This window comes from Columba livia, chromosome 12, assembly GCF_036013475.1.
Source record: "Columba livia isolate bColLiv1 breed racing homer chromosome 12, bColLiv1.pat.W.v2, whole genome shotgun sequence".
In the NCBI taxonomy this organism is placed as follows: domain Eukaryota; kingdom Metazoa; phylum Chordata; class Aves; order Columbiformes; family Columbidae; genus Columba; species Columba livia.
In genome coordinates, this window is record NC_088613.1 from 7030532 (window position 1) to 7154923 (window position 124392).

At 46.0% G+C, this 124392-nt stretch overlaps 1 protein-coding gene across 1 annotated transcript; it reads left to right on the forward strand.

The window, feature by feature from the left end:
- The first annotated feature begins 248 nt into the window (after positions 1 to 248).
- On the forward strand, positions 249 to 67679 carry GPC4 (glypican 4). The gene is made up of 9 exons (XM_065077612.1): positions 249 to 624; positions 30561 to 30719; positions 44340 to 44731; positions 54785 to 54950; positions 60536 to 60666; positions 60866 to 61012; positions 61412 to 61548; positions 63727 to 63902; positions 65223 to 67679. Exons 1-9 carry the CDS (start codon positions 264 to 266, stop codon positions 65429 to 65431), a joined length of 1878 nt encoding a protein of 625 aa, XP_064933684.1. The 5' UTR covers positions 249 to 263; the 3' UTR covers positions 65432 to 67679.
- The last annotated feature ends 56713 nt before the right edge of the window (positions 67680 to 124392 follow it).

Genomic DNA, 124392 nt, shown 5'->3' on the forward strand with positions numbered 1-124392 from the left:
GGGCAGAGCCTGGGGCGGCGGTCCCGGGCCGGGCTCCCCGCAGGCGGCGGGCACAGCGGGGCGCGTCCCGAGGAGGGGGCGCCCGCTTGGGGCCAGGCCGGCGGCGGAGGGGGCGGGCAGCCCCGGCCTCCGCTCCGCCTCGCTGGGCGGGCGGATCCCAGCTCCCGATTTTCGCGGGGGCTGCAGAGGCTTGTCCCGGCCCTGCGCGATCCTGCTTGGCTGACGCCCTCCCCGCCTCCCTCCTCCTCCTCCTTCACCACCCCATGTGCTTCCTGCCGGGCCAAGTTTGCAGAGCGCCGCCGCACGCCGGGCCAGCGGAGCGGAGCCGCAGCGGAGCGGGGTGCACGGCGGCGGGCGCGGCTCCTGCGCGGCGCGGCGGGGCAGGCTCGGCGGAGGGCCGGCTCCGGCCTCGGGGCGTTCTCCCCCGGCCTCGGCGGCCCCTGCCCGCCCGCACCATGCCGCGGCGGCGCGGCTGCCTGCCGCCCCTCCTCTGCACTTTAGCCGCCCTCAGCCTGCCGCTGCTGCTGGCCGCCGAGCCCCGCGCCAAAAGTTGCTCTGAAGTGCGGAGACTCTACGCCGCCAAGGGCTTCAGCCAGAGCGAAGCGCCCAGCCACGAGATCAGCGGTGAGTCGCGGTCGTCGCCGCCGCCTTTGTCCGTGCTCGGCCCGGGCCGGCGGGGTCCCGGGTGCGCGCCTGGCTCTCCCCGGCGCGGCTTCCCCCCGCAGCGCGGGGCACGGCGCGGAGCGGGGCGCGCTGCCCGGCTGGGCTCCCGGCACTCGGCTCGGTTCTCCTCCCCGCAGCTCGGTGCTTATCCCGGCGCGGCAGCCCGGAGCCCGGCGCGCTCGGCCCCGCCGTGCCGGGGTAGCGGGCGGGACCGCGCCTGTTGCCGGCTCCGCTCCCCGGCGGTTTGCGCGGCGGCGGGGCGGGCGCTGCCTGCCCTTGGGCTGCCTTTCGCCCCGGCGGCGGGCGGCCCCATCCTGCCCCAGGTGCCGCTCTCCCGGCGGCCTGCTGGCGAGGGGACGGAGAAATGGTTTATCTGTTATTTTTTTTTTTTTCTTTCTTTTTTTCTTTCTTTCTCTCTTCCCTCCACCTTCGTCCGGAGGTACTTGTGCATCCAGGGGACAGGAGTGCTCACAGCCGGCAGCAGTAGGAAATGGTAGCTAATGTACTCACACCCAAAACATTTTATTCTTTTTGTTTCATCCTTCATCTCCCTCCCAGGGCCGCTGCTTTTATTTCCCCTTCTGAATGACCTACTGGACCGCATTCTCCGCGGAACAAAGGAAGTGCCTTTTTAGCTGGAATCCTCGGAGACCACCAAGGACTCCAGCTCATGCACTGCAATTTTGCACTACTTTCAACAATAACAAAAATGCATGACTGAATGGCTCAAAAATGTGGAGTGTTAGAGGCATTCATTTCAGTCTAGGACACTGTCACAACACAGACAGACCCCGAGTAAATACCTTTAGACGGCTAAGAGAGAAGCTGGGGGTAATCTTTACCATTGGTGTGCCCTCCAGATATGCATACATTATCCTTTTCACTGACAAAACTAAAATGATTGCAGTCGGTTGTGCTTTTGTATGGTCAGGCTAATGATACACGCTTAGCCTACATCTGTTTGAATAAAATTGCTGGTCCGTTTACTTCTCCAAGAAATATTTTAATGAGAAACGTCTGACTGGTTGCAGTTAAAATACTCTCTCCTCTTTACCCTCCCTGCTTCGTAAAATGGTCTCTAATAAATAGGCTTGGATTTGATTTGGGTCCAGTCCTCCTCGGTGTAGGATTAGGATGTGAGCAGGATTCCTCGTATGTCTGGAAGGTTTGATCCAGTCCTTATTTCATATATTGTTGTTCAAAATGACTTGGTGGGCTTTGGAGGATCTTGGGAGTACGTCATGATGACAGGGCTTCCATGTGAGGCTTTAAAGCAGTTGTTGGTTTGACCCTGTGCTTTTGAAATGAGGGGTCAGAGAAATGTGATGAGCAAGGTAAGATTATTTGACAAAAGGAGGGCTTTCCACAATGACACGCTGAAAATACTGGCTGGGTTATGTTGCTGTTCCAGGGGTGCGGGGAGTCTGCCTGGCCTCGCTTGGAAAGCAACAGGTCTTGCAAACTTATGTTTTAAATGTCATCCTGCTCTGCAGGGTGTTTCAGAGAGGATGGTGGCAGTCTTTAAAGGAGATGCCCTGTGTATAGCTTTAAAGTGTGGTGTACCTCAAGTGTGACTGCACTTAAAATTAAACCTGGAGTGGGGTTCTACACCTACTGCAGTTTCACATTCCCGTGGCAAATGCACGTGGTTTTGGTGTGTGTGTCACTGTTCGTAGGCTCTGGATCCCCTCTTGTGCTGCTCAGTTGGTATATGCAGATGGGAACCGCTTGTTCCACTCCTGGTTTTTAACTTTCTGAGTGTGTGCTGCTTCACCTGCCAGTGGCTTTGCAGGGTCAACACAGAGAACAGTGTGCTGTGAGCTGGGTGGGAAATGCCGCCCGTGATAACGCTGGAGGCTGAAGTCTGACACCAGGGTGAAAAGTCTGTGGTGTGTATTGTGTCTCAAAACATGAGTCACTTGCCAAACCTTTGATTTCAGTTGGTGTTTCAGGTGATAGTAGAGTGTTGTCCTTCAGCTGGGTAAGTGAATTGGGAAGGCAGTTGCCTGGGAGCCTGGCTAATCAGTGGGAACGAGATAAACGTGTGTGGGAAAGAGCTGTGTGTTTGGAAGAATATCCCATTGGGCTGATGGTGGCAACTGGTGATTTCTGCTTGGTAGTACCTCTCTGCTTGCCAGAGGGTTCATCAGGCTTTGATGATGATGGGATAATGTAGGAAATGTGGTTATTACTGGCACGAACTCAGGTCCGAAGTCCATCAAATTTTTCTTTGGATTTTTGTACCAGTTTGGTGGATTGTGCTTTTTTACTCCCGCTCTCTTACAGAATTGCTTTAGATCACAGCGTACAGACAGAAACTTCCTAGCGCCTTTCCAAAAAGGTGTCCTGAAAGCTGTGGTAAATCAGTTTCTGTGAGTGTAGTGACTTCCTTGCAGTCCGAGCAGGGATTAATGATCGCACAAAACACTTTGTTGAAGGGAAGCAGCGCGGCAGCGTGGGCAGCTGTGCCCCTGCACCGGCTGTGAGGCAGCAAGCGAAGCTCACCCTCACTGCGCGGACATGGGGGCTGTTTGGGGGATTAGCCCAAATGTGGATTTTTTTGCCACATTTATGTTCTTCTGGAGCACTAGATGTGTCCAGCTTTTTTTTTTTTCCTCTTTCAAGGAAATGCCTATTCCAGCAATCTTTTTATCTGTATCACTGCTATTTCAGTTACTTTTTAAAAGGCTGTTCCTTGTCCATAATTACCCAAGAGTTCAATATAATATTTGTTTTGGACAAGTTTAGGACCTAACTAGAGTATGCATACATGGGCGATGATACCTTGCTGAAGTACATAAGCATTTCTGAAAAGTGCGCGGCTGATCAACTCATTGCTTGCTTGGTAAGAGGTATATAATGTGTTACTTGTACTTTGATGTTAACTTGGTGTTAGAGGTATAAAGAGATACTGCTCCTGTAAATCTGCATAGAAGCTGTTTGTAAGTCGTAGTCCTTCAGTACTGCCTTATATTTGAGTGATCTCTAATAGCTTCTGCACCTATAGCCCTGTGATGTAAATGTTGCAAAGCACATGGCAATGGTGAGATGCAATCTTGCTGCTGTTGCTGGAGAGAGATCAGTGCTTGCGTAGAGCTGATGAAGAGCGCTTGTGAAACTTGACTCTTGATAATGCCTAGATAGTAGGTGGTTTGGGAAGAGCACCAGCCTATAACTGGTTTTAAGATTACTTTAAAAGTTTCCTAAGGAAAGGGCACATCTGGGGGAGGTCTCAGTGCTACAGCCTGTAGCGACTCACTGTTCAAAGTGTTGTTCCTTACTGAACCCCCAGGTGTCTTGGGGTTGTGGTGGTGATGGAGCAGGACTCCCTGGGAGTGACCATCTGCAGGGGCCGCTTACGCTGGTTGGCCTGGTGTGGCTGCAGAAGGAAATGCAAAGTGATCAAGTGTCGGTTGCATGTGGAGACCCACAGTAGGTGGCTGTGATTTAAAAACAAAATACCCCAACATTTCTTTCAAGAGGCTTCTTCTTGCCCTCAGGTGTTAAAAGGATGGAAATTCCTTCCCTTTTCCTGCTAATTGGAAGAAATAGATGTTTCTTTTCCTGGATTGAAAAGGCGGGGGGGGGGGGGGGAACCCAGACTTGCTTATTTGTGGAAAGCATTATCAATTAACCTGTGAATTTCCTGCAGAAGTGTATATACCTGACTGGCACTGCTCTCCTGATTTTGTGGCGGTATGGGGACAGGCTTGAGGGAAAGGTCCCCTGTTGGGGAGCACAGAGTGAGCCTGGAGCCTTTGCAGGGAGCTGGGTGCAAGCACTCTGTGTTCAGTCGTAGTAAAGATGCTCGTTGTAATCTTTGTATTTAAACTAATAATTTATTTGTCAGGAGCTATGAAGAATTATTATTTCACCATGACAGGGGAAATCGTTTGGCCCCTGATTTTGGACTAATGGGATTTTGCCCAGAGTAACTTTGTTTGTGTGCCCTGATGTCCTGCTGCTCACTCGTCTCAGTCGTGTTGATGGTTGTCAGCTGGGTGCCGTCACCAATGCATCACCCAGGTGTGCCACCTTGGTTGGTTGGGAATGCTGCCTTGTTGGCACTGCTGGTTTACATATAAACTTCAGCAAATGCTTTCTCAGTTTTTCATGTGCTGCTCTTCCGTGCGGCCTGTTCCAACTGAGAAATGGTTTCTGGATCTCGTCCAGGTCTGTGTTACTTGTGTTGTCTGGCACTGCTGAGCCTGTTGCAGTCCGTTTGCACAAGACAGCTCCTGGGATTTTGGGGATATGAGAAGTACCAGATAATGCCTGGTACTCCTCGCCAGTTGTTTCGAGGTGTGTAGCTACCTGGCCACCAGCTGCAGCTGTTTGCAGTGGCTCTTGTCCAGTGAAGGCAGTGGTCCTTGTTGGGCAGGGTGGTTGACCACCCGCGGGTGGGGAATTGACCATCAGAGAACATCCTTGTGGCAAATGCAAGTGCTGACATGGAAAAGTAAATGAGAGAATCGCTTGAAGTATTTTTAGCTGCTTCTAATGTCATTTAGCAACTGGAAAGAGCGGGGGGGGGGAGCTGGCAGGGTGCAAGTCACCCGCAGAGCATCATCGAGCAGCCGGGTGGCCGGCGCTGGTGGCCGGCTGGCTTGGTGGATGTTGGTGAGACCCGGCGGTGGCTCCTGACTGACTGACGGCTCTGACCGCTGCTTGCCTGGGACTCTGCTTTCTCCCTGTAAATCTGCAGCGTGGGGTTTTGTTCGACTGCAGCAGTGTGCCGTGTCTTAGCAGCCGGCAGCGTGAAGCATGTGGTTAGCAGCAACTGCTCGCAGTGGTCCGGGCTGAGTGGGAGTATCATTTTCCTTGGCAGACACTTCATAGAAAGTTCTGTTTTTTCTGCCAGAATAAGCAGTCATTACATTCCATGCAATTCATAGTCAAATTATTATCTATTGTTAAAATTGCCTTAATTATCAGATGTTTCCTTAGACATGTAGCTGTTTTTTAAAAGGCTGAATTGAAGTGTGTACATTGTGCAGAAGGCCAGAGCTGCACAATGTTTTCAGTCCTGTTTTGTAGTTTCAGGGAGATTTTCTGTGGCTTTCATATGTCAACAGGCTTTTTATTCTCACTGAAATGGCACCGGAGCAAGGCCAGCGTGGCAGCGAGGCGCTGGGTTTGCCTCGGGTCTCTGCCTCTCCCTTCAGCTGTGGTATTTATCCTTAGTACTGGTGGACCCGTGAAGTTCAGGCTGAAGCATCACAGCTGCATGGGAGCAGGAGGTGTGAGATGGTTCTGACGGGACAAGGTCCCACACAAGCATCTTCTGTCTTGGATATGCGGATGGCACCTGGCCAGCAAGGCTGGGACCTTTGTCAGGAGGCTGGAGGAGGAGTTCCAGGTTATTTGGGATGGTGGTGTCCATCCTCTCAGCCTGCACTGTGGTGTTGGCTCATGCAGACCCCACCGTCATGGTGATGTGCAATGGGTTGCCAACGCTGGGGGCACCCCAGAGTCTGTGTGGCTGGAGGAGGAATGCCAGTGCTTCTTGAGAGGTGTCAGACTTGTTCTCACCTCCATTCCCTTAGCTGTTCCCCTGATAAGTAGAGGAGTGCTATGGATGTACCTATGTGTGTGTTGAGTTGTATGGGCTCAATCCTTCACATCTCCTCACTCTAGGTTTGGGCAGCACTATCCCATCCTTCACTTCCTTCCAGAAGAGTAGCGACCCTCTGGGACCTGATTAATTGCCTTTTATTTTTTGGCAAGGACATTCTTGTTAGCTGAGGGGGTCAGGGTGTGTGTCTCCTCCCCGGCGGCCTGGGCTGAGAGTGGGCTGCCAGCCCCGTCTCCAGGGCAATAACCTCCTCACATTCCTCAAATTCCTCCGGCTTTCTCTTTCTTTTGAGATTATGAAGATAACTTCCTTCTCCCATTGCTAAGCAATGCAAGAGCCCAGGAAAACTCTTAAATTTCCCCCTTGCTCCCTAAATTACCTTGTGTGGTCCACGATGCCCTGCAGCAAACAGCTCCAGTGCCCTGGAAGGGGCAGTTTGTACGGTCAGCTGGGGTTTGTGCATCCCAAGCTACTGCTTGTATTTTTTTTTTTTAATTGCCAAGCATTTTAATTAGAAGAGAATGACTTTGTTGTAACCCTGCTTCCTGGTTTGTTAAAGACTTTTCCTTAGTGTTTCATGAAACTATTTTGCCTTTCTAGCAGAGATTTTTGGGCTGTCTGTATTTTTCTTTGGCCGTGCAGCCCTGTGGAGGCTGCAGCTGAAGCACCATGTTTGTTCTGGGGGATTTTCTTCTTGTTTGCAAACCTCTGGTCCGGGAAAGGCACTTGGATAAAAGCAGTGTGCTGGGAAGAGGGGAGCCGGTGAGGAGGTGTCAGGGGCTTTGTGTGTGGGGCTCGTGGCAGCCACGTGAGATGTCACCAGGCTTTGCCCCGGTGATGCTGTGGCTACGATGGTTTTCTTAGGATGGCTTTCCTGTTTATGAACAGCCATGGCTGGTGCAGGCATCTTCCCCACTGATTTGTGCCTTGTGGTCCAGCATGGCAAGAAGGGTGGGATGGGATGGGGAAGGGCTGGTGGTCCCCAAGAGCATCACCTCAGGGGCAAAGTGCAGTGGAGATGATGCTTGAAAAGTGTACAGAGCGGTATGCACTGGGTGGGATCAGCCTTTAAGGGCTGCCCAATATTGATTTTAGTGTGAAATTAGAGTTGTAGTGCCTCTTTCCCAAGCATTACCTAATTTCTCCTCTTGCTTGCCCCCAGAAAGCACTCTTATGAATACTTTTTGTTGTTGTCCATCTTTTAAGAAAAAAGTTTGTTTACAGTCATTCTACTTGTATATTCAGTGGTTTATGCAGTCTTCATGGACTTGATGGACTTGAACACGTGTGAGGGTATTCTCACTCCTGGTTTTGGTGTAGGAAAGGTACACGGTCAGCAGAGAGAAGCTGCCTTGAGCAAAGGATTTTGAAAGAGTATTTCTCTTACTGTTTCCAGTTTAGAAGCTGAGAATTGTCTGGATTTTAAGCAAATTCAGATGGGAGCAAACAATGACGAAATGTTTAAAATATGTTTCAACATTTTTGTGGGAATAGGAACTGCTCTTATACAGGCGAGGCTGCAGCTTTCAGGAGGTGAAAATATGTGCCCCTTACACATTGTCAGCATTGTTGCTGCCTTTCTTTTTTTTTTCTTTCTCCCTTTTTTTTTTTTTTTTTAAATGCTTATAGGAAATTGGCTTTGGTAATTGAGTTTCTACAGAACCACAACATCCAATAGCTGTTCCTTTCCAGGGGTCACACTTAGGTTAGTTTAAGTAATGTGCATTCAGTTTAACCTCTTGTGGTTTGTAGTGCTATTCTAGAAATTACTGGTGATTTGGGGTGTGTTAGAGTGACAACTTCACAGGAAAACCCCAAATGTCAGGGTGTCTGGTTTTCAGAGGGCTCTGACCGCTCGCCTTGTGAAAACCAGGCACCTTGTGGTATGTCCCTCGAAGGGGCATGCTCACATTGGGAAAAGCGGTTAAAACCTTTACGGCCTGTTGACTTTCGTTTTGAAGGAAGCCGAAATAACCATCAGTGAATTGTTTACCTATGTTGACATATAATATTCTCCCACATTGAAGCACTGTGATGCTGCGTAGTTCCGGAGAGGCTGTGCTGGACGTGCAGTGCTGGGTCACATCGCCTGGTGTGGCCGGTCCCCTCGCAGCATCTCTGATGGAGGAGCAGAAGTGCTCTGGACCCCCAAATCCTCGGTGTTTTGGGGATTTGCAGGCAGCAGAGGGCCAGCTTTAAGAAATTATGAGCTGGGGCTTTAGCTGGGTAGCATTGACACTTTGGTATAAAAAGCTCTGTGTTGCAGGCTGCGATGACAAGAGGTGATAAATCATTCTTGGCTGGTGCTGCAGGTTCTAATAACGGTGTTTTAAAAAGATTACATGGGTTTTAATACAAACTTTTTGCTTTGTACTCTCCTCTTTTTGAAGAGCAGAGCCTGTTTTGATTCAGCGTTCTTGGAACGTAAAGGGGGAGCCAGGATTTTTACTGGGCTAAAATGCAGCTTTTTGCTTTTCCTACAAACATGAGGATCTTGTTGGAGTGTCTTTATAGTCAACTGGCTGGCAGTATCCCCTTTACAAGGGAGCTTGCTTGTTTGTTTTAAAGGTAACTTTGTCCTCGGGAAGATGAAAGAGCAAGCAGCTTCACCCAGCTCACTGGGTGCTATTGGAAAGGAATTCGTGATAGGAAGGGACTTTGCATAATAGCAATAAGGGGGGGAAAAGTAACCTCCTGCACCTCCCCTGGCTTTCCTTGGCCATTCCCATGGGAGGACAGGGCATTTATGTAATCAAAGAAACCAACACAGTTATAAGTCTGATGGAGAGCAAGTCCCTTACCAGATGTGTGGTCACCCAGGAGCACTTTACCTTTTCTCTGTGTAGTATGGGGCAGGTTTTTTTGGTGGTTGTTTTTTCCCACCTGCCAGCCTTTGGGTTTCTAAAGTGTGGTGGCTGGCAGGTTGTGGAGCACAGGGTGCAGGACGGGTTGTCAATACATCAGTGACAATGTCCCCCTGCCAGGGCAGAGGCACTGGGAGCAAGTGGCCAGCGTACGGATCAGAGGCCAGAGCGGTGGTGCCACTGGTTTGGTTTGGACTGGAGGAAAACAAACAGGCTTCCTCCTGAGTTTTGGCTCGGTTCGGAGATGGAGCTGAAGGTGCCATAGAACTGTATGCTTTTCTTCTTGGTGGGGGGAAAAATGGCTTTGATAGCATCTGCTAATGATTCAGTGCTGTTTACATAATAATTGTGGTTTGCTTTCATTAGCTCTGATAATGAGATTGCTTTCTTCTAGTGCGAGCACTTGCTGTTTGGTTTTACATGCTCCTGCCCCGCAATCGTGGTGTGAGGGCTTTAAGCCTGGCCTGGCCTCCCTTCCCTGGTTCCAGGAGTGGAAGAAAGCTCACAACTTCTCATTGCGAAGGGGGCTTGTATCACCGGGGCAGCTTCTGAAAGACCCAGGTAGTGGTTTGGAGCATCACAGCATCTTGGAGTTGGTTTTGAATCCATTTTGGGTGATTTCTCAGTACTACGCTTATCTTTGTACTAAACTCTTGGTTTTAGCTATTGGCAAGGAAGGGAATCCGCTGACCTGCTTCCACTGGGAGGTCCTTTTGCCTCTGAGATCCACTGCATCAGAAACACTAATCTGTGACAGCATACATCATGGGTATTGTTCATGTATGCAAAACTACTGGATTAACTGCTGCAGCCTAACCTTGGTACAGTATGTGTTTGTTTCCCATGTCTGAGGAGCTGTGGATGGTGATGTTGCCGTAGGACATGCTGCCAGCACGTGCCTCCCGCAGCATCTCGCAGCATCCCGCCATCTGCGCAGCGGTGCCGGGTCGTGCCGGGGAATCACACCCACCGCTGAGCTCTTATTAAATAAATAATGGCATTGGGAGGAAAAAAACAATAGCGTGAGCACTACCTTTTGAAGAGGTAAGGTTGTGTGTCTTTTGTTGTGTGGTGTTTGTGTGGGTGTTTGTTTTTTTCTTTTTTTGTGGGGGGGGGGGGGGGGGGTATTTTTTGTTTTGTTTTTGGTTTTTTATTCCTTTTTAGCTTTATGGCGGGTGCATTATGGTTTTGGAGCAGCCCTGATGGCACAGCTATGGCTGGCACAGGATGGGTCCCCTCTGGGCAGGAGGGTGGCGGGCTGCGTGTGTGGCTTTGCAAATGCCACTTGCCCGTCCCAGGGGACGCACACCCTCTTCCTTCGGCTACAAGTGACTGTTTCTTTAGAAACATACCCCAAGTCATTTGCTGCCAGTGGTAGATTAAGGGTTCAGCTGCTGGAGGGAGAGTCTGGGCAGAGGATGAGTTGACCTTCTCCTTTGCAAAACAGAACTCTTTTTTTTCTTGGGCTGGGGAGGGTAACGCTGCTCTGGGACATGTGGCTTCTGCTAATTAGCGTGAGTTAATTGGGACTGGCTGGAGAGCCATGGCTTGATGGATAGAGGAGGCTTGAAGGGCTGTTTCTGCCCTGTTGTATCCGGCCTGCCAAAGGGTTGCGGAGATCCCGGTGGCAGGCACCTAGCTAGCAAAACCCTGTGTAACTCAGCTCCGTCCTTTATTAAAGGCTCCTTTATACCACTTTTTTGCCGTAACCCCCGCCAGAACAGCCAGTCTTTTCAGCAGCCTGATACCTCCCTTACCGGGAAGGCTCCTACGCGGGGAACAGCCGGGCTGGCACGGTTCTGCTCCAAAACAGACCCAAAGCTGCTTTGAAAACACTGTCTATGAGTGGGTGAGGATGCCAGGAGAGCCTGGTGCTCCGGGTCAGCCCGAAACCAGGGATGAGTCCGCTTGCCAACCAGCCAGCTCGATGGGATACTGAAAAATAGTTGTGGCGAGTAGGGGTTAATTCCTAGGTATCAAAATATGCACAAAAGGTTAAATGAGACTTCCTCTTTGTCAATGAATTACGGCTTTAAAATATTTGCATTCTTTCCTGAAAGATTTAGGAATAATTATATAGCACTCAGGGGCAAGGCATTGCCAGATAAACTTAACAACTCTATAATTTGTACTCGAGGCAGGGTTTCCTGTAAATGATAGCTTTGTTTAATTTTACAATACTGCTTCCAAATGTTTGCCGCGTATGAATTGCCAGCTAAACTGGACTTGTGAATCTGAAAGAGTATTTGTTTGTTTGTTATTGCAGACAATAAAAAACTGCTGTATTGGGCTAAAACTTGGCATCTCCTTTAAAACTTCTAGGCATCCTTTCCCAGGCAGGTTTGGCGGGGTGGGCAGCCTGTGTAGGGTGCAAGCGGCTTTCCGACTTATCCGTACAAAATCCCTGTGCTGCTGTAGGATCTCCTCCCGCTTTGCATTTTTCTTTTTCTGGGGTTGGGAAAGGAACGCTGCAGTCGCAACGCACATACTTTATTTCCATTACTCAAAGCCGGAGTCATGCATAGTTACAGCCAAAGACACTTCAGCAGCTCTGGGGATAACAAGATAGCTGACAGACTGGAATGCGGATTTATCAGGGGTAAAAACTGGCAAAATTCCTTATTTCTGATTCTTCTTTTTAAATAGACCCTTCGTGCTCCTGTTGCATGAGCCCCGCCATGAGTTTTAACCCCTTGTGTTCTCCCAGCTGTGTCTGGGGATGTGCAGTGGAGCCGCCCATATGTCTTCTGGGATTAAATTGCTCAGTCCCAGTTAGTTCCTGGGTGTTGTTTTTAAACTATGAAGCATTTCCAGAAATGTTTTCAATGGGTTTTTATTTTCAAGTGCGAGCCTTTGCACCAGATGTGTGTTCGAGTGACCACAGAATGTAAATTTTACTGTATGTTGCCTTTGGACTGGCAGTTTGGGAGGCTACTGGGCAGTTAACATAGGAGGATTGTGCCATGAAATCCGCTTTCTTGGGATTTGATTCATATTAATTTATTTCAGCGCAAATCTCTTTATTGGCTTCAGTTACGTTTTGATGTAGGGCTACTTTTCCTGTGCCTTCGTTAGGACCTGGAAATATTTGTATTGCTGTGAGAAATAGGTCATCTTTGGCTCTATGGCTTTTTGGTAATATATATATTTTAATATTCTGAAACGTTAAGCAATTTCTTTTTGAGGAGACAAGTTACAGCAGGACAAGCGCACTTGGAAGTTAAATAGATTAAGTGAAATCCCTCAATTCCAGGAGCTGGGTTCAGAAGGCAAGTCAAGCTGTTTAGGGAAAGAGTTTCAAGTTAAAATTTAACTTTTCCTCAATTGTCTGCAAGCAGCTCATGGTGCAGCAAGACCTGCCTGGTGCCAGCCCAGCACAGGAGCCCGCCGAGAGGGCTCTGACGTGGCCGTCTGTGGGGTGGGTGGATTTGGAGATGGTGGTTGTGCCTGTGGTTGTGCGTCTCGACCGGCAGAGAACGAAGAGAATTTCACTTTTTTTATTGGAAAAGGAAAGGATTGCTCAAGGATTGCAAAACGCTTTGTTTTGGAAAAAATGTCATTGTTTGAAAATAGCATCAGAGCAGGAGGGGGGCAGTTCTGAAGCCTGCGGCAGTCTTTAAACTGTTCTTACATGGGGGATCTGGTGAAGCTTCGAGGCTTTAGTATCAGCTTGGACTTTTGTCCCTGCCTCTCCCTTTGGTGTTGAAGGATGGGAAAGTGTTGTTTGTTTGTTTGTTTGTTTGTTTGTTTGTTTTTTGTTTTGTTTTTCTCTTAAAAAAAAAAAAAAATGGAGTTTAAAATAATGAAAGTCTTGACTTGTGGGCAGAAATGCTGATGTCTGCCTGCACTGGAAGTATGCAAAACCTGGTCATGGTCAGCACTTGGGCTCTCATGGGAGAGGTGCTGGAGGTGCTGGCTCCTGCTTCTTTGCCTTGTTCCTGTGTTTATCCCTTTGGTTGTGCCCCGGCCATGTGGATGTGAACCAGCGTGGCCCCTCACCACTTTGGTGCCGTGCTTCTTGGCCTCTTTTATCCTGGTGCATCTGCAGAACAGGCTCATCCTCACGGTGGGAAGCTGCTCTGGTCACAGCCCAGTCACCCACTGGAGACACCCAGCCCACGTGGCAATGCCACTGATGGCAGCCCCTGTGACAAAGCCTTGTCTCAGTCCTGCACACGTTGCTTCGTGCCTGTCTGCTGTGGGGACTGCCCGTCTCTCCCCCAATTTTTTATAGTGTTTTTGCTAATTGAGGGTGCTGAGATGGTGCTGCAGTGGCGGCAGGGAGAGTGGGAACCCTTCTCCCTGCTTGGGAAGGAGTTACACGACTGGTAGATGCCTGCCATCCTTCTAATTGACCATCCTTTCCCTGGGGCTCATAGCATGCTGAGGGCTGATTACCTTCCTGCCAGTGGGTTTTGGATGGTACCGCCTGGGAGGTAAAGGTCCTGTTTGCACTCACTTCTCCCCGTAGGTTGCTCAGGGCCATGCTTAAAAAGACAAAATAAACCCATTCAGTGCCCACCAGTAAATCCTGGATGTGATTGTCCCCTGATATGATAAGATGCTTTCAGCTAGGAGTGTTGTTTTTCCACCCTGCTGAAGCGGAGGGCACGGTGCTGGGGCAGCTGTTTGCACAAGCCCAGCTGCTGTGCATGAGAGGGATCAAAATTTGGGTCTGCAGGCAGAAGGTCTCTGTGATACCCAGGCTTGAGACCTCCCAAGCTTGCTTTTTCCAAAATACCAAAGAAAATGTGACCCTGCATTGGCTGGAGGGGAGGAGGCCTGCCTGGATGGGTGTAGGGTCTGCACAGACAGCGTGAGCCATACAACGTGTGGGATGGACAAAGCCGCCACAGACTCGGGAAGGAGAGATGCGGTGTTCCTGTGCAGAGCAGTGCAGCCCCGTTCCGGCTGCAGCTGCCACTGCTGGCTCCTCACTTACGCGTTCCTCTCCCCATGCAATTAAAAGTGTTTGAAAGAAGGGTAGGAAAACCAAAAGGATTGTTTTAAAGGCTGAAGTGGCCTCCTGTGCTCCCTGTGGGCGGTTGTCCTCTGCAGTCGCATCCTTCATCTGGGGTGCTGCTGTGCCTCCTGGGAGGATTTTGCTCTAACTTGGTGGTGTGGAAGCTGGCTTGCAAATTGTTGAAAAGATGCTGAGATTTATCTATGCTAATGGAAGGAGGTGTGCCCATGTGAACCTGCTGGCAGATAAGGCTGGTCTTCACAGCTGGGGAGGGGAGGGGGGTAGATAGGGTGTCCTGGAGGGGGGCGAAGGAGAAATTTTTAATTCTGTGATACCCCTATCGTAATCCTTTCTCCCCTCTCTCCCACCCACTCTGCCTTGCCTCTTCCAGGGTAGATTAAACTACTCAGTCTCGCCTTTTCCACAAATACTGGCAGGCTGCTGATCCCAGGCCTGGGGAATACATTGGGAGTCTGTTCCAGCAGCGGGATGGGTTTTTGGACATAGGTCGCGTTTTGCTGGCTGAGCACAGTGCTTTGCTTGTGTGAGCTGGGTGGCTTCTGCAACAGATGCCCAGGCTGTTAAAAAAAAAAAAAAAAAGAGAGAGAGAAAAAAGTAAAGCTTGGTGGGAGTAGCAGGCAAAGGCTTAAAAGCACATTTTTCAGGTGAAAATCTTATTTACAAACTCAGCCGTAGTCTTAGCTCAGAGGTGGCTTGTTCAATGGGAGATAAAGCTGAAATGTGGGAGGTGTTGGTGATGGTTCAGACTGTGACCGGTGCTGGGGGGCTGCACTCCTGTCCCAGTGCCGCTGCTTGCAATAGATGTCCCCGGGTGAGGATGCATCAGGCTCTGCCACCATGTCATCTCCTGGTGGGTGTCCTGCCTGCTGTGCCCGGGGGGAGGCAGAGCTGGGGTTGGTGCCTCCTTGCTTCTCCAAGGCCTGGAAAGGAGTCTGCTTGCCCTCCCCTATTTTTTTTCCAGGGGTGCTAAGCCCAGGGCTGTGCCACTTGCTGGAGGACAGATTTCCACCCCCAGTTTCTCTCTTCCCTCCCTGGCTCCTAGCTGTGCGTGGTGGCCCAATTTCAGGTGCATTTCAAAGGTTTTGGGAAAGTTATACCTTGGGTTTTTGGCACTGGACTTCCCCGGTCTCCTGTTGTGCTGCTTATTTGCCTTTCTCAATGTGATGTTTCAGGCTCAGCCGTGTGCGTTTTTGGAGGTTTGACTTACTTACATGAACGGTTCTCAGAAAGTTCAGCTGAAAAGCAGCTTTTCTTCCTGGGAACAGCCAGGAACCACTAGTGTGTGATCTTTGTGTATAAAGTTGCCTTTCTCTGCCTATAAACAGTGGCCCTAGGATGGATGTGCTGTGGACCTGTTTAGATTTAAATCTGACCCACCTACTTATTTTCAGTGCTTGGCATCCCCTTTGAGCAACGCGTTCTTTCCTGCCTTTCGCAGTAACACATGGTGTGAGTTTTTTAACCTTTAAAATTGGAAAGTCCTATCAAATTGTGGTGAGCTGCTGCAGACAGGAGCATATGATTTTATTTTTTTTCCACCCACAATATCATATACACAGATTGCTTATTAATTGCCCGTGCAGCCTTTCTTCTGATGGCTTTACAAGCCAGGACCTGATAGGCACAGAGTGCCCATCGTGTGTCCTGCCAGCCCCTGGTAGCTCTGTCTGTGGGAGCGGGTGAGCTGGGAAGCACTTGGGCATGCCTTGGTCCTCCAGCTCCAATGCAAGAGTTGCTGGGAGATCAAGCTCTGCTGGCTGTCCCTCCTAGAGCCTTTCATCTGGGCTTGTTTCCCCAACCATGGTTTGCATCAGATTGATGCGAGCTAATTATTTCTGAACCTCCTTTAATTGGTGCCTCTTTCTGCTCCAGCTGAAATTGGGAAATTGTTTCTACAGTTGTGAGCAGGGGGAAGACGTGGGGCAGAGCAGCATCGCCCGTGGTTCCCTCCCAGGAAGGCTGGATCGAGGGGCTGGCAGCAGTGCTGGGGTCACTGATGAAGCAAGAAAAGCCTCTGCATGCCTTTGTGGGCAAGGCTGAAAAATGCAATGTGCCACAAACCTGCTGCTTTACTGGGTGTTTGCAGCATGCATGTGTGTAGTGAGACGAAGTGCAGGTTCCTGCAGATCAACTCAACGTTGAATTGTGGCTGTGATGCTCTGGAAAAGCATCTCTGGGTTGATGGTAGTGGCTCCTCCAGACTCCTGTTCTGGGAAAACTGTTCTGCAGTGGGAATTCCTGGCTGAAATATTTCGCTCAATGCAAAGCCTCTCCCAGTTTTGGGCCAAACTGGGGGCGACAACCGTGGAGCTGTAAGCATGGAGCAGTGCGGGTGCTTTGCCTTCCCTTTGGTGCCAGAATGGTCGCTGTGTTTCTGTGAAAAAGTCTTGTGGAAAACTTTCCGCTTATAACTGAAGTCTCATTTATGTCTGCCCAGGACTTTCTCTTGGACTGAATTTTATTTTCTAAGCAAATGAGACTTTTTGGTCCTTGAGCAGCAGGGAAAAATACCTGTTCCATCAACTCGCAGGCCCCCAGCCCTTGGGGAGCTGGTAGCTGGTGGGGGTTTCTGGCGAAGGAGATGGTTTATTCAGCAGGAGTTATGTAGGGCTGAGCAGGGCAGTGGGCAGTGGAGCTCTTCTAAACTGTCTTAGTCTGTGAGCCTTCGGAAAATTAACTTTCAGGGGGGCCAACAGCCCCCTGCAGTGCCTGCGTTAGACCACTGCCTGTGTGTGTTTCCATGGACCCTTACAGTTGTCCCCAGACCACAAACCTTCATAAGAGCCAAACTACCTTGGGGGGAAAAAAAAGGCATGGATGTGAAATCCATTTGAAAATCTGGCCTTTTGTGTATCATTTTTTGGAGTCTCTTAACCTGCTCTAAATTCTTAAGTTATCTGGGCTGTTACTGTGCTTGGCAAGCTCTGCAGGCAGGGAAAGGGCTTATTAATGTGGGCTTTTACATAGATGAATGTGGTTGTGAAGTACTATTGACACATGGAAATGGTGGATGCTTAGAGAAGAATCAGCTGCTTTGTGATAGCTCTGTGCCTGTTCCTTCTTTTGGATATCTTTACAAAACCCAGTTGTAGCAAAGCACGTTTGTAGCAAAGCACGTTGTTTTAAAAAAATGCATATTTCTGTGGCTTAAAAAGGGGGGGGGTGGGGGGGGCAGGAAAAGCAAACCCCAAAACACACACACACCTACCTCCCCCTTCTTAATAAAAGTTTTGCACACATCGGAAACAAAAGCATCAGCATTTGCTTGTCAGAGCTAATAAAGTTTGCTTGGATCTTAATTTTTCTGCTTGATTTCACAAAGTAATTGAAACTTCCTTTTTGCTGCAAGGTCTTTTTTTTTCTCTCTTTTAAAAATATTCTTAAAAGAACATCTTTTGGTCAGTGAGTTGATGGAATTTTGCTCAGAAGGGAGACGCGGTTCAAGCGCAATGAACGGCTGGTCAGCTGGAGCTTATGGGACAAATTACTTGTGTCTGCAAGTCGTTCCTCCAAGTTGAAAACCACCTAGACCAAATAAACCTTGAACTAGAGGTTTTATAGGAGCTTTTGAGCATGTAAGTGAAGCTTTTGTGATGGCAGTGATCTGATAAAACCTTAAAAACCAGGTTTCCCATAAAGAAAAGTAGTAGTTCCACTTGAGGTGATAAAACCCACATCTGGTAAGCTTTGCTTGCTACCTCTTGATGACCTGTGAAACAGCAAACAGTCCCCGCTCCAGAGGAGAGGACGCCAAACTGCCAATGCTGTAGCCTTGCCGTGGGGTGGACACACCAAAAAAAGCTCATTTGAGTGCAAAACCGGTGGGTTTTTGAAGAAGGAGCATCCTCCAGCTCCCATTTGCAGTTGCATGACAATGGTGTGTTGCTGCCTGCCTGCTGGCACAGGGAGCTTTAGAGGTTGGGATGAGGAGGGGCCCGGATAATTGAAAGCAAACAAACAGCGAAGACAAAAAAAGAAACATAAAACAGCAAACCCAAAGCCACAAATAGAAAACAGACCTTCCAGACTGATTAGTTCAAATTTGTTTATTTGAAGTCCCAAAAGTTCGCATTGTTGCTCTTTTGGGGTGTCTCTCAAATTTGGCAATATGTTAACCGTGTGTTTTCAGATTGGCTTTTCCCAAGACGCAGCGTGTTTTTTGGTGTGTTGTTGTTGCCTTCAGCTTTACATTGAAATGGGCATGTCAGGCTATGAAGACTAATTTGTAATCTTGACATGCAGGTGCTGCTCTTGAGAGAATTACACTCTGTACAAGTTTTGTGGAGGGTTTTCCTTGGACGTGTTAAAGAACAGTGAGCATTACGACAAGTTAATGACCACTGCTTTTTTTCCCCCATGTCCCTGTTGGAAATAGGTTTAGGAATACTGATGCACTTATTGGCTTTGGGAAGCAGTAGAGACCTGATAAAGTCTGGTTTTACTTTTGGCTTTTAGGGTGTTTTGGACTGGAAGGTGCTTCCTACCTTCAGTAACAGATCAGTGGAGCAGCTGTAATGTATATATTTTTTACAGATTTGGTTGAAACGCCTCTGAGCGCCCGGACAGAGGAATTATAGCTCCATTCTATTAACTGTTCGCCGTTAATGAGTCAGGTCTAAATGCCTTGATTGTGCCTGAGGTTTTTAAGCTGAATCCTTTGCATAGCATTAGTACGGCAAGAATGCCTCCCAAGGACAAGCAATAGCTTCCCAGTGCTTCTGCTGTGCCTCCCCAGGAAGGAGTAAGTACATTTTGGGTTGTGCTGATACCATCTCGTGCCTTGGTGCTATCAAAGGGGGTGGAAGCTCCCTGCTGCTCCCGCAGCTCGGCTCTGATGTTCTCTCACATCCAGGCACGTTGTTTATCTTTAACCAAAGGCTTGGATAAACTTCCAAAATAAATGTATGTAGTAGTCCAACTCGGTCTGCTTTGGCGGAGGTTTTCTGGAGTGACTCAAACGTTATAAATATGAAAGCAGCTAGACTTCAAACGCTGCTTTTGGATGAAGTTTTTGTAGTTGTCTCCTAAAGCAGCAAAGGGGAACCTTTGCTTGAAGGAATTTTTTTCCCTATTTAACCCCTCCCCCCTTTCTCTTTTCATCTGCACCCTTCGTTCACATCTTCCTTCCTGATTAAGAGCTAATCAGCAAAGATAGATGAGTCCGGGAGCATTGTAGCCCTTGGGACGGTGTGGCTCTGGCAGGTCAGGAGCCGGGAGGCACCGCGGGGTCACCGTCACCGCCGCGGCGGAGGCTGGCTGAGCCGCGCTCCAGTGCACGGAGGAATGCGGTAACAGGATTTAAAGGAAACGTGCAGAACTAACGAGGATTAAAGCTAATTGTCTGCCCCATTCCTGCGAGGGGCAGCAGGATGTGGCCATGTGGGGAGCAGCCCCGTTCTACAAGGGGAAGGTCTCGTAGTTGGGGTCTATTTGTTGAGGGACTTGGGGAGGTTTGATTGGCTTGGTTGCTGTATGGAGAAATGGAAAATAGTGAATGGCAAAGAGGGGAAAAAAGAAAAAAAAGTTCTTCCATAAAGACTTCAAGGCTGTTGGAGCAAATATTTCTCTAAGTGGTGGGAAACTTCCTACAAGTGAATGATTCTCACCATGCCTGGGCTCTGTTTTTGCTGGTGTTGCACAACTGTTGCTTTGTACAGGGAGCTGATGTCCCCAGCCTGCTGAACGCTCGTCCTGGGGCTGAGCTGAGGCTGGTATGAGGCCTTTTGTTGAAGGACTTTGTGTACCAGTGAGTTTGAGAAATAGTGTGATGCTGTTAGAGGTGCTTTGGGAACCTTGCCTCTCCTTGCAGGTCAGGCTGGTTACTTAGGTCTTGCAGAAGGGCCATGGTGTGTATCCCTTGGCTTGAATAACAGGGGTTTTGGGGAGTGAAGGCACTTGGAGTTGGTCCTCAGCGAGCCAAAGTGATGTGAAACACTGGCTGGAGCTGCCCGTACATTAAGTGGGACCCGAGGGAGCTGGGTGGCCAGACTAAAAGCAATAATGACATTGTGTTTCTGTGTTTTGGGGAAGATTTGTCTCTTCCTGCAAGGAAGTGAAGTTTGCATGTGGCCCAAACGGAGGATGGAGGGACAATGCCCTTTGGTGCCCTGGGTACCAGCAGGACCCTCTGGGCTGGCAGCACCCTGGCAAGGGCAGGTGAGATTCGGGCATGGGTTGTGCAGAGGCAGGAGAGGGTGTCTGATTTGCTGGCATGACTCAGCTCTTAGATTATAGCTGGACTTTGCTATACCTGAACTCTTAAAGCTTTCCATCTTTTCTTGTTTATAGTTTCAATTACCAGCAGTCGTAACTCCTGCCCTAAAAAAAAAACCCCAAACAAGCAATATTCTTGCAAATTGAGAAAATGGAGTATGTCTCCTTGGTGCAGAACTTTAGCTCAGTTTTACTCCCACCCTGAATGAGGACCCTGGGGACAGGTGGCACTGGGTGCTGTGGTGTGGGTGGCTGGTGGCACACAGGGCAGCAGGAGGGAAGGAGAGGAGGAGTTGATGCTCTGGTCCAAAGTCTGAGCTGCCTTTGCAGGGTGGGAGGTGCCCTTGGCAGCTGCTTGGAGTTGCATGGGTTGTTCTGTCAAAGCAAGGGGAGCAAAAGTAAACCTTCTGTCCGTGTCACCTAGGACTTCTGAGTGGCCCTGGCTTGTCCTGGCTCTCTGCTGAGCCTCTGCGTGCTGCTTACTGTCCTCCCTGCCCAAGCCACCCAAGGCAGGGTGAAGGAGCATGTCCTTATGGATGAAAAGCATCACCCTGCCAATTTCCAGATATTGGGGTGTGTTAGTACACTGCCTTTCAATGTAATTGTTTGCAGCTTGGTGTTTTGGTTTGGTTTATTTTTCCCCCTTTCCTTCCCTTTGGTGTAAAGTTGGTCTCAGTGCAGCAGGTTCCTCAGTGCCTATTTTGGATCCCACAATAGGGAATTAATATCTCTAGAAGTTAATAAACATCTCTCGTGTTCCAGTTTATAGAATATTGTTTGTATAAAGCCCAGGGTGTTTTTTTTAAATTTTTATTTTAAGTCAAAAACAGGAAATTGTGGCTAAATTTCACGAGCTTTGTTTCTTATGTAAGGAATTAAAAACATCTTTAGGTTTTGGGCCTTTTTAAAATTTTTGTTGGGGTCATAGCTGCCAGTTCACGTGCCTTTAGTACTTTTCCTGTTGGTGCATTTTTAACAGGTGGCAATGGCCGCTTTGTGTGACGGTGCATGCTTGTTTTTGTTTTTGCAAGCAGGAAATCTTCATTTCTGTCAAGCCCCTGTGTGGCTGGAGACATTGGAAAGGTGGCATATTTGGAGAGTAGACTGCATGGACATGGTACCAACACATCAGGACCGTGGTCCTTGCCTTGAAATGTGCTGGTGCCACCATTTGGGATTATTGCAGCTTTCCATGGTTGTGCAGCTCTCAGCTGGGGAGACCTTTATCAGACAGAGTGACTCCATGAAGCCCTGAACACCTTTTTTGGATTTGTTTTGGTCATTTGTACCAGAATACAATTTGTACCAGCCCCAGAATCACTGGGGCTGCATGACCTCAAAACATTGCTGAAGCTTTCGAGGTTCATCTGCTGCCAAATTTGGGACTTGCCAGCAGATGACCAATCCGCTGGCACGAGTAGGTGAGCCTGGGTGCATCTCACAAGAAACTACTGTGCGGCTCTGAAACGTGGTTTTGTGCATTGACGCTGGAATTGGCCGAGTTCGAAAAGGAAAAATGGAGTGTGTGTGTGGGGGAAATACTGGAGAAGTGTTTGCCTGCCTGTGTGTGGTGCCTTCCCGAGCCGGTGAGCATCCTGGGGGGTGCCCGGTGCGGGGTCTGGGCAGCGCATGGGGATGGGGGCTGGAAGTGGAAAAGGAAAATGCTGTTAAGAAGGAGAAATATTACAGGTCGAACGACAGCGTTTGTGGCAGAATCCGTTTTGGTTAGAGCTGCTTTTTTGGCAAATAGCCCCAAAGCTTTATGGGGGAGAAAAAACAAACAAACAAAAAACCCCTCAAAAACAAACATAAAAAACAACAACAAACAGGCAGGTTTTCTGGATTTGTTTTGCTCTCTTAATGGGGAATTTGAGGGAATAAATTAGAAGTCTCACAAAGAAAGTGTCTCCAGATCTCTTCTCTTTACTGTTCCTTGTGCCTGAGACTCCAGTAATTCTGTCTATCTGCTGTTTCAAATGGATTCTCTCTCTTTTTATTTTTTGTACTTGGGGGGTTTTTGGGGGTTATTCTTGTAAAATCTGCTGGATTCTGTTGAATTGTGAAGCCTGATCACCAGCTATATGCAGGGGGATTTTTGTTTGTTTTTTTTAATTGACTTAATTTTTTACATATACCCAGAATTACTGTCTTCAAGTGTTAGGCTTTCTAGCTGCTCTTTGGTGGCCAGTGGAGGGACATGGGCACTACCTGTCTCAGCTGTCCTGGCAATGGGTCTCTTATACACCTTGTCTGTCTGTCCTCCTCACCAGAGAAGTGGAAAAGAACAAAGATAATTTTCAGCATAACTTGTCTGTTGTGTAACACCTCCCACTTAAGGCAGGTAGGCAGAGACATGTTATGAAAACTGTTTCACGCCTAAAGAATTCAGTGGTAATAAGGAGAATTTGCATTTCCCAAGTTCTCACTCAGCAATGTCAAGTAGGGTTTTTTGGTTTTGTTTTTTTAATTAAGAAACAACTCTTGGTTTTCATTGAAGGTTGTTATCTTAGCTAGAGCCAGGGAGAATCCTCTTGTTAGCCAGAGCTATTTTACTCTCCAGGCTTGCTTAAATAATAAGTTTAATTATGTAGTATTTTTTTTCCTTGCCTTATTTGTATATTCAGGTCTTTGTGTGGTTTTTTTCTCTTTTGATGTTTGTAGAAATGCATTATCTTCATCTGTCTGGTTTGTGTTTGGTGTGCCACTAATTGACTCAATATCCTGTTTGTTGGAATGAAAGCGTGCTCTATCATGGTGTATTTTTCCAGGGTGTAAAAACTCACAGTATTTGGGCCACCCTGTTGGGAAGGAAATTGTTGGTTGCACTGTGGAAATGAAACAGCGATGGTATTTTTTTCCCCTCAAGTGAGTAGGTTTTAACTTTAAATGGACTCTTAAAACCCTGATGGAGGTGAGATCCTGCCTACTTCTCGCTTGGACGTCACCTGCAAAGGGCACAGTCCTGGGCTCAGATGTGCTCTAGAGAGTTTTGAGGTTTGGTTCTTGGGGATGTCCACCTGAACCTCTCCCTTGCCCAACCTCAACATGAGAACTGGGCAGGAGGGGACCTGGGTTGACTGGTGATGCTTGTCCAGGGTGCCCTGGAGAGGGGAAGGAGGTCTTTGTCTTCTCTTTGGGGCTCAGGAGCTGTGTTAGGAGCTGATCTGCCCCTGTCCTGGAGGGATGTCCCAAAATCACTCTGGTTGGCCTCAGTGGACCGTTTGCCCAGACTCGGTCCTTCAGGGACCTTGCTCCATCATCAGCCCAAAGAGGAGCTTTGTGGTAGTAACTTGGACTTGGACGGGTGGAAGTCAAGAGCTCTTTTTGTGTCCTAAGTTGCTCTTTCCAGTAGAAAATTAAGGTTCCTAATGTGCGTTTGGCTTAATGTACACACATGGATATAAATCTCTCTTGTTCCCTTCGGTCCCTGACCCTCTTGGCACTAAATTTGGGAACCCGGAGCTGTCAACAAAGCAAAATGGAAAAGTAGAAGCCAGACAGACCTTGGTTGTGTATGGTATTTTAAGTAACTGTAGGTACGCGCTATGGAAATAATTAGGATTATTTGTTGTGTTGAAGGGAGGTATGTCACTGAGGTATTGTGTGCGCTGGCGTTCCCCGCGCCTGCAAGATGGATTAGCAGCTGAGTTAACAGATGCAGTAAAGCTCGACTGAAAATAGTTCACTGTTGTTAAGCATAGGTGAAAGGGCTTTGGTGTGTGTATCAAAGAGTTTATTTTGACTGCTTGACAAGTTTGCAAAAAGAAAAAAAAATTCAGTATTATAAGCTTTCTCTGTGAGTCTGGGGAATTTTCTGTACCGTTAGAGTAATCAGCAAAAAAGTGAAACGCACATTGATTAATAACCTAAGTGGAAGCACAGGGGAAACAAGTGGCTTCAACGTTAATAAGGCAAATAAACCATTTATATAAAACGGTTGCTAATTGAGTGGGGTGTTAAATATGCTGCATGCTGGCACACGCTGCCAGATTGCGGTACTTCCATAGTCCTACCAGTCAGCTTTGGGAGCTGACTGTGAGTGAGGTTGTCTTCTGGGCTAAAACCGCCTGGGGGGCTGGAAAAAGGGAGTGCAGGTGGGGACGTGCATCTGTTATGGTTGAATCCAGGACCAGGGCTTCTGTGGCTGGAGGACAATGCTGGTTGCCAGTCTTCACAGTGAGGACCTGGGTTCGGGTACGTGGGGTGCTCATTCTCTCTTCTGGTGCTTTTTGGGTTTGAGATCCCAAGGGGAATTGCAAGTGTTTGAGGAGAGAAGAAAGGAAAGCTGACTCTGGTTGCATGATGGTGGCCTTCAGAATGGGAAACGATTCATATTGGAAATGGGGTGTGTAATCTTGTGTCTGGTGGTAGATGTAGGGAGGAGGCTGCACAAAGCACTTCTGGAAGCGTGCAGTTGAAATAGTGGTTTGGGCTGGGATCATCGGAGGAGGTACAGCTCTGAATGTCCCAAATGGGTCTGAGCTGCTCTGACCAGAGGGTACCAGCAGTGCTGGATCGTTTGCAGGATGCGAGCTTAGAAACTTCTCTGCCCTTGGTGGGGCCATCACCTCCATTAGCAGGACATCAAGGCTGTTTTGCACATCTTCCTTCCTGGCACGTGACCGTCTCCCCAGTAAAATAAACACAAGTCCCACAGCAGCACCCCTTTAAAGCAAGCAGAGAGGACTGATGGCTTGGTGAAAAAGAAGCTCTGTGATAAGAGCTATCAACTGAGAATTCAAGTTTGCCACTTACGCCCAGCAAAACACGCGTGTTTTAGCAGCGTGGGTGTAGGACAGCCTGGGGAGAGGCAGTAAGGTCACTTTTTTCCCTCGCTTTGGTGTTTGCCGCTTAGTGTCATTTCACCTGGAAATATTTATATGCCAAGATGCATATCTGCATTTCTGTAGTGCTCTTCATTAGCAAATATCTAAAAGCAGTATGAGCAGCGCTGAGAGTGACCCAGCCTTGCCTTGGGCAACGGGGTCTGTGGCTGTGGGTTGTGACAAGAGCCCGTAGGAGTTAAGGCAACACAGTTGCAGATGGGTTATAGCGAGAGCTCATGGGCCATTCCTGTGGGTGCTGAGCATCCCCAGCTCTTTGTAGCCAGGAAAACAGCAGGTTTGGGTATTTTTGGGTACAATTAAAGGTGATTGGATTGGGTGGATAGTTCGGCAGCCTTGTCTGTCTCAATGACTCTGCCGGAGTCGATCACAAGCTCGTGCTTTTCTTTCTTCTTCTCACCCCTTATTAACGTGGGGCCGGAGCAGCGGAGCTGTGCTCAAGAGTGATGCTAGTGTTTCTTGTCATCTTTGTTGGGGGTTTTGTAAAGCCTCGGTAGCATGTCAATTATATATGATGGGTGGAAGCCTAATATTCTGTGATAATTAGAAGGCAAGTCTAGTGTGAAATCGGATTAGAGCCCAGCATTACAGTCCAGGATTCCTTTGGTAGTTGGTTCAGAGGAAGTCATAAAGCTCTTTTAAAGATGACACCAGCCGATGTGTGCTGGAGGGAAGAGGCAGAGCAGAGCGCGAAGCCGAAATGGTGGCCCCCGCTCACCCTCCCATTCTTCACCAGCCCAGCTTACCCCAGCCTGTTTTCTCACGTGGGAGCAAAGTCCAACAGTAACATCTCAGACCATAAACTGCTTTTGGCTGGTTCACCAAGCTGCAATGAAGGGCTGGACTGTGTGCCGGAGTGTCTTAAAGGAATTACCACCCCGCCCCCCTCTCCTCCTAGCAAACCACTCCTGAAAGTTCAGCTAATTTTGCAGCTCAAATTATGAACTTGGTCCAGGTGAGGAGAAGCAGGCTGGGAAGGCATGTTAGACATCCAGAAACAACATTTTGAGAAGGTCTTGGAAAATTGTTTGGTGAAGGGAACTGCTTGTCAAGATCATGGAGCCCCCTAGTTTGTGCTGCACACTTACTCATTTGATGAAAACTTGTTTTCCAACACATTGCAAAATAGTTACTTGATTTGGAAGAAACTCTGTGTGCCTGGAGTCTGCTAAATGTGGTGTTTCTGTAATGGCTTAAATCATAAGTTTGCAAGATTACCTTTCTGAGCACATTTCCTTGGATGTACAGATGGTAACATCGTGTACCATTGCATTTCTATCTTTAAACCACCTCCTCCGTTCCCCAGAGGTGTGCTGTTAACTAGCCAAAGAGCAAGCTTCTTTTGTAATTTTGTCCCTTATTTCTCTCTCTACATCCATATGTAATATAAAATGAAGTCTTGCTGCAACGGTCCATGGGAAAGATCTGCTGCAAATCCAGGACTAGCTGCAGCAATGGTGTGCATATGTGGTAGATATTTGGAGTCTTTCTGTGCTACTTAAGCTCTTTTTGCCATGCAGCTCCCAATGTGATGATTGCATGCTCTGCCAAACAATTCAATAAAAAACCTAACTTGAAAGGAAGCTGTGGCAGAGTTTTATTTTTTTGCTGTGCTCACATGGTGATAAATTACAAAAGCTGCTGAGTCTTTAACACTCAACAGTAGATGAAGAGTTGCCTTGTATGGGCATTGTTTGATGAGTTTTAGCTTGTGAAATAATTATTGCCGAATGTGTCCTCTACAGCGAGTGCACGCCATGAGTGTTCTTTGCATAACATACATAAACATTAGATCTATGTTTAAGTGTGCCTAAATACTTAAGCTTTTCACTCGTTTTCCTTAGAGGAGTTCACTGCCAGCTGGAAAGATGAAGAGTGTTGTCTTTGGTCTTGTCTCTAGGTTGGTGTTTTCTGTGTGTGTAACTGGTCCATGCTCACATGGACAGCTGGCAGTACCTGCTTTCCAAGCTTCACCATCTTCATCCCCCTGCACACCATGGCTGTACCACTGTTGTGTTTTGAAGCTGTTGTCTGATAACGCTGTGCTTTGGGGTCTGTCTGTGGAGGTGTAAGCAGTTTCCAACACGGCAGCCGCTTGCTGAAGAGCCCTGTGATGGATCCACCACCCAAGCAGGCGGTGGGATGCTGGCATATTGCGTTGTTCTCCCTGCAAATTCAGGGGCGGGATGAGTCCCGTGGATGGATACTGAATGGATCAGCTCTGCCAGCTGACTGAACATGAAGGCTAAATATGAGATTTCTTGGTAACTGTGTCAGTGCCTGTTGCTTTGCTCAAGTGAGGATATACTCTCAGGGATGTGGAGATGTTAAGGACAACTTTCCCCATGGGGAAACAGGGGCCCACAGTGTCTTCCAGTGACTTTCTATTGGTATCTCCTACTGTGGTGTAAGAAAACTGCAAGAAAGACAGCTCACAGCCCTAAACCTTTTTATTTGGCGATTGGTTTTGTTTGTTTGGTGGTTGTGGTTTTTTTGTTTTGTTTTTTAATGCCGGGTAATACAGTGCATCCTTCTATGATTGGGACTGAGTAGCCAGAGGTCCTCAGCCCCAGACAGAGCTAATTCTTGATCACAAGCCAAGACCACATAGTGCTGACATGACTGAGAAATATCTTCCATAATTAGATTGCTTGGTCATTCATTTTTGGATGTCTGAGTTGCATTTTGGAGCGTAATTTTTTAATGATCAACCAACTGGGTTCTGTTCAAGCTTGATTTACTATCAGTAGTGTTCTCCTTGCTCAGCTTTGCATGTGTGTCCCAAGGCGGCACTGTGCAAATCTGTGATGAGGGGAATCAAAGAAAAATGATTTTACTGTGTAAAGTTAGGGGGGTGGTAACTTTAGTTTACAAGTATAAATAGATACAAAAATATTACTTGCTTTTGTGAAATACATTGGGCTTTTATTTTTTTATAATAAATAAATTGGAGGAGTTGTTAAAAGCACCGTTTTAGGGTTCCAAGGGCATCTGTGGACAATTTCAGGAGCATCTTCAAAGTATAACTAGGAAAAGAAATCCCACTATCAGTAGGTTTGAATTTGCCAAGCAAGGTAGAGCTTTACCCCTCCAGCACAAAAGAACGAGTATGTGTGTTATAACCACCAAACACAGGCATATGTCATGGAAAATGGTACTGAAATAATGAAGTGCATCTGAGGTAAAATATTTCTAACATACTCCTGCTCCGTAAGAAATTTTGAAAAAAACACAGCTGTTTCAAGACTTTTGAAATTGTTTTGATTCCACAAAACTGTCGCTCTAGCTGTAATTATCATTTCACTGCTGTTTGTTTCATGTTGTGTCGAAGAGCCTTAGTCCTGTACTGGAAGCAGAGCATAGAGATTCAAAGTGAAATAGAGCGGTAGCACTCGGACACTTTTTTTGATGCTTGCTGATAAGGCAGGCTCGTAGAGGAGTCCTCAGGTGTGCTTCGGGATGGGTTTGGTGGGCAGGATCCAAAAATCCTGCACGTACCTATTCCTCTCTTTTAAATGACTTATCAAGCTAAATGGAGCTGCATCCCTCGGTGCTTGCACCCCTTAATGCTCCTTCTCTGAGATGCAAAGAAACAGGCTCCATGGAAGAAAAATGTATCTATAAGGAGACAGCAAGATTTTGCTGTGTTTTCTGAACGCTGTGCCTAAGCTGTGCTGCTTCCCATAACAGACTTTGAGCTTTCTGTAACTCTAAAGCAGCGGATGGTCTTGTGCAATAAATTAGCTGTGGCAGCATTATCTGTTGGTCAAGGTCTCTCTCTAATGCCAGAGAAAACAAACAAACCCTGTAGTGCAAAATTAAAGTAGATTTAGGAGAGGAGGTTCTTGGGAATTATTTATATAAATATTTATCTATATATAATAATATATTTTTAATGGTTTTTCAGTGTCTGAAAGGAGAGATACTAACATTTCTGGGCGAGAAAGTGATGCAAAGGTTCAATAGCTGGGCAAATGACATTGTTATGAGATATTACACAAGGCGGGCAGAGCAGCAACTGTTTGCATTAGTCACAGGCAGGCTATGTTTTGCACCATGCAAAACCTGCTTTTTCTCTAGACCGCGTTTGATGCTCCAGCAGGTAGGATGGCTCTTCAGTACGTGCGTGGTTCCTGGCCTGTTGTGAAGAGGGGGGCTGACAAGTCCTTTGTAGCTCTTGACATGAGTCGCTGAGTCTCTGAACCTCTCGTTGGAGGTTGTTGGTTGCTGCCAGGGTGTGAGCACGTAGGGAAGAGCCTTTGCTGCTCCATCTGCTTCCTTGGGATGAAGGATAAGGTTTGGCAATGGGGCGTGGAATAGAAGGCAGCAGCTTACATGTAGACTCTGTCTTTTGAAATACCATCTGACTTGGAAGGATGATTTTCTCATCATTAACTGCTTGTTTTGATCATATCTTCAGCATTGACAAAGATTTGCACAGTTTGCTCGAGTTTGAATGGCTTTAGCATCAACAAACCTGCCTGTGATGGTGCTGTGTTGTGGGACCTGTCGTAGAAGCTGGGGCTGAGGGTTCCTATGAAAAGAATTTGTCTTGGGCCACAAAACTCATCATCAGCGTTTTACTGGCGGTGTTAGACAAGGTCAGCTTCATCCTACGTTGCAATGAGATGCTCTCAAAGCAGATTATATGGGGTCAGGTCCTGTGTCCAGATTGTCTGTGAAATTCTGAAATGGAGCTATGGTAGATACTGAAGCACTTTGGTAGCTCTGACTAAGCTAGATTGAGCCAGGTGACTTTTAGGAGAGAGTTTTCTTTCAGGGTGAAGGAAGAGAAATCTGTTTGAATTCTCCAAAACAAACACTGAATTTTTCCCAGGATGATGTCAGAAAACTGTAAAATGAGGAGTTGGTAAATACAAAGCTTTTTCATGAGCTCTTGCATAGAACAAGTAGATTTTCATGTCGGTGATAATGTGCTTCCGAGAGAGATTATTTCTCCTGTGATAACTGGAGGTGAGGTGGTGAAGAAAAAAGGATTTATCTGTACCAAAAGAACCATTGCCATTGATACTGTGTTGTGTATTAACTGAATGAATTAGAAGTAATTAAAGTTCTCAGCAAAAACTTTGTGGAAGATAACATAGTATATACAGGTCAATCTGCTGGTTCTTCAAATTACACTGTGCAAGATGAGTATCTGTTTATTCCATTTATTAAGTGAATAAATAAGACACTTTTTAATGTTCTTGCAGAAACGCAAGGCAGGGTGTTCACATGTGTTGCTCTAAAGTTCCTCTATAGAATCAGGTTTTGTTAGGCCAGATGCTCGTCCTGCATTTGCAACAAGGGAGGATCTCCTTGGGAGGAGATGATGCTGCAGGTCCTTGCAAGCCAGCATCTTTGCCTTTGCATAGAGAATCCTTTTAACTTGGGATATTTTCTTCTCTGCTTTTCAGGTGACCACTTGAAAGTCTGCTCGCAAGGCTACACATGCTGCTCTCAAGAAATGGAGGAGAAGTACGGTCAGCAAAGTAAACACGACTTCAGAAATGCTGTTGTAGAGCTTAGCAATCACTTACAAACCATGTTTAGTTCCCGGTACAAGAAGTTTGATGGTAAGTGCAGAGACCTTGAACTTTCTCTTCTTGGAATAAAATGTAAAAAATCCCCATCCTGTTGTTCTCTAGGAAGTTGTTCTACTCTGCCTCCCCTTTTACTGGGGAAGTTCATGACTCCTGGCTTGTCTTGCAATCCCATGAAAGAGAAATATTTGCTGATTATGGCTGCTTTTTTTCCCAAAGAGAGAGATCTTTCTTTCTGATTAATCTTGTCAAAAAAACGTTTTGCTCTTAATGTAAGATTGCAGTTAGTTTTGTTGGTATGTCCCCGCAGTGCATGTAATGGACATGGACATCTTGTAGGCCCGATCAACAAAAGTCCTGATCTTTCCCAGTATGTTGCGAACAGACAGGATTTGTATCCATCTCTCTTAGCCTTTAGGACTAACTAGAGTGGCAGATAAATACAGAGCTGGTTCTGTTTCGAGGCCGAGGGTTCAAGTGTGATGCAGGGTCAGGAGCAAAATGAACAGAGTCTCTGCTGAGTTGCCATCGCTCGAGAGACTCTAACTGCTGACTGATAAGCAAATGACTGGTCTTGGCGTTGCCCTTGGATCTGCAGTGGTGTCTTGTCAGCCTGCGTCTCCATAGGGCACACCGGGCTCGTGGGAGTTGCAGGAAGGAATTCCCAGAGGTATCTGGCTCGCACTCTTCCAGCGTTGCCCACCGCTCCGTTGAGAATGCTTTGGTACATCTCTCTTGCAAACAGCAGAAGTCGATGCCACGGCATGGGGCACAGCACCCATCCGAGGTCTGAGCAGCATCTCTTAGTTGTGCTGCTGAGCTCCTGGCCGTGGCAGATCCCACGGGGTCTGCAGGCACTCGGTGCTCCTGGTCACTGCAGCCCCTGTGCTTGGGCATCAGGTTCCTGCATGGGTTGTCCCCGTTGGCTGGGGAAGCGAGGTGACACCCACATGCACATGGAAACAACTGGAGAGTAAAGTGGACTGGGTTGTTGAGGCTTTTGTTCTGCTCGTACATCATCATCATCACCACCTGGTAGCACAGAGCAATTCCACTGCACAGCTCCTCTAGGCCTTTTTCTCCTGTGTTTGGCCACTGATTCAATGTGGATTTTCTACTAATATCCTGAAGTCTGTGCATTGAACCTCCCAGGAACTTCCTCTACTTTACCGTAGCAGGTAGTAGCCCCTTTTTTTCAAGAGGTATTGGCACTCAGGTGAGCAAAAAAGTCCCTGGGTATGAAATTGCAGTGAGTCAAAGTGGAATTACGTAATCATCTTGATAGCATCTAAATCAACTAGCTAAATATTTCCCTCTTAACCTCTGTTGTCTCTACCTGCTGGTACACCAAGGGGTAATAGAGAGAACCAAAGTGTCTAGACTTGCAAGCTTATTAAATGCAGAACAAGACGCTTAATGAAATCCAGCCCATAGATAAGCTCTTTCAAAGAGACCAGAGGAACTTCACCTTAGATGAACGACGAGGCTGTTTGAAATGCTGCATTGAAAACAAAGAGCATGCACGGTTCGCTGTATTCCCTGACGTGGTGCAGATGTATTGCAAGGCGTGTCTGCCCGTTTGTGGGATGAGAGACGGCTGCAGGGCTGCACGATGGCAGGGGATATTAAGCTAAGCTGAGCTGGATACCTGTCAAAGCACAAAGCTTCAAAATGGGTGAGCTTTTACAGGGAGCTCTGTAGGAGCTATTTTGTTTGCGCTGTGTGGTTTTCCAGTCGGCCCCTCGCAGGGTGCCCTGTGCTGGTCTCATCCTGATCCTAGCCCTGGGAGTCCTGGACAGGCAAATCTGGAAGGGGATGGGGTGATCCTGTTGCTGGAAGCTGGGTTTGCTGTGCCCAGCCTGTCCCTGAGGGGTGTTTCTCTGCCCTGTACAAAACTAATGAAGGAGAATTAGCAACCTCCTCAGCAAAGCCTAATGGCCACGTCTTTGAACATTTGTGAATATCAAACATGTCTTTGAACATTTGTGAATATAAAATCTCAATCTTCATTTGCTGCAGACAAAGCTGATGTAGGGTGTGTTGGGTTTTTTTTTGTTTTGTTTTTGTTTTGGTTTTTTTTTGGGTTTTTTTTGTTGTTTGTTTTTAATCTTACCTGGGGTGGAAGCAGAGATTAACTCATTACCATCCTGCATCATTTACCTCTTGGAAGACTTTTAATTGTGATGCCTCTTTCCTTCCAGCCCCATCACCTGGTGGCACCCCTCTCCAGCAGCACTCTTGCTGTGGCAGGGGCAGGCTGGGGAATCTCCTCTCTGAGGTTTTCAGACCCTCCTGCAAACATTTTGGAGTGCCATGCCCGATAGTTTTGTTGGTTTGTTTCTAAGAGCCTCCTACTGACTAACAGGCTGATTTGTGGTGTGGTTATTTCCTTCCTTCAGTCCTGGTGCTTGGTCATTGTGTTGGCTGTGGTCTGTTCTGCCTTGCAGCTTTGAATTTTCCTTGTCCAATGTAATTGTTCCCCCCTTTTTTGGTGTAATGTGCCCAGCCACGAGGAAAGGGAGATGATCAAGACCCACGTGTGAAAAGCATGTGATCCCTTCCAGAGCTCTTCCTTTGCGTGGGTCCATGCTCTGATTTTAGCGTTTGCAGCTCTGTAGAGCTTCCTCATTGATCGTAGCTAAATCTGTTGAGATGAAAATAAAGCACACACAAAATGAGCTGCGCACCTTCCTCTGTTTAAGGAGAAATGCTCTGTGCTACAGCTGTGTAGAAGGACTGAGTAGAGTTATTGCAGAAACTGAATTCACTTCACTTAACTGGTCTCCCAGCAAGGCAAGCAAACGCTCCTCTTGCAGGGTGACACGTCCCTGTGCTGTGAACAGCCCCTCCAGCGTGCAGCTCAAGGAGCAAACTGTGTCCTCCAGGTCTTTCAGAATCTTTGTTGCGTGTTCTCTGGCTGCTAATCTCTCAGCCTTGACATTCAGGAGGTACCAGAGGAGAGGCGGACCAGTGCTGCTTCTGTTATGTGCTTGACCTTTGCAGCAGTTGCCGCTGCAAAAGGACAGTAGAAGTGGTGGCACATCCCTTGGATGGATGCTGGGATGCCCCGTGGCTTTTGCATCAGCTGTTGCTGGAATGCTGTGTGCTGTCGGGACTGTTGCCAGAATTGCTCTGATCCGACACCAAAGCCATACAGAAATGGATTATCTCCTCTTAATCGGGAGCATAGAACAAGCTGCTGATTATCTGTCCCCAAAGGGCTGGCCAGAAGTCATTTGGGCTCCTAATGCATAATGTGACCGCGTCAGATCCTGTGCACGTTTGGTTTGCAGACACTGGGGAAAGACTAGAGCTTGGGAGTCCTGTCTCTTTGATATCCTGTCTAAATATTTGCTTATGGTACAGCTATGTGTGCTCCTGGGGGTCTCTCCTGTTGTGATTTAAACCACTAGCCCAGTCCCAGTGTAGCAATGAGGTGTATATTTTCAGCAGTAAGGGAAATGCTTTTTAAATAAAAGAAATACTGTGGGACTTGTTGGATACCCCATTGCTAGATGTTTTTAGAGGTGAAGATTTGCTGTTTTTTCTGGCATACATGTTCTAAGATTACATGTTTATTGAGAAATTAGTGAATGGGATTCTCTAGCCATGTAAGCATCTCCCTCCATGATAATGACAGCCATGGGAAAACCACAAAGGTGTGTGACTGTGAGGACATCTCATGCCACAGAAGCAGCTACAGCAGTCAGGGAGTGGAGTGTTTAAAATCTACTTTTGCCTTGTCTCATCTTCACTAGTTAGTGCCCTTGCCTTCCCTCTGCAAGGAATGAATAACATTAATAGGATTAATGGTGACATTAAGACTGCATAAATGGTTGGTCCCATTTATTAAACTCCACCTTTCACCTCTTTTGCCCTTTTTGGCTGAAGTTTTTCCACGCCAGGGTCTGTACTAGCCAAGCAGTGCTTTGGGGAAATTGCTCAGCTGTTCTGAGGAATTAGAGCAGGGACAGGACATAGCCCATAACTCTTCTTCAGTGTTTCCGCTGTTCTGTTGCTTCCTAGATAGGATGTTCTTAGCTTTTTCTTATTTAGAGGCTGCTGAGCTTCTGCCCTGTGGGGCTGAGTCCAACAAGTGACTGTTTCTTCTCCTGCCCCTGCATTTAACAAGCACTTTTGCTGTTGCACTTAAACCATGTCTTGTCCCTTTCTTCTGCACCCTCTGGATGGAGGTGAACATGAGATGGTCTGTCCCCAGGCTGGGCTGGGAGGAGGTTTGGTGTTCCCAGTGCCCAAGAGACAGAAGGATTTTTACAATGTGGTACAGCCTGAACCAGCATCTGGGAAGCTATTAAATGTTAGAGAGTCCTGTTTCCGGTCTGTTCCCCCTGAGTTGTCCATTAGTGTTTAAGATAAAACAAATACAGAAGTGTAAAACAAAACCCTTTTGGGACAATGAGTGGAAAGAAGCTGAACTCAGGGCAGCTGGAGGTGGCCAAGGGTCCCTGAGACCTGGATGCATGAATAACTTCCAGTGACTGGATTGTGGCTGAGTTTGAGTGGCTAGTCTGGGGGGACATTGGCCAAATACCTTCCAAACTCCTGAAACTGAGGAAACCTCCCCCTGTAATCTCTTTCATTTCTGAATTTAGATTTTGTTGTTTGGATACCCCTTGCCTTCCAGCCACTGTCTCCAGCTAGGAGTTAGCAGGGTTGTGTGCTGGGACAGGGGGATGCGTGGCTGAGAAATAGTAATAACCAGGAATGATGCAGGAGGGACAAGGGAAAGCTTTTTGTGCTTTCTGCTGCTCTGGGCTGTGTGGAGGCAAACAGTGAAAGACGAGCCCCACAGGTGCCCAGCCCACCGCTCCTATAGTTAGAACCTGGCAGACCATGGGGACGCTCTGCCTTACCGAAATAACTGCCCTTTGGGGACCTTCATCTCACATTTACTCTTTTATTGGAAGCTGCCTGCAGGAGCAGAGTCCCAGGGCCTCATCCTTCTTGTGTGCCAGGGTCCCCAGGCGTCCAGGACCATGGGGCGAGTCCTGTCTGCTGGAGTTCTGGGTGTTGTGACACAGCAGGAGTGCTGAGAGTAGAGACCTGGTTGGACCTTCGATGCTTGCCGGGCCAGAGCCATGTGGTATTTGTGCATCTGAATAAATCTGTGCAATGGAGAGAGCTCTACCATTACAACCCATCCTCCAGTGAGTGAGCTGATGATGACTGCATCGTTAACATACAAATAATACAGTGGTTTTGTCTGTCTGCTGCCACTCGTGTCTAGATGAAGGCGCAGCCTTGTTCTTCCCTCTTCAACCTTATACCAAACCTTATATCAACCAGGGCAGAAAACAGTGGGAAGGTCCCTCCAATTTTACAGTATAAGCAGTTGCTGAGAGCCAGTCCTTTAGACTTAGTTTCAGACCTGTTCTTGTTTGGGCTGAGGAAGGAGTGATTTATAAGAAGCAGGAGGGAGCAACCACCAACACACTTCTAGAAAAACCCACTTGTGGGCTTTTGTTTTTGCTTTCCCACTCACTGCAGCAATAATCAAACAAATTGTCTGCTGTCTGTACACTGGAGGTTTGTTTATTTTATTTTTCTTTTAACTGGCTCTTCTCCATCTGGAGATTTTTAAGGGGGTGCATGAACCACTTTGGTTTTAGTGTTGTTTGTTGAGAAAGGTGATGGTTTTCTGACAATGGGGGACCAGACCTCTGTTTTTGGGAGCCTCAGAAAGATCCTGGTGTCAAGTCATCCCAGAAGGAGGAGTTCTCAAAGTGGGGGAAGGCTCCTGTCCTGTAGGTTGGGGTGGGGGAAAGAGAGACTAGATTTTGTAATTGAGCAAAGGCTTCAGTAATGGGCAAAACCACTTTGTGTATGGGCTTGGAGGGATCAGTCAGTCTTCTGCATCTCATTTCCAAGTAGTTCTGCTGCTAAGATCACAAGCAAACTGTTTTTGCCCTTTTGGGTTTTTTCCCAAAGTGAAGATGTGGGCAGCACGCCTTATACTTGTCTACAGGAAACGTGCCGGGTGCTCTCTGGTTACTAATTGCTGTCAGCCAGTCAATGAGCTATTGTTTGTCTGTTTAAAATTAACTCTCTCTTCCTCCTTCCTGCACAATGAAGCCACCTAGCCTATGCATGGGCTCCCATTGGAGGGTCTTGGGAGCTGCTCCTCTGGATGCCCTTTGAGTCGGTGGTGTTTTGGGGTCTCACGAAGGGCTTGGGAGTGTGATATTGCACTAGTGCAGAGCTGGAGCTATAAGTGTTAAATGTACTGTAATGTCTTAGAGTCCAGCTGTTTGCATGCTGGATGAACAAATAAGAGAGGTGGCCCTTGCTGGAAGAGCTCTCAGTGCAAATATAATGAGATGAGGGGAACTGAGGTAATAGGAACAATATAGCCACCCCCACCGTTCAGCCTCACAAGTCCTCCTCAAGCTCTGCAACAGCTGTTGTAGGAAGGGAGGCTTGGAAAATACGTATGTGTGAAATACCTTAGCCAGTGTCCCAGAAAGCTCCACTGAATGGGTTTGTGGAGGAGGCAACCTGAAGGAACTCGCTTTCAGATTTTGTGGGTGACGTTTGCTGTTTCAGGGTGGAAAGGTGGTGTGTTGGTACCAAAAGGACCTCAATCAGCAGGCTAAAGCAGCTGAGAAATTGTAGTTGTGTTTGAAAGGCCAGTTGAGGTTGAAGAATGGGTGCGGTGAAAACTAGATGAGGTGGGGAGTGGAGGGAAGAGCCAGCAAATGGAGGGAAAAGAAGCAGCAGCAAGGGAGGTGTGTTGGGGAGCATGGCCATTGAGTCATGGTCACGAGGAGGAGGATGGAAGCACTGGGGATGAAGGACCTGCTGCTCGAGGAGATGGCAGCTTGTGTGCAGCAGGGAGAAACCCACTATAGCCGACCCAGAACGGGACGTGTGAGCAGTGGCAGTCCCTGGAAGTGGGAATGAGGAGTCTGCGAAGTCTGGACTCGTCCTCCTGCATGGGAAATGGCAGAGCGGGATGGACCAAGGGCATTTCTGCGGTTGCTGCTTTCCTAATTCGTGGGATGGCTGCTAGATGCAGCAGGATGTGATGTGCTGCTGTGTGATTCTTGAATCACAGATGGCATTCTCCATCCTGTTTCTATCCCCCTCCTCCTTCATTGCTGCTTATTCCTTTATTGAACTGGGTCTCGGTGAGATGGTGGTGGTGTCATGCTGTGTTTTAGCTTCTTCCCTGCTCTTCTGGGCTCCTGCCAGCCCCAGGGTGCAGATGAGGATTATGTTTTTGCGCCCTCAAGAAACAAGAAGTTCTAGGAATCTGGGTTTTTTGGTGGTTGTTTTTTCTCCTGTGAGGCTGCAGACCAGTTGTTATTGTCTTGGAGCCTTTTGCTAATCAAGCGAAGTTTGGGGAGATGATGATGTGCCTCCCAGCTGTCCAAGGCTCACGTGTTGGGGCCGTTGCTGTGACACTGGTGTGATTTAAGCCTGTACTACAGACTCCGTGGAATAGTTCTTCCCATGTCAGTAAGTGCTAACACATGTTTGAAAACAGGACAGAGGAACGGCTTGTGGATTTGCCCTGCCCTTCCTGAGTTCATATTCAATAAATGTGTTAACACTATGTATTCATTGGTTTCTCAACACTTCTGGAAAAAGGTTGTTAAGCTACGGTTTGTTTTTCCCTGGTGGAAATTACAAATGTGGTTTATGCAATAAAGGAAGTGAAGGTGTATTAAAAGTAATGAGGCACATTTAGGAAAAAAAAACCCAGCTTTTTCCTTTGGAGTAGGTGGCACAGCTACGCATGGCTTCACCTTTGAGGTGAAGAGAGCTGTGAAACGTGTCTCTTTTCCTCCCAGTTCCTTTTATCTGTCTGGACTGAATTCTGCTCCACATGTTAGGAGCAGCTGCAGGGTGGAGTTTGCATCCACAGATGCACCTCTGCAAAGGGCTGGGATGGTGCCGGCCCCTCTGGCACAGCCTTTAGGGCTCGGCCAGGAGCCCTCGTCTGGGAATCCATCTTGCTGTTGTGGACATTTTATGAGTAAACTACTTTATGAGAAAATATAATTAATCTCTTTGTGGTGGTGTTCTCCTGTACACACTAGAAAGCATAATTGTCTACACAGGCAAGCAAATTAAAGGTTTCGGTAAGACAGACGGTCCTTAATTAATCATAATCTGGACAACATGTTAAAAGTATACCTGAAAAGCTGGGTGGCGAATTATCTGAAACTAATTAATTGTGCACATAAAAATTCAGCATGTTGTGTGCTTGAGCCTGGTTTTATTTGTTTTTTAAGGTGTGTTGAGTAATTGAATGTCTACGTGGTATCTGTTTGCATAGTTAATTTGGAAATCTCAAGCAGAGTAAGGGCAGTTGAAAACACAGCTCTAAACTAAGCAAACCTTGTGCGTGGGAAATATAGCATGTCCAGTGGCTTTTGGGAGAAGGGTGTGTGGTAGTTCTGGCCTCCTTTTGGAAGGACACCAGCACACCTGAACATGGCCAACAAAAAGGCATCTGTAGAGAGCACGTTGGCTCAACGGCCTTGCCAAGCTCTTGGATAAGATTCTCTACTTTTTTTTACATGGCAGTTAAGGTTTTCTCTGCTCTAAAAAAATGATGGTTTTTTTTAGTGTTGACCCCTGGGTTGCTCATGGTTTGACTCTTTGCAGTTGCTGGAAGAGGAGCGAGCAGGATGCCACGGAGCTGTGCTTCTCTCCAGGAAACTATTCTCTGAAATAAATGCATTTCATCCCTGAAGATCAGGAACATCAAGGCAAAACTTTGCACTCCTAAGGTGGTCGGCTATGGCTTCAGCCCTGAGGAGTCCCTGCCCGGGGCACGGCTGGAGGGGCAGAGGACGCTGGTGCTTGGGTCCTGCTGAGGGCAGATGGTGTCAGTGGTGGCAGGAGGCAGCTCAGGCCAGGCCATTCTGCTGCTTCTTCTGTCACCAGCATTTGTAGGGCAATTGCAGAGCTACCTGTGGGTGAAAGGGAACATGCCCCTTTGTATTCATTTTATTTTCAGGAGCTGCCTTTGATTTAGATTGGACTGTGCCTGCTCTTAATATGTCTGATAATGTTAGCAGGAGGAATAGGGAAACATTGCATCCCTTCTTACTTAAAAAAAAAAGGTTATTTTCAGATGAGATCTGTGAATCCAAGATAAAAAACAATATTAGGTACAAAAATCCAGGGAATTGATATATTGTCTGGAGGTGTAATTTGCCCTGTGCCTCACAATTAGGTACTTATAGAAACACAATTGCTCCACCCAATGTATCCACAATTTGGGGAGAAAGATTGTTTTGAGTTATTCTGGCAATGGGAACTGATGTCATGTGGAAGCACCTTGGGGAGGTGCGGTGTTCTCCTGTGCTGAGTTACTGGCAGGGCTGTTCTGCCCTGAAGCTGTAAATGGGTAATACATCTTATTACCTGAAAAAAGGAAATTGCTGAGTAACTATGGTTATGTTTTCCCATTGTGCTCTTTTATGGAAGGGTTTGTTCAAAAGCAGAGACTTTTTTTTTTTTTCCCCCCAGGACTCTATTGCAGAGAAATACTAGATAAGTTGCATCCACTCTTTCTTACTGTTTCATGACGTCTTTAGGTTTTCCTCAAGTGTTGAGCACTGAAATTCTACCCTGAAATTAAAACATGTTAGAAGAATAAACAGAGCCCATAGCTGTAGGTTGCCTGACTGCAGATTACTGCCTTTTTTATCTCTAAATATTAATTGCATTGGAAATGTCATCTTCCTTTGGACGTCAAAGTCTGTAGTGTCCACAGAATTTATTTTGCAATGCAGACAAATTTTAGACTTCCTTCTTGGCGTTAGGAAAGGTTTTGTGGCTCTGGTCCTGCTCTGCAGCTCGTCTGTGCTCTGCAGACAGCAGCACTGGTACCCTTGCCCCTGCACTCGTCCTTCTGAGCATCATCACCCCAAGCGATAAGATGACTTTGCATCAGCAGGGCTTAGATGAGATGGGTTGAAGCAGTAAAATGTGGGCTTGCTTCTGTACCAGGTGGGACCAGAGTTGGCTGAACCACGTTAGCCCCAGCGCCTTGTCTGATGGTCCATCCTCTGCCTGTGAAGATTAAACAGAGCAAAGGGGTGATTTTTCTCTGCATAACCCAGACATCTCTCCACACTCTACTCTTAGCTAGGAGAACTACGGAGACCCTTAAGCCACGTGCTGCTCCTGCGGGTCAGTTTGCGAAGCCCTTCCCGGTGTTGTGTGTGCTTTTGCCTGTTTGTTGACAGAGGGGCCAGATCTTGTTCTGGGAGTTTAAACAAGATAACTGGTAGGGGAAAAGGAGCCCACCATCCTTCAGGATAGAAGTGTCTGGTAGAGCACTGGCAAAGTATGATTTGTCGTCTGTGAAAAATGTTTGCGTTTGACAGCTTTTCACAGGAAGCCTGTCAGAGTGATAATTTAATGAGTACAGATTGCTTGCAACACAGCTGTAAAACGTGCTTTTACAGTGCTGTAAAATAAGCAACCGAGGCTTTTGTGTGTTTGCTTTGTTTGAGAACGAGTCAACTTCTAATACAAATGAAAGGTGGTCATTTATTTTACCCAGCAAACAGTCAAGATGTGAGAGAGGAACCTGCCATTTTTCTTCTTGCGGTGGCAAGGTTAATGCTGGGTTACATTGGTGTTTGCTAATCAGCTTGTTTCTGTGAAGGGGAGAATTAATATCTAATTAGATGTAGGGAGTTACTAGTCAGATTAGCATTTAAGTAATAAAAAGGACTTTTGGGCTTTCTTCTCTTCATTGCAGACTTCTGTGCCCGTGATTTCCACGAAGAGAAGCTTAGTGTTCCTTGCCGTGCCCAAGCTGACTTCTTGAAGGAGAGACAGAAACTGGGCATGCAGGCTTGTAGTATGCCAACAGCCAGAGTAAATCATATATATATATGTGTGTATATATATATATATATATATATATATATGTAAAATTTAATCCCTGCTGCTGACCAAGTTAAGAGTGCTAATGCAACAGCTGTGCATTGCACGGAGGAAGATGTCAGCTAGCTGCCCTGCATGTCCTGCCCCAAGTTCGTCCTGTCTTGCAGGTGTGGGGTGACCCCATGCCCTTGGTACCATGCTTGGCATTCCTCTTGTGCACCTTCCTAACCGCATCCCTGCCCCAGAAGACTCAGGGTGCCAGCGAGGCCACCCATGGGCCAAGCCAGTGACAGTCAGCAGGATGTCCCATCCAGCACGGTTTGGGATGCAGACACGTGCTGGCAGGGATGCTTTGTGTGGTGGGAGCGTGGGTGCTGACTCCGGGCTGCAGACACAGCCTCCTCTGTCCTCGTCCTCTTCTTATTTGGAAAGTGGCACTTGAGAAACGGGTGTTTTCTACCTCTGAGAACACTGGCTGGTGCTTGAGCCAGGGACAACAGCTTTGCTTCGTGCCTCCTTCAGCAGCGTCGTGTTGGGGCTCTAGAAGTGGCTGGTTTTGGTGGAAAGGTTGCATTTCATTTATTTACATTACTTTTGGGCAAGGAAAAGCTGCTGGCTGAAAGACTGCGGGTGCACAGGTATCTGCTGCTAATTAGGTTGCAAATTTTTTTGTTTTCAGGATAATTAATAAATATACCTGGTTCTAGCCCACATGAAAAACGTCTGAGACGAAGTGCTCTAAAGCCTGGATACAGTTTATTGAATTCCCACTTTAAAGTGTAACCAATAAAATGAGTTTGGGCAGGAGAATAAATAGGTTATGGTAATATGGATGTATTAATTGAGATTACTTTCCTGGCTCAGAACATTGGTTTGGGTTCCATGAATGTAATTTCAAAATTTAATTCTTTTTGAAGGGCTTGCTGATGCCTGGCACAAAAAATATTTAAATGAACAACTTATTTGGTGGTACTAAAAGGTCTGAGCAAAGGAAGGAAGTGAGCCTTCAAAATGATTAAGTGAATTAGAAATTAATATACACCAAGCTAATCTCTATAGTATAAACTCAACAGAAAAAATCTTCCTGGAGAGGAAATGCCAGTCATGGGAACGAACGTGGAGGTTCCTGCTGATATTGGACAGAGGACATGTCGGGTGTTTGAAATCAATCTCTTCTTCCCTGGATCATTTCTCTTGTGCTCCTAAGAGGCTGCATTATATACAGCCATGTCAGGCACTGAGCCCCATGACTTTGTTTGTCAGGAACTCAAAGAATGTTTCAGTTTTTCCAGAAAATGTTTTCTGTGTTAGGCTTTGTTTGTACTGGAGCACTTTGAAGATGAAAATCTGAACTTCAGCATACTTTTAATACGTTTTAACAAGGTTTAAATTCACACTGGGCCAAAATATTATCCCCCTACCCCAACAACTTCTGGCTCTAAACATTACTCCTTTGAGGATAAAAAAAACCCACAGAGGAATGTTTTATTAAAAAATATTTATTAAATATGAGTAATGGAAAAGCAGAGGTCGGGCTCCTCGATTGCTGCTGACATGCAAAAAATAAGATGCTTCCTTGCCTGTGCTGTGCATGCCGGTGGAGAGGCTGTGCAGTTGACTTAGTGGACCCTCTCCCTATTTTTAAATTTTAATTTAACTCATCTACGCACAATCTCCAAGGCAAAAGCTTTGCAGTAGGGTCTTTGCTTAGACCCAAGGCTTTGGTGGGACGGTCTTGATGGGGGATGTTCTTTAAGCGGACCTGGCAGATGCATCCAATGTGCCAGGTGTCATCAGGTCAGCTCGTTATCAGTGTTGGAGATGTATGTGGCACTGCCAAGATGTGGTGACAGTGCTTTGGCAGCGGCTGCCCTCTGGCACCGGGCTGTCTGGTGCTCTGGGAGGGTGAACCAAAGTGGAGGTCTGCTTTTCCAAAGAGGTGAAGCCCAAGGGCCCCTCTCCGGCTGCTGTCATCCGAGAAATCTCTTTGTTGTTCTTGTGCCAAGTGTTTAGCCCTTGGATTTTGAGCAAATTCTGGCTTAATTGTGTGAGAATTTTTTTTGTACTGCCAAAAATCTCTAAATTCCAGTCTGCAATCAGGACCAATTAAGTGATTAGAGACAGGCCTTGCCCTGAGAGCTGACAAACTTGCAAGACAGGAGAAAGAACCTGCAGGTAGATTTTTGGATTTGTTTTTAAAATGTATTAAAACTTGTTAATTTTTTGAGTCTGGTTTATCATCACTTCAGAAAATGGATTGACAAGAACTGAAAAGACCCATTTGTGCAAAATGGCTGTTTAATGAAAGACCACCCATTTATTTTGTTGGGTTTTTTTTAATAATCTTGTGCTTTGAAATGACTTTTTAAGATGGCTGAATGGTAACATAAGAAATTGTGCTGGGTTGGCTGAGACAGGGTTAATTTTCACCAAAAGCTGAGGGGAACACAGCCAGGAGAACCCAAGCTAGCTTATTTTTCCTTCTCCCCTCATTTTGCTGGCTTTTGTCATGGTATTCCAGATGTGCATCAAAGCAGATTTCACTCATGCAAGCCTTCCGATCTGGAGAGAGGGCGACAGGGGTTGGTTTATGAAGAGAAAAATTCTGAGACAGACAATTTGTTTGAAAACTATTTGGGAGTCCTTTAACCTTCCATTTCATTTTGGTGGTGGTCTCATTGCGCTGAATTTTCCAGTTAAGCAATGGCAATGGCTGTAGAAGGGTGTGAACACAGAACCAAATGCCCGTATTTACCCTGTCTTCTTACTCTTTTCTAGAGTTCTTCAAAGAACTTTTGGAGAACGCAGAAAAGTCTCTGAACGACATGTTCGTGCGGACATATGGCCGTTTGTACATGCAGAACTCGGAGCTGTTCAAGGACCTCTTTGTGGAGCTGAAGCGGTACTATGTGGGTGGCAATGTCAACCTGGAGGAGATGCTCAACGAGTTCTGGGCGCGCTTGCTGGAGCGCATGTTCCGGCTGGTCAACCCCCAGTACCACTTCACGGACGAGTACCTCGAGTGCGTCAGCAAGTACACCGAGCAGCTGAAGCCCTTCGGGGACGTGCCGCGGAAGCTCAAGCTACAAGTGACACGAGCGTTCGTGGCCGCCCGCACCTTTGCGCAGGGCCTCGCCGTTGCGAGGGACGTCGTGAGCAAAGTGTCTGCGGTGAGCTCCATCCCATGCTTGTTCCAACGTCCCACAGACCCGTGATGGGTGGTAGCATCTTTCCCTGTTGTCCTGGCTGTATATTAAGGGTGTTGGTGGTAGTTGAGCACAGGTGGGACCGAAGTCCATCTATGTAGGCTAAGCTGTTGCATGCAGAGTCATGTTCTGGGGACACCACCATCCAGTGCTGCAGCCCAGCAGCAGAGACGTTCCTCAGATTGCTGTCTTCTTGGCTAGGAAACAGCAATGAGCAGGAAATTAAATACCTTCTGCAGTCGAAATAACCATGTTTGCTCATCTAATGGCTGTATCTTCTTAATATTGCCTTCAAATTACAGCGAGTCATGGATGCTCTGGGCATCTGTTATGGAGCAGGTGATGATTTGCTCCTTGCTGCCAGGCACGGGGAGAGGCTGAGCATGAGCAAACAGCACTTTTATGATAACAGTGAGCCAGAGCCATATGCACAAGGCAGGAGCCAGTTGTACTTGATGCCACACACGCAGCATGAATTAGACCTCAGGCCTTTCTGGTGAAGTTGCTTTTTTTGGGGTCAAACAGATGTGACATGTTGGTCACTTAAGTGTTTACTTCCTCTTCTTATAAACCACTTTAGAGTGGTTTAAGTGGAGTGACTTTTTCTTTTTGACATGAGATTTGTCTTTAATTTTAGTCTGAGTTCTATGATATAGGGAACAGGTGTAGTCAATAATCCCCTTAAAGTGGTTGTGTAAGATAGCAAATATTAGTGATTTCCTTTTAACAAACTCAGTTAATTTCCTGTGGGCTATAGAAGATTTAGTATAATCATTTAATCGGGCAGAGAAAGGTTTACTTTCTACCTGGTTACAGAGTCATAAAACACCAGATTGAAAGGGCAGGCAGTAGTTTGAATGACCCTAAGTTCCAGGAAAGGGGAGAAAAAAAACCCAACCAAAACAGCCAGAAAAGAATAGCTGTTCGGATACTCTTAGAAGCAGAAAGCAATTTTGGAGGCAGCATAAGCAGCTTTGTTAAGTGAGATAATAGTGATGACTCTTGCATGAGACGTGTCTGTGTGCTGCTGGTTGAGGATGGGTGTTGTGAAGCTCTGTGGGTGACACACGGGGTCCCTATTACGAGACCACAAAGTCCTCCAGCCTTGGGGTGGAGATGATGTGGGAGGAAGGGTTGGTGCTGGGTGAGGCCAAGCATCTTATCTCCGTACCAGGTCACTGACCAAGCCTACCAACCTCTTGGCTGTGGTTTCAGATTTGGTGGCTTGTTTTTCTGACCATGTGGCAGATATTGTAGTCAGGGGATGGGGTTTTCACTGCTAGAGTGTGCAGATGAAGTATTTGGGGAGGGGTCCATCCGCTAAGCCCCAGTGTGGTTTTCGGGAATGTGCAATCACTTGATAAGGCAGTAAATGTGCATGAGTGGGGGATTGTGTTTATGCTCCATCTGCTCAGAATTCATCAAAACGTCTCCAGACTTGACACGGGACCACGAGGGCTACGGTCTCCGCATCTGTTACGAATCAGAGTCATGAACCTGAGGTGGCGTCGTGATTTCTCTTTCCCTTTTGAAGATTCTCAAGTGTAGAGTTGCCTTCAAGTCTAGAATTAATTGCTTGAGTGTGGAAGGTTACCCAGAGACCCACTCAGCTGCAAAAATAGCTCACGCACCGTGGATGATCACAGTTACCACACTTTCCACTTCACTTTCACAAGTTGCGCTGGAGATCCTGCAACAGATGGACTTTTTGAAGTGGTAGCAAATGTCTGCTGCTGAATACCTAAGTTTTAGTTGCAGCTTAATAATGATGATGATAATAATAATAATAATAATGTTTTAATCTCATTCAGTGGAAATCTAACATTGCATTTCTGCAAGACACAATGGGAAATTCTATACCAGAGTTTAAAAGCTGATATTTTTATGCCTGATGCTTTGTGGTTGTGTTTTGGGGCTTCCCGCATTACATATAGATTAGCTTGGCTTTGCTGAGCTCTATGTAATGGCTCTGACTTTGCTTCCTTATTATTTTTACTCAGGAGTTGTAGTGAGATGACTGCTTATACCAGGGATTAACTTGAGGGATAAACCTTCTTTTCTTCTTTATGAAAAAATGTCCAAAGTAATGTATATTAGTTTTACTGTGTTTTGTAACAAGCAAGTTAAAAATGCTTAATTGAAAATCCTCAGGAGGAGAAATACAAACTACTGTGAGACCCAGCAGCTTTTTACTTTCCTGGGGTGCTACCAAGAGAGCAAAGAGCACTTCACAGTAGAACAGCCTTGATGGCTTTTTAATGATCCTTTATGTTTTTACATCTTCACTAGGGATGTGTGTTTAGAAAGGTATTTCTCTTGCATGAGTTTGGGAGTAAAGGGGGAAAGAAGAGGGAGTATTGAAAAGCTGCAAGTAAGCATGATTTCTGAGCCAGAATGCTAGAAAGCAACTTTTAGTTTGTCATTGGATGGATCAGGAGCTGTGTGCTGCTGCCCAAATGCACAGAGAAAAAGCACAGGCTTTTTTCAAACCTTGTCTAAACCCCACAATTTTGATGCTCAGGTCTTCACCCCTCAAATTCCCTCCTTTGGACCCCAAAAAAGTACAAAACTCTCCAGATGTATCCTGAACAGCGGGTCCAAGAAGAAAACCTGGGATGCCGTTTCTGCCTGCTGGAGATGTGTCCCGCATCTGAGCTGGGGGCCCCCAGCCCTTCCCTCCATCGCCTGCCGATGCCTGGTGCCTCCTCTCTGACCTCCCTGCCCTCGCCTTCAGGAGATGGAAATCTGCCCATCCCCTAATCGCTTGCTTGCCCTCGACAAGCACTACAATCAGCCGGGTTAAATTGCTGCCAGCAGTGACATTTCCTGCCCCTCAGCCAGGGGTGCAAAAAAAGGGGCAAATGCAGGCCAGAGCCCAGAGTGACCAAAAAGGGGTGAGAATCTACAACTGGGAAGTTCTCAGGCTTCAGAGATGTTCCCTTAGTTAATTACATGAGATTAAACCTGCAGCCCAGAACAGGGTCATGACACCTTTGGGGGCAAAATGCCCAGCGGCTTCTTGCGTGTAGGTCAACTACAGGTGTGGGGTGGAGGTCCCTGTTGTGGGGGGAGAAGAAGGTGAAGTCAAGGACTGCGCCCCCCAGCAGTGTGTTGTAGGGTCAGGAGGACCCTGCCCAACCCAAAGGCTGGGAGGTGAGGTCTGGCTGGAGGCCAGCGGCGGAGGGGTGTGAAGAAAATGCGACATCAAGTCCCTGCATTAGCATTACCATATCTCTGCACGGCTGCAGCCAGGGACGTGTGGATGGGATGTTGCTGCAGTTGCAATGATTGTTTTGGGGTTCTTTTAGCACTTTTCCCTCTTGTCCTGGTTGTCCGCTCATTTGAGGAACCACTGGGAGCTCTGGAGCTTCCTGAATCACCTGCCTGACAAGCATTTGTGTGCTGAAAGCCATGTGAAGAGTGGTTGCCACCAAAGCAGCTGGGCTGCTGGAAAGGGGCTTCCAGCTCATGCTTGGGAACTCTGCCTATTTTTCCAGGACAGGCAGCAGCTTCATTTGTGTGCAAGAAATGGTGTTGAATTTGGAAGCACAGGTATGAGCCATCTGAAATAGTTGCACAGCTTCATTTGAGGAATACATCTGCCTTCTGCTGTTCTCAAGAGATGTTAACATCTGTGGGGAAGCTGCTGGGAGATGTTTACAGTGCGTGCAGGGGGCTCAGCTTCCTTGGTATCTGCATTTCTTCCCTAATGAAGTGTGATGATAGCAGCCAAAGAGGGAATCTTCTTCAAACCACTGAGGGAGGAGAGTTGCAGAGGAGGCAGGCAGGTTATTGCCTTCCCACAGCCACTCCAAACCTGGAGTGAGAGCCTGGTGGGTTTTTAACCCCTTTTGTTCTGAGCTGCCTCATCTCTAGTGAGACATCCATCAAGTACAAGGTGATGAACCTGCATAAACCAACCCACCACAGGCCTGTGGTTCTCCCTTACTTCTAGCTGCATCTCTGGAACCGTGGTCCTGCCCTTTTCTGTGTGGATGCTGAACATGGACCAGACATCAGCTTAGGAGAAGTGATGATGAAAATAATTTTTATTAAGACCTATGTCATCAAAAGTATTAGGGCACTGAGCTCCTGTTCCAGTAAATGTTATGCCCCTCGTAATTACTGTTTGAGGATCTGAAAGTTTTGTCAGAGCAAAGGTCCAGTCTGTCTTTGTGTGATCTTTGCCCTTGGTTTGGCTTAAGGGGAACATACCCTTAATCCTTTTTCAGGAAGAAATTCATGTTCCTGTATCCAACAAAGCTGGGCACCCTTTGGGTAAGAGCAAACCCTCACAGAGAAGTGACAGAAATGAAATGTGTTCCTTGCATCTGTTGAGAGGAGAAGGGCGGCAGGTGCCGCTGCTTCATGGGGAACTGAGAACCTGCCAGAAGAGCTAAGGAGCCCTTTTAATGTTGCGGAGGGGCCTCTGAAGAAGCGGTGCTGTCGAGGCAGCAGATTGGAAGGCATGGGGGTGAGACCGAGGGGCTGCTGTGCACAAGGACGATGCCTTCCACGTGCCAAGGGCAAACATCAATGCAGAAAACAATACCGAGCACTTCTCCACATCAAAGATGACCCTGAGAAGACCTGCCAAGAATGTGGCTGCATCTGCCTCAGCTCCAGCCATCTGAGGGTCTGCACTGGCAGAGCCTTCAAAGCACACTGGAGTGGCAATCATCGCGGATTTAACGGGCTGCGAGGTGTGCATGGATGTGGCTGTGGGTTTGGAGCTGATGGCATCACCAGGAGTGTTTCAGTCTGGGTGTTTTTCCATGTGTGTTGTTCTTTTTCTTTGCCTCCCCCCACACTGTGGTTCTGCTGCTAATTTTGAAAACAATGTGAGGGATAACTAAGGAAGTTTTTGAGTGTAGCTGCCAAGATAAATGTTCTGGCTGTTTTGCTCCTTAAAGCAAACAAAATGCTCCTAATTATCCGCTGTGTCTCTGGGCTGGGGAGAGGCAGGTGCTTTGGAGAACAAGCTTTGTTTGAAAGGTGCGTTGGTCTTGAGGACACCAAGAGCAGGAGATGCTGACCCTGGCATCTCTCCATAAGCGTTTGGTGCAAGAGGCGTCTGCCTGGCACTGAGGTCCCCTCTGCCTGGCATAGGCTGGGGGTGCTATGGAGGGAGATGAGAACATGGTTCTTCTCTTTTGACATGTTAATACTAAGACTGAGCAGGTTGAGTGGTGTGATTCTCAGGCCGTGTCACATATGGGGAGGGAGCTGTAAGTAGGAAACTGAGCATAAATATCCTCTTGAACATTTCCTTACACAGAGGTGACTGTCCCCAGCAGGATAAAGCTGCAGCACACATCACCATGGGTAGCAAATGTCTCCGAGGCACAGAGCCGTGCAGTTCCCAAGTATCGATCCTAAATGTGCACCCTTGTGCAAGACCTCAGAGGCCAAATCTGTGGTCTAACCAGATGCTTGCTAAATTATTCATGTGCTAGTACCGGGCCAGAAAAACTTGGTTAAGTGCGTAGTTAATTCCAAAACAGTTTTGTTGGGATATTTGGGGTGGGGAAGCAAACCAAGAGCCACCCGAGTGATCTTCTGCTTCACAGTGAGTGGAACATCTGGACCAGAATGTGTCAAGATGATGCTCTTGCACAACACTGAGTGAAGGAATCAATGATGCAAGTAAGGTTGTGTTAGTCCCAAAAATCAATTATACTTCACTTGTCTAAATTGGCTGCTTACCTGGAGTATCCCACAGTCCTTCAGTCAGCTTTGAAGTTAGATTTTGAAGTAATCATCTTTCCGTATCACTGAGAAGTTACTCCTTTGTTCTTCTTTATGCCCTAATTCAGTGTTTTTTCTTTAAAACACAAACAAACAAAAAGAACCCAAAACCAAACAAAATCCAAACAAACCAACCCTATAAGAATACCGTATAAATCAGAAGTAATTTCACTGCATTTATTTTCAAATTGCTGTTTTTTTCATGGTTTTTGGTGGCTGTGCTGCTGGCATGGCAACACTGTTGTTTGTGTAAGCTTGGAAAATAAGCAAGCCTGAGTTATCAGTGTTATTATAAGTAGTTATTAAAGCTGACAGGACTGTAAATGTTGTTATTAACATTCTTAATGTAAACTTGAGGGTAGAGTGAGAGAATAAAACGTGGCCGTGGCTGTCTGGCAGCTGGTGGGATCTCCCCACAGGACCGTCCGTGGTTGGAGCTCTGTCATCCTTCCTCAGATATTCCTTGCCTTGGGAAGGAGGGGAGAAAGAAACCAGTTGCTTCTCTGAACTTTATCTGCTTGCATGGATTAGTTTTTCCTGAGTTTTGGTGGCTTTGTGGTAGCCTGTTGACGTTTTACTTGGTAGCTGTGTGCTTTAACGGTGAAGGTTCTACCAGATATGTGCATCCAGATGCAATTGCCAATGAGTTGGAAAAGTCTGAGGACATAGGGAAAACAGTTTCCTTTATGCAAGACTCCAAAATGGGTTGGATATAACAAGGTACCAACAACAACAGCAACAAGATTTTATTTTATGGAGAGCATGTCGTTTTCACAAGAGTGTGATTGTACCCTTCAGCAATTAATCTAAGTTGCGTGGTATCTTAACAAATTTGGTATGAAACATTTGGGTTAAGCCCAGAATTGTTTGCTCTTCACTTAATTTTTGTGGATTGTGTGCAAATATGTATTTGTAAAGAGCAAGTTTGATACGAATGTGAAGATTGGTGCCAAAACACATCTGTTAGCAGCTTTTAATCTTCACGTTTGACAAAGCATATAGACATGGACAAATTGTAATTTACATGATGAAACCGCAGGGTGATGGATTGCTGCAGCGGTGTGGAACGCCATAGAAAGGAAATAAATTTCATAAGATAAAAGGAAGAGGTTGGAGTGCATTTACTTCTATTATAAGCTTTTACAGGGTTTGTGCACTACATCGTTACTACTACCTGGGCTCAGATCTACTAAAGTAAATCCTCTTCAGCAAATAAAGCTTTCTTTGCAACTCTTCTTTATTAGAAAGGAGATTATTTGGTTTTGAGGGTCATTCTAGAGTAGGGTTTGAATGAACTTGAGTTGCTTTCCAAGATAAACACAACCCCAGAACAAAGCATATCTGGGTTTACTGTTACATACAATGGTGTTTTAAGAGCTTGCACCTGGTGTGGCAGAGCCAACATGAAAAGCTTGTGAAGAATTGCCCATGCAACATATGGCACAGCCCAGTGACAGATCCAGAATTGGTCTGGACTGGGTACAGACCCCTTGCCAAGGGTTAAGATTCTTTTTGCTGTGATATGCAGCAGTTGAGCACTTATCCCTGCTGTAAGGAGGTGTAATTGCTCACAATCTACCTTGAAGCTCTCTGGTAGAGCTGATCTCTGCTTGTGCTTTTGTGTTGCTTTCTAGCACCAAAAAATGCCAGATCTGCACTGATAATTTCCCCTTCATTGTCTTCTTCACCTGCACTGCAAACCAGCAGCTTCCCTGTGGGTTATGTACATCACTAGTCAGGGCTCAGTTTGGCTGTCATTGCAGGCTGGGTTTGTCTTTTCATCACTTCATTTGCTCAGCTCTGTGTGGGGCTTATTGCTGCAAACCTACATAGGGGAGGAAGCAAAACTCCATTTGCTTTTAAAGTCATCCTGGGTCTCTGTTCAAAGGACCTAATCTGAGTGACGGTCCCTTGTCATCTGCCGTGGAATGTGGGAAAGTGGCTTCAGTTTCCCCTGCATCTGCTGGGATTCACGAAGTTCAACCCCTATGAAATACCAAAGCGGGGTGGATGCTGCAGAATTGCAGGTGCTGGTAGGGTGAGCCAGGAGCCAACGATGGGAAGGTGCCTCCTGGGTCACTGCCGCGTGGGTGACTTTTGCAACACACTGCCTTCCATAAAGCTGCAGCTTTCCACGATAGGGTTGGAGAAGTCTCCTGCTCCTCGTCTTCCTTTGAACTGCTCTAGCACGTGACTGGTGCTGTCAGCCTTTTCCTAGTTTTCTTCCCAAGGAGGATGCAGGGCAATTCTTTGAGGACCAGCAGTGGCAGGGCATCTGTTGATAAGCCTCAGGACTAAGTGTGGGGGTCCTGACACTTACCACCAAGTGACACAGGAAGAGTTTTTTTATCAGAGAAATTACTAAACTGGAGCATCCTTCAGAGCTCTGTCTCTGGGTCTGAGATGTTGTTTAGTTCCCTCTTCCCCCACTGCAACTTTTTGTTATGCAAGGACTGCACCATCTGGGTGGCAGATGATACCTTTACAGTTGTCTGTTTTCAGTTTTCCTACTAGAAATCATGTGATTTAGCTGGTTTCTGTTGCTTGAGCTCTTCCCAGTGTTTGAACTAGCTCTTCTTTAAAGCTACGATTGCCCAATAGGGAGCTTTCTGCTGGGGCTCCTGCTATGCCTTCCAAATACGTGTGTGTGTGTGTGTATATATATATATATATACACACACACACGTATGTGTTCTGAAGCATCTGAATCTTATTCCCCCACCACTGCAAACAGCTTGCTTCATTGAGCCTCCTTTTGCTCAACCAGTCTCCTCATGGAAAAAAAAAGAGATGTCAAGTTGACAGAAGAGGTAGGTTTTTCTGTTTTCTGATTTTTTGTTAAAACCCGTTATCTCACGGTTTCATGTGCTGCCACCTGGTTTTTGCATCAGAATATCATGTTTTGTTTCTCCGTAGCCCTCATGCTGAGGTGGGCTTTGCAACAGTGAGGTCCTCAGTGCACGTGTGATACCAGGTTGTCTTTGCATACGTTAACCTCCATTCAGTCCTGTCACCCTCTGCCATTAAGTCACTTTCCAGACATCCAGCAGATGAGTTGTGGTTGCCATCCACATCTCCAGCCATTTGTACTGAATGACTTCTCTCTTCCTTGAGGCTGCATGTCTGTCTCCTTCTTGAGCACAGTCTTGGATTATACCCTGTTTAGAGCACTCTCCATAAACGCTTTACAAAAAGTTTCTAGCACATTGCTTAAAACACCAGAGACAGCTTCTATTTTGTCAGTATATCTCTGATCGCGTCTTAATTTACTGTTTTCATATGTAGCTAATTAACACTTAAACTTCAGTGCTTTAGATGGACCCACCGCGTGGTCGGCACTAGTACATGGTGCTGGAGCTAATGCTCCTCAGACTGACTGGGTGGAAATGGTTTCAATGAATGTTTTGAAGCTGGGCCAGAGAGTGAATCAAACATGAATGACCATGAGTCACTTTGGAAAAGAGCCCTGTTGAGAGCTCAGGGGGTGACGTGCCTGCTGCAGACAGCTCCGCTTGCACGCCCACCCGGCTTCAAGGGTCCCCCCAGCCTGTCCTCGCTGAGGGGCTGTAGCTGTCACCTCCTTGGGTTGTGGGGGACAGCGTTATATTGCATGATGGGTGTTGAGTGTAAATGAACCTGGGCGTCTGTCATGTAAATGCTGTGGTGCAGGAGTTGAATGTAAGATAAAGGAGTCAGTCTCTGCTGGAGAGCCCTGCTGGGCGATTGTCCATGAGGAGCTGAGGAAGAGGAGGAGGGCACGCTCCTGGCGGGTTTGGTGTGGGGATAGCAGCAGGCATCCCATCTCAGCTGCTTTTTCCTGAGAAATCCCGGCATCATCTTCTTCAGCGTGCGTTTGCAGTGGGGCTTGGAAAATGCAGCTTTGCATTAGGCGTTTTGGATTGATGGCCTTGTAGTGCCTTCCCTAATCCCAAATGCTTCATGTCCCCATGGGGTGCGTGTCCTTGCAGCCCAAGGAGCAGTCCCACAGTACCAGGCAGCTTTCTCTGGGTATATCGCAGTGCATGTCCTGTTTTGCAGAGGAGGGGGCTGGCTGTGACCCCTGGAGTGACAGGTACACCCAAGGAGATGAGCCGAACCCCTTCATCTGCTCCCCAGATACTGGGGAGCTCTGACTGGGCAGTGGTGGCCAACCCCCCCGCATCTCCTCTGCACAGCTCTGTTCCCACCCACTCCGGGGTAATCGCATGGGGTTTTTGGTGTAGTGGCCAAAGGCTAATTTTCTTCTTTCCCCCTTTTCTTCGTTTAAAGGTGAACCCCACGCCGCAGGGTACACGAGCGCTGCTGAAAATGATGTACTGCCCGCACTGCCGAGGTCTGGTGTCGGTGAAGCCCTGTTACAACTACTGCTTTAATGTCATGAGAGGCTGCTTGGCCAATCAAGGGGACTTGGACGCCGAGTGGAATATCTTTATGGGTAAGGCAACACGAGTTAAAACTGCACATGAGTATGTATTGATACTGTGTCCCTCACCTGAATGGTTTTTGGGGGTGGCTGTGCTGAGCCATAGCAGGTTTTTAGGTGCTTCTGAACAGGTATCTTTTACTTCTGCATCTCTGTACACAGCACACCTTTTGCAGTTTACATTAGTTTCTAAATAAGTGAGACTTATGTTGTGCCAGTGATCTCAGTTGCAGCAAGCTTTAGGAAGATGGAGCTGCCATGTGCTTGTAGGTTTGGAGTGTCTCTACTTGCTGGAGCAAGTGTGTTTGCAAGCTGTTTTTTTCCTTAAAACTCATTATATGTTGTCACCATACAGCTGTCCGTCCCAAAGCCAGTTTTCTTGCTCAGCAATCTGGGAGTCTCCCTGCCAGCTGTAGTGAGCTTTAGGAAAAGCTGTAGGCCTGTATTTTACATTAAAAAAAATTGAATGGGACATGTGCCTGAATCTGTTTTTAAACAGCTCATTTGGCGCCCAGCCACCATCCTTTTGAACTGTCGATAGCTCTTACGTGATGCTGTGTGAGTGTTTTTGCCATCCTCTTCCTCCCTCTTCCATGCTTATAAACAGTATTACTCGATATATAAAATTTGGACTGAAATGTTAAATTCTACCTTGGGTTATGGCTCAGCAGAATTGGCGATGCATCATGTTTGGGGAGCACAGGCAGTAGATAATGTTAAATGTTTTCATTTGTGCTCCTTTTCCAGGAGGCTTGATTTATCTGTGGGCAAGCATCCTTTGGGAGCAGTCGCTTCGCTCCAGTTAATGTGTGATGAAGTGCACACATAAAGTATCTGCTGCTATTGACAAGGCTGTGCTGCTTTTCCCATCCCATCCAAAAAAAAAAAGAAAAAAGCTGTAAGAAAGACAATATTTCCCTTTCATTAGACTGTGAGATTAAAAAAGGGAAATTGCTGATAATTGACATTTCAGGCTGGATTTAAATCTTTGAATTTGTTTTCCCGTGTTTTGTGCACTGGCTTTTCACTTGGCTGCTCGTGCCAACTGGATGTGTGCAGGGTATTATTTTCAGAAGGCTTTTTTTTTGCCTGTGTATTCCATATAGGGAGTTAAATGTGACACTAAATCGGGTTTCCAAGTCATTCTCTGGGAGGCTGACACTCCCCCTCCCCATTCCCCAGCCGTCTTTCTCATGAGAATATTAAGTATTTCAGCTACAATTGTTGCTGAAATAGCTCAAAGCCAGGAGACTTGCAAACATCTAGTCCAAGTAGAAAAGAGGAATCCCATGAAAGGGAAGGGCATAATGCCAGAAAACAGACAAAAGCACAAGCAGCTAATTGCTGTAGGTGGTATGCGGCAAAAAACGAAGCTCGGGGGAAGCCAGCAAGCCCTGTCACACAAGACTGATCAGGGGCTGCATACGATAATTAAGATTATTAAAGAGGACAAAATAAATAAATGCGATTCCAGGTTGGAAGCAAAGCTTTATTCTTGCAGTGCTTCCTCCCCAAGGGGCTCTTTGCCCGCTCATTACTTAAGTATGGTATTAAGCTTCGTTATGTTTATTGGCAGTATTTGCTTGGTTCTTGCACTATGGGTTGATTCTTGCAGTGAAGTACGGATACTGAAAACTTAACCTATGCTTTCTTTAGGCAGTTTAATAACTGAACAGGTGCTGGTTATGTTCCAGATTTTGAGTTCTATCCCAATTTGCCAATTAAGACAAATTAAATTAAATAGATCTGGTGCTTGGGACAGAGCGTATATCACAAATATCCTCTCTGTATGTGTGTTTAAAGCTTTAAATAAATAATGATTAAAAATCCCACAACAACAAACCCATCTGCATGGGCTCGATGCTATTTTGCATTGTGGTTTTAAGTATTAAGTTATGGCAACGATTTATTATGCGTCAAAGCCAGGTTCTTAACCTAACGAAATAATTTAAAGATCGTTAAATGGGACAACTTGCAACAAATGCTGCAAGTATATCTGAATTTGAGTGCATGTGTGTATAAAATCTGCATGTGCGTGTGTTAGTGGGTCTATGTGTAAGTCACTCACGTAAAACTGGGATGTAAAGTTTGTAGCTGACAAAAGAAGACTTTGTGCTTCCTTACTTGTGAAAAGTACTGTTTAAAGTTGTGGCATATGAAACAATGACTGAATCATACTCTTTTTTCCCATTTAACAATCTTTAAATTATTTCGCCCTCTATTCCTGACACAATTGTACACCAATTAGGCAGGGGTATACTTTGTTTCAAGCGAGCTACAGGGAGGATTGGAGCTTTCCTGAATGAAGTGTTCATTTCCATGATTTGATATTTTTTTTTCCACAAACGTTTGCTCAAAAATAGAGAATTCAGGCTCCGTATGCATATCTGGAGTACTACTTCGTGTGCAAAGAGTTTTTCTTCCTCCTTAAAAACCATTTAAAAGATTGTTGTTAATGAATGGTCAAGGTTTTTCCCCCTGCTTCCCTCCCCTTTTAAATCAGATCTTGGGGTTAAGACTGAAAACTGCCTTTTGTTCTTCAAGTCAGACAGTGAGGCTGAAGATGTGGGTTTCTGATTATTGGTGGCACAATGCGAAAGAATTGCCTTCCTTCATGAGAGCGAGGTGCTTTGTCGCCAAGGATTGTCTCAATGCCAGTAGCAAGGACAAATGTATGCAGGAGGAAAAGGGTCTTTAAGGGATGGTGCTATATGGTGTGGGTTGGTTCCCCTCCACCCCCCCGCCCAAATCCACTTCTATCTCCCCATCACAGGGAGGAGAGACAGTCTTTGTCATGCTGTGTGTTTGTAATAAATGGTCAGGGTACATTTTTCACTCTGCCAGACTTTTTATTTTCATTTTCTGGAGCAGGTCTGAACCTCCTCCCTATGGCTTATAAATATCAATTATCTTGCATCAGCGCTGGGGCAAAATAATTGATATTTATAGTCAACTCCTCTCCCCCAATAATGGGAAATCTTTCTGGGAGATGAGTTGTCCCAAAGCTTCATTTTAGGTGTGGGTGCAGCGTGCCTCCCCTCCGCAGGCAGCGTTATCCTGAGCCCAGCCAACCCTGCTAATGTCAAATGAGGCTGCTGGGGACATCAGCCAGATCCTGGTGGGAGGTAAAAGTTTGCAGGATGCCCCCAAAATCAGAACTATGAGTGAGGTAAAGCCCCTCAACACTGCCTTTTTTTTTTCTTTTTTGACTTTTTAATGAAAACTTATTTCATTTAGCGCTCCTGGCCAGGATCTATCCCAGCTCCAGAACTCCTCCAGTTGAATATATTCTCCAAGGGCAATTATTACTTTCCTTATCTTTTCTCGCCAGCTTTAGCAGCTCTGCTGGAGGCCGAATGCGTTTTCTCTATGGGCAGTCAAAGCAGAGGCTGCATTCCTGGGCTGTGATACATGGAACGCCATGGCACCCCCGCTAACAAAGGGCCCAATTCGCTCTACATTCCCATGGTCTTGTGGATGGCCTGCTCGGCTCAAAGTTTACAAAGACGCCAAACAGCCAGAAGAATTGGGGTTTATGTTTCCTTTCAGTCTTTCACAAACACTTTATTGATCTGCGGCCTTTCCTGGCCACTCCGGAGAATTAAGTAGTTACAAAATGGAATTATTTTTCTTTTTTATATATTTTTAAAAAGAACTTTAAAATGCATTTTGTGTGTTTTATTATCTGCCTATTTGTAATATTTTTATTTGAAACAAGCAGCTTCCTGCAAACTGCGTCAGGATGTTCTTTATGCGCGTGTAAAACCCCAAAAGCTTTGACAATGATGAACACATTTAAGTTGTGCTCCACTTGTTTACAAAAGTCTCCATTTGGTAGCACATCAAAAGCATTTTTCTCCCCTCTGGCACAATGGTATATTCATGCTAGCAGTCATTACTCAGAGATTTGAAGCATCACTTTATTGGAGCCCACCACAATACAGTCTAAGACTCTTTGTTTCATTTGTTATTACCTTTTTTTTTTAATGCTTTTAGTTCAGACCTGTTTGTAATCCCTGACGGCTGAATTCCAGCCATGCCCTGCAGCAGCTCGTGCCTGCAGGGCGAATGGCTTTCCTGGGGGCTCCAAATCCCCCATGGGTTCACCCCTCAAACGCCAACACCTTGGCAGAGCTGCCAGAGTCCTGGCTGATGTAAATCATTGGAATATTGAGTTGTCTTGAAAAAGTGGGTTTACAGGCTAGGAAGGCATCGGAAGTTCATGTGGGGGGGTTGGATATTACTAGTAGTCATTCATAGTGGTAGTTATTGTTATTTATTAATACACAAGTAGCTTGATTGTATATTTGTCATCAGTTTGTGGTTTTTTAGGGTGGTTTGACTTGGGCACTAAGGCAGCGCTATCACTGAATTATTCAATATGTGGAGTATCTTTATAGGGCATTCACAGGTAGCTGGAGCCCGCAGAAGTTTTCTGCTTGTTGAAAGTACCTTCTGTGCTTAGGAGGGGGATGAATGTCATGAGAAACACTTTTCAAGAGAAATTAATAGACCAGCTGTGAAATGCCCATTTCTGATTAATGGGAGGGAACAGGCTCCTGGGGAGCCGGAGCAGCTTCTCGAGATGAGGGTTTCCTTGGCTGTCATGCCTCTCACGTCATGCAAACTAGGAAAAATTGAAGAATTAAATGCAACAGAAAAGTTATGAGTTTGTGGCAGAGCATCAATAAGTGATGCAGGAGAGGAAACCAGCAAGCGGGGTGCTTTGGGATTGAGGGACTGCAGTGAAAACGAATGTTAAATAAAGGTTGTGATGGGCCAGAAGAGATGAGTGCTTAGCACCAGGTGTGAACCTGGAGGCACCTTCCAGGAGAGGACCAGAGAGGGGCCTTAAATGCAAGGCAGATGAAAGCCTTAATGCCAGTAATAATTTCCCAGAGGAAGCAGTGGATGTTCAGTAGCTGCTGAGCTTAATGGTGTATTTGATGAGGACGTGCATGTCAGCACAGGAGGAACGACCCAGTGTTGGCTGAGGGACGTTTCCATCACCCCTTGCCTAGAGATGTGCCACATCTATCATTAGTGCAGAGCGTTTGCCCTTGTCCTATGTTGTCCTTGTGTAGATAGTCCCTGTGATGCCAGAAGGTGCCATCTCTGGGCTTCCCCAGGCACAGCAAAGCCTGTAGCTTTCCAAAGTAAGGGAGAGATGGTACCAGTTATCATCTTGGGCCCTTTCGCTTTTGTGTCTTGAATTCATGACCAGCATGAGGGAGCCAGTGGCTTTGAAAGCAGTCTTGAGAAACAAGTGACACAAGGCAACCTTTAATACACCAGCATGGAGAATGAGGGTGTTAGTAATGCTGGTTCTAATGGGAGGAACTGATTACAGGCTGCCCGTTGACAGGCTGCGGTGGCTCTCCCTCCTTTAACAAGGCTTTTGATGTATGAGAGCCTGTGGCTTGGTGCTGGCAGCCTGTAAGTTCCTGGTAAGGTTGTAGACTCTGGGAACAGAGCAAAATATTTCCTGGAGATGTGTGCTGGTCAGAAGCAACATTGTCGAAGTTAATATCTGTGTGCTCAATCTGTTATTCTTGAAGCTCCTCCATTCAACACCTTAATTTCTCTCTTCGTATTAGATTCGATGCTGCTGGTAGCAGAGAGGCTGGAGGGTCCCTTCAACATCGAGTCAGTCATGGACCCCATTGATGTGAAGATTTCAGATGCGATCATGAACATGCAGGAGAACAGCGTGCAGGTGTCTCAGAAGGTAAATGGGCCAAGAGGACATTTGGGCTTTATTTATCCAATGTGTTTTATTTCCGTATTCTTGTCAATATGTTTTTTTCTTTAATACTCTCTCAATTTTATATAAAGCTGATGTGTTATTTTGGGCGGGGCTGGAGCCTGGAGAAGGGAGGCTCTGGTGACCTCCTATTTCATAAAACTCTTTCCCTTCTCTCGCATAGGTTTTTCAGGGATGTGGCCAGCCAAAAACACTGGCCCAGGGCCGGACTGCTCGTTCTGTCTCCGAAAGCGGTTTCAGCGCTCGTTTCAGACCCTACAACCCGGAGGAGCGGCCGACGACAGCTGCCGGCACGAGCCTGGACCGACTGGTGAGTGCCTGGTCCTGCCGGTGCTGCGCAGGCGCTTCACACCCACGTACCGCAGCTTATCATTTTTCCGTTTGTAATTTATAGGGTTTCTTATTATTCCTTGGCTGTCTTAAACTCTTCGAGGGGTGTAATCTGCTCATGGCTCTAGACGTGAATTACCTCAACGCTTCTATGTCAGAAAAGTGCCTGTTTTATAAGCTTGGCTTATGAGTAATATGGGATTGAGGAGCGCTGTTTAATTTTGTATTAAAAAAGTAAATCAACCATCAAAACACGCAGCCTGAAGATCTGGCCTATACACGTCTGTTGTGATAAAAAATGCCTTTCCAGCTTCACTTCTAAGGAGCATTTGTTATTCTGCATTATGTTCTATGTTTCTCTTTTTCTTTTATTTAATAGGTAACTGATGTGAAAGAGAAGCTGAAGCAAGCCAAAAAATTTTGGTCATCTCTCCCTGGCAACATTTGCAATGATGAAAAGATGTCTGTAGGCACTGTCAACGAGAACGAGTGCTGGAACGGGAGTGCCAAGAGCAGGTTTGGCAAAGCTGTCGCCCCCGCTTAAGCCTCTCCCTCTCACCCCAGCCTTTCCTGGTGTACTGGCCCCTCTCCCCAAACCCTTTTCTCCTCCAGGAGTGACCCCAGCTCCCCCGAGACAGCATGCTGCCATTACCCTCATTTTTTTTTTGAGGTGTGAGAGCTTAAATGCAAAGCTAAAGGCTTGTCCAAGCTCTGCGTGGTGGTTTGTTTTAAAGGAGAGAACTGAGTCTTTATATCCAGACAACAGCATCTCTCCTTGGACCCGAACTCATGGGATTGGGAAGGTGACTAAATCCTGTATCACAGCCACAGAGCCGGGGTGCTCGTGTTGTCTGACAGCACAGTTGCCCCAGTGCCCCCAGTTGGTGTTTCTTGTTGAGCAAGGGCAAAGGAGATGGAGGCGGGTGACAGGCCCACTGCTCTGCTGTGGAGGTCAGTGGTATGAGGGGACCACTGGTTTTCACACACGCTTTCTATGGAAAAATAGTTATAAAACGTTTTGTTGTTGTTGTTTGGATGGTTTTTTTCCTAAGGAAGAAATTGCCAGCACATGAATAAGCCAAAGGTTTTCTGTCATATGGTTTATGTAACTGCTTAACTTTCTTTTGGAAATAGAAGTTTGTCTTTTTCTGTTTACTTACTGAGGAAATAAGCAAAATCAAGATGTTCCGTTTAAAAAAAAAAAAAAAAAAAAAGAAAAAGTCATCCAGGATTTTCCAGCAGTTTTTTCCAAGTAATAAGTTTTTACCCTGGATATTTTTGAGACGCGGTACTGAGCCATACTGCAGAAATCTTGCACTATGTGTGCCTGAAACTCTGCCTCGCTCAGCCAGGGTGACGGTTTGGGTCTCTGCAATAAGAAAAGGCTGTGCCCTCCCAAGGTGCTGTTTATCAGCAGCTTGTAAAGAGATTTTCATGGCAGTTTTCTCCAGTGTGTGAGGTCCAGTACCAGTAAGGAGGCGAGATGGAGATTTAGCAGCACTGGGCAAGGAGACGGGGAGGCTGGACCTTGCTTACTGCATCCTCTTGCTTACTGCATCCTCTGTGGCTTGTGCAAGATATTTTGCTTTGTTGTTGCAGTTTTCTCTGTGGCTCAACTAAGCTACTGGTTCAGTAATTTCCCGGACTTTTGTCTCTCTGATATCTTTGCAACATATAATATTGAACATAAGCAAACAACAGTAATAGTAGTAATAATAATAATAAGCCTTCCCAAATATAGGACAGGGTTTGGGCATGCCCTTCAGACATACACTTTTATCTCACTCCTTTGTCTCCAAGATCAGTGGATTTCTCTTTTGTGATACTGATGTTGGCCTCATAACTAAGAAAATTAATGTTTTCTTCTGTTAAATAGTGATTTTTCTTGCAAGTCAAGTAATTAGATAGGGAAAAAAGTGTCTTGTCTCTGCTCTGTAAGATGATACTCCAAATACCTTTTTCAGGAGACTTATTCTGTTGGGGTTTGTTGCTCAGTCTCTTAAACAGTGAGCCTGTCCATGTGTTCAGATGTGCGGCTGTGCAGACCTGAGCACGCACACCCTCGCAGGCTGAGCAGCTTGGCTCTTCTCCGCTTCGATGCGTGAGGTTACGTTATCTCATCTTCAACATCACAGATGTTTCTTCTGCTGGGGTTATTAGGGAAATTGCATCTCATGGCCGCATGGTGAGAAGTAGACATTTAATCCCCTAGCTTGATGGTTAAGGTACATTATGCAAAGCCAGAATGACACTCTTGTCTCCAACAGTTACTATACGTTTCTTTGGAATAACTATGGCCCTAAAGGTTGTCTTCCCAAAAGTGTCACTTAACTGGACATCAAGGCATCTCAGCAACTTGTTTTACTCTTTGCCTTCAGTGAGCTGATTTATGCTGTTTTAAGCCATTATTATTATAAACCCAAGGTCTTCCTTGTCTTTTCAAATTGGGGGCAAAATTGTCTTTCCCCTGCCTTTGTGGCACAGGGTATATGAAAACAGTGCTTAACATCACATGTTGCTCAGGTTGCAGGGTGGGGACATGGGGTAAGAAGACGAGGAAAGGCTCTGTAAGGGTTCCCACGTGGGAAGATCGTGTGGGGCTCAGGATATCACCCAGGCTGGAAGCAGGGATGACATCGGCATGAGACCCCACCAAGCTGCAACTGGGTACCAACAGGAATGGTTTCTTTTCAGGTATGATTTCGCAGTGACTGGCAACGGCTTAGCAAGTCAAGTGAATAATCCAGAGGTAGAAGTTGACATTACAAAGCCAGACATGGTGATTCGCCGACAAATCATGGCTCTGCGGGTGATGACCAACAAGCTGAAGAATGCATACAGCGGGAATGATGTCGACTTCATTGACATAAGTATGTTTGCTGTTGTTTGCCTTTTTATTTTTCCCTTTTCAATCTGATTTCATGCTAACATGAGGTCCCTGGTTAAGCTTCAGCTATGGATACATGTGTTAGTAAAGAGGGTGGGAATTGGCATCTCTGACAGTCTGTGCAAGGAAGGTCATTCCCATAGAATCATGGAATAGTTTGGGTTGGAAGGGACCTTCCCAGCTCATCCAGTGCCACCCCTGCCATGAGCAGGGACATCTTCACCAGCTCAGGTTGCTCAGAGCCCCGTCCAGCCTGGCCTGGGATGTCTCCAGGGATGGGGCATCCACCACCTCTCTGGGCAACCTGGGCCAGTGTTTCACCACCTTCATTGTAGAGAATTTCTTCGTGTATCTAGTCGGAATCTCCTCTCTTCTAAGTTAAAACTATTGCTCCTTGTCCTATTGCAACAGACCCTACTAAAAAGTCTGTCCCATCTTTTTTATATATATTTAAGTATTTTAAGCACTGAAAGGCTGCAATAAGGTCTGCCCAGAGCTTCTCTTCTCCAGGCTGAACACCCCAACTCTCTCAGCCTGTCCTCCCAGCAGAGCTGTTCCAGCCTCGGACCATTTTTGTGGCTCCTCTGGCCCCTCTCCAACAGGTCCATGTGTGTCCTGTGCTGAGGAACCAGAGCTGGACACAGGACTCCAGGTGGGGTCTCACTGGAGCAGAGCAGAGGGGCAGAATCACCTCCCTCCACCTGCTGCCCGCGCTGCTTTTGCTGCAGCCCAGGATATATTTGGTTTCCTGGGTTGTGGGCACACACTGCTGGCTCCTGTGGCATCCATCACCCTCCCTGGGCAGCCTGTGTCACCCCTCACACTAAAAAAGTGTTTCCTGATGTTCAGAGGGAACTTCCTGTGGCTCAGTTTGTGCTCATTGCTTCTGGTCCTGCCCCTGGGTACCCCTGAAAAGAGCCTGACTCCATCTCCTTTGCACCCTCCTCCCTTCAGGTATTTCTATACATTGGTGAGAACCTCCTGAGCCTTCTCATTTCCAGGCTGAACAGTCCCAGGCTTAGCTCAAGTAATTTTGCCGCCTGACATGGGTACCTCCAAAACGAGTCAGAAAGCGATCATCAAAACATTTTTCACAGCATAGTTCCAATAGATTATTTATCCCTCAAATCATGTGTTTGGGTGTGGCAAACAGCACACCAAAGTCTCATTAAGCAGACAACCTGCGCTTGCATCTCATAAATGTCGGAACATCCGTGTGCTTGCTTTTTCCCCGCTGCCTTCTGCAAGCGCACCGGGCGCTGCAGCCGGCGGAGGGCGAGCCGTGTCTGTCTGTCTCCCGCAGGTGAGGAGAGCAGCGGGGAGGAGAGCGGCAGCGGCTGCGAGCTCCAGCAGTGCTCCCCGGAGTTCGAGTTCAACGCCACTGAAGTCACCGGGAACTCCAACAAGAGCGATAAGAACGTGAACACTTCTGCCGCTACCAGGAGCGGTTTATCACAAGCAGCCTTGCTCCTTAGCATTTTGTTCTTGGCCGTGCAAAGACAATGGAGATAATTGTGCAGCATGGGGGCGGGGAGGGAGGGAAAAGACTTTTATTACTGAAGTTAGAAGGCACCTGCTTTCACTTTTATACCATCTAGGGACTTTGCTTTTTAAGTTAATGGACAACAGTGTACAGTTTTTACTATGTTGCCGCTGGTTTTAAGATGAATTTTCTTTTTTCCCTTGCTATTCTGGGAATAACAGGAATGGGAACTACCAGTCTGTCCCATTCACCGAGAGTCCATGTGAGAGGTGGATAACAAAAATGTATATACAAGCCTGTAGTTAGCTCTGCATTTGTGTCTTTATCACTTTTGTTTTAATTTTATTTTACCATGTTTCTTATGAAAACAAAAAAACAACCCCAGGGTCCTCTCTTGGCCTGTAACAAGTATGTGTTTCTGAAATGAGAAATATCTGTACAGAAGCAGGTTTTATTTATCACGTTATCTTACAGGAAGAAAAAATAATTGCCCAACAAGCACAAAACATGTTTCATGCAGTTAACTTCCCATTTATCTATGTTATGTTAGTTGCCTTATCTGGAAAGAAGTGGAAGTAATTTGTCTTTATTATGCGGTAAAACAGAAGGGGAAGGCAGAGCTGGTCAGTGTGCCAAGTGCCCTGTTTGCATAGGGCGCTAATGCCAGGAGCAGGTTGTACTTTCTTGACTGGAGGTTTGGTTAAATTGGAAGAGAATACAGAGAAGCGATGCTGAGAAGAGTTGTCATTTGTTCTCTGGGATCCTTGCGATTAGCTGTAAATCCTGTTTGGTTGGAAGCAACTTGTCGTCATGCAGATCCAAATGCCAACGTGTGTCTTGTTTGCAAATTTTTTAGCTGAATGCTGGATTATTACTTTTTTTTTCTTTTTTAAAGGAATACTTTGTGGGAGGGGAGGTGGGGGGGTTGGGTTTGTTTTTGCAAGAGTTTTGTTTCCTCTCCCGTCAGGCAAAAGGGAAGGAGTTGCAGGCAGATTGGGGTGGGTGCAGGCAGGAGCTGGCAACTCGTTAATAAAAGAAATGTATATTTTTAAGAAAAGAGATGAAATAATTTTTAAAAATAATTTAGGGAAAACAAAGTCTTCGAAAAGACTCAAAATTATTCTGCATGTCTCCTCCTGCTTTAGGTAGTTTTTTAGGTCTGGCTGGATGCTGGGATCTGGCTGGGAGAGCAATCCAGAGAGAGGGTTTGTTCTATTCTGCCCTTGTGTTGTAAGGATAATTTTCTATTTTTATATTGAAGCATTAATTACTTGTTAGCTCAGGGTCAGCATTATATTCAACTTTATTTTCACACCAAATTTCTGCAAAGCTCTAAAGACGGGGTATTCTTGGTTAGTATAAACAATCCTGGAGGCTTAATGTTACTAGAAGTAGCCAGTTATTTATTAAAACATGTTGTTAGTAGAATAGGGATATTCTGGCTAGATTCTTTTTCTTTAGAAAATAAATCATGGAAGCATAAAATTGAAAAAGTTATAAATTTGTGTGGGAAAAAACGGATTGTAAATAGCTAAGTTGCCTTGCAAGGAATTGGAAAATGTGCTGATACTTAGAAACTACCTCAGTTCTGAGGAATTTCCTTTCTAGCTTTGAGTGCTATTACATTTACTTGGTAGAAGTGAATCTGGTCTCCAATATGTAGCTGAAAGAGTTATCCCTATAGACCTTGTTAGATTGTTTTTAATTTAGAAGGTTGAACTACATCCAGCTGTTTTCTTTCAGCTAAGTTCCCTAACAAAACCAATTTCTGAATTAAATATTGCTGATGGTTTCCATGACTTTTCCTGATTTGTTTGGTTTCATGGCGTTTTCTGATTGCCCTTTAATTATTTAAACGGTTCTAGCCATTTGAATTTTAATCCTGAAATAAACAAACCTTAGATGCACTATCACTGGAAATACATCGCAGTAAGGTCTGACTCGGAGAACGGTGGAACAAAAGCCCTTGTGTTCGGAGGGGCTGACTTCTCCAACATCTCCCTTCTTGGCATAAGTGTTCATATGTAAGAAAGGTGCTTGTAAATTCTCCTGCTTTCAAGTGTTTCTGCTTAAAATATTTATCGTTTCACATCTGATTGCTTACTAATTATTATTCCTTAGTTTGGTACAAGCCAACAGTGCAAAGACCTGCCGTGAGTTTTAAGTGTGTCCGGTTGACTTTGTTAATAGCACAACAATCCTCTGCTATATAAAGGACAGTTTTGTCACCTGGGACTACAGGAAACAAGAGTAAACATCAATGTAGGATGATCAAAAGTTGTGTTCCTGCTTTTATTTTGTGTTTGTGTGTGAAATTGGCTCTCTGATGTGAGCTTGTAAACTAAACCATGCAGGTAGGGACAAGGGATGCTGCTGGTTTTCAGGATAGCATGTGCTCCCTTCCTTCAAGTATTTATATATTTTTTTTCCACATAACCATTGCCATTATGATCGTGTTTTAAAGAAGAATTCTCATACATAGATTTAATAATTAAGATTAATGGTAAGGAGCTTCAAATGCAAAATGAACCAGAGAGGTGGTGTTCTTGGTGGCATGTGAGGTGCCGTCTCCCAGAGAGTCGGAATTAAAACAATACAGCCCTTGGAAGGACTGGGTTGAACAGCTCTGTGCCTCTCTTGCTCCAGTGTGCACAAATCTGTGCTGTGACAGCCTCCCCGATGGCATGTGCAAGCTGCTCTGGGTTCCTCCAGCCAAGCAGCCTCCATATTTACACTTCTGGAAGCAAAGAAGGGGGAAAAGGAGAGAAGAATCAGATGCTGGTAGTCAGAGGGTCTCTCGTGTGTTGTGATGAGTGGTGCGACCCTAAATCGGAACAAATGACCAGGGCAGCACGAGGAGTTGTCCCGCAGGGTCCTGCTGAGCCAACCTGGGTTTCGTCCTCCTGTTCAAGCTGGTGTGTTAATTCTGGAAGGTGCAGCCTCAGTGGTGACTTCTGAGACCTGATGGTGAAGTTTCCGTTGCCATCCTCTGATTGCTTTAGCTGGATGTAAGAATTGCTGGACCAGGCAAGACCTCTGGCATGGTCCTGCCTCATTTCTCATGGTAGCATCTGGTGTCAGATATTTTGGAGCAAGGCACATACAAATCCCTTCCATCTGTTTGGGTGCTTTTAATTATTGTGTGTCACCCAGTACCTGCTGCTCCTGTTAGTCACCCTCCCCAAAAAGCCACTCTTCCCTCCTACCTTCCTACAACCACCAATGTGAATGTCACAGTGTCCCCCCCATGGTGACGCCAGCACTGGGGGCTGCTGCCCTGCTCATGCCCTTCGCTTGCCAGCACAAAACGCAGCATTTCTTCTTGTCCCTGGGAAGGCCCGTGCCACCGGCACATCTCCACGGCCGGACAGCCAGGTCCTGCCAGCACAGCCAGTCCTGGGGCATCCTGGGGACACTGAGGACCGCAGATGGTGTGTGTGGAAGCTGGTGGGCATGGCTTCTGTGGAAAACCTGAACCTGGATAAATCCATCTCTGTTGGAAGAAATTAACTCGCACTCTTTTAATGCTGTTGGCTTTATTTTTCCCTGTAAGGCAGGCTGAGTTTCTAAGATAACTGCAGAGTGTCACTGCCTCAACTCTGATGTGATGACTAGTGGACACCTGCCTGCAGTGGGCCATATGTCAATGCAGTGATACCTGCGGGGCTGGCGGGAGAGTGGCCTGTCCTTTGCTACTTTTCTTCCTTGGGATGCCATCTAGGGCAAGTAGTAATTTAAATAAATGCATAGGAGGAGGTGAAAATTGATTCAGGAGTATTGCAATCCTCCTCCTGGCTGGTGGGATCTGTGGTGACCCGAGTTGCTACAGGGGGGGGACTCACAGCCAGGAGCCACCCCGGGAGGGTGATCAGCCATCAGCTGTCCCTCCTGACTCTGTCCCCTGTGCTTGGGGGTTTCAGTCCCCTCCGCAATGGTTATGTAGTGCTGTGCTTCATGGCGTCTAAGTAAGTGCGTGTGATTTAATGGTTTAAGGTAGCTGCAAGATGTGTTGGTTAGAGATTGTGCAATACTGGCTTTTGTAGGACCACTTGAATATGAACCAGCCCTAGCAATGGTTTTCATTTCTTGATGATACTCTTTCACATATCTTGCTTTCTGGGTTTGGTTTGCGCTTTTTTTTTTTTTTTTGTAGTGGTTATTTTTTAATCCTCTGCTGTGGTTTGTTTGAGGTCTTGTAACAGTGTAAATTGCCCGGGAAGACACAGCTCTTTATGGGCTTGCTGTAATTCTGGGTCAAGTGTGCTTAAATTGCTGTAATTTGTATCTAATGGATTACATGGATTGAGAGCCCTTTTATAACTACTGGAGCAAGGAGGGGCTGCCTGCCCTGGGAGGAGGGGAAGATACCCCGGGCATGGCCTGTCCCTTTGTCCCTCTCCTCTGGAAGGGAGGGAGGAGCATCCTTCCCAGTGGTCCCTAGTGCTCGGCAGCCTGGCGGGAGCTGGGGATGTGCCAGGTGCAGAGGGGCAGGTGGCCCTGGGGAGGAGGCTTTTGTTAAACCTGGCAGGTTTTGGAGGATGCTGACAGTGCATCCTAATGTCGTGTTGCCTTCCTCTGTTTAGTGTCCACGTGCTGTAGGCTGGGTGCTGGTGGAGATGCTTTGTCCTTCCTGAGTCTGCTCTGCTTTGTTGGCCTCTGCCCTTTGGGCTCCTTGCAGCCCCCTCCCAATGGCTTTGCCCCAAGTTTCCTTGCTGCCCTGGCTGCTTTTTCCCTGATCTTTGCTCTTTGCGGTGGATCCTCTTGTGTGTGCCCCATATCCCAGCAGGAGCAGAGCAGGAATGTGTCTCACCCATGGACCTTGGTGGCCTCCCCTGGAAGCCATCTCTGTTTAACTCCCCACCAGACTTTGCCATAACCGTTAAAGTGGGAGTTTTTGTTTAAAAAGCAGCTCTTAAAATCAGCAAACCTGCTTCAGGTTGTTAGGCATTTCAACAGGCAGGTGATGTCTCCATCTCCCCGATGCCTGCATAGAGGCTAAGTGGGAACAGCTTCATCCCCATCACAAAATCTGGGGTGCCTGTACCCCAGGACAATCCCTCTACATAGCTGTTCATCCTCCCTGCTGCATTGTCCCCCACTACATGTGTCATTAATTCGAGTAATCTGATGTAAATCAATATGCTAAGCCCCTCATGAATTGGGTTCCTGATTTATACTAATGAGACTTAAAATCTTGGGGAAGGTTGAGGGTATTTTTTTCTCCTCCAAAGGGCTCCACAAGCTATTGTCAGCCTCACAATGGCTGGCCCTTGGCTGGGCTGGTAATTGCCTCGTGACTGTATTTGCATCAACATAATGGCGAGGATGTTAGCAGGAGTTAAGACATCTCATCTTTTCCTCTGAACAGGAAAATTCAGGATTAGCAAGGTGGAATGCAGTTGCTGGTGGTTGCTGGCAGCCCTATTGTGTAGGGTGGCTGCTCTTCACCTATAATTCAGCTTTGTCGGTGTTTCCATTATAAACTTGCTTTTCTTCAGAGCTTTATAAGCTCAGCCGTAAAAATCAGGCCTGCCTGCAAACTTGGCATGTTGGGAATTGGCCAGGCTTTTATTTTTTCTGGTGGGAAGAACTGATGATTATTTTTAGAAGTTGTTTCGTCTGTGAAGTTTAATGGGTCAAAATGCTGTTTTGGCATTCACAAACCAGCTTTGTTGAAAACCCCATTTAGCATCATCAATAATACAGTAATGCCGAGGTTCCACAGGGACAGGCAACTAAAACAATAGCCAAAATCTTACGTTTTTAAAGCTAATTGTTGTACATGTTCAGCCATTTTCCCCATGCCAGTACCACACACGTACTTGCTGTCTTGTGCAAGAAGCAGATGCAAGGACAGTTAAGTCTGTAGGAGGCATTTCCCTGATGCCAACAGGAGGTGCATCTGCATTTCCAGGTTCTCTTTAGTGGAGGTGAAGTCACGGATCTGTAAAGCAACTGGGTTGCTGCAGTAGAAAAAGTATTCTGGTTTGACCAAGAGCTATTTTTTTCCCCCCTTATTCTTTTTTATGGCTGCCTTCGTTCACATCACCATAGTGGAGTGTGTTTGTATCAGAGCTGGAATGTGCAATCCTAAATAAAAGCTCTGCCTGTCTGGGAGGGCTCTGGAGGCAGCTTTCAATGTGTGTGTCTACACACCACCCGTCTGATTTTGGGTGAGTGGCCATCCTGCTCTGTTTGCAGGTAAGGAGCTGGGTACCCTGATAAATGCATGGGATAGTGGAGTGAGAGGAAGAAGTGTCTGTTCACTTGGACAGTCCTAAATGACTTTTATTTGCTCTGAACTTCCCATATACCAGCACAGACCATGCTGCTTTCATGAGGATGCTTCAGGTAAAAAGTCTCAGAGAATGAGGCAAGGCACTGACTTCTTAGAGGCTGTAGTGCCTCTGTGGCTTGCGGCAAGTGGGAAATAATCACTCTTTATTCATTATTAAGTTATTTGGTTGATTGTGCATTCAAAACCACTTCAGCATTGAGTAAGAATTTGTTGCTATGAAATAGTGGTGGGATTTTCAGATTTGAGCAGGGACAGTTGGGGGTCAGCATTTACGTGGGAGGGTGAGGGCTCTCGGCTGGCTGGAGGCCAAGTGAGTCCGTGTTACCAGTAATCTGTTGTCTTCGATAAAGGTCTTCTGGAGCCTCATTGTCTGAAAATAATTAGCCAAATAAATTAGGTGGCTTCTATTCCCTATGTGTTCTATGCTAAGTAATTCTGACATTTGGCTTCCTAGCAGAAGGGATAATGTATGTGCAGAAGATAGTTGTTGTCAGCTGTCCCCATGACACCCCCAGCTCACTGCCTCCCACCTGGGGGGAGCGGCAATGGAGGAGATAGGGGGCTGCACCTTGCAGAGATGATAATGGGCAAGAGAAGCTGTTGGGGAGCCTCATGCTGACCAGAGGTTATGGGAATGAGGTCCCTGGGGAGCTCCTGGCCGGTGGGATGGTGGGTGGGCAGACCTGCTATTCAGCATCCCTGTGCAAGCGTGCCTTGCCATGGGGGATGCGTTTAACTGCAAACCTTAGAAAAGGGGTAAAAATTCCCTTCCTTGAAGGCATGCTCCATCACACTGGTGCAGGCACATGGTACCCGGTGAGTTAGAGACTCACCCAGGAGCTTCCAGCATTGTGGGTCTGACAGGCAATGGTTAGAAATGAGAGGGAGATGGGAGAGAAGTGCCTTGGGCAGCACTCAAGCTGCATCTCTGCCACCTGCTTCGTGTCCTTTCTTTCACTCTGTTCTTAATTTAAAGTACCTTAAATGAAGGTCACCCTCGGGGTGTTTTATTAGCAGCCTCTTTCCTGAGGGGGGCTGGCTGTAGCATCTTTTGACCCACACTCCAGCGCTGGTTCTCTCAGCAACATGGAGCAACCTCCATCAAAAGGCAGCAGGATTGCAACGTTTCCTGGGCTTCCTCTCTTGCTGGCCACCTTTGCAATAAAAATTGTAGAGGCTCTGGCTGACCACCCTCCCAATGGAGCCGTGCTCACCAAATATGTGGTTCTTACGGTGGCACTTGAACCCTGCTGCAGGGTGAGAGTGTTTCATGTGCAGCTCAGATGGGAGGGAGCTGTAGGTGACAGCAGGGCGCAGGAGCCCTGTTTGTACATGGGGTTTGTGCTGCAGGGATCAGAAATGAATTTGAGGCTGCTGGAAGGGAAAACCTCCCCCATTAGGATTTGTCCCCGTTGCATTGCAAATGGTGGTTTTCTCCCCTCCTCTGTTTTCATGCCCTTGCTACTCACACCTGAAGCATTAAAGAAGCAGGAGCTCCATCTGTGAGGAGTTGTTAAACCTGGACAGTTGTGAGGTGCATGGAAAACTTGAGTAAAGCTACAAGCAAACCTGTATTTTTGCCCTGTGTTAATGGATGGAGGGAGCAATTGGTTTTCCCTTCGGCTTTCAAAAGCACTGGCTGGGGGAAAACCCACCAACACCCAAAATCTCTCCAGCCTCACTGCCACGTGCACATTAGTTGGGTGAGGCAATGCCAGGAGGCTTCCTAGGAGTTGGCAGTGCTGAAGGCCCTTTATGCACATGTAAGCAGTAAAATGACAATAATGGTCACTTCCATGGCTCTGTGCAAGGTTCCTTTCCTCCAGGAAGACGGGGATTTCGGGGACCCATGTAAACAGCCACGGGGCCAAGCCCTGTAAACCTTGGGCAAGCCGGCACGTGGTGGTGCAGCCGTCCCCCCGCGGCAGCAGCCGTGGCTCAGCTCATCTGCGGGCGGTGGATTTGGGGCTCTCCTCTTCTGAGCCCAGCACTGAGACAGCAGAGTGGTTTTAATGAGAGCACGTAAGTTAAAACTGGTTTTCTCCTTTCAAAATTAGTGGCAGACTATGGCTGGCTGTTCAGGTTGCTATTTTAACTGCTCCAGATGTCGAGGACGGCTCAGCCAAGATCAGTGCGTAATCCAAAGGAAATACTATTAATTTCAAAGGAATGTGGTCAATATTTAAATGTTTTAGATCTTTTTAATATGTAGACAGTGGTAGTGGTCTAGCTGGGCTTATTAACTCAGCTTTTGGAGCAGTGATTCTATTAGCATGAATTAATGTCTATTAACATTATTGATTTTCATTTATTTTAACATGCAAGCCTGTAATGATACTGGTTGTTTTAGGCATTCTCCGAGGCTGTACAGAGTCAGGAACTGTTGGTTTAAGGCCTGATCCCACAAGCTTTTATCCTTCCAGTTGCTACTTTAAGCCCTGACTTAGTTCCAAGCCTGTGGAGCGGCTCCCGCCGACTCCAGCAACAGTCGGATTGAACCTGCTCCGAGTCCCACTTCATCCAGCCCCTACGGCTTTGTCTGCAGAGAGGCTTTGCTGGTCCTTGCATGACCAAGGTGGATTTAACCCTTGGAGCACACCAGTAGTGACTGTGAAATATCGCCTCTGCTCTATCTCCACATCATTCTGCTAATTCAGTATGCAGTGGGGATCCAACCTGGCTCTTACACCCATAACCATCAGCAGCGACAAGTAGGGTGGAGCTGGTCTATTAAATTCTAAATCAAGCCCAGGTAGAGCAATTTCCCCCCTCCCCTGACTTTTTGTGCCTATTAAACATATGAAAGTCTTGTAAGGCAAAGGGTTTGTAATGAGGAACAGAGTTGTCTTGAGTATTTTGTTAAAGGTATGGAAAGCTTTTAAATAAAAAAAAAAGAAGTTGTCTTCTTTAAATCAGATTGAAGAATAACTTAAGAAAATGGTTGGAGATAGACTTGCATCTTACCAAGCTAGAAATGAACCCGTTTTTTCAACAAAACAAAAAGTTCATAACTCATAACTTTCTTAGCAAAATATCTGTTTTCAATAGCTGTTGAAATATTTTGCTTGTAGAGGTCACACATTCTTAATGAAAGACGTTATCTTCTTTTGGTTAAAAATATTTTTAAAGCCAAGTTATTTCCATTAAAAAAAATGTTTTAAATTACTAGTGAAATTACAGGGAAGTTGCACAAGAAGAAAATTATAATCAGCCTAGATATATTTTTGGAAAAAGTAGGCACCCAGGAAAAAAAAAGTCTAACCCCAAAATGCAAAAGACTTCAGTCTGTGTCAGAGAATGCTCTCAATAAAAGGAAACCTATGGCTCCTTTGTCTGAAGAAACCTCACCCTTTGTTCATGTCTAAGAAAAATGGTTCTTGTTACTGAGAAAGTGTTTGCCTTGCATGAAAAAAATGTTTCTGTGGGAGATGTTTTACATTCGAGTGATGCCAGAGAGCCAAAATGTTGAGCTATATTGGCTGTAAAAAACCACAGGCTTGATGAAGCTGGAACAATTCAGTTGAAACCCTTTGGGGAAAGGGGAGGATTTCCCCTCCCTCTCAAGGCAAGCAGGGATTTCTGCATAATGCTGGAGTCCTTTTGGGTGGAGAAAAAAAAACTAGTGCAGGCGATGTATCATCCTGCATGAATGTGCATCACGAGGGCTGTGAGCACAGCCAGGGGTGCTGGTACCTGGGGGCCATGGCCAGAGCCTGGTGCCACCGCCATCACTACTGCCCTGGCTGAGAGCACATCTGGACTGCACATCTGGTGCTGAGCATGCCTGCCTGCTCTTGGACACTGTGCTATTTCTGTCTCTATGCACTAGATGGCATTGCCAACTTAGCTAAGGGAGTGCCACTGGCACCCTGATGTCCCTGTGTTCTCCCAGAGCATCCTTTGGGGTCATGCCTGGTGAGCATCCAGAAAAAGGTGTAATTTGCATGGATCCAAGCTCTTGTGTACTCTGTTGATGGTAATTTGTGATTTTTATTGTTTATTTTTAAGCTTCTGTGAGTGAGAGACAGCTGCGGTGTCTGACACAAGCTGGTGCCAGTGCTGGGGCATCCCAGAGCTGCTGGTGCGGTCGGCGTGACGGGGACATGGGTTGTGCTGAATCATCATGGCCCTGGTCCAGCCCCAGGTCCTGTTTTTGGGCATTGGCTGAGTACACAGCAAGAGACGGTCTTTGCTGCTGCTTACAACCCCTACAGGTGAGCTGGGCAAGTATGAGAGAGGTTGGGTTGCTGGCATCTTAAGGAGGAACCTAAATGCTGGAGACATTAGGAGTTCAGCAGCACCTCTTGATTCCCTGCTCAGTCTGTTCTCTTTCGCTGTCTCTGACAAGAGCCTCGCACCCGTCCTCCCTGTCTCGGTTTCTCAGCAGTTGTGTGTGCTAGACTGAGGTTGGTAACACTGAAGCCTCCCAGACCGGTGTGGGAAGAGCATGCACCTGAGCAGTTGTTACCTGGTCCCTTGGGTACGGCAGCTGGCACGGAATGCCTGTAAAGGTTGAGGAATTGTAAACCTGTGAATCTTCCTAAACTGTCACTTCCTCCTCGGAATCCAAGCTTCTTTTCAAGGGCCAAAGGTGCCTCGCTGCTATTTGTGTGCTCTTCTATCCCTCCACCCATTTGCAGAGAGCAAACCCAGTAGATAAAATCCAGGAGGGATGCCTGGGGTGGATCTGCTGCACAGCTGTACCCTGGAGAGCACAGAGCCCATCCCAGGGTGGCTCCTCCAGGGTACCCACTCCACCACGCAGCCCTGGGATGCTGAACAACTTGGGGATGAGCAGCTGGGGCTACTTGGTGCTCTCTTGAGTGTTTGTGCTCCAAGCCTGCGAGCACCTCTTGCCCTGCCAGTGCCAGCCCTGAGGCTTCGCTGGGACAAACATGTCATTGTTTGTATCCTCCCTTGCAGTTTCTCTTGAAAACAAAATCCTGAGTAGCATTCAGTTCCTGCTTTCTCAAGTGGTGGTCAGGGAGGGATGTGCTCCCCTAGAAACATCTTGCCATCTCTGGCTCATGTTCTGGGATGCTCAGGTTGACCTCAGCCTGTTTTTTATTCAGAGTTCCCTTCAGTTGCTCAGGGCGTCTGTACAGGGCACTCGCATGTGGCTGCTGATAGATCAAATGATCAACAAAAGTAGTACTTGTGTTGTGTTAGCATCTCAAAGTATCCGTGTCCTCAGACTTTCCAAGCTGCTTGGCTACGTGATCAGCGTTGGTGTTGCAGAAATGCTCAGGAAAAATGTTGAGGATAAATCTCCCCCTGGGCAGTGACATCTGCTGTCCTACTGGAACCCCTGAAAACTAGCAATACAAGAGACTTCTTGATGCAACACTGCTTTGCAGACTTGCAAAAAAACTTTGTGTGTGTGTGTTCATTTGTGGGGAGAGCTGCTCACACCACTTCGGGTATTCAAATTTCCATGGAGAGAGAGCTGGCTGCCTTTCCTGCCTGGGAGATGCAAGGCTTGGAGCAGAGCTGCTCTTGGAAAATGAAGCATTTGTGCATCAGTTGAGCTTCCCAGAAGGAGGACTTTGCCTGACTCTGTTGTTTGGGCCATTGCAGCACAGTCAGCCAACCATTCTTGTTGTCATTCCTGCATGAGATCTATTTTATATGAACTTGGGCAGGTCACTTCTCTGCCTCTGTTATCCTCTTGGAGGAACAGACAGAAAACCTTACCTGCAGCGAAGACCTAAGATAGCTGATTATGGCAATTCTGCTGTTAACGTGAGCCAGCCGTGAGTGCCAGATCTCATGCTTGAGTTGCTGAGCAAACCTCCAAAAACTGGGTAGTTCATATTTTAATGCTGAACTGCACTGTAATTTTTTTTTTCCTCCTTTAATTTAAGTGAATATACTAATTGTCTTAGTAACCAAAAAATCTGCCATCATAAAGCATATAAATTTGCTGCCCCCACCTCATTTGACTAAACTGGAATGCAATTCACTTCTTGGTATTCCTGCAGACCTGGGTGATGTGACATGTTGAGAGAACCAGAACATCTGCGTCAGCGACTGTGAGGTGGACAGGAAATGTGCATTTTTACTGCACTCTCAGGAAAGAAATCGCATTAGATTTGTGTGATCTCAGACCATTCACATTCCCTGTGCAAAATCCAGGCCTTAATCAGTAGCCTCATAGCAAACTACCCATTTCTGAAGGTGGTCTCCAAAAATTAGGTAATAGCTCCTAAATTATCCCAGTGACCAGCAAACCTGTGAGTCCAGCTTGCAAACCAGTAGTGAGAGGCTCCTGATGGGATGCCTGGGGAAGGTACGCTGTGGTTTTCATGTGTATCAGCATGGTAAACTGTTGTAAATGCAGAGCCAGCTCTGTCGAAGTTGGAGGCTGATGTTAGTACTTTCATAACAGAATTAATACCTTAAAGTATGTTTCAGAATATGTTTGAGACATTATCTGTCTTTCAATGTGTAAGCTCTGTCTTAAAGCTACAGCTAAACCTCTGAGGTTTAGTATCTAGGTGAAGGTTTGATTATCTAGGAAGAAAGAAAGAAAAAAAACCTTAGGCATACAGTACTGAACAGTGGGTTTTATCTCAATTGATTTTGTTCATAACCTCCTTGTGGAACTTAACAGAAAATTAGATCTCTGCCACCAAATTCTTGAAGGCATTAGAAAACACTATGGAGAAGATCTTACTTTCCATCAAATTCCACTCCACTGACTTTTAAAGAATGCAACTGTTTCACTCATTTTTAATTCCTTCAGACTTTTCCATAGGGGATATTTCTAATTTTGCAAATAGTTTCCCCTCAACTCAGTTGTGGGTCGGGGGGGAAGAAAGACATTTTGTCTTGGGGAAAATCTCATGTGCTCAGTGGGAGCCCTTCCCTGCAAAGCTGCGCTCCCAGGGAGCTGCTGGGATTTCCCATGGCCGCTCCTTTGCTCTATGCACTGAGGGCTCAGGGATGCTCTCCCCAGGCTTGGATAACATCGTTATGCGGTACCACGTGTGCAGGAGTGATGCTGGTGGCTTCCCAGGATTAAACTCCCAAGGCATCAGCCAGCAAACCTTCCCCATGCCCCCGGATCACCATACTTAAATAAGGAAAATTTTAAAAAATTGCAAAGAATATGTTTAGCATTTCTTTTGGCTGGTGGTGCCTTTCCAGCTGAGAAAGACCCCTCTGGCTAAATTTTGATGGCCCTGCTGTGGGCAATGAATGTCCCTCCTCCATCTATGACTGTCTGCACCTATCCTGGCAAGCTGGCTGTCCTTTGAGAAGCTGGCCTTTTTGGCTGAAGTTTTGGCGTATTTGGTCCTAGCCCAAAAGATGACTATTTAAAGATATAGTCTGGATACAGCCGTGTAACTTGGGCAAAGGAGAAAGACTGATTCTCTCTCTGCATGGAATGTTTGCAGCTGGGGCCACCAAGCCTGCTGGGCTCAGGCACCCATCCCCAGCCCTAAAGTCCAGCCAGACCAGAAGCATTACTGACATGTTTTGCCTTTACCTCTACCTAGGTGACTTGGTTTTTGGTTTTTCCAAAGGATCCTGGTATATTGTGTGACTCTGGCAGCTCACTGTGTTCAACTGGGGAGGGATGGAAATGGGCTCCAGTGCCAAAGGTGTGGGGAGCGGGATATCTCCTTGTGCTTTTCCAAAATAGCTGTGTGTGATGCTGACTATGAAGTTAAAATGAAAGATGTCTTGAGGTATGTTGTGTTTTTTTTTCCTTCTTTAAATACATCTATACATATGGAGGGAGGAAGAGTGAGAGACAAGGGTGGAGCTTTTGGCTGGTGGCTCTGGGCAAACAGAAAATTGACCCAGCAGCATTGCTTTGCAGGTCAAGGAAGTTAAATGGAAATAAACCAGAAATATTAAAACAAAAACGAATGGAGGAGAATCATGTTTCCTGCAGGGTTTTTCTTCTCTTGGGTGTGGTGGTCTCTCTTGGCCGGGTGTCGGGCTGAGCTCACCACCAGGCGGTCACCACGCAGCGCCCTGTGACCATGTACCCCGCTTTGTTCTTGGCAGGCGGGGTGGGGTGTTTTATTTAACCAGATAACTTAGAGCCCCAGAGGACTCCAGGCTGCCGTTTATCTTTCTGCAGTGTCAGCATTAGTACAGTATTCCTTTCTTTTATCTGGGATCTTTTTATTTAATAAGTGCGAGTCAGAAATATATGCTTTCCGGCTTTCCTCTCGCAAATACTGCAGAGACTTGGACTCACAGGCCAGATAACAGGCAAACAAAAGCTCGGGGGAATGGTGAGCCCTTGCCTGCAATGCTCTGGTGCAGGCACGGTTGGGTTTTAACCCTCTGTGCTGGGGAGCAGACCCATGCATCCTGGTGGTGTTGGAAACTGCCTCCTTGAGGAGATATAGTAGTCACGTATTTTCTTCTGGGTGTTTCTCATACCATCCCAGTTTTGCTCTGCTTTTATTTCTGTCTCATGGTGGGTGTATCCAAAGCTTGGGCCTCAAAAGAGGGGTGTTAACCACGATGCTGGACAGGCACTGGATGTGAGCAGTGACTCACTGGTCCAGAGCTGTGAGGGTGTCTCCTGCCTCCCACACCAAACAGTTCCCAGTGAGAGCCAAGCTTGACGTGATGCTCCGCTCCTGGTACTCTTTGCTGCAGCAGGGACCAACTTCTTTTCCCAAGTAGCAAGCAATAGGATGAGAAGTGGTCTCAAGTTGTGCCAGGGAAGGTTTAGATTGGATATTGTGAAAAATTTCTTCACAGAAAGGGTTGTCAGGCATTGGAACAGGCTGCCCAGGGCAGTGGTGGAGTCACCATCCCTGGAGGGGTTTAAAAGACGTGTAATGATGCTCTTAGGGACGTGGTTTGGTGCCAGTGCTGGGTTAATGGTTGGACTCAATGGGTCTCTTCCAACTAAAATGATTCTCCGATTCTGCAGCCAGCTGCTGGGCATTGCAGCCTCTGCACAGCCATCTGTTATCTAAGGTATGTACAGCAGCTCCATATGCACATGAGAGGCTGAGATCACCCATAAGTCCATAAAGATGCAGCAGGCTGCCTCCTCCAAGGAATGGCCTTAGGCTTTTCATTTGCTTGGTTTTCATTTTCAAAAGCTTTTGACCCAATTGCCTGATTCTTGATTCCAGACATGTTTGACACGTGGGTCGATATCCCAAAGACATTAAGCCTTTTTAAGTTTTATAAAAACAAGTAGCAGTGTGGTGGAGGGGTACTCAAGCTGCTCCTTTTGGGGAGAAGGTTCTAGTATGAGTCTCAACCTTGGTTACTTGCCTTCAGAAAACCCACAGGCAAAAACTGCAGAAAACTAAGTTTCTTAAATTATTCGCACATCTTCTCTTTCATGAATGTGTACCTGCAAACAGGACTTACAGCTATCTTTATCTCATTTCATTTCACACTTTTTTGCCCCATTTCAAAAATGAAATGTGTTGCAGGCAAGACCCTCGCCTCACGAAAAGACTGACCTGAGAGTAAGAAAATGACAGCAGGAGAATCTGGGTGTAGTTGAAGTAAAACCTTAGGTCAAACCTAAATATGAGCCTAGATGTGCTATGCATCCCCAGATGGAAAGCAGGAGGGACGCTGGGGCATATTTGTGACTCAGTTGTCTCTGAGCTATTTAGCACTTTGTGAGATGGCACAGAAGGACCATTAACAATGAATCTGCTGCCATTCAGGGCAGTCTTGAGTCATTGTGGTTTAAAAAATAAATTATCATATAAATAGCTGCTTAGGAATCTCAGCCCAAAGACCACAAGCTATTACAAGCACATAGCTTTTTTGGCTTATGTAGCACCATGTCTACTTGTGGAACATTTTGGCTGCATGTCGTAAAACCGCTTCCTATTAAAAATAAAATAAAAAAAAAAGAAAGAAATTATAGGAAAATAATTAAGTCTATTGTCAGTGACAACTGCTGGTGGTTTTCTAGTGCCTTTCATTCCAAGAAACTGAGCGTGTCCTAACTGGATTTTGCATCCTGTCTTCACTGGACCCACCCTGAGATGCTGCTGCCCTGGAGGGACCGGTACCCCCTGCCCCAGCTACCCAGAGCCACATGGTGATCAGCAGCACCCACAGATTGGGTTTAACGCCAGAGGGGCTTTCTGGGTAGTTTTCGGGAAGGATTGGTGGGTTTTGAAAAGGCAGAGGAGAGCGTGGTGGTGAAGTACTTGTGCTCCTGCAGCTGAAGAACACCACTGGGATTTTCTTTCATGAGCCACCTCCCTGTGAATGGCATCAAGTTCTGCTGTCCTGGAGCAAAGCTGAGTATGACCAGTTTGAATCTGGAGACTTTATAACAGGAAAAGGTGCCAAGGCCTGTGTTATAGGCATCTCTCCTAGTATTATGGACGGTTAATAACAACATTTTTCTTGACTTTATTTGGAGTAGGATCAGATACCAAGAGTGAAAATCCTCTCAGAAAGTTGTTCTGAGTGAACTCCAGCCAGTCAGCTTGAACATAATCCGTCCTTGGGTTTTCCCAGTACACTGGTTCTGGCCAATAAACTGCTTATTTGTTTTGTTTGCTTTTTTTGTGACTTCCCTTTAGGGGAAAAAAGCAAAAGCTGTGAGGTACAGCAGTACCACTGAAGCTGTGGGACGGTGCACGTGGTAATGACCCTTTCAACAGGTTTTTTTCTCAGACATTCGGCAAAGGTTCACAGTCCCAGCACAAAATGTGAGAATGATGTCTGTATCACAAAGGCATTTTCCCAGCATGGCTGAGCTGTGATATGAAACAAGCTGATTTTCTCATGAGAGGGGAGTAAATCCTTGGAAGTGTTATTTTTCTAATGTTTTATTTGAAAAGTCCTAGCATGACCTTTTCTTGATGTTGCTTTTTCTTTCTCTTTTTTCTTTGTAAAAACCCTGCAGGATTGTGATTAGCAAGATAATGAATACCATCTGCTTTTAATCAATTCCTTCCTTTTCTCCCAAACCTCCTAACTTCTAATATTAATGGAAACAGATTTGAATACTGGAAGGAGCCGCTCTGGAGAGCGCTTGGGTATTTACTAGGTGAAAAGTGAGATTGCACAGGTTTATTTCATGGGGTAGGGCATTTGACAGGTGCAATTTTTCTTCTAGATGTGTTGCATGCCTGTTTTATAAACCAAAATGCATACTGACACGTGAGATTATAATTCTGCATTGGAGGGAAATTTTAAGAAGGGAAGGTAACTTCTCGCACAAACCAAAGCTGCTGCCCCAGCTTTTCCAAGGGGACAGCTCTTATTTACTGATACAGTGATACACCTGGGGGTAAATGCGATCTACACGTAAAGCAAGAAAGCAAAGGGTCTTCCTGGGAGGGAAATAGTGCCCACAATAGTTTAAGTGTAACCCTACAGTCAGTTTTGCAAAATACACAAATGCGACTTACAAATACAGCTTTCCTCAGTGCCTATGCATCCATTGTATTAGTTTATCTTGGAAGCTGAAAGAATTTGAATTCATCTGCTGTCAAGGCTTGCTTTGGATCGGACTGTGGTGTGTTGTGGTGGTGGTTTTGTGTTTTGGTGTGCTGTGGGGTTTTTTGTTTGTTGTTTCTTTGTTTGTTTGTTTGTTTTCCTCCTGGATAGGAATAAATTTGATTTGTGCTTTTCTCTCAGGTTTGAATCAATCACCCTGCTCTGATTTGTATGACTGTTTTATCCCCTAAAGGTTCGCATTAACAGGCATTCCTGGGATGTTTGCTTGATTGGGTTCAAGGCATTGTGTGTTCCCATCTGTCCTGGCTGATTACGAACCAGTTCTGCCAGCTAATGTTGGCTGGGAAACCTTTTCTTTTATGCATTGGTCCAAACTGAGAAATCACTGTTTCTACCACAAACACTTCCAGACCTGTTGTGATTGTAACAAGGAGGTCCTGGCTGTGAGTACTGGTGTTCTGTGCCTGCTCATGGGATGGATGCATACCAGCATACACGTTAGGCTGCTTGGGGTGTCTGCTCGGACCAAACCTACAGGGGTTATATACCCATACGGTTCCTACAGGTAAGTTGTATTGTATGAACAGCCCCTGTTGGTATATTCCTCTTTTTGAAAATATTGTTCACCTTTTCACAGGAGTTCTGGATATTTTTTCTGCTTCATGCAATACACTTAGATTTTGGGCTGGGGATGGATGATGCCTTTGAACTTGGTCAGGGGTATTGCCTCCAATACCCCAAATCAGTGACTGTGGCCCCTGGGTATTTTGAAGGGAATGGGCTTGTTCCCATTGCACAAAGCTTTCTTGGGGGTGCTGGTTGCCACCAAGGGATCCTGCATGCCTGTGCAACTCTCTGAATTAAACCGGGACTTCCACCACGAGGGAACAAGAAATGTAGAGATGCTTTGTCCTTAACTCAACATGGGTTCAACCTGGGGTACCATGTTCCCGCTGATTGCTTTTATCTTGACAGGGCGGCAGAGGTATGTACTGTTCAGCAGCACATCCCAAGCACGTGTGGTCCTCAGGCTGGTGAAGTAAAGCACAGACAAAACAACCTCTTTTGTGAAGAGGAACTGGCTGTAAACATCTAGAAACAAGTTTCCTTTGTAGAGCCTCTTGCCTAATCCCTTGTTACAGGAGCTTTTGGGGTGAGATGCCTGAAGTTGCATGAGAAAGATGCATGTAATACTTCTGATTATTAAGCCTGATGCTACCAAACAATGCACTCTTGTTCCCTCTCTCACTTTACAGAGCGATGCTGGCTTAACATCTTACACTTCCCCAGGACGTGGAGCAAGCATGGGCTGGGACAAAGCCAGGATGCTGTCTGGCGTGAGGGTGTAGATATCGCTCGAGTGTTACTATGGGTGCCTAGTGGTACTTCTCCAATGGAGGGATGCTTTGCTATGTGTTTTACCTTGTCTTGGAGAGCTTTCCCCTTGGAGACCCCTAAACAAGGCGATCACGAGTCAAAAAATCCTTCTGGAGCTGTCACTGAAATTTGAGGGTGGATGGAATATGCGGGAAAATAACACTTGGTCCCGTTTGCCTCCAAGAGCATGCGTGTGCTTCTCCTAGGGACCTCTGAGAGGCTCTGGTTACAGTTTGGAGAGGACGCTTTTGGGGTGCCTCAGAAAAATGCCATCTTCTTGGCTTGATGTTGAAGACATGCATATGAAAGCAATGTATGATGAAGACAAGGCCATGAGCAGCAGACACGTGGCAGGAACTCCCCATCCAATCCCTGCACGAAGGATGCTCCCTGTGCTTCCCATTGGCACCCACCTGCTGCCAGCCAGCCCACAGAGGTGTGTGGCAAAAATCATAGCTCTTTTTGCATGGCTGATTAAGTGACAGCAAGGGGTAGGCAGGATGAAGAGGGAAGAAAAACAGTTGTGACTTGCCATAAAGCCTACAGCTGACACCTACAGATTGCGCGTGGGGCAGGCAGAACAGCGGTGGCTAAAGAAAAGAGCCTTTACTCTCAGCAGCCATTTCATGTGCATAGACTTAAAAAGCATCCCTGACCACCCCGTTCCTCTGCAGCTTCAGTCAAGGTGGATGTGGAGCTTGGACATTTTTCAAATCGTGTATTTCTGGCCCCGCTGAGGCTGCCCTGGCTCACCACGATGTCACCGTGCGGGAATGTGCTTCCCCTGCGCTGGGACATCTTTGGCCAACACCAGATACCCTTCCTTCCTGCCTGCTCCCATGGTGGGGATTATTGCTTTTGGCTTCTCCTGGCTTTGAAAGGCATCCAAAGAGCTCAGCTCTTGCAAGCTGAGAGCGGAGACAGAAAGCCTCTCCCCGCCTCACCTGTTTGTGGTTATTCAGCTCCCTCCCTTCACGCTTTGGCACAAGAATGGCCTGAAAGTAAAACAAGAGGCAAGTTTTTCCCCCCCCGGCTTAAAGCACTGAATGAATTCCAGCCAGCGGGGCCTATTGAGACAGCATCGAGACAAATGTCAACTTTAGCACAAAGAGGCTTAAATGACTGACACAGAAAGGAATAATCTCGGATCTGTTTTCCAGGCTGCTCCCCAGCATAGTTGTGCTGCAGACGGAGACAATTTTCAGTTCCCCGGGGAGATTGTATAGCCAAAAAAAGATACTTGGTGGTGATATGCTATAAGACTAGGTCATGAGAATGGATGGTTGGAATAATGACAAAATTCATTATAGACAAACTAATTTAAGAGAGTGTCTTGAGAAACATATGAGGAGGAAACTGCCACTGAAGCCCTGTAAAGCACAGCTTTATTTCTCATTGTGCTGGGGTCTCCCAAAGGCCTTCATGAAACAGGACAGGGGATTATAGGAGTCATTTTGTGGCAACTCTCTGAATCGGTTGCCTTTTTGTTTTCAGAGAGGGGCGACTGTTATAGCTATTTGCCTCTGAATCTTCTGGAAAAAAGTACAAGTAATGAAGGCTCATAAATAATGGCATGGAAATGAAATTATAGCCACCTTCTCCCTAGAAGTGAGAAGCAAATAGTGTCACAGCTGGTGTCTTCTTGGCTTTGCCCAGACCTTAGCAGCAAAGTGGGCTGAAGCACGGGTGCTGCTGCATTCATCCATGCCAGGCACCGAGAGCATCCTCACCGCCCCTGCGGCACCTCCCAAAGCAGCTGCTGGTCCAGCTGCTCCTGGCTGCAAAGAGCTTTGATCCCATATCAGCCCCTTTGGGGGATGTTCCAGAGGCTCCACACAGGGTAGGTTTCACCCTGGGATGTCAGAAGGAGCTGGGGAGCTCCCCAGGAAGGCCTGAGGAGTCTGAGTTGTGCAGGGTTAATGAACCCTTGGTCCTTTCATTAGGATTAATGAAGCCTCAGCCCAAGGGGGGTCCTCCCAGGACCTCCATTGCCTGCAGGACTCACCGAAAAAGGTATATTTACCTTTTGCAATTATTTCTTAATTCAGAGCTGTCTGGTAACAGCTGGAAGCCCCAGGACACATCCCTATATCTCTGTGGCCAGTGACTCCATAGTGCTTTTGGGTGGCAAATTGCTGAACAGGGACTTGGGGCCGTGGCCATGGGCTTCCAGCCAGGGAGAAGGTTCCCAGCTCAAGGGCAGATGCTCTCGCTCTGTGGAAAGCTTTTTGTGGGTTTCTTACTTGTATTCCTGCGGAGAAGAGACTGCAGGACTGTAGCAAGGAGCTTTTAAACTCATGAAACAGCAAATAGCTGGAGTATAACAGGGTGGCTTTTAGTAAAAAAAAAAAGCCTGGAGAAACTCAAGATGAGCAACTGAATAAGAGGGGAAATTAGGGGGGTTTGCATGCTTTGTGTTTATTAATACACATATATGGGTAACGCCTCTGCGTACATGCATGAGAAGAAATGAAAGCATGTCGCAAATCCAGAGCAGTGGTTGCCCAGAGTGTGTCACAGGAAAGGCAAGAGGATGCTCTGTGTAGCCAGTGCTACTTCACCTGGCATCTGTCCTCCGCTAAGTAACAGCAAACGTGGTCCCAGATTCAATTAGTGAAGAATTAAAGGACTGAGATTCAATTAATGTGGAGCATTATGGAAATAGTCCTTTTTTTCCAAAGAAACCTGCTTTCATTCTTTGCCTCCCCAAGGTCTTTAAATCAACATGACAAGGAGGCCACAACGCATTTTAAAAGTTGTTTAGCTTAATATTTCAGGACATCCCAGTGGTGGGACATGGCAAAGTGCTTAAGAACAAGCTTAACAAGCAACCTCAAAGAGGAGCCTAATGGGGGTCTACTGCAATCTAGCCTTGCTGGGTCTGGAAGAGAAGAGACATAGTTCAAAAGACTAGTATTGGTGGTGTGGTTTTGGTTTTGGTGTGTTTTTTTGTTTGGTTTGGTGTGTGGGTTTTTTGTGTGTGTGGTTGTTGTTTTTTTCTTAATTTTTCTTCAAAAGCCCTTTCAGGTTTGGAAGGGCTTGGTCCACTGGGAATCAAAACATATAAAAATATATGTGTGTGTATATATATATATATACACATCTATATCTATCTATCTATCTATACATATATATGTGTGTGCTTTTGTGAAGTGTTGGCTCTTCAACTGCCACTGAGGCTGAGACCTTTGGGGGAGGCTCTGCCTTCTCCTGGGTGGTTTGGGGAGCGGGGCTGGGGGGGCGGGGTGGGGCGAGACAATGCACTAACCTCAGGTTTTCTGACTGTGCTTAAAAGGATTTGCCCTTGCGGGTAGCTCTGATGCGGTGTGGAAAAGGAAAGGGACGGGGAAGCTCAGAGGAGCTGACAGAGGCAGAAAAAGGGTGTGAAATTCGTACTATCTGGTGTGTCTCCTTTGATGTGTCATGCAGAGATTGTGCAGGCGCTCAGATGGGAAGGGGTTAATGTGTTTCTCAGTAACCATTGAAATAGAGGCTGTTATGGTCTATTTAGGCAATGATCTGTTACAATATCAATGGAATTTTCGATGGCAGTGTCTCCTATTCTTCTATTGAAATCACAATAGCTTTGGAAGTTCACGGCCACGGCAGTCTCAGGGACAGATTTCTGTTCATTTTTCTTTGTTGTGAAGATTTTTTCTTTTTCTCTTTTTTTTTTTTCAAAGTAAATTAACTCACACAAATGCGAAAGAAGCATCAAGTGTGTGACCTTTACACAAAAGCTTAAGATTTGTCATTCTCTGTCCTTAGCTTATGCCGTGCTCTCAGCAACGCCCTGATACAATATATAGCCCAGCTTGGGCTACCTGGCCATAAATAGCTGTGCAAGGCCTGAAATGACAACGTGAAATCTCCATTTCTATGCTGTTGTCAGCTTCTAACACTTAGAGGAAAAAAAAGTCAAAGTTGGGGATTGGTTTTAGCTGTCTGCCTCCCATGCATTTAGATATAAAGAGACCCTCCCAGCTCGGCCCTTCTCTGCTTCTTTAGAAACCAGGGGCTAATGCAGCCCCCAGGACTGTCTGGAGAGGTTACTCGCCCAGCCTTCACTTTGATGATTGATGACAGTGGAGAAACTAATGATATTTTATTCACCTGTCAAAAAAATTACTTGCCCTGGGCAAGGCAAAGCTAGCACAGCAGAATTTTAATGCTGCCCCTTTTCACCAAAATGCAGTTAGCCCATTTCCCCTAAAATATTATCTCAAAGGGAAAAGTGCCATCCCGCCGAGCCCATCGCTCCGGGATGCTGACGAGGAGAAACTCTCCCACCTGCAAAGTGCCTTGAACTTTGCATCGGGAGCGTGAAATGGGCATTGCAAGTGTATTCCTGGGGGTCCTGTTGCCTCTGCCCCTCACTGTCTACAGGCAAGCAAAAATCAGCAGGGCCTATGGATGTTTTGAAGTGTCTCTCCAAAGAAGGCAAAGTATCTGTAGATCAAGAGAACCCCCAATAACCAGTTGAGCCCTGAATGTTGTAAGTTTGGTTCAGACAACTTTCTTGTGTTGTATCCCATTTTGGTGGTTTATTTTACTGTGTGCATTTATATTTCTCAATTCCATGTTATTATCATGTCTTTCTTGTCGAGGGATGAACTAAATGTTACCTGATCCTGCGGCTGCTTGTTATAGGTGACTCTTCCTCAACCTTAAAAACTGCATGTAATTGTTAGCAAAACTGTTAGTTATCCTGCTTTCTCGTAGGTACAACAGTGCTCAACTAGCCAAGATGCCCCATCTGAGTCTTGCTCATGCTTCAAAGTAAGTAAAACACACTGGAAATGAGTCCAGCAAAGTTAGAGTCACGGCAGCTGTGTAGACTCTTTTTTGTGCATGCTTCATCAGCAGGTCAGCTAGATGTTACTCTGTGCTATGCCACGAGTTGGAGAGACTAGCTCCACCAGAACCCAGCTCTTCCTCCAGTTTCCCTCTACTGCAAACGGGCTGGGTGGGATGCGATGGCTGTGAGTTAACCAGAAATGAATATTTGATGAAACAAGGCTTTTTGAGGCACACCAAGCAAAGTGTTGCCTCCTGGAGAGGAACATGGAGAGCAGAACATGAAATCATCCCACGTACGGTGCTGTTGAGTTTGCTGGGGGATGTTTCTGTGTCAGAGCGGTCCAGGCTGTCTCTTGGCACGTGCTCCTGAGCCTTTAATCATCTGCAGCGTTGGCAAAATGTTTCCTCGAGGACACAATTGATAAAGAGGATGAAAAGGGATCTAAATTCCTAGGCAAGCTCAAGCTTTGAAAAGCTGGATTCCCACAGCACAGCTTAAAGTGCAGATGTATGAAAAGTAAACATTTCATCTTAATGCCAGTGTGGGTAGAGCTGTTCAAATGGGTTGCAAACCACTCTCAGCAGTCGAACTAATCTGAAGTACCATTAAAATTCATAACAAAGCAATCCACAGCACAAAAAAATGCTTTTTTTCCCACCTATTTCTGAGCTTGCTGTATTGGGGTGCTGCTGTGGTCTCCACAGGCAAGATGAGGGGCCCCCATACATGCTGAGAGCAGGACCTGGAGGTCCAGAGTGCCTCTGCACATGGGCTGAGGGTGCTTTCCCTTCACCCCTCAGGGTGACATTTTAAGCAATGCAGGGCAAAGCGGAGCTGTAACCTGGTCCTGGTGTGACAAGGTCTCTAAATGAGTTCAGATTTACTGAGGACATGGAGTTATGGTGTCCCTTATCTGCTCAATGTGAGAGTGAAAGGCGACACACATTGCCACCCCCTCCAGCACGGGCCGGTGCTCTGGTGTGTGCTGGGTTAGTGCACAGGGGATGTCAGTGAGCAGTGATGCTCATCGGGTGCAGAAGAGCCTTTCAGGTGACTTTGCAAGGTTGTACTTCTGTGGGAGCTGTGATTAGAGTGAGAAGTGAAACTGAGGGCTTGGGTGATGTTTGAATATTACCCTTATATTTTTAGCTTGGCTGACTTTTTTTTTTTTTTTTATTAGATAACATGACTGCCACTTTGAGTTCAGGGTCTGGTTACAAGGACTTACCTCTATTTCACACCAAGAGATTTGTCATGACATTAATCAATGCAGGTTGTAAAAGAAAAGAAAAAAAGAGAAACTTAGAACATTTGCAATGTGAAGGCTCCAGTGTGCTGTAATTTCAGCCCCTTCACTTCCACCTCCATGGAGAATACCAAAAAAGAAATGTTGTTTTTCACATCTCCAATGCAATTATGGAGATAGAAACAAAACTTATGGAAATGAAAGTTGCTGCATCTCAGAGATGCCAGACTTCATCACAGAGCTTCCACAGAAAGCGTGCAAGCTCCCTCTCTTGAAAATCTCACTTTACTTTTTAAAATTTGGCCCTGGTGAGATAATTACTGTGTTGCTGTTATTGCCCCCTGTAAAATCACAATGCCATGATTTGTTTTTGCTGCTTCCATAGAAAATGTTGACATTTCAGCAGAAACGTGAGAAACCAACTGTTTTGCTTCAGAAGAGCAGTTGTGACATCGCAGGCAAGTAGAAGCTTGGATGTGCCCTCCCCTTGTGCTGGAAATTCCCATGAGAGATGGTGCTGGAGTGTTTGAAACAGCTCACTTTGCTTTCCAGAAGTTTGTTTTTCCAGCAAGAAACATGTTTATATTTTTTCCCCACAGAAGACAGGCCCTTCTCATGGCGTATGGCAGCAGCAGAGCCACCTGAGATGCTGTATCTGCCTTAGCAGGGGTGCAGATGGACATTTGAGCTACTCCAGCCCTGACCTCTGGAAGTCCCTTCTAGGTGGTGGACACCACCAACATTCTAATGAAGGAGAAGCACCGCGAGCTGGATGTTGCCTTCATAATGGCCTTGAAATTTTAAATATTTTTTCAAAGGAGGTGGGATTTTATAACCTTCTTCATAACCTGTGGAAAATGCGTTCAGTGAAAAGTGAATTATTGAGCAAACAACCCGCCTCACACTTAGTGCTAAGAGTCACTGAAATACCGGTTGGTTTGCGGGGCTGTGGGTTTGCTGTTGCACCTCCCCGAGCTATTACTTTACATTGCCACTAAGTGGCAGTCAAGTAAAAAATATAGTGAAATGAAGCTTCGCTGAATAAATATTTTGTCTGGTGTCAATGCAAGGTGCAGAAGCAAAAAGAAAATTTCTAAGCCCTTATTGGGAAACAAAACCTCGGGAGGAGATGGCAATAGCTGAGATTGAAGGAACACATAAAGGTTTGTCTTAGGAGAAGCTGACTGTGCAGATGGATGAGTTGGGGACCAGATGAATAAATAGTTCAGCCAACTTCTGCCTCCTGATTTGGCCAATGTGATATTCAACATTTACAGAGATCAGCCGAAAGAGGTTTGGGGCATCAATAAGTGCCGTAAAGGTATGCATGGTTGGAGAAAAGGCAGGTGGTGTTCTCTACCCACAGTAACAACGAACAATGGCATCCGCAAGCGAAAATAAGATTCCCCACACAGCGAGCCCCTGGGTAACGCTTGGCTCTGATGCATTATTAACCATTTTAATTTTTAAGTGGTTTGAAAGATACTCAGGTAAAGGCTCCTGAAAGCAAGGCAGAACTAGGTCAGACACAGAGTGCGCTGGCTTTAATTAGCAACCACGCAGATTTTTTTAACCTTTTGTGAAACTCAGGGACCTCCGGTACCTCCCCTCCTCTGCTCTGGAGCCGAAGTGAAGATGACCTCTTCAGGGAGAAATAGTAATTTGAATTGTCAGTTATCTGAAACTTTTATCCAAAAAGACAGGATCCCGGGCGCTATGCCAAGGTCCTTACGTTTCGAATATTTTTAAATATTTGAAGAAAGGGGCATGCATGGCATAAATTTTAATGTTCAAAGGACTCATGAGATATCTTTTTTATTTTTTTTTTCAAGTGTAAAGCAAATAGTAGAAAGGGAAGATAACTATCGCAAAGTCATCTAAAAATGCTGGAGGGGGCTGTCTGAGCCACCAGCAAAATCTGATGGTGTGGAACTGCTGAATTTCAACCAAGGCATCCACCGCACAGCCAAAACTCAGTGTTGCAAATGCTGGTTCTGCATACAGTTTTTCTGACCCACACTTCAACTGTGCTTACAGATGCAATGTCAGTCTTGAAGCCAAGGAGGCAGTGCCCAGCCAACCCCAGAGCTGACAGCGGTGTGCATGGAAGATATTTGGGGTAGAGCTGTGCTGCCTGTGCTAGGCCTATGGTGAGCCAGAGCTCAAACAGGTGTGGGCTGGGTTATGGTTTCCCCTCAGGCAGCGTTTCTTGGCTGATCCTGAGCATTCCCCCATCTGACATGATTTCCCCGCTTCCCAGAGCATCTTCATGTGGCAAGTCCCCTAGGGAGGTGGCAGCATCAGCCGAGTGATGCTTTGCCCTCGGATCTGTGCCCATCCAGAGCATTTCTGAAGCTTGTTTTCCCCTCTTCTTCTCCCCACACAGGGCTGAGCTCACTCTCCTGGACCTCTCATCACCTCCAGATGCTGACACACACAAGATACACTTTTGGTAGGAGGTAACACCTTGCTCCGTGCTTGCTGGTGGAGCTTGAACACTCTTTGAGGGATTGATATTAATTCAGTGGGCTCCCTCACACCTTTCTCCCCTTCTTGACTATGAAACTTGTTTTCATTGGTGTAAGTTACACCCAGGGCAAGGGCTCTGCCCCTCTAGGAGCTACAAGCAGCCAAAAAGGGGCCAGACATTTCAAACTCTATCTAGGCTGCTATTTCTTACATTTTTTTTTTTTTTTTTTTTTTCAAAAGGTCACACCAAATGACCATGTTTTTAGCTTTGGCTCCATCTGTTTCCACTACCACTATTATTTAATCTTTGGAGGAGCAGGGGAAAAAAGAAAGAAATAACTTTGCTTCAAAATGTAATGTTTTGGGGAAGATTAAACTATGTAATGCAAAAGTTTGACAGAATGCACAAGATGTGCCCAGGTGTGTGAGCTGGCCTTCCCCAGAGGGGATCAGAAAACCATGAGATTCCAAATGTTTTCTCCAGAAGCTGAATGTTTCTGGCACAAACTTGTGCCACTTCCAGCCTGCCCAGGTACAGGGACAGTGCTGGCAGGATAGCCCTGGCATTGGGTTTAGCTGCATATTGGGTCAAGTTGCAGCTCGTCCCAGTGCAGCTGGCGGTACCCACTCCTCAGGGTGAGGATGCTGTGGCACCCTGGGGGCTGGTTTGTTGGAGGGTCCCTGTGCACAATGTGATTTGTGCTGCAGCAAGCCTAGAGTTCAAAGCACCAGGCAGGTGGCCACGGGAGCATTATCTGCGCTTTGCAGATGGGATGCTGCAGTGTGGCTGGAGCCAAGTCCTGGATGCGGGTGGCGCGGTGCTGGCAGGGGGCTCCTCACAGTGTGCCGCTGGGGAGTCCATCCTGCTGAGATACCTTCTGCCGAACTTTTCATCAAAACCTAGTGTGTGTTTTCTTTAGAGATCGGCAGGGCCCATTCCAGGTGCTGCTCCTGAGCCCCTCTGCTTTCCTGAGGGCTTTTCCCTCTCCTTGAGTCTGAGTTTGCAGCAGCCTTTCTGGTTTTGAGCACAAACACTGTAGTGCAGACCGATCTGTTTATTTCTGGTTGCTTCTTTTCACATGCTGATTTAGACATTGGGTTTCCTTTGTAGTTTACCTCAGCCTCCCATCCAGATCCAGTCAGATGCTGGGTACCATTCCCCATCAGTGTCACCCCATGAGTTGCAGTGAGCTGCAGCCAGTGTCAGCTCTGCAGAGAGAACCTGCAGGCACCCAGGGAAGAACAGAACAAGAGTTGTCTGGGACGCGCTTCCAGAGTTGACAGCATCCCATTTCTGATCAGTCGTGCACCCAGGATTTACAAAGGAGAGTGGAGCTTTCTTGGGGTAGTTTGTCTCCAGCCTGTGACATCCACTCAGTCCCCATTTCTCTCCTGAACACATTCCAGGACCGATATGCTGTCCCCCAGCTCTGTTCCTGCACTGTCAGTTTCACTTTGAGTCTCTGAGTGTGTTCATTTAACTGGAAATCAAATGCTTGGCAAATAGCAAATTAGACTGTGTTTTAATTTCTTCTGCTTACCACCTAGTGACTCTGCCACCAGTTACAAACTCAGATTATCAAATGCTTCTCCCTTAATCAACATCTTGGTAGAAATTAGATGTCTATGAGCAAAAAAACCCTCTGTTTTAAGGGTGGCACAATACATTTCTGACTGTCTTAACCTTGTCAGTGAAGTACCAAAAGGGATTTGCTGTTGGAGAGCCTACGGCACTGTTCTTTGTTGCTGAGTGCAGAAGGGGAAACTACCTTCCATTCTAAAATCTGCAACTTCTACCCTTTGCATTGTGATGAATAGAAATATTGCAAGATTTTCCTTTAAACCTGGAGGTATTAAGGACCCTTTTTACCAACAGAGGGAGAGACATCTAACTTTAAATGTGTGATTACCCCATTACCTTCAAAGGGAGAGAGTTGTAGCTGGAAGTCAGGCATGTCCTGAGGTCCCTTATTGAAACAGAGCCTGACAACAGAAGGAATAAGAGGAGCTCAAATTTGCTATTACTGGTGCTGAGACTTTGCTCCAAGCAGCTGGAGAAGCGTGTGCACACAAGGGCTGGTGCTGAGGTTCCTTTCCGAACACCAATGCAAGGAGACTTGCCATTAACAGAGGGTAAGTACACAGGATTAGATCGTCCCCTGGAAAAATCTGAGGTGTTCTGCTGAACCTGTTGTGTCCGTGATAATGTATATGCAAGAAGGTCTGGCCTCGAAGGCTTCTAGGTATATTTCATGCAAGTGTCACCTACTGGTTTCTTTTTTTTCTTTGAACCTGTGATGCATCAGCTTGTATTTGCACATTCATGTTTATTTTCAGTGCACGTCCTGTAGCAAAATGGCATTAAATATTATGCTGTTACTTCATGCAACTGGATTGATTTATATGGGGTTGCAGCAGCCTCATTAGGAGCAAGATTTGTTGCTTCTGTTAATACTCAGGGTTAACTTCTGTGTGTATGTGTGTAGATAATAATGTGAAAATGTTGGTAGGGACTTCTATAAACACAGACATATTGGAGAACTCTGGGAAATCACGTCAGTTGGCAGCACTACCTGATCACGTTGGGCAGAGCACTCTCTTGCTGCGGATGCTCCATGTTTCCCCAGCGACAGACCCCACACATACGCTGGGAGAAGGTTTACTAAGACATGACAGCATTGAGGAATGGTGGGTATTCATCTGCATCTAATTGTGCCGACAGCACAAGGCCAAGCAGCTCATGCCTAGCAAATGAGATCTAAGCAAATATACCATAGCACGTGCCTAGTCTTCTAACTCCCACCAGAGCAAATAAATACAAGTGATTTGGGCACCACTGGAGTCTCAAAACCAGCTCCAATCCACCTCACCTTGCTCATGTATCCCCATGTTGTAGGACAGGCAATAGGGAGAGGAATACATGACTGTGTGATGGCATCTATTTTGGGCAACTATTGCTATGATTTAGGGCAGAGAGTTACATTGTAATTTGCAGCTTTAGAACTTGTTCAATTGACAATTGACAGAAGATTACTTCCAGGTGCTTTTAATGTGAGGGATGCTGTTGAACTGCTTGTGCTGCTCCCATACAGTCTTTGTTTTTGCTTTTGCAGGTTCGATTTACAGATTTCCTTTCTCCTTAAAAGCAGTGATGATATTAAGCCCAGCAATCCTTGATGGATTTCAGATTGAATACTGTGCGTCTTGTATTAATGCAGGCTTGCTGCAAATAAAGGAGGAAATCCATTAAGCATGTGGCGTGTGTCATAAATATTCCATAACACAAGGTGTTAATGTAACGATAAGAAAGGAAAAACAAAGGTGCAGGAGTCAGGAGGTGCTGAGTGCTGAAAGCCCACTCTGAACCTCTCTAACTTCTGTATTAACAGCCCTTCAGATGATAAAGGACTTAAAAAAAAAAAAGTATTAAACTTCAAAATCTAATGCAGGTTTTGTGTAACCAGCTAAGTCTGAGTGAAATAGTTAATCAAATGAATGGTGTTTTCAATACTGAAAACCAAGCGACTGAGATGTGACCAGTAATGACTTCAATGAAGCTGCACCCTCTTACTGATGGTGCATTTGTCCTTTGGTGTACAATTGAGTAATTGAAGCTCCTGCTTATTGAATATTAACCCAGAATGAGGCACTGTGCTCTGGAACCACATGAAGCATGTGGGAAGCTGTGGCGTAATGCAGTAAAGTCTGTGCCTCCAAGTCTGCTTCAGATGTTTGCATTGGGTCTAAAAGCACATAACCAAGTGTGTGGAGCATTCAGAGCAAACACAGAGAAATACAGCGTATTGCCAGGGTGTGGAAGCCTCTCTGCCAGCTAGAGACAAATAGTCTGGCTGAATTTTAATAGGCCCATTCATTACTTGTGCAGCTATACATGCAGAGGCAAGGACAGAGCAAAGCCAGCCCAACAAACACACCTACAGCGAGACCTGCGGTCCCCTGGCACGTTCCCAAGGCACAGCCTGGTGCTGTGTCAGGCCCAGCGTCAGTGCTCACCGCTCCACATATCACCTGGCAGAAGCAATGTTGTTTTCTCCACTGTGCACACAGTCTTTTCTGGCTTTTTTTTTCCAGGTCATGTATAGACCACTGTTTTCCAGGTGTTTTCTTGCTGTGGATTACTCTTGGCAAAGAGCCTGGCTCCTGCTGCTCACCCCCTCCCTCCTGTGCTGTCTTGTGACCTACAGCATCGCCTCCCACTGTGACAGCCCTCATTGACTGTTAAGGAAGCAAGGAAGTATTTATGGTTGTTTCCAAAACCTGTAATGATGGAGCAGGGTGAGGAGGTATGATCAACCCTTTGGCAAGCCACTCCTGCCTGTCAAGGTGTTTTTCAAGCTGGTGAGCATCACATACAGAGGAATTTGTCCAGCCAGGAGGGACAGTGGCACTGAGTAGCTGACTCTGAGGCTCACAGTGTTTATCAGTTTGCTTTCAACTTCCAGATCTGAGCAGCACAAGAGATGGGCTCTGGGCTGGTGTGTTCAGGTGTCACTTAAAACTTCCCCAGTTTTCCCAGCAGTGATGCTACTTGGTGCCAGGTAGAAATGTCACAGTTTAACAACTGGTGGCTGCTGCATGCACGGCGTGAGCAGAGTCACCTGGATGGAGATGTGCTAGAAGGGATGCTCTTACCTGTTTGCTGCCTCAGACAAGTCTGAGCCTGCTGAGAGCAGCCTGCGGAGCCCAGCACTGTTGCAGGAGGGCTCTGCTCAACTCTGGGACTTAGCTGTTTGTCCATCCCACGTATGCTGGAAGTTCAGCAGTGTCTGAGCCCCGCACCAGGGAGCTATGTTGGATACGGGTAATGTGGGAGCCCAGCTGGGCAGAAGGCTTTGGTCTCGCAGGGTGAGTGTGCAGCTCATGGCACTGCTACGCAGGTGGTGGTACCTCTCCTGGTGTCATTGAATTACCAGGATAACAAAAGTGGTGAAGCCAAAGGAGTGTAGGCCTTAATACGGGTCTGATCTGAGCTGGGTATTAGCTACTAGTCCACTTTAAGCACTTGCTGCTGCTGTCACTGGAGCTGACTGGGCTGTGCTGACATCCTCTGGTGACATAGTTATTCTGCTGGGCAGGCAGGACTCAGCCACAGGAGCAGGAGAGCTCGGGCTGGAGCGCACCCCTTTTAGCACAGGGAGTATCTTTTCTGTGATTTGCACTTTGGTTTATTCGTGGAGAGCCCCTGCAGCATTTGAGGGCTGTCACGCTTTGTGGGATGAGCTCGGTGCTGTGCGGGATTGCTGGCGAGGCAGATCTGCCTCCTCCGCACGGCAGGGCGAGGGCTCCCCGCAGACGGCTGCCAGCAGCGGCAGACACGCTGCGGGCGAGAAGCTGGGCTCTCGCCTTGTCTCAGAGCTCCATGCTATTAACATGATGTGCCTGGGCTATCCTGGTTGTCTTTGGAGCCTGTGCCAGATCACATCTCAAGACTGACTACCCAAAATTATCTAATGCATTTTGTTTTCTTATCTAAAACCCAGCACTGCCAGTGTTGCTCACTGCTTTGATCCTGAAGCAGCTCACTGTTTTGATCCTGAAGCCTTTTGGAGCCCAAGTGTCTTCAAAACCAAGGTTGTGTTGATTATTATCAAACCAACAGCAGGGACTGGAGCCAGTGCCGGGGGAGTGGGGAGCATCCTTCCATCCTTCCACATGCCAGAGTCTATCCCAGGCCTCTCCAATCACCCAGGCAGGGTGCTGTGTACTTTTGCACAGTGGTGATCTGACCGCTGGACAAGAGCAGGGCTCTCTGCAGTGTGCACCAGGGAATATTTTTCAATTTGATTTCAAATCCGAGGTGGTGGCTGGGTGGCTCTTCAGAGCCAGATGTTTGAACTGCAGTTTCACTTGGTTAAATGAACTTCTGACACCAGGTTGGCTTGGAGGAGACCATGTAGGATCATGTCATGCTATGCCACAGATGACCTAAGACCCCACATCAGCCAGGAGGCCTGACAGCAAGCCTGTGATGACTTAATGTGTTTGATCAGCTTGATTTTGAGTCTAATGCTGGGGTTTTCTGCTGAAGAGCTCAACAGGGTTATACTTAACGAACTCCAGGGGAGTGGGGTCTCCTTGTTTCGAGGCTCTCATCAGGGTAGAGCAGTCAGTTGTTTTCATGTGGTAAAGGCCCCTGGGACTTGGGGCGGTGGAGGTCGTAGTGTCTCAAAGCACCCCTGCAAAGCAAGCACAGCGGGAGAGGAGATCCCATCCTCAGCGCTCCCTCCACAGAGCTGCAGCGGGTGTTTATTCCCATACCAGGCTTGGAGGGGGAAGCTGAGATACTGTGGAGTTTGCAGTTCTTGTGTTTTGTAACACTCATCTGTCAGATGAGGAGAATTTTGCCTCTTTGAGTTAGAGGGAAAGTTTTTCCTGGATATTCAGCACTTTCCCCAGGAAGGCATGTTACCACTGCTCCCTATATGACTGTGTCCTATAGCTCCATAGGCTGCCTGCAGCGTGGTGGGCTGGTTGTCTTGGCCTATGTTTCAGCATGCCTGCTTATAGAGTTGCAGGGAAGTTTGCTGAGGGGCTTGAGTGCTTAACATTAGAGGAAGAGTGAGGGGCTGTAGGTACACGTACATAGCAAGCATGTGAAGTTGACCCTGACCTTGCAGGGGAGAGACCCTTCACAGAAAATGTCATTGCATTCAATGGAAGCAGGTGACCTTGCAGTCACTTACACTGCAGAGATGCCACCTTTCTCCTTTGTTTTTTTCTCCAATAAATATTTATTTCTGTCCACAAGGCAAGTAAAAAAAACCCTGTTTTCTCCTGCTTTTCACTTTGTTGCCATCACTGTTTGACTTTTGATGGTGCTCAGGCTTGCTGGATTTGGGACTTTCTTGTTTTCAAATGTCTTGAGGTTACTGAGGACCAGTGGATGAAAGATGACCTTTCCCTTGGGGATGCTCAGCCCAGAGCACTGTGTCCTTTGCTGAGGCGTGTAAGGCTCAAAGGGCTGTCGCTCGCTATTGTGTGAGGGACAGGAGGGCAGATGCTGGGGAACAGCGTGGGCTCTGGACACGGCAGGAGCAGAGCAGCAGTAAGAGTCAGCTGGTTTATGAGACTCTTTGAGCCCTGCCTGTGAAACCAGCCAGTTTCTACTGGTTTCTGTGACGTCTTCTTAGAGTGCAAAGAAATTCTGTACAGCGAGCTAAAATGGTCAGATGTTTTGTGCTCGCAAGAGAAAAGTAGCTTCAGTACAGATTTAACAAGATGCTGTGCAATGTGATGGATAGATACGATGCACTAAATGTGACAAGTTTCTTTGAAAATAATGTTAGAAATCCTTGCTTTATTCCTGGTTTATTGGTATGAAACAAAAGAAAAGAAGATAAATCTGTCTATTGCAGAAGGTTTTCCAATAAAAAAATAAGGGAGCTTTTGCCACATATGTTATTTCTACATAACTGACACTTTCTTTCCCAGAAGCTTTTTGTGTCTTGGTCTTCATTCTATGCTCATATTATGTGGTGGACAAGGGGTCTCATCAGATGTCATTGAGTAGTAAAGGAAGAGCAAGGTTAAAATAGGGAAAAGGCAAAAGTGCAAATGGTCCGATAACTTTGCAGAGTGCAAGCTGCTAATTTTAGTAGATCACTGTGTGAATTAGCAAAGCAGCAGGGATGGGAATGCTTCAGTCCAACTTGCTAAAGCAAGCCAGTGGCCAGGCTCATAATGTTTGTCTCATTCTCTGACCCATTTAGACTCCTTCCTCTTAAAGGACGTTACTCCAAATGACAATGCTTAACTAATGCAGAATTCCTATGTCTGAAGGACAATCTGTGATCTAGTCCATTGACTCCTGATTTCATTTAAAGTGCAATTCATTATTTTCTTCCTGTGCTCATTCAAGAACCCATTGTTCATTACTCTTTCATCACTCTATGATTGCAACAATTTGTATCTGTCGTTCATACATTGGCCAGATAATGAAATAATCATTTGTGCATCTACACAGTATTGTACATTTATTTTTCACAGTGTAATTCACTTTGTAGGGTCATTTTATCATTCTGGAACAAATTGTGATCTTGTTTAAGCATTTGCTAGTTGGTAAGAGTCTGCAATTGCCAATGTCAGGACATGTGTATGAATATTGCTGTCTGCAGACAGAATGGCAGTAAATTTATTGCTGATCCTCCAGCTAACAAAACCAACCTGTCTTTTAGGAAGAAGGATTCTGCTGGCCATGATCTTGATCCAAAGTACACTAATGTTATTGAGCAAAGTCCTGCAGCCTTCCACAGGGTTTGGGTCAGCCTTTCGGAGAGACACATAATAAGAAGGGACAAAATTACCTTAATAAAAATGAAAATAGACAATAGTGCACCCAGAGCACAATTATGGCACTATTCAAATGAGCTCCTTTTCTCCAGGAGGTCAGCAAGGTTATGATTTCTAGAGGGGTCAAGAGATTAGGAGGATAAACTAATCAAATAGAGAGAAAAGTGATAGCTGATTGGTTAATTCATTTTTCTTCTGTGAATCTATTTCTGTTCAATTAATTAAAATGACACGTATGTTATACTCTCCAAATATCACACACATTATTATGTAAAGGTTGAGTTAGTCATTATGTTGGAAAAGGTCAGGGCTTGAATTTAATGCTGGAGGGAGATACTGTCTTCCATTCACTTGTCATAATTACCATCCAGTTCCCATCCTACCTGCTGATGGGATCTCAGCTATGGTTTTCAATGGACTTGCCACAAAAAGTGTTGGGCTTCCCTCCAAGAGCTTCTCCAGAAAAAACAGGATTAGATCAAATAATGCAGTCTTTGAACGCATTGCTTTGGCATGGAAGCTGAGCTGTATCAGAGGCAGGATGTGTAGTCCTTCTGTCTTCTGCCTGTCTCAAGGTATCACCAGAGGCCTCTAGGAGAGAAGATGACTCCTTTTCTGTTGGACGCTTTGCATGAACAGCTCTGGGAGATGTCTGGTTGTCTGAGGTGAGGATACACAGAATGGACCAGTAGTAGAAGAACAAGCAGATACATGGAGGAGTGGGTGACTGTGCAAGGGTGTCTTTGCTTCAGCCCTCAGACCAAATTAACTCAATATCTTACTTCATCAGCCCCATGCTCCTAGATGGGTCTGATTCATGTGAGTATTGATGCACTTGATGCTGTGGAAGCTTATGAACGACCCTTTAGTCATCACTTTGGCTTCACAGGTCAAAATAAATCAGATATTATTTTTGCTACTGGTCAGCAGGTGAGTGTCAGTGATGAATGAACCAAAAACTTGAGCTATTCTCAATTATAAACCTGGAGTGTTTCCCCACAGTCATGGCTTGGCTAGGAAATAACATAGAAACATCCAGAAACATTTGCACATGGCCACCTCTACCAATGCAGACAGAAGAGAAGAAATGAATATCAGCAAGGGTGGGTTTGGTGTGAGTACGGACAAGGCGTGGAGACTGGGGTTCCCACCTTGTCTTGGGGATGACTCCCTGTTTCAAATTCCTTGCAAAGGTGATGCTCTTGGTGTGTCTTCTAAATGGATGTGTGTGGTTTGGTCTTCAGGGCCATCACTCCAGAACACTCCTCTGTTCATAGGCCCTTCTGCCAGGAAACATCAAATCTTCTAGAAATTCAGACGATCGGATGGATATTTACTGGCCTTGTAAAACAGCCACCAAGTATTTCAGGTTACTATCAAGTGAAGAGTTTAAACATTTGCTTATGCTGTTTGGAACAGGAATGACTGAGGTGCACATGTGGCCACGAGGTTTGCCAGAGACTGTAAACATAAATCTACGGTCATGTTTTTAAATTTAATGCCTTATGTGAGACATTTTATATTTATTTTAATGGCCTAAAAATACTTTTAAAAATACATATATTATTTTTTTTTTTAGTTATGCTCCATTAATTGGTGTTTAGTTAACATGTGTAGACTGTATCAGCCATTTTAATAGAACAAGAAAGGGAAGAAATGCTGTAAGACCCGAGCTGGCATCAGATTTATCCAGAGAGAGAAAATATAATCAGAAACAAACTGCTGCAAGATGTTAAAAAATCACCTGCGTCTTAGAGGAGATACAATTGGGTAACGATCCATGGAAACATGAACGTTTTAGATTGCGTATCTTCTATTCAAATTTATGACCAGCTGTCAGAGTGCTGGTGCCCCTTACTCTACAAGAGGGATTGCTCTTTGCCAAACTGTAATGAGCAAATTATGGGTGGTGCTAGGAAAAGTATGGGACTCCTTGAGAAATTGCAGTGCATCATATTAACTTCTCTCTGATGTTAGCAATTTCCCATCATATTGTATTACCAATCACTGTCACTAATATACCATGAAATTCAGATGTATAATGTAGTGTACGACTCAACCTCTCATTTCAAACGTTTGTTACCCATAATCCTGCATGAGTCATTAGTAATGTCACTGAACAGAGGAAAACTCATTCACTTCTTACAGTGTTTCCCCTGCTGGCAAATAACTGACATATTACACATGAGCACAATGCTTAATTCTCCCGAGAGCTTTGATTGTGGCATGGTGAAATGTGTGTCTCTTTAATGGGCAATCAGATCTATGTGCAGCCTTCGACTATCCCCAGCCTTGCGTGCCCCACCGGATGGCTGAACAGCTGGGTTCCCTGATAAAGCATCTATTTTCTTTAAATTATTTATCTACTGAAGCGTTGTTTGTGGTGTTTTAAAGGCAATATTGTGCTAAAAGGTAAAAATACACCCACTACAAAAGGAAAAAACTTAAAGGTAGGAGGGCAGGGTCAACATTTGGAAAAGAACTTAGATTTTTCTTTTTTCTTAATTTTTTCCCCAGGATTTGTTCTTTCTTGCAGAAGTCACTTAAAGGCTTGTGGCCAAAGCTTGGGGACAAAGGTAAGCACCGAGATTCCCCAGGAGCCAGCAGCACAGGGCCAGGAACGAGGCACACTGTTCTCCATTGGGAAATGAAGCACGGATGAAACCCAGCTGTTGTTGGAAATGCTCTTTAGTTTTAAGTGCAAGGTGAAGGTCTCAAGGCAGGCTCAGCAGAACGTTTCACAAGGAAAGGAACTGTCTCTTCCTCCAGGAGGAAAAGAGGTGGCTTTAGGGTCTCAATGTACCCGTTGGTTTGTGGTGTTCCACAAAGTTTTATTGAACTTCACCATGATGATACCGGGCCAGTTCTCCCATCTAGGGAGGTCATCCTGAACCATGATCCCGTTGCTCAGTGACGTGCCCTGCTGCAGCCATGCATTCACAGTTTTGTAGGTGAACTATCCGTCCTGCCAGCAGAAAGATGGGCTACAGGACAGGGCTGTACTTGACGGTGAGCTGCTGATAATAATTTTCAGAGCATTCATTTGTGGTAGGTTTTCATCTAGCTTCCATTTCCTCATTTTGCTCCTGTGAAAGTCAAATGGGATGGTGTCAAGAGCTTTACTGAGCCAAGATGTATCACATCTACCACTCCCCTTTGCCTCCATGCTAGTTATCCTGACAAATTGTTTAGCCGTGATTTGCTTGGGGAATCTGTTGGTTGTTTCCCACCTTCTTATTGTCAGACTGGACACGTACTGCTCAGTTGTTTCACCTGGTCTTTTGGCAGGTGATAGTTTGTCCTGGTGGGTCTGTGCCTCCTGTGGTGCCTCCTTCACGGCCATGGGAGCGATCACTCATGGAGGAGACTGCTCTGGATCCACAGTCTGTATCTGCTGAACGTCAAGGTCATGTTTCCTTGTGGTTCACCCTGTTTCATGGATATCTGGAAATGCCACTCTCCTCCTGGATTAGAAATACATGAATATATTGCCTGTTGTTTTTTTTTTTTTTTCAGTTTCTTGTTTAAATTAAGTAATTCTCTTTATGTATTTTATTTTTAGCTCTTAATGGAATATTTTTTTTTCTTCTTCAGTATTCTTTCATCAAGTCCAATATCAAGTCAAGTGCTTTATGGCCAGCAGACCATTTTGTTTATGAAGGCACTCTGACAGGTTGACACTGCAGCATGTTTGAGGCATTTAGAGAGAAAAACCACATTTAAAGCAGCAGGTGAAGTACAGGTCAGGCTGAGTAGCAGGACAGCAGCGGCTCTGTAAGATCACCCACCAGCTTCTTAATTGTGCCTCACCTGGGCTGTGTGGAGGTGACGCTGCAGCTGTACCCCTGGCTCGCAGGGCTGACGAAGCTGCAGTCAATTAATGCTGAAGGCAGCGAGGTTCCTTGTCGATTCTCCAGCAATAGTGTGACAGGCCCAGCGGTTCCTGCATCGTCAATTCCAGTACTTAGCCTGCCGTTCCCAATTTATTTCATGAAGTGTCTGCAGTCTCTGCGTTTGTCACGATGGTGATGTATCTATTCTGGTCCCTGAAAGGATGCAAAAGAGGGGCATTAGAGCCAGTGCAGGTCTGTTAAATATCTTGTCGTCAGGGCATATCAGAATTGCAATTTGTTTTTGAAACACAACTTACTAAAAATGCTGTTTCATGGAGTACATGATGATTAGGAGTGATGCTTGTGGTGGTAACATACATGGCATTCTAACTGTTACTCTATATGATCTGTCTGAGTGATGGTTTGTGACCTGCTTGGCACAACAATACTTTTTCCCATACAAATAACCAGACAGCTATACTCAAATGGCAGTTAAAAACGAGATCCAAGCTGCTACCAGTTTAAATCAGGCTAAAGACACACCAATCCAGGAATGATAAACCATCAGTGGCACTATCAGTAACTCACAGTAAATTGACTTTTGCAGCCTGGCCCAGGCTGAGTGTCACGGTGCAGAGATGTGTTATCTGAGAATCCCACATCTGGGTGCCGTATGACACAGAGAGCTGGTCAGAAACTTTTAGCAAAACAGTTTCTCATTGGAAAATATTGGTTTATCCAGCCCAACACTTTTGGCACAGAATACTAGCTCCAGCAAAGCATGAGAGTTATAGCATTCACCAGTGATGACTTTATTATCCGAACCTTATTTTCTGAAGCCCCAGGTGAGTGCTCAGACTGCTGAGACCCAGCCTGCGCTGGCTTGTTCTCTCTCAATTCCCAGTTCATCAGGATTCAATTTTTATACTTTTTGAGGTTTCAGATCTATTTCTGGCTGCCTCTACCAGTGTACCCCTGCTTGGTGTTTAAATGGCAGGAGGAATATTGAGGAAGCCTTCACTTCAAATTCCAGTTCAGCTCAGCACTTCTGTAAATTTGAGAATTTGCATAAAAACACCAAGTCTCTACTGCGGTGCTAAATTGGGCTTTAGGAAAAAATTACTTCAAAAATCCTCATGAGTGGAATGGAGCGATGCCTACATACATCTCGCATCTACGTGCCTGCTTTTTTGGTAAAATTTTCTGATCTAAAGCCCAAAGTGGCTCAAAGGTGTTCGGGTAAACCAGATGTCTAAAGGCTTGTCTAAATGCAGCTGCTGAGTTCTGAGACAGTAAAACTTCAACCATGTGTAATTTTTAGTTATGCATATTTATTGTAAGTCACATTAGGGTCCAGGTCTCATTTTGCCTTCTAATGATTATTTCTGCCTATTAGAAAGTGGCACCGGGGCTGGTAGGCGTGGGTGAGACCCTGAGGCTGGGCTTGCTCTGGAGCTCGGAGGCTGTTGGGCTAGTGATGCTGTGGCTGCTGCACGGGGCTTTTGCAGAGCAGGGCAAAATTAGCTGCAGCTTGAGACCTTGCCAGCACCAGCAAGGGAGCTGTTTCCCCTCCCAACACTTTGTTCAATGGTGGCACTCATTGCTGCGGGAGGCTGTGGTGACCAGAAGCTTAAATGCTGCAAAAACAACTAGATAAGTTCATGGCAGAGTGATGCAGCAAGGGCTATAACATACTGAGAGGCTGCCTATGGCTCAAAAAGCCCAGATCACTGAGTACCATCAAGGCAGCCCAGGCAATTATTGTTGTGTGTTTGTCCTGTTCATGGCTTTTTCTCTAGACATCTACAACTACTTGGTGTAAGAGACAAGGTACTGGGCCAGAGGGACTTCTCATTTGAGCCAGCCTGGCCATTCTCATAAAGCAGAAGAAGATGAGTTGTTTTCATCTCTGTTTCAGACAGCACTTGAAGGTGTTAAGCCTGTACCATCTCTTTGGTGAGTGATGTGAGCTCTGAGTGTCTGTGAGAGCCATTTCTGCTATAAAGAACCTCAGTTCTTCATTAGGAGACAGTTCTGAGGAGGCTGGCAGTCACTTGAGTGTCCTGCTAGAGAGCATCGTGTCTATGCTGGGGTCTGCATGGGTTCAAGTTAGTAAGGAGAAGAAGAGGGGGGTTAAAAAAAAAGAAAGCAGAGGGTGATTTGGGAATTGCAGTGTTAGCACGAGCTGATCCCAGCAGTTCAACATAATCACTGGAAGCAGAGAAAATCCAGGAGGTTTCAGTGGAACTGAGCAAGAGCATGACAGCTGGCAAATGCTAATGTAAGTAGGCAACTGGGAGCGAGGGGTGGAGGGGGGGTGGTGTCATTTAACAACACTTATAGAAGTGCCATTGATGTCTGAAGAGCCTGTAGAAAACGTGCCCCTTTTTGCTCAGCCCCCCTCCTGTCTCACGTCTGCCTGCCCAGCCCTGCCGCGCCGGTGGGCGTTTCTGCGCTTGCAGAGTCTCATCTAATGCAAAGCATCTCCAGAGCAGCCCCGGTTCACCCAGCCTGAGGAAACCTGATGTCTGGAGTGTCAGCGCAGAGGTGCTTACAGTACAGCGGGAGCATCCTCCTGCTTTTGCTGAACCTCTGGTTTCTGCCCTGGGGATGGGGAGGTGGAACCATGGCTGACAAAGGGCTGGCATAGGGCAGAGCTGGGTGTCCAACCTCAACACACCAGCTTTCTTTTCTTCTCATATGAATCTCTGCTCCAAGAGCCTGTTTCAGTGTGTGGCTGCTGTGCTTTTCTGCTGGAGTTTCCCTGTTTCTCACCGGTCACTGGGTTCTCTGGATGCTCAGCATCCGATTTCATTGCTGTCTTACTGCCTGTCTGGACTTAGGGGAGATCTTAGTCACCACACAAGGCCCAATCTTTTTTGGATAGTGGCAAATGTGGCCATTTTTGTTCTATTAGAGGTAAATTTCTCACATGAACATCAAATCCAAAGCAATATTCTTAAAGCAGCAATATGGTGCCAAGCACCCAAGCTGTGCCACAGACAAGATCTACCCCAGCTCGGTCCAAGATTGCATCAGGGCAGCGTGCACAGTATTTAGGCTGTCAGTACACCAGCAATAATGTCCTCTGCGCTTAGCAACATTTTTCTGGCTATTCTCCCTCCAATTAACTATTTAACATTTGACAGCTCAGAAAAGCTTGATTGTGGTCCAGCAATGGTCTATGAGCCTGTTCCACAATCTAATGCTCCAAAATTGCTCCCTGGCCTCTGTTTCCAGCAGCCTTGTCCAGTTCACAAAATAAAGAGCTGGAACAATTGGACCATGTTCACATTCTAACATAAAAATTGATTTTTTTTTTCTGCATGTAAATAATATTGTTGTTTCAAGATAAGCATTTTTTGCCTTAGCGCTCTTAGTTTGATATTTTTTCTCACAAACACCTGATCACATTAAATATCCATGCTGAACACTATGCTTTCCTAAAAGAAAAAAAATGTCATCAAGCTACATGTAACTGCAAACCACAATCCTTTCTCATTTCCTGAATGGTGTTGTGCTGCTTGGAGCTTCAGAGGTATCGTTTCCTATTGTAGACCATGTGCAGCCTGGGTTACACTCCAGTAATTCTCCATAGAGGCTTAATATTGAACAGTTACATGTAATGTTAAAGAATCAGATTTACAGGAAAGTGTTTTGCTTCATTAGCCGTGTTAATAATAAAGTTCTGCAAGAAGATAACACCTGGGTTTCTGTAATGCAGCCTTCTTTTGTGCAGGGTATTTCTGGTTTCCTGTGATATATTTAGTCTTAAGGTTCTTAATAACGACTTGTATTTGGATGTTTCTGCAGGCATCCCTGAAATGACACCTTACTGATGATAGGCTTCAGGAGCTTGTGGGTGTGTTAATTTGAATTAATTATAGCATATTTGACTTGCCTTTGCTGTAAAATTGACTTGCCTAATTTGCCCAGTAGAAGTTGTCACTATTAAATCCAGAAGGTTTATGATGATAAAGATCTTGGGATTCTGGTGACCCTCCTAAACACTTTAAGAGACCAGAGCTGAAATCAGTCACACATGACATACCATGCCTGTGTTTAGGGTTGATGGGTATCCTTAAATCCAGGTGAATGCAAAACCCAGACATTTTATGGTTTGATATTGTTCTAATTCAGAAAGTGTGGGGGAATCCCCAGTCTCCTGCTGAACTGCACTAACTGTGGATTTTTGCTTTATGTTTCCAAAACCAGCAGTAGGTGGTCCTGGCAGGGGACAACAGAGATGTATGCAGTTCTTGTCAGCTCACTAAGTGAGAGCCACGATAGGGACAACTTCATTAAATGACATGATGGCTCCTGGGGCCGCAGCTGGAGACCCCAGGTGTGGCAGAGCTTTGGGGGGAGCCAGTTATCACATGGCAAAGGACTCATGCCAGCTGCTTCGGTAAATTAAAAGGTAACAGCAGTTCCCACAAGGCTTCTCATCTCTTGGGATACCGGTTTCTTTGGGATGGGGGGAACAGGCTTGTGCTGAGCCCTCTGGCTCAGAGCCAGTGGTCCGTGCACGTACCCTGGACTGGGAATGCTGGGACACAGGGGCCCTGCCTATGGTCTGTCAAGGGGAAACTTAATCAAAAGGCCCTGCATTTCTAAGGGTATTTCTTACCTGGTGTGTTGATGTTTCCGTAAGGGAAACACGGCTGTATTGGATTAAGAGTGCTGAGCCAGCAGCCTCTCTGTTTGTGCCTCTTAAATCTAAAACCTAGGGGGGATATGGAATTCAGTGTTTGTGTGAGGGAAAAACCAAAAAAACCCAAACCAATCAACAAACAAAGAAACCGGAAGAAACGAACAAAATAAAACAAAAAACAAAAAAAAGGCAACCAAAACAAACAAAAAACCCACAAAACCAAACCAACCAAACAACAAACCAACCAAACATAAACACACAAAGAGAAATAAATAATAATAATTAAAAAACAACTAAAACAACCAAACAAAAATGGCAAAACAAAACCAACAAAACCAAATAGCCCCACCACAAGCTACCATAAGGAAATACATTCTTCAAAGGAGAAAGAGAAAGCCATGGACTGAGGGTCAGGGATTTACCTGGGTGGTCCAGAGAAGTCAAACCTGGGGTCCCAGGTGCCCTCCCCAGGCTGTGCCCCTACAGACCCACAACCTGTTGTGCTGGAACAGCCACCCAGACCTCATGCAGCCCTGTGACAAGTTTACACTTCAACCCCCACACACCCTTTTTTCCTCCTGTGTGAGGAATAAAGAGAGCAGGAAAGAGAGATGAAATGTTGTCAGCAATTTCTGAAGGAGCTCTAATGTGAAGCTTTTTACCTTTCAGTGAGAATGGGAGAATTATATACTGCCCTGCCAAGCTAGACTCCAATATTTTGTCCAACACATATGTGTGGCTAATTTGTCTTTTTATATTGTTAACATTAGGACACTTTACACCAAGTTTAATTCTGCTAGTAATTTGACTTCATTGGTGCTTGGAACACTGCACTATGTAAGATGCATTTTTATAGCTAAGAATATTTTTGCCTTTTTGCATGTTCTTCTCTTGGGCTTTGTCTTCATTAGCCTTCGAGCATGTCTAAGATGGTAAAAAGATCCACTCCCGCTCCTGAGCAAAGCCAGAAGAGTTTTGTACAGGTCGTGCCACAATTTTGAAAGGAGGCTGATTTCTTGTTGAGACTTAAATACTGTTTCACTAATAAAATGTGTTATTTAATTTCTAATTGGATGTAAATTAACAGCTCTGATGGGAGGTACAAAGTGCAGCGATTCTTTTCAGACTGTGCAAGAGCAGATTTGGGGGCTCTCTGCTTCATAGAAAATACAGGGGTTTGCAAATGGGACGTGTTACTTGACAAGCCCTCATGGGTCACTGATGCAACTGTGTCAGGATAAATAGTCTAGGCGGAAATAGAATCGAGATAAAATTTTGCAAATAAGTTCATGAAATTGAAATGACTCAGTGCAGCACGGGATGCTGAACCTCAGGGTGCGGAGATGTGAGGAATGGGCAGAGTGACCTCCCTGAGCAGGGGAGGCAGTTTGTCCAGGCGGTGCTGAGCTCCCTCTCCTCTGTGCCAGGCAGGGTTCCCACCAGCAGGAACTGGGCAGGCACCTGCTCAAAGAGGTTATTTCTTCCCTGAATCTTGTTGTGCTGGGAATTACCAATTAGTGATGATTTTGTGGATAGAATAATTCCATCTTTCATTTGTTGCTTTTATTTGTTGTGTTTATTGCACACCAAGTAATGAACCCGGAGCAGCTGACTGATTTGGGTGAGCGTTTGCTCGGATGACGAAGCTGGTTGTTGATCAATTATGGGTTTGTTGTTCAGGAAAATGTTAGTTTCTAGGAGCATTAATTTCTGTGTGTGTACTTACAGTAGAAAGCAATATGCTCTGAGAACATTTTATTCTAACTAGTTTTAGAAGTCCCCGTATTGGAAAAATGAAACTTATGCTTTCTTTGAAAGTGATGCTTTCTTTGGTATTTTACATTAATTTTAATTGTATTATTCTTCCTTTGATGAATCATCTCTCTGGTGCCCATAAACCCCAGAAATGGATATAATCTACTCCGACTACAAGTTTACATGATGAGTTGTTCGATGCAGAATTTACCTGTTTCTTTTTGAGATTTAATACCTGACTTTGTTTTGCCATTAAGAACATTTTCCACAACTTTACACATAGATACAACCCCTGCTCTGAACGTCCTTCGCACCTGTCAGAAATGCACATAAACGTCAGACATCAGTTATCTCAAGATCAAATCAAATAACCTCACAGCCACATGAACAGAATTAAGATAAATATACTCACAAACCCTCAACAGATTCCACCGAGCCCTGCAAACCTTTCAGTTTAGAATTAGAGGTGGATTTTTGGCTTGCCTTTTCTATAAAATTACTGTATTTTTTTTTCCTTCCTGTTTTCTTTTGGGTTTTTGGTGTGCACCATTTTTTGTTTGGGCTTTCAAAATATATTTATATGGTTTTTTTCCCTTCAACTTGGGAGTTTTCTGAGTTTGCATGTACTTTTAGCTGCCTCCTAAGGGCTGCCCGTCCCTGAGCAGGTGTGCATCCGTTCCTAATGACAATCCCGTTTTCTTTAGGCTTCCCAATCAGCTCCACTTTTGACTCATGGAGTACGTTTTAATTAACCACCCCATTGGCTGCAAGAGAAATAAGACTGCAAATCCAGGCTGACAATCCACATGAGGAAAAACAGTGCAAAGGAAATCTTGCTGCTAGAATAAAGAACACTCTGCAGCTAAAATTTGGTTCATGGGAATGAAACAGCGGTTCCACGGCTAATCGCCAAAGGAGCTACACACACATGCACAAGCAAAGTCAATATTGTTGATGAATCCCCTTCAGTATAATTAATTTCTAATGACCTTCAGTATTTGTGTGTATGAATGTCAAACAGTAGGAAGCACACTATCTTTCCCAAAAATGTGGCTTATACAGAAGACCAGGACACCACTTTCTTACTGTTGGGGCTTTCTGTCCAAACTGTAGGAAATTTAACAGAATTTAATAGGAAAATGGAATTGAGTACACTGTCGAATAGCAAAAAAAAAAAAAAAAAAAAAAAAAAAAAAAGTGCTTTTAACAACATCAATTTTCATAATAGTGTTTTGTTGAATGAATGGCTTGGACAAAAGCACTGGTAAATCGCCCGAAACGAGCCTGCCTGACACTCAAATAGCTGCTAATGGTAGGTAGCTCCTTGAGTTCTTGTTATATTTCTTTCTTGCATTTAATCCTATCCTTCTCAGTCCATTATGCAGAAGGACACTGCTTTGCTTAAAGGGTTATCAATGTCACCAGGCAATGGAAAAGATCCGGGTACATTTCAAACACCTTTTTGCAGGTGTCCTATTGAAATTCAGCAGAGGATTGCTGAGGTCGGAAACCTTCAGAGAAGACCTCTGGAAAAGTTTTTCTCATGGTGGTGAATCTCCCCGAGGGAGCAGAGTTTAGCAGCAGCCGCTCCATCACTAAACACGTAGGACATTTTCCATTTTAACTCCTGTTTTTGCTCCTTTTCCAGGCGAATGATACTTATAGAATGAGAGCTAAATCTCTCTTAATCTTAACGGTATCTTCGGGCTCCGCTGCCCTAATATCGCCTTGTCTCCATCGGGTGTTTCTATGGCAACTCCCTGGGGAGTTTTCCTCTTATCTGGGTGAAGTTAACTGGAAACAAGCAAATATGCTTGAGATTAAGTGGTGTTGGAAAAGTGTGATGTGGCCTTCGGAGTGTGGTCTGGAAAAAAGCTGAATTGTTTGCAGGAAACCTCCCGTGGAAGAGGTTTGAAAGATTTTGCCTGAAGTACACTTGCCCTCCACAGTGCCAGCGCAGTCCAGGTAACAGCAAATTTTGCTGCATTAATAATAAAGCATATGGGGCCCAAACTGGCCAAGCCTGGAAATGCCTCACCGGGGAATGGGATTTTTACAGGCAGTTAAGATCGATAGTCGCCATCCCAACCAAATTATAATAAACCTGGTGTCATGTCTCATTAGCGGGCTTCTCCGTGTGGTTTCATACTCTGTGGGTGAGATCCATCTCCCAGCTCGTCCTGGGGCTGCCAGGGGAAGCAACACCTTCGTGACCCATCTGATGGTGGGTCTGGACCTGGTGTCGCTGCTTGGAGGGGGCTGCACTCCCAAAAGTGGGGCTGAGGGATTGGCCTGGGTAAAGGGATGCTCGAAGGGGAGGGAGGTCTTTCCCTGGCAGTGCACTGTTGTGGTAGCTTTTCTCCAAACAAATAAACCAGATTATCCCAAATCGGAAGGTTTGTGTCACAATTCAAAGGCTACTCACTTCAGCTTCCCCTCCCTCTTGTTTCAAGGCTGTGGATCGGACCTTTCCAGGTTGGCATCATAATTTGACCTTAATACAATTTTTTCCTTCGTGTTTTAGAACACCATAGACCAAGCTGTTGGTGGGCCAGTGGCTATTTGAAAGCTGTCAGACCTTTGCTAGCTGGTGAGCAAGTCTCTTTGAGCCTGAGGAGATATGACCTCCCACTGCTGTCAACCCAGGGAATGGAAAACCTGCCTCCTTTGCGGCACGAGCTGCAGATACCAGCCGGCTCCTTCCCCCGCTTTAATTTTTTGGATACCAGCCATGGGTTGCTTATCATCGGTTCTGATCCCTAAAGCCAAGGTGCTGATTCTAATCTGCGGCTGCAGCCGGGTTTAAATCTTTATCTGCAATCGGTGAGTCTGAGCGCTGAGTGTGCAGAGACGTTATTAGATTATTAAATCAATGACACTCAGGTTATTAGTCACACTCATCCGCATTACCTGACACTGTAATGATGTTCTATTTTTACTTCCAGCCTGCTAATGTCCCAAAGGAACTGAAATTATGACCAGAAAATTAATTTCTATACATTTGAACAAGAAATAGAAGTATAGGGAATAATCCCATGTTGGCAGCGTAAATCCTAATGGACTTGTTTAGAAAAGCAGTGGGGAAGGAGAGAGGGTTGAGAACCACGTCTTGCATGCAGCCTTTCCTCTGTCTTATGGGTTTGGTGGTTGCTAATAACTGGGCCAGATTATTTTAGCTTGTAACTCATTTGGGGCAATTAAGACTCCTGAGCTGGCATTAACGATTTTACTCACTCAGCCAACATGTTCTTGCAGAATCCTTCCACCAGGATGTCGCAATGGGCTTTTTTTCAGGCATGAAATCAAACCCAGCAAACAGAAAAAGGCCAGTACATGGCAAGATGTTGTTTATGTTTTCCAAAATTACTCCTTAAGCACAGACAAGTTATCATCCCAGCCCCCAGGTGAAGTTAAGAAGGGAGGTCAGATCTGATGACGCCTGAAGACTGAATTCGATGTTGTTTCTGTTCCGCCTGACTAAACATCTGCAAGTTGGGAGGGATCTGTTACTGTGGAAAAATACAACAGGAGATGCTCAGAGTCCATCCCCACCCTTTGTCTAGCAGAGCAGAACTTGCATCTCGCTGTCACGGCGCCAAGCCTGATGACATTCAAGAAGCATCTGGACAACGCCCTCAGACACATGGTGTGAACGGTGGGGTTGTCCTGTGCAGGGACAGGAGCTGGACTCAATGATCCTTCTGGGTCCCTTCCAACTCAGGACATTCTGTGATTCTATGAAATGTGGCCCTAAGGGCTCTGCTCCCCACCTGGAAGCCCCGGGGTGGGAGGTGCAGGGGGTGCAGGCAATGCTGGAGTGGGATGGGGATAGTGCTGATGCGGAGACAGAAACCCACAGGGAGGGAGGGTGGCTGGAAGAGGCGAGTTCCGCGGAGGTACCCGCACACCCAGCCAGCACAGCTCTCCATGCACGCACAGCTTTTACGGGGGAAAATGGGGAGAAGCATATGGTGAAACACCCTACGAGGGAGAGACGTTCACACCCGTTCCCCACGCTGCCCACAGCCTCAGCTACTTGCAAGTTTCCTGAGCTTATTGGTACAAATCTCCATATTGCTTAATTATAACTTGGTTATAACGCATATCTTAACAGTGTATTTATTTCATATTTTTGCAATTAATTTCAAAGTGCTCATTGTGCCAGAAATGAAGCAGGGTGACTTTCTGAGGCCTTCAGCTGGGGAACTTCCACTTAAAAAATGGAGAGACACATGTGAGTACCCGTGTGGGTATAGGTATTGTTGGTATCTGCTGAATGCATGTTGCAGGATGCTCTTGATGAGCAAAGTTTGTAGTAGAATTATAATGAGCTGAATAGTTTAGGTGTAATTAAAAGATGGGGTGAGAACTTGCATGGAAATCCTTTTCTCCAAGCTTTGGGAAGCCTGCTAAGATGACATAAACATTTAGCAGCTCAGCTGGAGTACGATGTGCTCTTTGGTTAAACATTAAAGGGGCATCGTCAAGTGGTTTTAATTAATTAGCTAGGTTTAAAATGAAATCAAATCAATTTGGAACAGAGAGGCTCAAACTTAAAGTTGTTTTCAACTGGTAGGAAATACCCTTCAAATTCTGACCATCTTAAAGACGATGAAAACTAAAAATGCCTTTAAGAAATTGCATCCACATGGTTCCCTTTCCTTTTCCCATTTACCCAGAGAATGGCCAGTATTCTGATTATCTGGCATTACTGTAATTGCTATGACAACAATAAGTCTGATTTGGAGCCTTTCAGTCTATGTATGCTACAGTCAGCGTTTGCACATTTTCTAGACATGCAGCACCCAGAACCTATGTCAAACCTGGCTTATAGGGTCTCAAATATACTGTTTTCCCTTTTTATTACATCTTCTCATGGTGCAACACAGCCCTTACACTAATAGGTAAATAAGGAAGGTGGGGAAATAAGTCTGGTTTTGTGCCACTAATGTGATTGCTGAACACGAGTGGGATACAGGGTTTTTTACACTCAGCCTCCAGTATCTCTGAGCTCTCTGCCCGCTTTTGACCACATTGGGCAGTGGGGCAGAAGTTCCAAAAAACACAAAGTTCTTGCAGGTGTTGTGAAAATCCGCAGCTGGAAAAGAGCCCAAAGGAGAGCCTGTGCTGAGGGGCAACAGAGCAAGAGAGAGTTCTCTGGCTGCTGGAGGAGAAGGGTTTCTGCTTTTCTTCTTGCTGGTTTTGGAAAACAAATGCTATTATTAATATTGACTTTAAAAAAACCAAACCAAAACAAAAAGAAGTGAGAGTTCAGGCATTTCTCATCAGTCCAGCACAATACTGTATGCTATCTTAGATGCTTTGTTTTAGATTTAAGGGAGGAAAAATCAACACAAACTCCCCCTGACACAATAGGCCATAACCTCCGGAAGCTGTTATGGGCTATTATGCGAAGCCGTTACAGTCTATTGAGTAAATAATCTACAGATTAAAGCTTTCTAAGTACACAGGAACTTGATAGGTAACCAAAGAAGCCATTACGATATGTCATGTCAATAAGAGGAGGATTAAGGTCCCTTACATTTGGTGCAGTGACAGAGTCTATCTGCTGCAAACTGGTGTTAAACAAAAGCGATCGCCTTAAAAAACAAACAGAAAACCCACAAACCTGCAGTGCAGTTGTGCTCTGGAACTGAGGACCGGGGATTCGGAGAGAGGCAGCTGCTTCTGCTTTAATTTATTGCAACCCAAGGATGATTGTGCAAATCAGTGACTGTGCTCGGTCTGCAGCCCCCCGGGCTCACCTGCTCCAGGGCCAAGGGTGGCTGGAGCCAGAGCCATCTGCCATGGAGAGAGGAGCAAATCGGCAGGTTTGGGGGTAGCTTGCAGTCCTCTTTATGGAAATAAGGCAGAGTGCTTTCTCTCTGCAGCCTGGGAGAAATGTGATTTCTGCTGTTGCCCCCTGGCCATCCAGCCACCACCCTGCGAAGTGGTGGCAGGGACCCTGGGATGTCATTCCTCTCCTCTTCACGGGAGCCCAGCTCAGCGTGTCCCCAGGGCACCCTGGTTCCCTCTGGGGACCACTCCTGCACCTCCTTCTTTTCCAAGGGCCTCCTGGCTAAGGCACATCCAGCATCCCGCCTCCCCACCCCCAGCATTTAATTACTCCAGGTTTCCAGTCGCTCTGGTGAGTTTAATATGAGCTATGTAAATTCCTCCCAAGAATGATAGGATTTTGACAGCCTGATTTGCCTCGCAGGCATCCTCAAACTACCTCATTTTCTCTTCCTTGGAATTTTTGAGTGGTAGGGTGGCATTTGATTATCATTGGCTGGTATATCTGAGCTCTGGGGTTGAGCATAAAGATATTTTAAATTTAATAGGTTTAAGATATCATTATTTCCCTGCTGATGAATTTATACTTGTAACCAGAGAAACTTCGAGCATTTCATGAACTTATTTAGATATCATGGTGCAAGCTTTAAACCCAATCCCAAGTATAAAATTAAATCATGTTGGCTAAAAACTAACACCCAGAAGCAAAAACTGAACTGGGTAAATGAATTAATTTCAAAAGACAGAATAAATACAGACATAAGGCACCTAGGGGACAGATTTACTAAGAGTTTTTGCACTGTTTTCAATGGAGCTCATAAGAGCATAAAAGTATTAAATCTGATTTACTAGGAAGGATTTGTGTAGTATTTCATCACCTGCTTCCCAGTGCCAGCAGCCCCTTCCCCATGTCTCCCAGTCCACTAGCAGAACTCTGTACACGCTGAACCCTCGAGGGAGCAAGCTCCAGTTTTGCTGAGGAGCATGCAAGCAGCCAGAGAAGAAAGAAACTCAATCGTTCGGTGCTCCAGAAGGATTAACAAAGTGATTCTATGAAAATCAATTCTAATTCCAAACGGGTCAATGCAGAGTGGTCTCGCTGTGCTAGATGGATGCTGCGCAGTCACCCATGGGACTGCCCTGCCCGCCCTCCCCAGCGTGCTGGGGTTTGGGTTTGCTGAGGCTGACACACCCCTCTCTGGGAGCTTTAAAATCTCCTTCCCAGCTTCCTTGTGCCACAGCTTTTCTGAATATCTTTAAAATCTCTCAAACTCTCAGCGTTCGTGCAAAGAAAATGTCCCCTTGTTAACAAGGGAGACTTCAGTTTTCTCTATAAAGAGTTAATCATGTCATGTGGGGTGATGGCACACAGGCCAGGTTTGGAAATACCTTAAGTGACCTTTTTTTAAAAATCTGAAACAGTAAGAGAACCCAGGTGAGGAGAAGCAGCTCTTGATTTACTCCTGAGGACCTCCTTGAAGATGTGAGTACTGATGAGCTACTCTGTCAGTGACTGTTATCAAATTCAGCATCCCTACGGAAAGAGATGTCCTACCACAGCTACATTTCACTTTAAACAAATAAGCTGGAGGAGAACGAGGACACAGGTTAAGAAGAAATTAGAAGGAATTAAATTACAAAATTAAAAAAAAAAAGAAAGAGAAGTTGCCTTAATGCTACCTACAGGCAGAGATTGCTCATTTAATGCTTACCAAAAGCATGCAAATGTACCAGAAAGCAATCCAGCAGGGCTGAACAACAGAAGAGAATCACCAAAAGGACTCAATAGGACTAAGCCTCCACAAGATTAATCTTCTATGTACTGAAAACAGGTAGGAAACCAGGCCTAGGAATGAAGTCCTATGTCAGTTTTTACAGTGAGCAAAAATCACAGTAGAAATCCTGCAGGTACTTGTGCTGGACACTGTCAGCGTATTCAGAAGCCATCTGGAAAATGAGCAGTGAGGTGGCAAAGTCTGCTGGTGACACAGATATATATATATATGGTGACATAGATCTGGCTAGCCAGATCTAAAGCAGAAGTATCTTAGAGAAATAAGTGGTTGGGTGACACAAAACTGGCAGGTGAAATTCAGTGCTGGTAAGTGCAAATTAATGCCCTTGTTAAAACAGGTCTACCTACATATACAGAATAATGGGCTATGAATTAGCACTTACCCTTAAGCAGGAAAAATGTGCTGGAGCCATTGCGGCTGCTCCTCTCCAAATGCTGGCACTGTCACCCCCCCCTCAAATTCTGCATGGCAGAAAGGCCGCAGGAGAGCTGGAGAATTTACGGGGAAGGCAACAAATCTCATTAGACATGGGCACCAGCCTCTGTGCTAGGAAAAGCTCAATATGTTTAGCACTCTTGCTTGGAAAGGACATGATTGAAGGGAAAAGGGTAGAGGTCTGCGCACCATGAGTGATGTGAAGGGGGACAGGGATGAGCGTTGCTCGTATTGTAATGCAAGAGGGAGAGTGTCAAACTCCTGGTTTGGGGAGGACTGGTTTCTTTATTTATTAATTTACTTTGAAGTGCGACACTCAGCTGTATCGCTGAATGATCAGCCGCCAGTGGAGCGGGTCAACAATTTTCCAGCAGAATAGTTTTCTGAGCCACTTTCTGTTGGAAAATGCTGATTCGATGGTATCAAGATGCTCTGTGGGAACATGTCAATGCCATCAAAGCCGTCAGCAGAAGCCAGACATCTGCCCGGCCTCTTTTCCTGCTGCCCAGCTGGCTGGCTCCCTGGGACAGCTGGGCCCCCATACCGCAGCCAGCAGCCCATTTGATTTCTCTTTATTTCATCATTGCCCTATTTATATTGCATTTTCCCCTCCATTTTAATCTTCATATTCTATATCCAGTGTACTTACAGCATTAGAAAATCCCCCATTACCTACCAGAACATTGTGTGTAAAATCAAAGTGCAAGTCACTCAATCAGAATAATTTATATTATAACATAAATGAGTTTTAGACATGCCTTTTAAGGTATAAAAATATACAAATCTAAAGAACGCACGGAGTAAAAAGTTGCTTTTGTTTTTATTTGTATCTCGTGTCAAATATATTAATGTAAAGTCATATTTTATGTTGTACGAAGGTTGAGTCCATGAAGCCAAAATGATACTTTACATTTGAATCTCTTTCTAACTCACTGGGCTAAATGGCAATGGTGGTTTTGTAGGATGCAATTTCAGAATTTCACTCCCTGGGCAATTTCAACATTTTGCTGTGTTTGGTTGCTTCATTTCACAGATGTTTCCATTAAGACCAGGAAAGATGGACTGGATGTTCTTTCTGTTTAAATGAAAATACCTGTTCTTAACTTGACTCAAGGTTAATGTATTACACGAAATGCATGAATTAGATTTTAAAGGTAGATGGAAAATCAGCCATATATGGGGTAAAATGAGTGAGCAAAACCCTTCCCTAGTCAACACATCACTGGAAATGGGAGCAGGATAAACTGTGTAAAACACCCATCTTCATAATCCAAGATGGAAAGAAATGAGAAGAAATAGATAACTTTGTGAGCTGGGAGGATTTCCAGCATTTTTGTTTTGCCTGCAACAACTAACAGCTGCAACAGAGCAGAAACCTGCCCCCCGGTGAACGGTGCCCGTGCTGTGGGTGAGGTTGTCACTAGTTGCAGGTGGCAGCAGCTCTCAGGAGATAACCAGCCCTTGCTCATCACAAGATAAGCAACTTCTTTGCAAGTCTCAGCGTGCTTACTTTCATTTGAAAGACTTAAGTTTGGTCCACACAGTCACGTGAATGACTGGTAAGGTTGATTTGGAGGTTGTTTTTTTGGTGAGCTGGTGGTGCTGGAGCAAGTTAGTGCAACTCCCCAGGTGCGGCGAGCTGCAGGAGGGTCTCTGCCCGGTGTCCTCCCTGCACGGCAGCACTTTGCCACCAAGGCCACCTCTGACTACAGCTCAGGTGAAAGCAAAAACGTTGTTTCTTCCAGCAGTGTCTCTCCCAATGTTTGGTGTGACAATGAGTCCAGCTCATCCTGCCTATGAGACTCCTCCGCCCCTGGAGGGGCCCACGGGGAGCTGGGTGATGGAGATGATATTTCAAGTAACAGATGGTAAGGCACCTCACTGTCATCCCCAAATCCTGTGGTCACCACCATCACTTTTCTCTTCCTGGGATTATTATTTTCAATAAACTTGAACACTTGGCTGAGATAACTTCAGCACAGGGAGCCGCCACGCCACAGGCCACCATTAGCAATTAAAATTAGATAAACAATTAGCCTGTGAACTTGGCACTCAGACCACTGCTGCCTCCCAGAGCTGCTGTATGATTCGGTGTTCCTGGGGTCACAGCGGTGCTGGAGGGTTGGGATGCGGTGGGATGCCTAGAGGGGGTGCCAGCATTGGTGAGGGGACTCTGGGCTATATAGTGTTATTTATCATGCCTTCAGTTTCCTTTTCTTCTCCCCTTCTTCATCAGGGCACTGGAGGGAATAGGAACATGCTATCTAATTTCCTAATTTTCCTGTCAGCTTTCTGGCTTTCAAAATGATTGCAGCAGAAATCTATAAAATGAGGATGAGGGAAGCAACCTTAATACCATTGTAAATCTCCAAAATGGATGCAGAAACACAGTACTCAAATAGGAGTAAATAAAAGCAAGGAGACATTCATTCCAGTTTTCTCCTCTGTAAACCTACTGGCAGCTTGGAATTATTCAGAAAACAACATTTAACTGAGAAAAAGGGAACCCTGTAAAATAGTAAAGATTATGCCATAAAGCTAAGCACCCGCCATAAATCATAGCTGGGAACATTGCTAAGTTATAGGAACCTGCAGATGGCTGTCATTAAAGGGAAAGAGCCTCTCCCAGCTTGGCAGACCATGCTGTGCCGTGGTGTACAGCTACAAATAGAGCTGCTTTCATGGGGGAGCCACAAAAGTGGTTTTAAAATAGGAAATTCAACCAGAAGCTGCATGAGCTGTTCAGCAGGACTCAGGCTTATTGAGAAAACACAGTGGTAGTTTCAGGCCTGATTTGCAGGAGACTCTAATAAGTCTCCCCTGTTTAAAATAATACAGCAGTAGTTTGTCAGGAGTGCACATCGGAGGTGAGAAGAGCAAGCATGGGGCTGCTGGACCAGGTGAAGAGGTGAGGATCCCGTCTCCCAGCTGGTGTTTGGGAATGGGTCAGGACAGACCAAAGGGCTCCTTCCCGGCTCTGCACACATTCCTGTGTGCTCGCCCAAGGCATTGCTGTTTTTCCCTTTGGGATGAATTCATCCCAGGCTTTGATTCGAGAAACAGCGGGGGAGATGCTCAAAACAAGCCTGCAAAGCTGAAAATAGCACACACCGGCTGCTGCTTCGAAGATAAAGATGTCACCAGGTGAGCTCCTTTAGGATTATATATTAAGCCCCACCATGACGTAGCACTAAGACACTCTATAACCCCATGGGACGGTGCAGTCTATCTCAGCCAGGCATCACAGACGTGCGGAGACATCAGTGCCAGCGCTCAGCTGTGGGGTGCTGGGGGAGAAGTGGGGGTGACCCTGATCTGTGGTGGCTCCCTGGGATGGGCTGTGCCAGGCACCTCTTCCCAGAGGCAGATCACACTATCTGCACTCTTGCAAGAACCTCTGTGGAGGTTCTTAAATACTGCCCAGGAGTAGAAGCATTCCCCACAGCAGTCCCGCAGCCGGCGGTTCAGGTGTAGGTCTAGCAATCAAAATACCCTGTGTGTTACCAGACTTCCATGAACCTGCCTGTATTTTGAGGTTGGAAATGCTTTGCCCCTCTCAGCAACACTCACCAGGCTCATCGTTTTTCAAGGTCACCATCTCCAACAAGGTCAGGAGCCTTTCTTGACACAAAACAGCACAGAAGCTGATGATTTTTAATTCCCCCTCGCCCACTATTTCTATTGTACTGTTCTCATTCTCCTTTGTCAGCATCTCTACAAGAAAATCAGCTACCTGCAGGTGCTGGCAGAGGCTTGCTGGGCTCACTGCTCTGGTACTACCCAGGATCCCTGTGAAAGCTGTAGCCGCAACGCTTCCCAAAAACATGGCCAGGAGGAACTGGATGCCACAGTATCTTTCTTCTTCCCCGTCTCTGGGTGAATCGAGAGCTGCTCACTGGATCTCTAACAACCGTGTTTAGCTCCTTGTCACAACATTCTTTTGTGCTTTGGCAGAAAAGGCATCACCAGCAGATGCAATATCTTTCAGTGCTGGAATTGTGTTTATTTTACTGGGATTGTACTCCATTTATCTGGTTGCAAAGGGACTAGGCAATTTATATTGGCAGCACTGAGCGTACTGAGATTGGCAGTGGTTGGGCACTCACGTCTTGTTACCCAAGGAAAGTTCAGAGCATACTAATTTATCCCGCTATGGAGCAGCAATAGAAGAAATGTACAGTTGGTATCAATCAGTCTTACATTAGTAACACTGTAAACATTTTTTCAGATGGTAAAAGATACAATAAATCTGCTTTATTCTGTTCCATAGTAAGGTCCAGTTCTTCCTTTCCATACTACAAGCAGCTTCCAGGTAATGGAAAGGATATTGCATTTACTATTCACAAATCACAGTTTGACCTATTATTTGTAATTTTCAGTGCCTGCCTTCTTATGCAGTGTTCATAAAATGAGATTAGAGTGATTTACAATAGTGAGAGATGGAACAAGACTAAGAGGAGATGTGACTCATTAGACATCATCTTGTGGCTGTAGTCACGCAGGAAGATGTGCTGTGATTTTCCAAAGCAGTCTAGGAGATTCAGATACAGCTTTGAGGGGTTTCAGCACCAAACGTCTGTGTTCCATATGAAAACCTGACCCATCAGCCCTGCTTTTATCTTATGTAAAACCAACCAAGAAATTCAGATTGAAGGCTCCCAAAACTCGTTTCTGACCTACTAGTCTTCTTTATAATATTGCTCTAAGATGGCGTCCTTTAAATGTTGTGTCACTGAGCTTTTCAAAAGTGAAAAAGATACTTTTATTTGTATTCAACATGGAGAAATTATACTTTG

Bases quoted from the DNA above. Each gene is read 5' to 3' on its own strand.
- GPC4 (XM_065077612.1), top strand. From the start codon at position 264: ATGTGCTTCCTGCCGGGCCAAGTTTGCAGAGCGCCGCCGCACGCCGGG. The intron at 61,013-61,411 runs GTGAGTGCCTGG...TTTATTTAATAG, and splicing joins GCACGAGCCTGGACCGACTG to GTAACTGATGTGAAAGAGAA. The intron at 63,903-65,222 runs GTATGTTTGCTG...TGTCTCCCGCAG, and splicing joins TGTCGACTTCATTGACATAA to GTGAGGAGAGCAGCGGGGAG.